Genomic DNA, 144,179 nt, shown 5'->3' with positions numbered 1-144,179 from the left:
AATTTTCTTTTTATTCTTCAATTAGAAATTGTGTGTTGTTTTAATAATAAGTCTCATGTTTATAACAAGTTGCTTTTTGGTTTGCACAGAATTGACAGTTGGATGGCTGCCTGGTCGTGCGGTTTGCATGCTGGATTGTTATTTGGATTTATTGAAGGTCTCGGGTTCAAACCCTGCCCACTCCCATCCCCCATTGTCCTGCAGGTTTGGACTAGGAAGTAAACTATCTTCAACTGTGAAGGAACATCCAAAACATGTAAAACAAACAAACAGACAGAAACAAAAATTGAATCTACATTGCTCTACATCTTCTCAGCAGTCACAATGATGCAAGTACTTTAACACTTTTACAACTTTCATGGGTTCTATAGTCTTTGTTCAACTTGATTTTTTAAATTTTTTCTTTTATGTGTTCTAACATTCAAAATTTAAATAGTGCCATTCATAATTTAGGATATATTTAAACATTTACATATTATTTTTTAAAGATATTAATAATAATAATAATAATAATAATAATAATAATAATAATCTTTATTATCCAAAAGGAAATTAGTCTTACAATTTGTGCATTACACCAACTAAACATTATAACTATAGAAAACTAATTTATATATTCACAACAGACTCACTCATAATTTAATAATGAATATATATATATATATCAACTGTCAAGAAATATTTAAGATATCTATAAATATGAATGTTTACTCCTTTAAAAACAAGAGTATTAAATCTAAAAATAATAATACCCATCCCTTATGATTTGTATTTATTATATTATTTTTTCAATTATCTATTTAACAATGTCTTTTAAAGATGTTACATGTGCTTGTACTAGAGATGGGAAATGAACTGAACCTGAACCAAACAAACTGAACTCAAACCTCACTTACAACTGAACTGAACCCAAACTTTAAGACTGATCGGTCTGAACTGAACTTAACCAACTGTCCTTACCTTCACCAAACTGAATCGAAGATTTTGCAATATTTTTTAGTAAGAAAAAATAAAACTTAGTGTCAGTGAGAGGATTGGACAGTTATTTTTAATTTTTGGATAACTCAGCTGGATCATTTTGGGTCGTCTTCTCTTGATTCACAGCCAATGTACTGTAACATTTAACATTTGTGCTTTAATGAAATGGGAGAATCGAAGAAACTAAAAGTAGACTCAGAATGTAGAAACTACCAAGAAAAGTGGACAGATCTTTGTCTTTTTATGGAGTATGAAAATAAGTCAATATTTTTTATTGGTATATAAATGTTTGTAGCTTTTTTTTTAAAGAACACAACATTAACAGCATTATCATATATATATATATATATATATAAATAAACAAATATTGCAGCATTCTTAGTTTGAGCCACAAAGAAAAAAATTGCTAAGAATCATCTAGAAATTAGAAGATTGTTTTATCTAATTATTAATTGAATTAAACATTATTACATATACCTAATTTTGCTATTACAATACTGCTTCAACTTGGTGTCTCATCAATACAGTGTGATATTTAAAAGTTGGTTTTGGATAAACATCCTACATCCCATGAATAAGTGTAAATATTATATTCACGTGGGAGGTGCTGTGACTAGGAGCTTGACTTGCGATCCAAGGGGGTCCCAGGTTTGAATCCTGCATCTTAAGGTGGTAGTCTCTGAGTTCACCAAGCTCTATTGGGTACCTGACATTAGTTTGGGAAAAGTAAAGGCGGTTGGTCATTGTGATGGTTACATGACACCCTCGATAACCGTTGACCACAGAAATAGATGACCTTTACAACATCTGCCCTATAGATCATAAGGTCTGAAAGGGAACATTTTTTAAACTATGTCCACAGGTTTATAATAAAAGTGCTTTATTTTTATTTGATGTTTTTTAAAAATCTTTTCTGTTATTTGGCCCGCGAAATGAGTGTTGGAAATTAAAAAGGCCCACTGGCTGAATAAGGTTTCACATAGCTGTTTTATCTAATTATTAATTTAATTAAACATCATTACATGTACCTAATTTTACTATTACCTAATTTCATAACATCAAACCGAACCCGAACTTTAGACCTGACTGAACCAATCTGAGCTATCCTCATCATCATACCGAACCGAACCCAAACTTACATCTGACCGAATGGAACCAGAACTTTAAAAGTTAGGTTCGATTCCCATCTCTAGTTTGTACATGTGGATGTTTGATTGTATTAAAAAAACTATGTAATTTTTTGAATGTGATAGAAAAATACCAGAATGAAATAATTAATTTTAATGTTTATAAAAAAAACCCACTGTAAAATATATGCTTTAAAATTAGTGAGTTTTAAAGGCCTTTCTTTTCTTCACTTTCTTATCATGAAATGAAAATAGTATTATAAACAAAAAGCACATCTGTTCATCAAACATGATTATATAATGCTGATTTGAAAGTTGGCTAAATGAGGTTAATAATAGCTTTAATGATACTTAGAAACATTTTAATGAAACACACAGGGTTAAAGCTTGCTAAATAGACTAAGACAATTACAAGAAAGGTTGACAAAGTAGATAATTTTGTTAACCTGATTTAATGAAGTTTCCCTAATATAGTAATTAAATAAAGTAAAAAAAGTTTTAAAGATCCTGCCAGCATGTGGTTTGCACTCTAGAAGGTAGTTTGATGGGTCACAGGGTTGAACCCTGCCCAATGACATCCCCCACCAGACTTCTGGAGTTTTTGGCTAGGATGTAATAATCTACAAATTTGAAGGAACATTCCAAACATGTAAAAAAACAAACAATAATCATTACACCTGTGCTACACTGTACTGGACAAGTATTCATTTATAGTGGCTTAGATTCTGGATTTTACCCATTCACATAATTATTGATACATGTCCTATAGTGACCGCTACCAAGGGACTCCACATATCCTGATTAGAGATTATAAACTAGTTGATTCATTCTATAGAGTGTATTTCTTCTACAAGTTATCCAGACAGTCCTTGTTTCACTTTGTGTAGCCTGTCAACTCTTTAAAGCTAAGTTCTACAAGTTATCCAGTCAGACCCCCATCACATCAAAAACTATTGTTACGAGCATCTGAGACTCTTAAGTATACACCAAATAGAGCCATCAATAGAATTTTAATCTTGTTCAACAAATAATAATATATTAATAATAATCTCGTTTACATTACTCCATTTTTTGATCCATCTCTTATCTTTCCTATTTCAACACAAATTTGTACCATTTCACACTCACACTATTAGCATGTAACATCTTGGGTAACCAACATTTTGTTTAGTAGTGCAGAAAAATTGAGAAGAACAGATCAGCAACAAAAAACTGGCTAGATGCCAAAGAATAAATTGTTTTTAATATTATGTTCTAAACTATCTTGAATTGTATATAAACTTAAATGGAGTTCTATTTGTATCTTATGATATTTTTTTTCACATCATTTTCTTGAAGATAAATGATTGCTTGGATTCACCAGGTGTCCTCCCATGTTCTATACATTTGTGTTTTAACATAAATTTTAAAAAATCTTTTCATTACAACAATAATAGAAAAAAAGTTGTTACATAGTGCAGAAAATATTTATCTTGAACTAATTCTTATAAAGTTTGTTTTTTTCCTTTGCTTAATATATACATACTTCATTAATGAAGAAAGCAGGTCATAACTTTTTTATTAATTGCTTTTGTGTAGCACATTGTTCATGCTTATTGCATGCTCAGGGGGCTATGGTCTAATCTTTTTTGCTTTTTTTGTGGATCTGTGTGAGGAGAACCTTTTTGAGCTGCCTTTAGATGCTCAGCAAACACAACCCAGATTGAGTTGGGTTTTTAAATCAAGTCCCCTTAATAGGTAGCCTAGTGGTTTATGCCATTTAGCCACACATCCATATTCATAAAGTAAGCTGTTTAGAACAAAGGCGGCAAAGAAAAACAAATTGCAGAGGGATGTCCTTATTACAATGATTATGATGTTTGTCTATTACAGATAGTAATGTGAAAATATCTGTTATGGTTTATATTTGAGTTGATTTTGTTTATTTCAGGTGGAAGAAACGCCTGAGTTTCTTTAGCATAGCTAGACTCTTTATTAAGTTTTTCATCTGGTAGTTTCAGTGAAAAAAAAGTTATAATTGTACATTCAATGACTTCTCTGTTCTCATATATATGTTGGAGGTTTCAGACAAGTAACCCCATACCTACAATGAACTGTGCAATGGTTTTCAGATCTGGTAGCTCTCCTAATAGTTTTTGCTCTATATAGGGACCTATAGTGGTTTTTGGGACCGGTGTCTTATTCATTTAATGACTACTTTACACTATGAACATAGAGGAAGGTATTGGGAAAATACACAGATATATAACATTATTCTAGATGTGACTCTTCATTGCTTGTGATGTCACATTGTATTTATGTTGTAAACAAGGCTGCTAATTACTGTCAGAATTATGTCTGTATTTTCAAAATTTAATGAAAGAATTCTTGAAAAAAAAAGACTATTTTTTTACAGCCTCTCTTAATTTGACATTGTTGATCTGTTCTTAGTCTGTTTTACACTCTCTTTACCACCACACCCCATAGATTAAAGTAAAAAGTAAAGTAGTTCCCTTTTCAGATCATGTGTCTATAGAGCAGATGATGTTAAGGTCATCAGTTTCTGTAGTCCATGATAAATGAGGGTATCGTGGCCAGCACAAAAATCAACTGCCATGTCAAATCAGTTTTCATTATATGCATTCAATTCTATTTTATTTTTGTTTGTAAAAAAATGTTGGTATTTATTAAATTTTGACTAGCTTATTCTTGTATGGGGTGTAGTATGAGTAGTAAAGCACATGGCAACAAGCAACAGGTCTAGAGTTCCAATCCTGGTGAAAATTAGGATTTGAAGATCGGGATTTTTTAAGATGCCCCTGAATATACCAAACTCTAATGGTTACTTGACTTTTGCTGGGGAAATAAAGACAGTTGGTCTTTGTGCTGGCAATATGACTCATTAACCAATGGCCATAGACATCATCTGTGTCCAAAATATGCAAGATCCGAAATGGGTACCTTTACCTTTTACTTCTTAATGTAATACCTTCAGGGTGCCAGAATGATCAGAGAATTTTTCTAAATGGCTATAGCTAAAAAAGCTTGTCTTTGATGAAGTAGATGCTGTAGGAAGTAAGTAATTGAATTCCTTTTTTTTTAATTAACTGCAAACACATATTACTGATGGGGGCGCAGTGGCTGAGTGGTTAAGTGCTCGGCTTCTGAACCTTGTGGTCCTGGATTCAAATGTCTGTGAAGACTGGGATTTTTATTCTTCTTCTTCTTTCTCATTGTTATGTTGGAGTGTTCAGATGACTAGACCAATACAGGAGATGAACTGTGCAGTGGTTTCCAAATCAGGGAGCTCTGGGATTTTGAATTTTAGGATTTTTTGGGTGCCCCTTAGTCTACCCAGCTTTAATGGGTACCTGACAATAGTTTGGGAAAAGTAAAGGAACTTGGTTGTTGTGCTGGTTACATGACACCCTTGTTAACCGTGGGCCACAAAATCAGATGACCTTTACATTGTCTGCCCCATAGATTGCAAAGTTTGAAAGGTTAACTTTACTGTGAACCAAGAGTGGGATTTTTTAATTTCAGGATTTTTGGAATTGATCTTTATTTCACCGAACTCTAATGTCTACTTGACTTTAGAATTTAGATGAAGAAAGCAAAGGAAGTTGCGCTTGTCACATAACTCTCCTTAATTATCTGACATAAAAATGAGTGACCTTTACATCGTCTGTGCCATGGTTACATATGCTAATGTTATGTTAAATTAAAGATGTTCCTACTGTTATTACTGGTTGTTGACTGGTAGCAACATACTGCTGGTAGACAACTAAATCATTGTAAGAGTAATATATCTTAACTAATAAAACTTCAAATAACTTGAATAACTTTTGTGAACAAAACTAAATATAACTTTATTTCTAATATAGAAAAAATAGCTTGTGATCAAATGAAATAAATTTAGTAGACTTTAGTAATAATATCTTTTTAAAAAAAACTAGCTCACTATAATAGCACAATCTTTCAGTCTCATGTTCTGGAGTCGTCTCCCCTAACTAACACCAAAGGATGGCTAACCTATGTTGCATCATTCACAACCAATCACTAATCTCTTCCCACAATCACCATATAAACACACACACACACACCATAACATCTACCAAATAAAAACAGTCTTAAAATACATGGCAATAGAATTTGATGGAACCACGAGGTTCTGACCTTAAAATGGGGTGTAACAAGTTTGGATTTAGTGGACCTAAGAATTTAAATTGTTATATTGCAAGGTTGATTTATGTGGCTGATCAAAAAAAAATTATTTCATGAGGATACTAGAAAAAGGTGATGGATGTAAACTTGAAGTTATTTTTCTATTACTACAACTTTATATTTGTTAATAATTTTTTTTATTGATTATTAACATTTCATTCACTACTACTTTACACTCAGCATTCTTTCATGTCTGCACACATACATTTGAAGTGCTAAATCTATGAGTGTAGAGAAAGAGACAAAGACATTCATTATCAGCTATCAGTATATTTATTTGTATGGGGTGATAATTAAAATAAAAATAATATGTTTAAAAAAGTGGGTTGTGTAACTGATTGGGATAAAACCACTTTGCTATCTATAGAATGTCTTGCGCTTCAAACCTTACTACAGCTCAGTTGTGTTTGTTAAACATCTAAAGGCATAAAGGAAACTCTTTTTCCACCACGTTTCCACTAAAAGAGATTAGATCTTAGTGCACTGAGCTTGTTATAAGCATGAAAGATGCCCTCTACAAAAAAAAAATGTGAAAAAACAAATATTGCTTGCAGTGAAAAGAATGAGTATGGGTGTTTATTTTGTACATTATTAGTACATTCAAATACTAAATTAGGACTCTTAAAATGCAAAGTAGCAAATCTGTTTTGAAGACTAATAACCAACCACATTATAAAACATTTACTAACCTAACCATATGACTGTCAGTTGCAATAAAAACATTTATGTCTGCTATGCAGTTGTGTAGTTCAGTAGGGCTTAAAGCGATCAATCAGTTGTTTGCAACTTTCCTAGAACATAATAAAAGTCTTCAAAAACAAAGAAGATATTACTATTTAAAGTATCACTTATCATCAACAGAAACAGTTACACTTTTTTGTGTGAAAAAAATAATTAAGGGAAATATTTCATGATAAATAACTTTTTTACTGATTATATAATGCTACATTACCCATACCAGGCAAGGTTGACTCATCCAGCTGCACAGTCATAGAATAGGTCAGCTTGTGTGTGTGTTTGTACTGTATCGTTATGAACTGTTTTGTCATTCGTGTGTAAAAAGCCTTAGTGTTCTAAATAAGGTTATTACAATCATGTTGTTCCACTGCAAGTCTATGTCAGTGATCATAAAAATGTAAATAAAGCAATTCTTTTTTAAGAGAGTATGATACTATTTCAAAAGGGGTCATTCATTTAAAAAAATCATTTGAGAGGTGTAATTGTTTATAATTAATTTTGTTCTTGTGGATGCCCGCTCCTTTCGATGTTTTTTTCTATTTTTACGTATTAAATACTAATATCATGTCTAGGTATAATTAGGATTATGGTCTTATTAAATATAAATTTTAACAAGACAATCATGACCCTACAACTACATTGCTTAGTTTATATAGTTCGTCCATCGTGGTTCGATAATGACCACTTTTGTCATCCAGAGGGCTGAAAGCTTTGCACTGGGGTTTGGTGCCTCCTCATGTGGCTGATGAGACCTATGTGAGCCCGGAATGTTCGGCTGCACACCGGGCAGGTTATTCCAGCTGGAGCTAGAGTCATTGGTCTTGCTTTTCGTCTCTGGCGCTTTTCTTCTGCCAGCGCTGTTCTCTTTTCCTCAGCAGCCTATGCGCCAGTTTTCACAGCGCGACGCCATGATGCTCTGTCATGTGCCTCTTGTCTCCCAGGTGGCTAGGTCTATGTTGAACGCCTTTAGAGAAGCTTTAAGGGTGTCCCTGGAGCGTTTTCTTTGTCCGCCTAGCAAGCGGTTTCCTTCCCTTAATAAACAGAGCTTAGTTTAGGCTCTATTTAAAACTTTTTTTCCCCCTAATTCTTTCGTCCTGTGCCACCCCAGGAGTTTCGATTCTATTAGAGTTCCAGAAACGGGTCGCCGTGCTTTTTTTTTTTGGCTTATATTTTAATTTTCTGGATATGGTTGTCGACCACATTTCTCAGTTCCTCCTCTAGTCTCTCCGCCGTCTTTTCTTTGTCTTTCATCCAGACATTTGCCCTTGTCATCCAGACCAGTTGTCTGTATGTTGCGGCAATTATGTTGCCGAGGATGTCCGCCTCCCTCCTCCTGGCTGCCGGAATCTGGTTTGTCGTGATGGCCCTGTCCACGTCCACCGGCACCCCAGTGCTCCCGGACAGTAGCCTTCACAGGGTGTTTTTTGCTGCTTGGACGACGGGGCATCTTAAGAAAAGGTGCCCCTCATCTTCCAGTTTTCCGGTCCTGCACATTTTGCACGGTTGCTTTGTGCCTTTTCTCTCCGAGGTCGGGGTCATGTTGAGGATCAAACGGTAGGCGACCTCCCGTGACCTCGCAGAGATGTGTTTGTTGTGCAGGTTTCTGAAGGCCGTCTGGTAGTCTACGTCTCCATTATGCCATTTAATGCGTTTTTGGAGGGGTGTTGCTTGCTGCCGTATGAGTGTATATTTCTTTTGTTGTTTTGTGTATGTGTTCGGTGTTGTCTTTAATGCTCCTAATGACTGCTTCGTGAAAAGGTGTTGTGTATGTGTTTGAGTAGTGTGTGTGAGTGTTCTGTATTAGTATCAGCTTCTGGAGACGTAGACCGATTAGGTAGATGGCAAAACCGTTCTTTTCCGGCGCCTTGGCCAGTTGCCCCACGTACTTGAGCCTCAGAGCCCGAATCTTAGTTGCAAGGGCTTGCAGTCCTATGCCGCCGTTATGTTTGTGTTGTATTAGTGTTGTGTGTTTTACGTTTGCTATTGTGTTCTTAAAAATAAAGCTGCGAGTGATTTTGTTTAGTGTTTGTATGAACTGTGGTGGGGGTTCTGTTGTGGTTGCTTGATAGATGACTTTGGGGAGTATTAGTGTGTTTTATATGTGGGCTCTACCAAAGATTGTCATACCTATGTGTTTGTATTTATCTAGTGTCTTTTGTGCTCTTTGGATGAGTGTATCCCATGTTTCACTGTGTGGTATGTAGGGGTTTGGCGTCCTCGTGATCCCGCATATCTTTAGGGTCTTTCCGCTTTGTAGACCTTCGGGGAAATCTTTTCTGTGTTTCCATTTGCCTACTCCCATTATGGCGGATTTCCCTAAATTTATTTTGGAACCACTGGCTTGGCCGTATTTTTTAAAATGTATCATGTTTGTTATGTCGTTTGTGTGTGTTATAAGGAAAGTGGTGTCGTCTGCGTATGCTTGTATTTTGATGGTGGTTTGGTCGCCCGGGACTGCTAGGCCTTTTATTGTTCTGTCCTCCCTAATCTTTTGTAGATGTTCTATACATAATGTGTATAGTGTGGGGGAGAGGGGGCAGTCCTGTCTAACTGATTGCTCCACAGGGAATGGGTTAGACAAGTTGTGGTTCACTAGTACACTGCTCTGTGGGTCAGCGTACATTAGCTTAATCCACTTTATTATTTTGTCTCCTGTGTTGTTCCTTTCAAGAATTTTGAATAGGAAGTTGTGGTCTACTCTATCGAATGCCTTCTCCTGATCGATGGTCAGAAGCGCTAGTTGTGTGTTTTTTTTATGTCTGCGTATGTTATGATGTCGCGTATGCGGTGGTTCATTGTATCTATGTTTCTTCCTGGTGTGCTGCAGTGTTGGTTTGGGTGTAATAATGAGTGGAGGTGTGGTTGTAGTTTGTTTGCTAGTGTTTTGGCTAGGATTTTGTAGTCTGTGTTGAGAAGCGAGATGGGTCTGTAGTTGTTTATTAATGTTGGGTTGTTTTTGTCTTTCTCTAGCACAGTGATGTAAGCCTCACTGAAGAGATGCGGAAGTTTGCCAATGTCTTGTGCATTACTAAACATTGTTAAAAGGAAAGGGCCTATAAGGGGCAGAATGGCTTTGTAGAATTCCGCTGTTAGGCCGTCTGGTCCGGATGTTTTATCGTTTTGAAGGCTGTTGACTGCTTTCTCTATGTCGTGTAGTGTTAGTAGTGTGTCTGTTGCGGTTTTGTCTTCTTCTTTTAGTTGTTTGCAAAATTTTAGTGTTTCATTTTGTGCCTCTGCGTCTGTTTTTTCTTTCGTGTAAATGCTTTGGAAGTGTTGTTTGAATGCCTCAGCTATATTTGTATTGTCTTCTTGTGTGTTGCCTAGTGTGTCTGTTATTTTATCTATGGTGCGTTTTCTTTGTATGTTCTGTTCTATGGTTAGGAAGGCTTTGTTTGGCCCTTCTGTTATGTTTCTTTGTCTGCATCTTTTTTGTGCCTCTGTGTATTTATAGTCTACTAGTGTTTGTAGTTCTTGTTGTGTTGTCTCGATGTCGATTGAGTCTTCTTGTAGTGTTTGGAGTTTTTCTTTCAGATGTTTTTCTTATTGTGTGCGCTGCTTGTTGTTTTGAGTGGCTATTATTATTGTTTGTTGTTTTAGGCTTCGTTTAAGTAGTGCCCAAAGGTCTTCTGTGTTAGTGTTTGGGTCCGTTGTGTCGAACGTGTTTTGTATTAAAGTTGTTATGTTTTTAAGGTAATTTGTGTCTGTTAACAGTGAGTTGTTGAATTTCCAGTGTGGTGATTGTTTCTGACTTCGCCTCGTACTGGTCAGATTGCGAGGTAACGTGACTCTTAACACACTCGCACTTATATAGGGTCCATAGGCCTTCTAGAATTGGATGGAACATCGCTTGACCTCTGGTTGATCACAGTCGCCGTGACTTGTGTGCGTAATATTTACAACACGGGTCTTTGCCGAACTGGCGTGTACTGTTTTTCTTCACGGTTGACCGCTCGTCTAGCGCTGGCCTGGGGCGATTTGCGTAGTCCAAAACACACACAGCACAACCCCCATCTGTCTCACCACCAGGTTAATAACAATAGTTATACAATGAAAATGACATGTGATTAATGATAATAATAAATGAATATAAATATATATATATATATAGATATAGTTCAAATTAAATCTGTGGCATTTTACGTCTCGAGAGACGATCTTTTCCCTTTTCAACTTCTTGTGTAACTTAAGAGGCCAATCCTTGATACACAACTGCAATCGCAGGTTGGGCATATGTGATCACCAGGCGCCGTTGCGTTATCACCCTTCTTTCTGCTTCTGTAGTGTATGGCATCTGCAATCCGAGACCCTTCCTTTATGCTCTCTCTCCATGTAGATCTATCCATTGCTACTTTTTCCCAGCTGCTAGTGTCGATTTTTAAGAGCTTCATGTCGCGTTTGCATAGTTCAATTTAAATACTTAAATAGTATTGTATAGAAATAGTATTGACCTCATCAATATTCCATTTCAAGACAAAGATTCTGTAAACTGTTCAAGGTAACATTAGTATCTTCTAGCCAGGTCGAATGTTCACCGACGATGAAGAATCAAGGTTCAGAGTAGTATCAAAACTCCCAACGTCACAACGTAAACCTAGAATTGGCGCGGGTCCTATGAAATTGCGGGGCGCCCTGCTGTCGCAAAAGTGCGGAGCCCACTGCGGTCACCTAAAGCCGACCCTGCAAAATAGCGGCGTATAGTACGCCGCCGGTCGAGTAGCGAATCAACAAAAAATGTTTACTATCACAACTTTTTACGCAGAATTTAAATATGTCAATATCCCGAATTTGAAAAACCATCGTAATTTTTCTTTAAATAATCAGCCACATCGCCCCAATATCAATATATCTAATTTGAAATCTACTTAGTATCTAAAAAATAAATTTGATTTAAGTCTTAATTTGGAGGCGTGGTGACTGAGTGGTAAAGCGCTTGGCTTCCGAACCGGATCCGGGGTTCGAATCCTGGTGAGTCCACCCAGCTGACATCAATTTTCTTAAGCAAGGTCTGAAATAGGAATTTTTTTTAAAGTCTTATTTAAAAAAAAAATAAAACCCTCCATGCTAATTATGAGAAGAAATTTTCAGGGATCAATCATATAAACGATAATAAATGTAAAGCGTGCTACGAAACATACCAACTATATGCCCATGACGGTTTGTAGTTCGCACTAGGCAGACCATATGGGAGCAACACTAACTCATTTTGTGTCAACCTGGTTTATAAAGTGTATGTTCTTTCGAGGAGCTTTGATCTATATATATTAATAGTGTAAAAAAGCAGCACTCCTATTGGTTCGACGCGTTCGTTTTCTGTGGCATGCTCGCCCGATTTCCACGCAAGGGACCTCTTCGTCCGTCACTCTCAATTTTGTCACGCACAGATTGAAAACTAGGTCACTTAAAGTATCGTCAAGTGGAGCCAAGAATTAAAGTCGGCAAGGTTAGAGTTTTACGCACCGGTGGTAAAAGAAAAGGAAAGCTTATGAAAGCTATAGCATCTACATTTCCAAAGTTTGGAAACAAGAGCACTGTGACACTAGGTATCTCCTCAAAAGCCATATCTCTATCATGAACCCAATGAACTCTTTGGGCGCACCACCACTGAAGTTAACAGTTTAGCTCACTACAACAAACACATCACCACCACTGAAGCTAACAGTTTAGCTCACTACAACAAACACATCACCACCACTGAAGCTAACAGTTGAGCTCACTACAACAAACACATCACCACCACTGAAGCTAACAGTAGAGCTCACTACAACAAACACATAGCCACCACTGAAGCTAACAGTTTAGCTCACTACAACAAACACATCACCACCACTGAAGCTAACAGTTTAGCTCACTACAACAAACACATCACCACCACTGAAGCTAACAGTTTAGCTCACTACAACAAACACATCACCACCACTTAAGCTAACAGTTGATCTCACTAAAACAAACACATCACCACCACTGAAGCTAACAGTTTAGCTCACTACAACAAACACATCACCACCACTGAAGCTAACAGTTTAGCTCACTACAACAAACACATCACCACCACTGAAGCTAACAGTTTAGCTCACTACAACAAACACATCACCACCACTGAAGCTAACAGTTTAGCTCACTACAACAAACACATCACCACCACTGAAGCTAACAGTTTAGCTCACTACAACAAACACATCACCACCACTGAAGCTAACAGTAGAGCTCACTACAACAAACACATCACCACCACTGAAGCTAACAGTTTAGCTCACTACAACAAACACATCACCACCACTGAAGCTAACAGTTGAGCTCACTACAACAAACACATCACCATCACTGAAGCTAACAGTTTAGCTCACTACAACAAACACATCACCACCACTTAAGCTAACAGTTTAGCTCACTACAACAAACACATCACCACCACTGAAGCTAACAGTTTAGCTCACTACAACAAACGCATCACCATCACTTCTCTGAGATTCAGACTGCCGCCCGTCTCCTTCTTCCTGGTGAGTTGGCCGAGCACGCTGTCAGTGAGGGTACCAAGACCATCACCAAGTGCACCAAATGTTGATAAAAAAAATGTATAGCCACTTCGATGTCTTTGTTAAAAGATGGGAGGTCAACTTTTTTTTTAAAGCTTATATCAACTCACTCTGTCTGCCTGGTAAAATGTTTTGTACACTTTATTTCTCACATATGTTTCCAATCGCACACAATTATTATTATCTTCTTATCTTATATAATACAGACGTTACTTCAAAAAAGAAGATGATTACGTCCTACGCGTCATGCATTTAGTCATGCATGACTTAAATTCTGCCAAGTCACTGTTTTTCCTATTTTTATTAAGTCTAGAAAAATCTAGATCTATTACAAGTTGGATTACATAACTAATACAAAACAATTGATACAATTATTCTAAATATAAGCTTTATTTTTTTTAAAGTGATATTTTTTTTCTTTTTCTTGATATGTGATACTTTCCCACTCCAACATAAATTAGGTCAATGTCATCATCTTCCTTATTTCCCTCGTTTAGCACAGGTTAAATCACGTGACAATAACACATGTCTAGTCTACAGTGTATTAAGGTCAACGTCTTCTCCCTTTTTTTTTAGCGGCCCCAGAAAAGGGAAACGACTCTATTAGTTTTATGTGGTTTGTCTGTCCGTCCACGTTCACATTTAGCTTCACCTTTACTTTTACCTATTCCTTGGTCTGCTGGACCGTTGGGGCACCACACAGGATCTGTCAACTTTCTTTTTCCAATCTTCTCTGTCATTAGCTTTTGATAGAATTTTATTCTGATATTCTTTCTGAAAATATTGAAATCTGCCTTTTTACCTGCCTGGGTAGACCACTTCGGGTGCTGATTTTGAGTTTGTGTTTTCATTGTAACCTTGTTTAAAATAACTTTGTAATTGTTACACTTTTTGAAATGGTCATACACATTCCTCAATGTTTCATCTAGACTCGGGCAGCTAATTGTCTCCTCTAACACAGTTTTTCCAAAGTGTGGATGCAGAAAGAGTTTGAACGGAATGCGCGTTGCATTGCATTATTTATGATGTTTTAAAATACTTATTTATTTCGTTCCTTTAATACATTAAAAGTCAATAACGTTTCAATCACATTTTATTTGATGTATTACAACTAAAACACCGAATATAGAAAGAAGAATGTGAAGATGAGAATGTAGAGATGAAAATGTATAGATAAGAATGTTAATATGAGAATGTGAATATAATAATGTGGAGATGAAAGTGTGAAGAGAAGAAAGTTAATGTGGGAATGCGAAGAAATTTGGAGATAAGATTGTGGAGAAAAATGACAGCTGCACCTGCACAAAATTGAAACAACTTGAAAAGACAAAGGCATAGCCCTCGACACTAAATTCAGACCCTGGTCACTGCCACATTCTTATGTGTGTGAATCATGGACACTGACTGTGGAACTAGAGAGGAAGATCCTAGCAATGAAATTTACATGATATATATTTAATATATGAGGATCCTAGACATCCCATACAAAGTCAGCATCACAAAGGAACAGATAAGAATTAAGATCACAACGGAGATTGGACCCCAAGACGACCTGCTAACAACTGTCAAAAACCTCAAACTAAAACTTTATGGCCAAATCACAAGGCCTCATTTCTTGCAAAGATCTTCCTTCATTAAACACCAGAATAAAGAAGAAGAGGCAGACGGAGAAAGCGATGGGACTCTGGGAGGACAACGTAAATGAATGGACGGGCCTGTAATTGGAAGAGATTCTATCCAAGGCAAAAGATAGAGAGGAATGGAGAAAGATGGTCGACAGATCATGTGTGGTATCCCAGCGGTTTAACAGTCTAGGGCACGTGTACTGCTTGGTCTCTTCAATTATCAATTTCTGTACTGCTTCTCTTATTTCATCACAAAACCAAAACATAAATATGTTCATGTGTTCGTATCGGTGTATGTGTGTGTGTGTGTATTTGTGTTTATGCGCATGTGAATGATGATCCTATACGATCAAATGTTTCAATTCAAGTCGCTATGTTGACATGTGTATTTTGGGTCGTGTTTTTTATCATCATGTGCTATAGCTTAAGGTTTTAGTATAGGCCTATGAGTTTCACTTGCGTGGCTAGTATTTAGAAACTAGCTGTGTTGTTTTTCATTAAACTCTAAAAAGGTGACTAGTCACGCTCTATTAGTTCACATAGCACTTAACTCAATGTTTCTTATACTGTATCCGGGGACGTCAAGAATCGGCATGACGAAAGGATTTCCACACAACATGAACACTGTATACAATTTAAAATGAATTCTTTTCTAGAAGCCAGTTTATCCAATATGATAATTTCAGCAACTATCGACTCGCCCCTCACTACTTGATATATATCTCTATATAAATATTTAAAAATGCTCCGCGACAGAGATGTCTTACTTAGCACGAAGATGATCTTTAAAAACATCACGCCCATTATCCGTGTGCTATATATACCTACATTTTACCTAGAATGTTCCTCGAATAATACTATTAACCATGGCTGCCTCTTTATTACTAGATTATTTTGTTTTACTGAGATGAATAGTGCGTTGTAAAAGAAAACTCATTAATATTGACCTTTTTTTTATATTCTTTCTTCTTATTACGAAAAAAAAGGTGTAAAAACAAGGAGAAAGAATTTCTGAAGCTGTTAACACCACAATACGCTGAGCGCCGGGACCCGGCCTCGAAATCAGACCGCTTGCCGGCTTGAGCAGAAACCCGCCGAGTGTTCAATTCTATCTCCAGTAAGAACTTTATACAACGCTTAAAATTATGTAGCCAACACTATAAAAAAAACAAAACACCAAAGACAACGAACTCGTTTTAGTAAAATTTCATTAGGCCCGATGTAATCTTGGATTCTAAACATAGCGTTAAATTAGTAAAAATGAAAAGTGAAACTTATTTGCGTTTTACTTATGACCAACTTTTTTCTCACGGACCTACTGCGGGAGCCTACATCACTCCTCTAGGTCCCCAGCTTCTAAGAGAGTCTCGAACGTAAATTTTATCATGTACTGGTCGCCACCAGGAAATGCCTTAACCTGTTTTAGGCCTATTTCAAGTCAATGTATAATGACTTGTACTTAGGATTATTTATTTTAAGACTAAGACTAAGACTGCTTTATTGATCCTTACGGAAATTTGTTGTGATTACAAGGACTCTTTTCTCATATAAAGACAACACAACAGAAAAATACACATACATACAACAGACAACATAAAGAGTTCATTCAGCGACTACACACAGGTATCGTGGTGCATTTCATGTTCCCTGATCAATGAGTGGCGGTGATAGAGTCTGACCGAGCGTGACCTCCGTGTCGAAGGCGCCGGACCGAGTGAGGTACGAACGAGTTTTTGTACCGCTCCGTTCTTGTTTTGATTGACAGCAGTCGCCCACTTCGCGACGACCTGACGTAGTTCTGATGGAGCGGGTGGCCGTTGTCTTCCAAGATTTTTTCGATTTTTCATAGGCACTTTTGTTCAAAAAGTTCCTTTAAATGTGGTAATGTTGTGAGTGTAATTTTTGATGCTTTTTTAATGATGTTTTCTAGACGTCGCAACAGTTTAGATGAGGCGTTGCCTTGCCAACAAGTTATTCCGTATGTTAGCAGATTTTGTATAGTCGCGCCGTAAAAAGTCTCAAGGATCTTCTTGTTTAGTTTAAAGCTATTGAGTTTGTATAGAAAAAAAAGAGTCGATGGGCTGTTTTCTTTGTCAGTTCCAAGGTGGTCTTCCCATGAAAGCTTGTTGTTGATGATAACGCCTAGATATTTATATGCCTTTACTTGTTCTATAGATGTAGTGTTTATTTGCAGTTCACGTATAGTTTGTTTTTTCTTTCTAAAATCTATTAGTTCTTTAGTTTTTGTTACATTCAGTTCTAGAAAGTTGTCGGTGCACCAGTTTGTAAACTCTTCTATCGAGTTTCGATACTGAGTTTCGTCTCCTGAAATAAAACTGACTATGGCAGTATCATCAGCGAATTTCATTAGTTTAAGTTGAGTCATAGATGCTTCTTATGTCATTAGTGTAAAGAGTGTATAGTACAGGAGAAAGTACACAACCTTATGGAGCACCCGTACATAGTACTCGAGTTGGGGATTTTGTGTTGTTGACTTTAACATACTGGGCCGTTGGGTTAAAAAGTTTAGAACCCATGCTTGTAAGAAAGGGCTTACATTTAAGTTACACAGTTTTATATCAATTGAAGAAAAATATTCAAGGCTGAGTTGCTTCATTTTGTCCTAGAGGTGTGTTTGACAAATTTATAGGCACTTCCGAATCCAGCGTATGTTAGATGATTATGGACAAAATGCACATCTCTCCAAAATACAATCGTGATAATCATTATCATTAGTTTACGAAAAGCTGAATACGGCCCACTGTCAAAGGCTTTTGTGTTTCGAGTCACTATATTCTGAAACTATCGGTGCATTTAGGAATAAATAAATAAAAAAGACAGTAGAGGTACGAAAGGAGTAAATGATCATGGGAATATTAATTCTGAAAAGACACGAATATAATGCTCTTTAAAAGAAAACAATATATGCAACGCATTAAAGAATGCATGATTTTGAAAAGCAGCCTAAGCAATCCTTTATAGAATAAATTATTATCGGCAATCTCTCGCTTTGAAAGGATTCACAAATAGGTTCTCTCTCTCACTCACACACTCACACACACACAAAATGTATTTGTACCAATTAAGACAGGCAATTTCAAAATTTGAGTGAAATAGAAAATAAAACCCTTGAAATTGTGAAAGAGAGAGAGAGAGAGAAAGAGAGAGAGAGAGAGCTTGGTCTTGGGCTGTCTCCTCCCACATACTTTGGTCGATTAACACATTAATATATGTAAGACGTATATATTTTCTGTGTTGAAGATACATCTTTAACTTTTAGATAGAGAGAGCAGATATCTCTTGGCAGATCAAAGTGGCAACTTAACAGCCCTGGAAATGGTGGGAGATTCTACGGTTCTCAACCTTTTATGCTCGGCGACCCCTTTTTACAATCCCCCACTTAGCCGCGACCCCCCTCCCCCGCACACACACAGCAATTGAAGAATAGACAATAACAATCCATTTTTTCAATGGTCTTTGGCGACCCCTGGCAAATTGTCAATCGACCCCCAAGGGGGTCGTTACCCACAGGTTGTGAACCCCTGTTCTACCACATTGAATCTCAGCTGTAGGGCAGTATATGCACCAAAGTTACCTGTAGCGACACGATTCTATAGTTTCCAAAATAAAATGAGTACTCATTTATATGTAACATCTTCACTTCTCTCGACTAATTAGTTCCCCTACAAAGTTGACCTTTCGTTCATCTTGCCAGTAAAAACAAATGAATAGATATTCGCACTTGTGAGTGGAGTTAATGTTCTGAAATCTAATATATCAGGTCCAATCGATCAATACAAAAACTAGGCATTATAAATATATTTATTTATGGCTGTGTAACGCCGAACTTTCGTAAAAGGGAAATAACTGCTTTTTTATTTACAGCAACTCTTCCCCCCTCCCGCCTTTTTCTCATTTCTTTTTTCCTTCTCTCTAAAATAAAATCTTTGCTTAGCATTTGCTTCCTCCAATAGGACATTTCGATTGAGACCTCTTGTCACTAGGCGCGACTATTTCAACTGGTCGTTGTGTAAGTTATATGACAACAATAGAAAAACAACCGTAGGCGGTAAAAAAAAAAGCCGCCGACTACGCTTTGTAGGCGCGGTGGCTGAGTGGTAAAGCTTGTCTTCCGAACCATGGTCTGGGAGTTCGAATCCTGCTGAAGGCTGGGATTTTTAATTTCGTAATTTTCGGGTGCCTCTGAGTCCACCCAGCTCTAATGGGCACCTTACATTAGTTGGGGAAAAGTAAAGGCGGTTGGTTGTTGTTCTGGCCACATGACACCCTAGTTAACCGGAGGCCTCAGAAACAGATGACCTTTACATCATCTGCCCCATAGACTACAAGGTCTGAAAGAGGAACTTTACTATGCTTTGTCCCCAAAGTGAAGCAGCAATCATACATAAAACACTGAACCATAATCTTCAAATACAAAAACAAATTTAATAAAATACTCAGACAGACACAAAGATAAATGCACATTCCTCGTCCCATATGCTAGGACAAATTTGTACAAATACTCCTTCTTCCCTAGTGCTATTAGAGCATGGAATAGGTTGCCTAAGCTAGCCAGGAAAACCAGTGACTTGGCAGAATGTAAGTCATTGGTTAATATGCATGACTGAATGCATGACGCGTAGGACGTGATCATGTTATTTGGTGAAGTAACGTCTGTATTATATAAGATAAGATAAGTACCCAGGTCATCCTGGCTCTTTGGGGACCAGGTCCCCTGGTCACTTGACAATAAAATAAATAAATAAATAAAACAAAACAACGTGTACACACACTCGTATGTGTGGATGTGTAGCAGAACAACTGGTCAAATACAGTCCTGTCCTGACTTTGGAATGTTGACCCCAACTGACCTCTTATCCTTGGCTTAAAAACAAACAACAATTCTTAGCATACATGTAGGATGGCTGCCTGGTCGCACGCTATGCGCGCTGGACTGTTGTTCGGACTTGTCGATGGTCTCAGGTTCATACACTGCTAGCTCCCATCCCCCATCGTCTTGCGAGAGGTTAGGACTAGGAAGTAAATTATTTTCAATTCTGGAGGAACACCGAAACATGTACAACATTAATGTCAAACATGGCACCCCCCCCCCCATTTATTTAAAAAAAAAACAAATAAATTACAAGGGGGAAAATGAAACGTGCTTATATCAATTTTCTTTAATTTTTAAATGAAAACTTCTATCATGGATTTTAAGCAGAGAATTTTATAAAGTTATAAATAATAAACAATTATTTAAAAAAAAGACAAACACGGAAACGACCATAAGACTCGAGTTTCAATAAAAGGAAATGTAAAGAAGATGTTAGTTTAGTCATTTGATGGAGGTGAGCTACAAGAGTCAGAGAGAGAGAGGGGGGGAACTGGAAAGATTGCAAAATTTGTTATCATCGGATGACTGCTCTTAGCTTCGTACACTGGTTTATATGTGTTTTTATTATAAACTTATTCATTTATTGAGTGAAATAGGGGCATGTCACTCAAGGTCGAGACTCTCACTCTTTCCATGTAACCATTGCGCCTAATAAGTAATACAAAAGTCTTAAAAAAACAAAACACAACAATAATTATAGATACTTTAGAATTACTTTATATAGATTAAAGCAAATGTCTTTCAATCACTTCACTTAACCGCTCGTCGGCTTTTATGCAAATACAACGTACGATGTGTTATTAAATGTGTAGAACATCGCAGGTCTTTTCATAGCAATGACAGAGCAAGCACTTATTTATGACTTAAGGCAACTCTACACATTTGTCGTTAGGTGAGTTTATAGCTCAAGAAAAAAAAAGAGATATTTATCGAATGTTTCTTTAAAATTAAAAAATGTATTACATCCTAGCCCCAAATTCTCTCATGGCGGCGGGCGACACGGACCACCTAGGTGACAGTACGAAGTTTACTCGACCAGAAACATGTTTTGCTTATTATTCTTTAATGAGCTGCTTAGGGAAACAGTAGGCCTATTCAGAATACGCTGTCTGATTTATCTGTGGCATTTTATGTCTCGATAGGTAGTGTTCACCCTTTGCCAATCCTACACAGCTGCGGTCACAAGTTCACAAGTTGAGCATCTGTAGTCACCAGACACTAGAGCACTTTCACCCTTTTTTTCTACCCGGTGTATAAAAACAACAACATATTCACCATAGTCTAATACATCTTTTGTTCCCTTGTCTATTAACTAAGGCACCTGGCGTCTGCGCTTTTGATATTTTGTTTCGGCAATGTTTCAGCACAAATATCACGTTGTTTTGATATGGAGAGAGACCTCTTATTAGCATTTGGATCTAAGGTCTCATCTTTTTCATCGAGATACATGTTGAAGCGCCTCTAGCTTTTGTAAAACAAAACAAGCAAACTAATAAAAAAAATACTTTAAAAAAATTTACTTAGAGGAAGCACTGCACAATCACTGCTACATCTATCAAAACTGCAAGGCTTGCCTATCCATTTTCAATATAAAACAAAATTTATTACTTACCACTAATTGATAAACTAACTGGTTATTATTTTTTAATTGATTCATGTATTGTCTTCGATCAACATTACTAACAACAATTGTGCAAATGTGCCACTTGATTCGAGAATGGGAAAAGGGAGAAAATCGAAAAATAATTCTTCCAGACAGACAGACGTAGTGAGTTAATATAAGCTTTGTAAAAAGACGTTTGGCAATAGTCCTGCTGCTTCTTTTTTTCAATGTCTACCCGTATATTTGAACACAAGGAACTAAGATATAAGTATCTAATTATAATAAGGCTTGTCTTCAAGTCCGAAGATTAGTGAGGTGTGCAGTATTTCAAGTGGCTGCGCAGCCCTAGCTGTGACCTACATATTTTGCCACATCCAAGGCAAGCATAACCATTGTCCGCAGGTGGTCGATTTAGATTTTCTTATCGTTGTCTACGTTTTTCCTCGGCAGCGGATTTTCTTTTGGTCTCAAATGTGTATCCTGCGGCCTTCGTGAGTGACCTCCAGCTGTCTCGTTCTGAGGCGCATGCAACCAGGTGCTCTCTTCTATGTCAGCCAAGGAAAGTTGACGCCTAAGCTGGTCTTTGAAGCGTTTCCGTGGGGCGCCTCTGTTACGTAGACCACCTTTTAGCTCACCAAAAAAGACTGCCTTTGGCATACGTTCGTCTCCCATACGGGATACGTGCCCTACCCAGCGTGACTGTCGGACCAAAAGAAGTCTCTCTATACTGTCCATACCGGCGTTCGCAAGGACAGTATCTAAGTATTCTATTTATAATCATCATCATCTGTTCCTTGAATTTAGTCGTAGAGGTGCTGTGACAGCTCGCATAACAAAACCGTCCACATTTTAAGGTCAGCAGTGGTTCTTAGCAGGATATGAAGGGAGAGGCCGGTCCATTTATTAGTATTAAAAAATATTTGAGATGCCTGTTTTTATACTTCTTTTTATTTATTAATTTTTATTGTCAATAAAATGTGGAGGGAGGTCAAAAGTTGGAACGAGGTAAAAGGCACAAGTATTTCAAGCTCAAATTTCGCAAATAAAAGTATGGCTGATGTTACAAACTGTGTTTGCTTATTGTAATGGTAGGGATAAATGTATAGTTTTACTCTACTATGGCTTGCACGAGATAGTGAGATTGTGATCAACAGATCCACGTGAATGTGTGTAGGGATAGATGAGATGTAGGAATTTTTAAGTTAGTTGGTGACTGGGCTCCGAGAGAGTGAGAGTACGGATATTGTCAGAGTCGCAGACTAAAGTTAGAGAGAGAGTTAGTGGAGAGCTTTGAGAGTAGAAAAGTTTTTTCCTATCGTAGATAGTCCATGTTGGACGATGTATTTTTGTTGAATGGACCTCATTCACCAATCGTAAACAAACAACATTTAGTCATGTGATCTTATTGATAAAACAACGAAAAAAACTGTCACGTGACAACCATCATGAATTAAACATGAGATCGTAAATTATATAGAAGAGACAGAGCACCACGTGGCTAAATGTTGTTTGTTTATGATTGGTGAATGAGCTCCATTGATCTGATGATCCACAAACGTACTAGCAAACAATGTGTATAGTCAATAAAGTGTTTCATTAACTATAAAGATCTGAGTTGTGTCTCTTTGGAGAGTATGTTAATCCTCCACTATTACATAAGATGTTCCAGTCGTCAAGAGACTGAACTAGGGTTTGGAGTAGCTCGCCAGTGATCCAACCCTCTAAACGACTTTCACATCCAGCAGGGGTAACCTCCCATGTATAGGCGGATTGTGACAGCTGGATAGCTAAGTTGATCGAGCATAGCGCTAATAACAAAAATGTCATGGGTTTGATTACATAATGGCCTTTGTTTCACTTTTTTTGTTTGCACAATGACTAATAGGAATGTTCAGTTCATTCTGTTATTTGAACATTAAGTAGGAATAAATTTTAAAAAAATATTTGTAGCTTTCTTTAGCAAAAGTTAAATTTATTCACTGTGGTGTCAGCACTGACGGATGTCACCTGGTGAGTTACCTCCGCTCCCCCGCCCTAGCTAGGTCACTTGCTATGTAACTATTAATACATAAACCATTCATCTCACCATTGAATCACCCATTCCATCAATTGATAGCGTAACTTCACACCGTAAAACGACACGAGAGCATTTACATAAAGAGGTTTCCAACTTCCCATAAGTCAATAGTTATCCAACCTCAGTGCCGTGTTTAGAATTGAAAAGTCCCTGATCTATTTGAGATATGGGGTCCTTTTACGTGCCGGAGATTCTAGAGGCCTGTAAGCTAGGCATCACTGCCATAATTAGTATCTCCGGAATCCAGATATCCCCCATTCACACCCCCTATGAACTAGTAAAGTTCCCCTTTCAGACCTTGCGATCTATAGGGCAGATCGATGTAATGGTCATCTGTTTCTGTGGCCTACGATTAACGAGGGTGTCATGTGGCCAGCACAACGACCAACCGCCTTTACGTTTCCAAAACTAATGTCAGGTACCCTTCCCGAAATTAAGAAACCCAGTCTTTACCAGGATTTCAACCCGTGACGCCCGGTTCGGAAGCCAAGCGCTATACCACTCAGCAGGCCCCTCCGAATGAGCTCAAAAAGAAATAAACTGTTAATGTAACCGAAGATTCATTCTTCTCATGACAGTGCTGCAATTTTATCTTCTTTCACTTCCCATCATGTAAATCTAATTATGAAGATAACGGAGACATTGTTCCCACTCCAGGCCACGGATTTTTTTCACTGTCTTCTGCTTGACTGATGCATAGATATAGGGTCACATGTCACGCTCTTCAGGATAAGAAATCATAAAAAATCTATCTTCTGCGTTTATCAAAGTATTTTAGTAGGCCTTAAAAAGGGAGAGGGGGGCGAAATTCTTGATTTTACGTCTAAACGTTACAAAAGCGTTTGTTTCCCTCTCTTTTTATTATTCATCCTGTTTGGTTAAAACAAATGTTCGAAGGTCATGGCCGCTTTAGTTTTTGGAATGTTCCAGTTTCAACTGAACATTTCAAACATTGTAAATTTTGGTGTTTTATTTGTAAGTCACCTGCTGCCAGGTGCTCTCTTGTATGTCATTTAAAGCAAGCTGACCTTTAAAGCGTTTCGGGGGAAAAAAAAGGGGGAGGGGGGTTATTTCGACCACCTTTCAGCTCACTAAAAAAAATATTGCCTTTGGCATATGGTAGTTGTCACAGCTTTCCTATTATATAACTCTATCTACTTATTACTCGATAGAATCTACCATAGGTCTCGCTACGTTTCTATGTGTCCCTGGTTCAGATGTAGTTAACGAAATAAAACAATTAAATCACTAGATCAAATGCATAAACTTTAATGATCTTTACGGCATATCACACAAGCTGGGCTATGTCTAATCACCCTTTGAGAACAAACACACTTCCGGTCAATCGCGCAGAGTGTAAAAATAGATTAGAATTACATACATACACACATTCAGCCGTGACATCTCGCCCCTCCTAAAATTATAATCGATTTTTACAAAGATTACTAAATAAAACGATTATAAAACAAATAGTAAACATTACACCACAATACAACAAAAATGTTCGTTCGATAGTCCACAAAGGCTCTGAATATGCCACACAGGCGATTATGTAGTCATTGTAAATGAATGTTGAATATTAGAGACTGATTGAATGGTGTAATACTGGGTTCTTACTTCCTGAAGTGCTCTAGACACGTGACGAGACAAACACTATACGACTGACTCAAGTCCGTTCAGCAGACAACATGAAGATTTTATTTACAACATAATAATAATATACTGCACTCCTTGTTAGTGCTACAAGTCAAGAAATAATAATCCTATCCGCATAACAGCGGTATCAAAAGTATCCAATACGTTAACAACAAATCACGTCCGCATCTCAGCGGGTAACAATAAGAACAATTACTACTAGTGACACTGGAGCTTCAACTATAGATATCCATTGAAATACGAATAATACCTTAATATCCAATAAGCACATTATGAAATCAACTCTCAAATATTATTAATCAACAATGACTAGTCCTTCGACTTTCATGCTATATGCATATATATATACAAGTGTCTGGGAAGAAACGTCCAACCTTCCTGTACCGGGAGCAAGACCTTACTGACTTGACTTGACTGAACTCAAAGTCAACTTTTCATTCTACTTCCTGTTTTCTACATCAGGAATTCCACGTGTCTTTTAAACTATTAACATGACGTGAACTTTAGATCATGCAATGTCAACTAAGACTGTGACATTACGCCCTTTCCCTCAAAAAAAGATTTTGTAAAAATCTTTTTAAAATTTAAGTAATAATCCTATTATATGTATAGTCACATCTTTTGAGAGAAAAAATAATCTATACAATATGTGCTATAATCTCTTGCACATATCTTATCATACTATCAAAAATTTTGATGAGGACTAATATATGGTCTCATTTGATCTTACAATATTTGAAAAAATATTTGTCTGTGTATACAATACTCATAGTTGTCAACATTACTCAAAAAGCAAGTGTTTCTTCTTTACACAAAATTTCAAATTAATTCTCAATTTATCAAAAGAATGCTTTCAATATTAATTTTACAAATAATGAGCAGCCATGAAAAATGCTCGTATACAAATATACTTAGTTTATCCCATCAGGTTACATGGTCAGATGAAAAATATTGACAATGGTTACATGGTCAAATGAAAAGATATTGACAATGTTCTTTAAAATAAATCAATGCAAGTGAAATGTATCTATAATAAATATTTATGTTGTCTCAATGGTTTATGTACAAAAATAATGGGCAATGTGAACGACAATGCTACTAAATCATGAAAGTCAAGAAAATATATTCTTCAATGATGATTTATGGGGAACATATTTAAATCAGAGCCATAAGCATATTAAAGAATGAAGGCCGTTATCATGATATTCATTTGGCTCATATGTCTTACTGTGAGCTCAAGTTGTTTTAACAAATGTATAAGTTACAATCTTCCCTTAAAAAAAATGAATCAGCTTTTCACATTATGTAACATCAAATATATTACTTCGAGCCATTAGTAGTGCTCTAATAGTCTTCATCAATCAAATACAATGTTCTTTTTCAAAAATCAAATATATTACTTTGAGCCATTAATATTGCTCCAATAGTCTTCATGAATCAAGTACAATGTTCTTTCAAAAAAATCAGTGCTTACATCACATATCAAATATATTGCTTTGAGCCATTGATAATGCTCCAATAAATTTCTCATATTAAATACAATCTTCTCGAAAAGTCAGTGTCTATGACACACATCAAATGTATTGCTTCACGAGCCATCAATATTGCTCCAATAATTTTCTCATTAAACAATCTTCTCAAAAAATTAGTGTCTACAACACATCATCAAATATATTGCTTCACGAGCCATCAATAATGCTCCAATAATTTTCTCATTAAATACAATCTTCTCTTTCAAAGATTCAGTTTGCATTACACAGTATCAATTATATTTCAAGCCATCAGTAATGCTCAAATAGATCTTACTAATTAAATACAATATTCTTTTAAAAAAATCATTGTTTGTATTACATGTCATCAAGTATATCGTTTCAAGCCATGAATTAAGCTCAAATAGTCTTCAAAAATGATATGTGGGAAAAATACATTCATCAGTGAAGATCAATGTCACAATCAAATCTATACAATTTACAAAGGTTATGTACATTTGAAAAAATGAAAAATACATTTCAATAAATAGTGTCACATACTCAGGTTTTAATATGACTGCGTTCTGTTCAAATGGACTCTTGGAAAAATAATTTACACATATGCAAAAATTGGGCACATATGACCTTTTGAAGTGTCATGTGTACAAATACAATCAAAGTTATATGTAGAATATGGCATCAACAGATTCAATGAATTACACTTGTACTGGCTAATGAGTCCTTAACGGTGCTAGTGTTATGTAAAATAGTGTGATAATTATAGTTGTTGACTTATGTGAACAATGTCATTGTTTAGTTATATTACTGATATTTAGTGATTTTGTGATGGTGTTGTATCCTATTGTATAATAAACAAAATTGTATGTTGTGCTGCCCTATGTCTAGCTTGCTAACTACTAGTGTCATGTGTGTTTCCAGTTCTAATGTTACTGTTTCGTGATGCGTTGTCCAGCCCGTTTGTAAGTAATGGATAGGAATTATTTTCTGGAGTTGAGTTCATGAATGCTACATGTTCGTGTTCGTGAGTGTCGATGGTTGCGGCTGTGTTGTCATAACTGCTAGGGCGTCTATGGATTCTATTGTTGCTGTTACTTTGCCATCTGTTTGAAGTATTTCTGTTGTATCTGTTTCGTTCGTAGCCATCACGTCTGGATTGTCTGTGATAGTTCTGAAAGTTGTTGGTATTGTATTGCTGTCTTCTTTGATAGTTCTGGAAGTTGTAATTATCGTTGTTGGTGTTGTATTGCCTTCTTCTATCATTAGGGCTGTAACTTTGGGTTGCTCTGCTGTTTCTTCTGTTGTCATATTTATTGTCTCGATATGTGCCACTTTGATACTGGAAAGTGCTTCTGTTGATTGATCTACATTGGCTCTTTATGTGACCCTTTATGCCGCAGTTAAAGCAGGTTTTATTGTTGCTGTACTTGAATTTACTTGAATCAGTGTTAATGGTGGCAGCTATTTGATGGTCTCTTCTGTCGATGGTGTGATTAGGATGGCTGTCTTTGAATAAATTCAGGTTAGTTATGAGTTCTGTTTCGTTTTTAATTTTCTTCTCTTTCAGGAAAGTGAAAACGTTGTCTGTAACATTCAATAGTACACTGTCAATTAAGAACATATCAATGATTTCGTCTGGTTTCTTCATGTCACAGTTGGAGAGTTCGAGCCACTTTAAGATATTTTGCTTGATTTCGAAAATAATTCTGTTGTAATCACCGTTCTTTTGCAACCTGATGTCTCGGAAGAGTTTTCTGTAATGGTCCTCGGATTTGCCAAAGTGTTCGAGGAGTCTGTTTTTCACAGCCTTGTAGTCAGTCTTTTGTTCAGGTGTCAGGGTGGCTATTATGTTCAGCGGTTCACCTGCGAGATTGGCGAGTAGGTGCTTGGCCATATCTCTGGGAGACATGTCATACGTTGAGGCTATGTGCTCAAATTGCACGATGTAGTTTTCAAGAGTTTCATTTTTCTCATTGAACTTATGGAACTTTGAAACGTATGGTTTGGCTTGCTGTGTCAGTGGTTGTAATATGTTCGGATTCACTTTTGCAGCTTCCAGTTTAGCTAACTCAACTTTTCCCTCTATTTCTTTCATTTCTCTCTGATGCGCTCTTTCTGCAGCTCGTTCATCTCGTTCCGCTACTTCACGTTCTTTCTTCTTTAATTCATCCAATTCTCTTTCGATAAACTCTCTTTTCTTTTCACCCTTCAATTCCATTTCTCTGGCCAACTCCAAGATTTTATCATAGGTAGACATTGTTGATAGGTATGGGCTTAGGCTTCAAGTGTGTATAATGTCAATAAATATTAAATAATCTTCAACGTGTATAAAGTCAACAAATATATAGGATTCCAATCTGTATGTAGTATTAACTGTGTAGTGAGTGCTTAGTTATCAAAATACAAATAATAATGTCTCACTTTGCATGTATCTTTGATATTTAAATAATAGATGGCCAATAAATGTGTTGAGTTTGTAATCACTGTGTGCCAAATACAATGTACTAAATAATTAATAGTGACAAATGCTGTGCCAAAATTATATTCACAAAATAATCAAGTTCAAAAAATGTAACAAAACAAAGTAGACCTTGTTAATTTGTGCTAGATGTAATGTACAAATTAGTCAATAGTAACAAGTGTTGCGTCAAAATGTATCAACACAAAATGTGATCATAGTATGAGAAATGTATCAATACAAAATAGGTACAAGAGCTCAAAAAATAAGGCTCTAATTCAAGTGATAGTATATATGTACACAATATTATTACTTCAAATGTATCTTTGTAACATGTTATATGTGCAGTGAAAAAATGAAATGCAAAAAATAAATTAATAAGAGAATAAAGAGATAAATTAAAGGATAAGTGACGAACACAAAAACAATATAGATAACAATACAGTCTGCTCTAAAAGAAATTAATAAATAGAAGAGTTTGACAAGAGAATCACAGATATGTAAATACAAGACTTACACAAACAAACAATATGAATACGAAGAGAAATTACACTACGATCGTACAAACATAACTATATACGACTAAACAAAAAATTTCCAAATGATCTAGAAGTCCCTACCGAACAAGGCTGGTCTACTCGGACCTTATTAGGACTAGGAGAACAAAAAGAAAATCCCTAAAGATCCCTATCAGATGAAGTGAAATGGAACGGAACAAATAAATTGTGCCGCTTCAGTCTCAAAACATAAGACAGACCCACGCCGACCGCCCTTTAAGGTAACAAATATCAAAATGAAAAACAATTTAATATGATTCCAAGAGTTATCAATCACTAACTCTATATATAATCAACTTCAATTACTGCTATACCACAGCAAAATCAATGTACTTTATTAATCATATATCCAATTCTTAATTATTACTTACAGATTCTTTATTTTGTAGACTAGTGTAGATTCATCCCCTTCTCTCTTGTAGCTTGTCAAATACAAATACAGCTTGAGTAGTTCCATAATAATCCCTGGGTAAGGTAACTAAGTAATCCGATTGAGAATACACTTCAGTGTGAGCATCAAAGTAGTAGTAAAATAATCCAGTCATATGCCATAAGATGGCTCAAATGCTCAAGTAATGTCAAAAAATATTTCCGTTTGACCTTTACAATTTACACAAGTCCAACAGGTAATCCAAATAATCCAATAAGATAATCCAAGAGTTAAGTGTAGTAATGCAGGCACGTGTTTCTTCTGCGTACAACGATGACTAGGAGAGCGCCAATAGGTACAAGTTAGTCCAACTTCAACGTCAAAGATCAATAATCCAAAAGTACTTGAACATTCGTATAAATAATTCAAATAATCCAACAGTACTTAAGTGGAAAACTTCAGCTTAGATAATCCAAATATGTAAAGTCTCTGAAAAATTAGAATGACCATAAGTGAACAGAGGTCTAAATGGAGGACCTTCTGTATAGCAATGTAAGGTGAGACCTCGACAATGCAAGAGCGTGTCAAACGTTGGTGACGAGCGCTCACGTGGAAACGATGTATCATCTGTCTTCAGGCGACGCCTTGAATTTTTCACCCACACAAATGTATCAGCTGTCTTCGAGCGACGCCTTGAGTTTTTCACCCACACAAATGTATCAGCTGTCTTCGAGCGACGCCTTGAGTTTTTCACCCACACAAATGTCAGCTGTCTTCGGTTTCTGCCGATGGTGATGTCACGCCGTGCTCAATCTCAATAAGCAATAAGCATTGACCAGGTTTAAAATATACAAGCTATTGAATTGGTCAATGATAAAGTGGACTCTAGTAAATACGGGTCAGGTCAACTGGTGAAAAAGTGCAGGCTCAGGTTAGTTTAATACTTGAATACTTGTGACTGGTTTCGCTTGAGTGGTGTTGAGTTTTCAGTCCGTGCGTGTCTAGAACACAACATACTGGCCGCCAAAAATGTCAATGAACGTTGAATGTCAATGAACGTTGAATATTAGAGACTGATTGAATGGTGTAATACTGGGTTCTTACTTCCTGAAGTGCTCTAGACACGTGACGAGACAAACACTATACGACTGACTCAAGTCCGTTCAGCAGACAACATGAAGATTTTATTTACAACATAATAATAATATACTGCACTCCTTGTTAGTGCTACAAGTCAAGAAATAATAATCCTATCCGCATAACAGCGGTATCAAAAGTATCCAATACGTTAACAACAAATCACGTCCGCATCTCAGCGGGTAACAATAAGAACAATTACTACTAGTGACACTGGAGCTTCAACTATAGATATCCATTGAAATACGAATAATACCTTAATATCCAATAAGCACATTATGAAATCAACTCTCAAATATTATTAATCAACAATGACTAGTCCTTCGACTTTCATGCTATATGCATATATATACAAGTGTCTGGGAAGAAACGTCCAACCTTCCTGTACCGGGAGCAAGACCTTACTGACTTGACTTGACTGAACTCAAAGTCAACTTTTCATTCTACTTCCTGTTTTCTACATCAGGAATTCCACGTGTCTTTTAAACTATTAACATGACGTGAACTTTAGATCATGCAATGTCAACTAAGACTGTGACAGTCATTCAGACTAAAACATAGTCACAAAGATTTCAATGTAGTCACACAGACTTCAATGTAATAGGCACACAGTCTATATTTAAGACACACAGTCTTAGTATAAGAACCACAGTCTTAGAAGATAAAGACACACAGTCTTAGAAGATAAAGACACAGTCTTAGAAGATGAAGACACACAGTCTTAGTTGAAGACACACAGTCTTAGTTGATGACACACAGTCTTTGATCAGGCAACACATGCTTGTAAGAAGCCACGTAGGCTTATATTCATGATAAGCGTGACAGAATGTCCGCTACCCGTTTCCTTTACCTGGAATATGCTGCACTTCGAACTGAAAGTCCTGAAGCATCAGGGCCCAGCGAGTTACCCTGGAATTCACCGACTTGTGTTTAAAAAACGTAAGGGTGCGTGATCTGTGCGGAGTACGAATGTTCTGCCTAACAGGTACCTGGCCAACTTGGTTACTGCCCAAACAACTGCCAAGCACTCTCTTTCTACGGTGCTGTATCGTTGTTCTGCTGAAGACAACTTTCTACTGACGTACATAACGGGATGTAGAATGCCCTGTGATTCCTGTGCAAGGCATCCCCCGATAGCAACAGCAGATGCATCAGTAGCTAGTATGAATTCCTTCTGACATTCAGGTAGACGCAGGATCGGTTCCTCAGCAAACGCCTTCTTTATCTTCTTATCTTCTGCAGCGATATTTCACAGTCATGTGACCATCTGATCACATTGGGTGTTCCCTTTCTGGTCAGGTTTGTGAGTGGCTCAGTCATCTCCGCAAAATCTGCTATAAATCTTCGATAGAAGTTGCAGAGTCCTAATAAACTACGGACCTGTCTCTTGGTTGTTGGCTGACGAAGATTCATAATCCGTTGTCGTAGTTCAGGTTGCGGTTTCAGTGAGTGTCCTCCAATTACATATCCTAGAAAGGAAATGTTCTTGCAACCAATCTCCACTTTAGATAGTCTCACGGTTAAACCATTTCTCCTCAATGTATCTAGAACCATTTCTAGATGTTGTAGGTGATCTGACCAAGTAATGTCATGAATGCAGATGTCGTCTAGGTAGCACAGTACATGGGGTAGATTATTGCAATACCTTTCTCATCATTCTGCTGAACATTGCTGGTGCGTTGACTCTTCTTCCACTTCCTTCATATACCCTAAAGGTACTGGATACGGTTTCTGTTTCACCGGTTCAGAGTCTTTGAGAATGATGTCGTGTTTAATTGCTGCAGTTCTCCCTGGTACATCCGTCAATATATCTAGAAAGTACTTCCTTCACTTGCTTATTCCTCTAAATCTTTCTTAGAAAAGTTGATACAAGCTTGCAGTGCCTTTCCCTGTAACAATGTGTATAGATGACTTCCCCGCTGAGTTTTAGGTCTTTCTGTAGCTTGAGCATGCACTTCAAATCTCGCCAAATATGCATCCATTTGATCCACATTCTCATTAAAAGGTGGCAACTTTGGTTTCCATACAGGTTTTATATGCTCTTTAAGTTCTCCTTTCGTCTCCCTAAGCTCCAACTCTCTTACTCTCAATTTGTGTATTTCTACATCAGCTTCTTTCTCTTTAGCTCTCACTTTCCTCTCTTTAGCTCTTTCATCTCGATCTTTGTCTTCTCTTTTTTTTTTAACCCACTCTTGTAAAGCGGTTCCAGTCAGTCCCATCTCTTTTCCAGCGGCTATTATCTGTGATAATTTGTCTGCCATTCTTGTTTATGTGTGTAGCATCAAATATAAACAAAACAAATTATTTTATCACTGTGTCTGACCTAGTTTTGTCTCGGCTGATTGACTTAGTTTTTTTCTCCCGCCGTTGCACGTGAGCGCACACACTTCACGGCCTTCTTGGTCCTTGACCTTTTCACAATGGCAAACCGCAGTTCTGCCTGTCTTCCAAGACTAAGTCGAGTAACTAGATAAAAGAGCCTCCAAAATATGTCACAGCTTTCCTATTATATAACTATCTACTTATAACTCGATAGAATCTACCTTAGGTCTCGATACGTCTCTATGTGTCCCTGGTTCAGCTGTAGTTAACGAAATAAAACAATTAAATCACTAGATCAAATACATAAACTTTAATGATCTTTACGGCATATCACACAAGCTGGGCTCTGTCTAATCACGATCTGAGAACAAACACACTTCCGGTCAATCTATATTTAATCATGTTTATTTAGGCAACATTTTACCGGGTAGCCAACTAAAGAGACTTCATTTTAGGGGTGTGGCTGGGTGGTAGTGTAAAACAGTGATTCCCAAAATACGGCCCTCTGGCCAGATCCGGCTCGCGACGTCGTTCCATCCGGCCCGCCGAAACGTCAGCACAGAGCTTAGAAAATCTTCCCCCTTCCGAAAATAAAAGATGAAAATGTATTTTTCCCTATGTTAGGACAGTCACGCTTTCAAAGATAGATTGGTACCATGACCTTTTCAACTTCAATTTGAAATCTTCCTGGAAAAGTGAACGACCTTTACTTTTTTTTTTTTAGGAACATGATAGTGAGTCAACATATTGGTTTGATAAGATACTGTGGATGTTTTAAAAAAACAAAAACATAATGAAACAGGCATATCTGGTACCGCTTAACTCTTGGTATTTACGGTATAAGCAGCAATATTGCAATAATAGAGGAGTTAATAGCTATAAGGAGGATGCATGGGACCATCACGCTAAGACCTGTTCAAAAAGGTTTCAACCATCATAAAGGATATTTTTCTTGGGAGAAAGTTATGAGAGTGACTTCTGATGGCGCCAGAAGTATCTTATCTTATGTAATACAGACGTTACTTCAAAAAAGAAGATGATTACGTCCTACGCGTCATGCATTTAGTCATGCATATTAACCAATGACTTCAATTAAAAGTATGGTTGGATTCCACTGTGGACTGGAAGCAAGAGTTATTAGAAAGGTTGTCGAGTCAAATGGAACCAAGTGTCTGCAGCTTCATTGCTTTATTCACCAACTAAACCTCTGTGACAAGGGTTTAAACCTGGAGCATATGATAAGGTACTAAAACGGTTTTTTTTTTAAAATCAATATTTGAGACAGAGCATTCAAAGCAAGTATCTCAACTGAACTACCACACAAAGTTGTGGGATTTGGCTATTTGATGAGACATTACATCACATCGGAATGAACTCAATATCAAACTACAAGTTGATTTCTCTTAGCATGTCTTATGCTGACATAAGCGCTTTCGAACAACATTGCAGCTCTTCATTCAGCATGGGAAGGGGTGCATCTTTTCAAGTTCTAGCCTGTACCGCTCTACAAAAATACAAGCAGCTTAATATGTCTATCCCAAAAAGATCAAAAAAACAATCTAATTTCTGAGGCCAATGAAGGATTATTCACTGAAAGATTTATCGATTTTCACATTTTTAAAGAATGAATTAAGTCTCTTCGAAAATCCGTTAGCGGCTGATGTCAAGAGCTCTGTCATCCCTGTAACTGGAACTGATTGACTTACAAAGCCAGACATCATTTCTTGATACATTTCTAACCATGCAGACAATTGATTTCTACTCCGTGGTGCCTGCAGAAACTTGTCTAGATCCCCCGAAACAAGAGTTAAGGATGGTCACCTTGTTTACAAGCACAAACTTTTTCAGTGATGAAACAGGCGAAACCAATATTAAATCCTCGTATCATGGACGAGAGTCTGGATTCAGTGCTCTGACTTTGTGTCTCATCTATGCAGCCGGATATTCAGAAGTATGTTTTCGAATAAATTTCTAACAAGCAATTAATGTGTGAATAATTACATAAAAATGATTTCAAGTCAATTTTCTTTCTTTCTTTTTTATTTGATCATTTCGGTGGTGTGGCCCGCGACACGAGTGTTAAAAATTAAAATGGCCCACGGACCGAATTAGGTTGGGCATCACTGGTCTAAAATGTGAAAATGTCCGGCTTTCAATTGTTGTATACTACAAAGCCAAATTATAACGCCATCTAAATCAATCCTTTACATCTTCTTCTTTAATCACTTAAACCCACTCACTAATGATGAATTGAATGGGAGATGGGTTTTGAATTATAATCATTTGTGTGACCAGAAATACACAATTCTTAGAACGCTCATACGTCAACCTAATCTAATCCTAATTCTAACTCTAATTTAGCCGGACATCTTTTTAAAAAATATCCATATAATAAAGTACCAAAATCAGTCTCAAGTCTTACGTAACAATCTCTTGTTTACTTCTACTCTAATGAACTGGGTTGCTATAAGAATACTTCTTATCTTATCTTATAAATTACATACGTTTCTCAAAAAGATAATTACGTCCTAATCGAATACATTTGTTAATCTAGTCACGCGTGTTAATTAGGAACTTAAACTCTCAGGTTTTTGGTTTTCCTGGCTGATTCAGGCAATCTATTTTATTCTCTAATGTCACTATGGAGAAGAAGTACTTGCAAAAATTTGTTCTAGTATATAGGATAAGAAATGTACCTTTATCGTTGTGTCTGAGTTTCTTTTTTATTGAATTGTATTTTTGCATTTGTAAGTTATGGTTCAATGTATTATTGCTACCTTATTGTCATTCTTCTGTGCTAAAGTGTCTATAAATTGCGTGATTTGACTAATGGCGTTACTCTAGTCAGATCTGAATATTTGTTTGCTATAAATCTCGAGGCCGCGTTTGTTCGAATGTCTTCATGTTTTCTTCAATTGAAGGTTTGCAAAATGTTTTACGTTCGGATGTTCTTTCAGATTTGAAGATAATTTTATCCGAGCTCAAACATCGAGCAGGTCAACGCAGAATGGCAGTGGGCAGGGTATAAACCAAGGACCAATGGGACCTTTCGAATGACAGTCGAGTGTGCATACCACACGCCCAGGCAGCCAACCCAAACAAAGGACGCATATTGAGATATTCTAATATTCACATATACTGATGTCACATAAATTAAATACACGATTTGAAATTCTGAACTCGGAATAAGAAAAAGGGAAAACATAACATAATCTGAATATTCTGAATGAACTTGTTTGACATCTTGATTAAGTTGCCAGCTTTGAAGGACTTGGTCAGCATTCTCTAGATCAGTGTTTCCGAAACCTTGTTCCGCAGAACTGTAGGGTTCCGCGAGGCCTGAATAGGTGTTTCGCGGACTACTAGAATAATTAACTAGTAGGCCTGTTGTTACGGCGCCTTCGATATGTCACGGAGGTCACGTTGACTTGTAGCACCAGACTGCTGGAAGACAACTAAACCGTTGTTAGGCGTAATGCATCTTAACTTAAAAACTTCAAATAACTTGAATAACTTCCTTTTGTGAACAAACTAAATAACATTTTAATTATAATATAGACAAAACCAACTTGTGATTAATGAAATAGATGTAGTAGACTTAAGTAATAATTCATATTTCTTAACAAAATCTAACTCACTACAATAAATCAACCGTTCAGTCTTCCGTTCTTGAGTCGTCTGTCCTAACTAAGACCAAGTGACGTCAATGCCACCTATATTGCATCATTCACAACCGCTAACCTCTCCCCACCACCACCATATAAAAACACACAAACAGACACTCACACACACCATAACAAGGCCACCACGTGAATAGAAAAAATAAGCGAAGCGCTCAGCTAAATACTCAGAACGTGCGAAGTGTTCCTTTAAGGCAGGGGTCTCAAACTCATATCAGCATGTGGGCCGCAGTGGGAAGTAACAACCAGTCAGCGGGCCGCACCACGAAAAGAGTATGTTTTTCCATTAAATTTTACGAACACTGCAGTTAAATGCTAAAATAAAGTTTTTATAATTATTAATCACATTTAGTGTAGTTTATAACTTTCACAGGCAGTTTAGATTACTAAAATAAGTTGACGTCACTAATAAAAAAGCAGAAACTGTATTTCCCTCCCCCCCCCCCCAAAAAAAAAAAAAAAAAAAAAACTATAATTACTAGGCCAACTGCAGTTAGCTCGTCACTCATGTTTCTGTCCACTCATCTGAAAGCGTTTGGCAGAGACCAGACCATCGACGTTAGGCATGCAGTCGCGTGTAGTGGCAAGCCGCAAGGTTGCTCTCAGATGCTCATCAGTCAGTCTTGATCGTAATGCTGTTTAATTGATATTCATTCTGGAGAAAAACTGTTCGCAAACGTACGTACTCCCAAACATCGCTAGAATTCTAGCAGCTGCGCAGAATAAGTTTGGAAACTTCTCTCTGGGAAGAAACTGGTAGAAAATCTGGAACGCCAACATCAGCGTATTTTTGCTTCACAACAGTGTCACACTGCAGGTCCAGTAGATCCATCTGGACTTCCTCTGGAACGTTTTTCACGTCAACTGCGATACAGCAACTCTCCGTATTCCGTTTCTAAATCAGCTAGAAATTACACAAACTGTGGTTGAGACCCCGTGCACGTATGAAGTTCACCGTCTTCACGACAACATCCATCACGTTCTTCATTTGTAGACTTTTGCCACAGAGTGCTTCTTGGTGCTGAATGCAATGTATGGCTGCAAAAGGTCCCGCCAAGCTGAGCTGATTCCGTTTCTCTACAATTAATCCAACAACACCAACCTTCTCTGAACACATTGCTGGTGCACCGTCCGTAGCCACTGAAACAAGTTTTTCCCACGGTAGCCCACACCTGTCAATACAAGCTTCCAAATCTTGAAACACGTCTCGTCCAGTCGTCTTTCCTTTTATGGGTAGTAAGGCCAATAGGAAACAGTTTGTGAAACACTGCTCTAGCGACACACGTTTAGTTGCTTATGCAATAGCGCCGACTTTTATCTAGGTTTGCTCTCAGTGGACAGTGACTTGAAATACCCTCCCGTCTTAAAAATTAGTATATGAAAAAGAAAATATAAAAAAAATACTTTTAGAAAAAAACTGTACAAATTTTTTACCAGACAAAGAGAGTTGATATACGCTTAGTTAAAAAAAAATGTGTGGCCGCCTGTTCGAGTGATATGCGTTTTAATGCTAGTCGTCAATGACGTCATCCCCTGACGTCACGCATGAGGTTCGGTCTGGAATGAATTATCTTCATTTCAAAATAAGTGTACGAAACTTGAAAAAAAAAAACAAAACTTTAAATTGGGAGATCACTTACACAATCAACCTGTCTTTACACAGCTTAGATCAACTCACTCTGTCTGGTCTAAAGTTTTAACACGTTATTTCTCCCATACCCATTCTTGGATCATGCTTAAACTTTGCACAATTATTCCTTGGTGAAGTAAATACATGAATCGATAACAAAAAATTAACCAATTAATTAATGCATCCTCTGTTTGGGACCCCTCAACTCAAGAAAACATTAAGAAACTAGAACAGACACAAAATAGAGCAGTGCGACTCATAACAAACGAATATTCACATTTGACTAGAGTAACACCTTTAGTAAAATCACTAAATTTAGAAAGCCTTCAAGACAGAAGGCTCAAAAGTAAAGTAGCAATCATACATAAAACACTGAATCATAATCTTCAAATACAAAAACAAAATTTAATAAAATACTCTGAAAGACACAAAGATAAAGGCACATTCCTCGTCCCATATGTTAGGACAAATTTGTACAAATACTCCTTCTTCCCTAGTGCTATTAGAGCATGGAATGGGTTGCCTGAGCTAGCCAGGAAAACCAGTGACTTGGCAGAAGTTAAGTCATTGGTTAATATGCATGACTAAATGCATGACGCGTAGGACGTAATCATCTTCTTTTTTGAAGTAACGTCTGTATTATATAAGATAAGATAAGATTTTTAAGTACTGGTAATTAAATATTTTGTTTAATGCCAACAAGGGAAATTAATCATTCAACAGTCACAGATATGCTAAATATGTAGGGTTTCGTCCCCATAGATAATTGTGCACGTTATTTCTCCCACATCTATTTTCGGATCAAGTTGAAACTTTAAACAATTATTTTTTTTTTACCTAAAAAAACATTAATCAATTAAAAGTTAACCAATTTGCCAATGGACCTCATTCACCAATTGTAAACAAACAACATTTAATCACGTGATCTTATTGATAAAACAACGAAAAAAAAAACTGTCACGAGACAACCAACATGAATTAAACACGAGATCGTAAATTATATAGAAGTGATTGGTGAATGAGGTCCATTATATATTGGTTATCAATTATTTTGATATGGAAAAAAATAAAATATCTTCTACAATATTGAAATTTATTGTTGCGAAGGTGGAGTTCTTCCTCCTATAAAAGATTTTTTTTTTAAAAGTATTTCTATATTTTGCCTTTTTCTTGTTCCTATTGTGTCCAGATAGTGTATCCAGTACTTCTGAAAGACCTTTTTGTTCCAGGTTATTTGCATTGCTGGATAGGAGTAAGATCATTCAAAAATCTATTCAGAAAAGCAACAAGTACACTACAAACTTAAATTCCTGTTGTTTTTTTTTAAATTAGATTTTAGATCTATATCTAGACTTAGCTATCACAATGACTTGTTCAATTAAATGAATCATCTGAACATGTTAAGAGGTGGGGAAGTTAACAACGTACACAAATCATTCGTATAATGTTTTATATGTTTCGGATGTTCCTTCAGGACGACGGGGGATGGGAGCGGGCAGGGTTTGTACCCGGGACCCTCGATGAATCTGAACGACAGTCCAGCGTGCAAACCGCACGCACCGGGCAGCCATCCACGACCAGGCAGCCATTCAAACAATGAATGACAATTGATCTATATTTGTTTTGATAGTATTCCTTCTTATTTAGATCGATCTAAAATTACTTAATTCGAGATCATCTAAAATTTAGAGCATTTAAAGTTTAAAAAAAAAAGGGAAAAGCGAAGACCAGAAAGTGAGGACTTAAAATTATAAATGATGGCTTCCCATGTCTCAGAAGACAATGGATGCTCCCATTAGATCTATAAATACGAATTAGAAAAAAAGATGACTTCCGCTACAAGTTTTTATTATTGACGTCTGAAACTAACATGACTAGCTAGCTCTATTGACTATTAGACTTTAATTTACAGTCTGGTATATAGACGCTAGATATTTCATCACGGTAATCTAGATTTATATAGTTACTAGAATCTACTCTAGTATTTCCTGAATCATTCATAAATTTCATACATTTATTGTTTATAAATCGATGGCGATGAAGACCATGTCATGCGCATGTCGATAGGCCCCATGGCATAGGGGCATAGGCATAGCATGATGATGATGATACTAATGATAGCCCAGATAGACTCACTGGCAATATAAGTTTAAAAGTTGTAAGTTACAAGTAACTACAGTGACTAACAGTGACAGTCTGAGTTAAGTTAAGAGTCAGAGACAATCTCTTACACTCATCAATGAGTAACACTTACAGTGAGTCACAGATTAATTTAATCATTTAATCTGTTTTTTGTGATCTTTTGTGAATCAACAACCCATCAGGTATGTAGATATTTCATTATTCTACTGAAATGTAAGCTTATTACAAATAAGTTTGATTGCAATATCCTAATCGAAGTGCTTTTTTATTACGAGGTTACTAAATTTAACCATTCAATCATGACGTCACGTGAAGCGTCTTGAATACAATTTAGTCTTAAATCGTAAAGTTAATAAATTTTAAAGCCTGTTACTAAACAAAAAGTTTATATTTCTAAAACAATTATGTTGATGTAATAGTAGACGTGTGTAGGGATTTTAAAAAATTAATTTGTTTTTATTTTGAGAAGTAAATTGGATAAGGCATTGAGGTGCTCCATGGGACACCGTGTTGGTGTTTTCCATGCATAAATTGTGGTGTCACATGTAGCGTCTAATACGAGTTCAGGATTTGTTAAGTTTTCTGTATTCATGGAAAGTTTCAATTAAGATTAAATGATTTTAATATATGTAATAAACTATTTTCATAATCATTTTAAATGAACATTTTTTTTTGACATCTTTCATTTTATATTTTTTTGTAATTTTACTTTACATCGTTTGGGGCGTTTCAGTGGACACTACTCCGTTTATTTACAAATGGTGTCCTAGTTTACGTCTGTTAAGTCCAAATAGATTTTAGTCAATTTTAGTGATACTTTGTTAAAGATTTTTACAGTGTCAGATAATATTAGCTACATCTAAAAGAAATAAAGCGGTACTGTTTAAGAAATATTAAATAATTAAAATTTACTTATTCTGTAAATAAGATTTAGAACTATTTGATCTTTCGTTTGAGGCGCATCTCGGACACTTGTCTTTAAAACTTTAAAAAGCTAAACTCTAGATCTAGAAATCTAGACTGACTAGACCTCTAGACCTAAATCTAGATTTACTCTAGATCTAGATCTAATTATGTAATTCATTATCTACATTTACTCTAGATCTAGACCTAGATCTAATTATGTAATTCATTATATTATAGCTAGATTTACTCTTGATCTAGACCTAGAGTAGAGTACAAGAGTCTAGAATAGTCTAGTCAGTCTAGATCTAATTCAATATCTAGATTTAGATCTAAACTAGATTATTAGATTAGAAATCATTAGATCTTTTATGAATCTAGACTAATGACTCTAGACTAGGTCATTAATGACTAGATTTAGATCTAAACTAGATTATTAGATTAGAAATCATTAGATCTTTTATGAATCTAGACTAATGACATTGACTAGGTTTTTAATGACTAGATTTAGAATCTAATTCTAGATTTAATAATATATTTTTCTTTAAATTGACAAGTATCTAGAAAATTATCTAGATCTATATTATAGACCTATTCTATATTAAAATGTAGATTATATCTAAAACAAAGTTTGGTTTAACCTGCACTTAATTTCCATTGTATTGTTTATACAGTATATTCAATTATATTGTATTCAGTTCTTTCAGTCTTAACTTAAGTTAATATAATTAACAGTACTAGTCCTATATTATTGATTGAGTCTATCCCTATCAAGCAATTATGGGCATTACTAGACTAGATTTAAATAATGCACCAATATATAATATATGTTTATGAAAGTTATTAGTAGGCCTATATATAATAGATCTATTTATTTTGATACTTATACATTTTTATAAATTACAGATTTCAGTAATGGAGTATCTGTTAGTTTCAAGGCGTCTACAAGCCAAGAAAGACTCTAAATTTACAAGCATCAAAGCCTGAGCCGTGTTGCTGTTTTAGAGTGGAGAGAAAAGGAAAGGTTAAGAAAAGCTGCATACAGGGCCTAGTTAAGCCCACATGAAGAAGCTTGGATAAACAGAAAACGCAAAGAAAGAAAACAGCAAGCTAATAGTCCACTTAATGTAATCTCAGCAGAGGTTGATGAATCACTAGGTACTGGATTCCAGACTCCAGTGGCAAAAAGAATGGCTGTTTCAAGGGCTTTGATGAAATTGCCTAGATCACCCAAGAAATATGCTGCAGTTTTTGATGGTCTCACACAAATATGCTCTCCAAGAAAAAGTAAAGCTGTCAATGACATACGCTTTCTGCGCCTACCTGAGAGAAGAAAGCTCATCTTTCTAAACAACATTAAAGAAAGTATCAAAACCTAACTACACTCCACCAACAAAAAAAAAGTCAGATGTCTAGTGCTCATAGACATGTACTCTGCAGTATCCTTAGTAAGTACAAGAAACTCAGAGGTTGTGCTACTCATTTCTAACATTTTGGTCTTCCAAGAAGTTTTATGTCCAAGTGCAAATCAGAACAAATTGCAAGAAAAAAAATGAAGTGATTGCATTGCACAAAATGCCTTGGAAACAATATTCATTTTTTACAGTAGAGGGGATGTCTCAAGAACTGATCCCTCTCAATCATCTGTTAGTGCTCAAACAGGAAAACGTTTCATGCAAAAGCTACTTAACATAAGATGCAGTCTTGCTTATGTGAGTTCTGTTTGAAGATTTTTCTTTATATAGAGGGCATTAATAAATTTCTGATCAAAAAAGGACACAGAGAGCTGACATTAAAAAAATCCAGCTTCATCACTCGACGGTGATGGTACACTGCGAAAGGTAACAAAGTGGCGACCAGTAAATAAAGAAGGATCTTTCAATGACCTAGTGAGAGGTATTACATCTAACACTATTGCTTACAGAAATAGAAGCTGTTTCTGCTTTCCATGCAGAAATCCATATGGCAGTCAGTGCCTGCATGATGAAATATGTGGATCTTGGAAGGTGTTCAAACTTCAGAAACAAAATGGTAAGTACTTGTATTTATTTATTTTTAAATAGCACTTTACAATTATCTGAGAAAAAACATTATTCATTTTAAAATTAGCTAATTGATTTCTAAATGAAATTGTTTCTTTTTCTTCAGTAGTGCAATCTCAGTCAAATCTTGAAGACTGTTTGGATGTCAGTCCCATATGCTCAAATTCAAAGGTAAAGAGCTTTTACATATAAACATTTTAAAAATTTTCATTGAATCTTATGTTACCTGTATTGTATAAGTTGTTTTTTAATAATATACCCTGCTAAATAATTTTAGACTCACTTTAGAAATTAAGTATTTCAGCCCCATGTTGTTGTTTTTTCAGGCCCAAACAAATTCCTTCACTAATCAAAAGTACATTGTAAATAGCTGTGTGATTGTCAAGTATGGGGAAATATTCTATCCAGGTATAATTTTTTGCACTGTGTACCTTTTAATTTCAATAAACAAGTTCAAAGTATGTTTTAGATTGAAGTATTAACTTTTCAACATTGCTGGTATTTTTTTTTCTTACAGGTGTTGTGATAGAAGTCCTGGATGATCAGCGCAGAAATAATTTTTTAAAAAGGCACAGACAGACCTGCCTACCGTTACGCAAAATGCGTACTCGTTACACAAAATCTCCCAAAAATGACAGTCAGTACGCAAATACGCTTTCAACCCGTCGCGTTCTTCATTTCGTATCCTTCCCCCCCCCCCCCTCTTGCCTAGCTTACCATCGGTCACGGAGGTCACGCTAAGCCGTCCTGTTGAGGGGGGGGGGGGAGGGAACAGAAAAGGTGGGGGAACACATTGTGTTCAGATCTATACGTTGATTGGTTCTTAAAAGCATAGATTTAGTCTAGAAATGAAGAACGCGAGAGTGAGGGAGTGGCGGGTTGGTACCGTCAGTTAGCTGATACACCAACGTGACTTTTTTTTTGTAAGTTCATTAGTAGAAAATAATTATGTTGAATCCCTGATTCCCGTATTCATTTGTATAGAAAAAAAATATCGAAGTGCTATCGATTCAAAACACATTGAGTGACATTGTAGATATCTAGTCTAGATCTATATCTGGATTCTAGATCTAGAATCTAGATAACTTGTTATACAGGAATAGATCTAGCTAGACATTACGACTGATGATTACGTTATGTCATGAGTCTCTACATTACTCTACAATCTAGATCCAATTTAGTTGCAGTATGATTTAGATTGACTAGATCTAGATCGATAACATCTACTAACATCTAGTCTAGATCTAGACTAGATTAAATTCTTAGTCTTAGTATAGAATAGATCAAGGATGAAGGTAGGCTTACGAAAGTTTGGAGTAGACCTACGTTTGTAGCGGATCCACGGCATCGGTAACACTCTTGAGCCCAGATCTAGAGTAGATTATATTCATTATATAGACATAGATCCAAATCTAGTCTAGATATCATCTCTATTGTCGTATTGATTTAGATTGTAGATCTAATCATGACATTTAGATCTAATATTATATATATATATATATATATATATATATATATATATATATATGACAAAATAGTGGTTCGCGTAAGTGTTACGCATTCTGGTGCCAAAATACGCATTTTGACCATCAGCGTTACGCATTTGGACTTTTTTTGGTAGGCAGGTCTGCACAGAAATAAAAAATATATTTGTATATCCAGAAGTGCAGGACATACAGTTAGTGTAAGCAGACATGATTGTTACTGAAGTGATGTTGATACCAAATGGCAATAGTTTGAGAGTGGAATGTTTTGATTTCTGAATTTGTCAAATAAAATTTGTGTACAGTTTTATGCCTTTTCTTTTCTTTCTTTTTTTTCAAACCTTTTTCTGTGTGTTAAAACTAACAAAAGATATAAAATATATATTGTCAATAATTTAAAATAATAACGATCATTGACTTGTGCACAGATAAGACAAAAATGTACACTTATAAACATTATTTTAAAAAATGGTGTCCCATGAAGCACCAGAAACATTTTGTGAAATTAAAGCAGCATTTTTACAAATGGGTACTTTATGACTAGAATAGTGAACTTAATAATAAGTCTAATGGATCACTTTAGTGCAAAAATAAAATAATTTCTATATTCTCACAGAATATCTTTTAAAAAAAACTTTAACCTGTAGTGTCACAGGTGCTACGGTGTCCCAATTTTTTAATTGAACTCAAATCCACTTTTTCTATTCAAAAGCATAAATTTTAGTATCTAAAGACTAATAACAATAAAGACAGTTATATTATGCTAAAATACAATGAATTTATCAATTGGTAGTTGTTAAATTATCAAGTGGTGTCCCGGTGATGCACCTGTGACGCAAAAGGGGGTACCCCTTGAATAGACACTTCTGTCAAAATCTACATCTTGCAATTCATTTTCTATTGATAAATTCTTAAAGTGAACTGGTTGAAGAAGTGAATACAGTTGAAATGAAACCAAAAACTTCAACTTTAATTTTTAGCATAATGTGACACTTTTTGGCACCAGTACTGGAGAAACACTCATATAGAAATCTAGATCTATGTGGTGACTATGACTACTAAGTGACAGTCTACTACTTAGTACTAGATCTAGGTATTCTAGTATTACAATAACACTTAGTAAGAAAGTGAAAGTGCTGCCTGTAATGCTGTATTGTTGCCTGATGTAGAATCTTAATGCATCTAGAAATTTAGTCTGACCTATGACTAAGTCTGTACGATTTATGACATTATATATAATGTCACCCTAACATCATGTTATCATATTTATGATGTCCTGATAACTAGGTTTATCACTACATCTATATCCTATAGATCTAGTCAATAGAGTCTGAATAGACTCATTGCTGCGAAATGCCTGCAACGGTATTCATGATAGTCAACGTGACAATAATATGATTCATAAAGACATAGATCTAACTATGTCTATAACAATTAAGATTACTAAGAATACTTTGATATGACTTGAATCAATCTAGATCTTTAACTATGTCTATAACAATCAAGATTACTATGATAACTTTGATATGACTTGAATCTATCTAGATCTTTAACTTAAGTAGTCTTATTCTTAGTCCCAGAATCAGAAAATGGCTGTCAACTGTCTTTGTTGTTGTCACCTTCTCCTTTAAGCTTCTTCAGAGAGTATGCTTTTCAAGAACAAGAATCATGAGTCAATAATATTCTTAAAACTTAAAATATTGTTGCTTTAAATTTAGTATGTAGTTTATAGTTTAGTAACATCTTTCCATTCAGATCTCTCTTGAGCTTTTTATCTCTATGCCGAAACTCTAAGTTGTTGTAGATCTGTCGCCATATCTTCAATCCATTTTATTTATGTTCTGCCCTTTGTTTTTTGTTGGTATACTTTTTTCGCTCCTCTGTTGTCTGACATTCTTTTGGAGTAATCTTCCCAATGTAATCTGCTCTTTTTTATACATTTTTCTAAGGATTTGTTATCTCCAAGTATTTAGCAGACTTTCTGTTGTTTTGTCAGTGCCCAGGTCTCACTTGCATACATGGCTACTGGTCTTATGATGTTTATATATACTTCCCTTTGATTCTCCAGACCATCACACTAATGAAATAACACAATAATTTTCTGGCAGAATGATCTCCACCTAACAAACCAAATTATGTCTGTGACATTACTTCAGCAGATGGTGCTACTGTTTGTCAACATCACTTGTTTTTTTATTTACCATGTGAGGCTACTGAAAAATAAATCCTCTTTCAATATTTTTTGGAAATAAATTTATTTGTTTGGCTTTATATGTTGTAATGATTCTCTCCAACAGGCCTTCTGTAAACACTGATCAACACAACAAATCCAACTCAAGAACTTGACAACAAGAGTTCCAAAATAATGTGGTTCTTTAATAACAAACAAATAACATCCAATATAAATACTACACAATTGTCTACAGGATACACTGGCTAAAAATGCTTTACTAAACTCTAAATTGCTGTACTGCCATACTAAACTCTCTATCTATTCTGGACTCATACTACTTCACTTGAGAATTCACTACTAATTCACTTGAGAATTCACTATCCCCGGACTGACTTCACTGTAGACTAATAGTTTGGTTCCCCTAAGGTTTCAATCACATGATCATAACATGAGTCATATTTATGTGTAACATTCATACCAGTACTGTCCCTTGTTCATCAACACTCTACACTTAACTGTATTACTGGCCTGTGTCAAATTTGTCAGGTTATGACACACAGTTAACCCTATCATGTCCTTCAGAAATGAACATTTCTTCAACTGAGCCTAAACTTCTTGCTGGATGGCAGGGGATGAGCTGGATTCAAACTTGGAACATCATCTTGATGACAGGATGGCTGCCTGGTTGCTGGTCTTGATTGTCTTCAGTTCAAACCCTGCCTGTCATCATCTCTTGCAATTCTTAGGTGGTTTGTGTTAGGATGTAATAAATTTTCAAATCTGAAGGAATATCAGAAACAAGTAAAAGCAACAAACAGCATGATCAATGACCACATGAACAGGCAGGCATTCATCTGCATTACTAGTATCCAATTCAATAGATATATATTTTTATATATAGATCTATATACTAATATTTAATTATTGTGCTTTGTAGCCTAGATATAGCCTAGATATTGTGCTGTATACTGTGTAATATATGTACTGTATAGCCATATAAATGGCTATAAATATAAATTTATAATATTTGAGAGTTGATTTCATAATGTGCTTATTGGATATTAAGGTATTATTCGTATTTCAATGGATATCTATAGTTGAAGCTCCAGTGTCACTAGTAGTAATTGTTCTTATTGTTACCCGCTGAGATGCGGACGTGATTGATACTTTTGATACCGCTGTTATGCGGATAGGATTATTATTTCTTGACTTGTAGCACTAACAAGGAGTGCAGTATATTATTATTATGTTGTAAATAAACTTGTTACAATCGCATATTTGAAATATTGTGTATATATATGCTACTATTTGAATTAGAGCTTTATTTTTTTGAGCTCTTGTACTTATTTAGTGTTTATACATTTCGACACAACACTTGTCACTATTGATTACTCATCCATTGAATCTATTGATGCCATATTCTACATATAACTTTGATTGTATTTGTACACATGACACTTCAAAAGGTCATATGTGTCCAAATTTTTGCATATGTGTAAATTATTTTTTCATGAGTCCATTTGAACAGAACTCAGTCATATTAGAACCTGAATATGTGACACTATTTATTGAAATGTATTTTTCATCTTTTCAAATGTACATAACCTTTGTAAATTGTATAGATATGATTGTGACATTGATCTTCACTGATGAATTTATTTTTTCCCACATATCATTTTTGAAGACTATTTGAGCTTAATTCGAGGCTTGAAACGATATACTTGATGAGAATGCAAACAATGATTTTTGAGAAAGGGCGGTCGGCGTGGGTCTGTCTTATGTTTTGAGACTGAAGCGGCACAATTTATTTGTTCCGTTCCATTTCACTTCATCTGATAGGGATCTTTAGGGATTTTCTTTTTGTTCTCCTAGTCCTAATAAGAGGGCGGTGGCTGAGCGGTAAAGCGCTTGGCTACCGAACCGGGGTCCGGAGTTCGAATCCTGGCGAAGACTGGGAATTTTATTTTCGGGATCTTCGGGCGCCTCTGAGTCCACCCAACTCTAATGGGTACCTGACATTAGTTGGGGAAAAGTAAAGGCGGTTGGTCGTTGTGCTGGCCACATGACACCCTCGTTAACCGTAGGCCACAGAATCAGATGACCTTTACATCATCTGCCCTATAGACCACAAGGTCTGAAAGGGAAACTTTACTTATTTTTTTTTTTAGTCCTAATAAGGTCAGAGTAGACCAGCCTTGTTCGGTAGGGACTTCTAGATCACTTTGAATTTTTTGTTTAGTCGTATTTAGTTTTGTTTGTACAATCGTAGTGTAATTTCTCTTCGTATCCATATTGTTTGTTTGTGTAAGTCTTGTATTTCCATATCTGTGATTCTCCTGTCAAAGTCTTCTATTTATTTATTTCTTTTAAAGCAGACTGTATTGTTATCTATATTGTTTTTGTGTTTGTCATTTATCCTTTAATTTATCTCTTTATTCTCTTATTAATTTAATTTTTTTTCATTTCATTTTTTCACTGCACGTATAACATCTTACAAAGATATATTTGATGATGTGTGATGTAGACACAGATTTTTTTAGAAGATTGTATTTAATAGGAGAAAATTATTGGAGCATTATTGATGGCTCGTGAAGCAATACATTTGATGATGTGTGATGTAGACACTGATTTTTGAGAAGAATATTGTATTGATATGAGAAAATTATTGGAGCATTATTGATGGCTCGTGAAGTAATATATTTGATAGTGTGTGATGTAGACACTGATTTTTTTAGAAGAATATTGTATTGATATGAGAAGTATTGGAGCATTATTGATGGCTCATGAAGTAATATACATAATGTGTGATGTAATCACTGAATTTTTGAGAAGATTGTATTTAATATGAGAAAACTATTGGAGCATTATTGATGGCTCGTGAAGCAATACATTTGATGTGTGTCGTAAACACTGATTTTTTGAGGAGAAGATTGTATTTAATTTGAGAAAACTAATGGAGCATTATTAATGGCTCAAAGCAACATATTTGATGATGTGATGTAAGCACTGATTTTTTAAAAGAACATTGTCAATATTTTTTCATTTAACCATGTAACCATTGTCAATATTTTTCATTTGACCATGTAACCATTGTCAATATTTTTCATCTGATTATGTAACCATTGTCAATATTTTTCATTTGATTATGTAACCTGATGGGATAAACTAAGTATATTTGTATACGAGCATTTTTCATGGCTGCTCATTCCTTTGTAAAATTAATATTGAAAGCATTCTTTTGATAAATTGAGAATTTACTTTGAAATTTTGTGTAAAGAAGAAACACTTGCTTTTTCAAATAATGTTGACAACTATGAGTATTGTCTACACAGACAAATATTTTTTCAAATATTCTAAGATCAAATGAGACCATATATTAGTCTCATCAAAATTTTTTGATAGCATGATAAGACATGTGCAAGATGTTGTAGAACAAATTGTACATTTGTATAGATTATTTTTTCTCTCAAAAGATGTGACTATACATATAATAGTATTATTACTTAAATTTTAAAAGATTTTTTCAAAATATTTTTTTGAGGGAAAGGGCGTAATGTCACAGTCTCAATTGACATTGCATGATCTAAAGTTCACGTCATGTTAATAGTTTAAAAGACACGTGGAATTCCTGATGTAAAAAACAGGAAGTAGAGTGAACAAAGTTGACTTTGAGTCAAGTCAAGTCAGTAAGGTGTTGCTCCCGGTACAGGAAGGTTGGACGTTTCTTCCTGGACTGGTGTATATATATGCATATAGCATGAAAGTCGATGGACTAGTCATTGTTGATTAATAATATTTGAGAGTTGATTTCATAATGTGCTTATTGGATATTAAAGTATTATTCGTATTTCAATGGATATCTATAGTTGAAGCTCCAGTGTCACTAGTAGTAATTGTTCTTATTGTTACCGGCTGAGATGCGGACGTGATTGATACTTTTGATACCGCTGTTATGCGGATAGGATTATTATTTCTTGACTTGTAGCACTAAAAAGGAGTGCAGTATATTATTATTATGTTGTAAATAAACTTCATGTTGTCTGCTGAACGGACTTGAGTCAGTCGTATAGTGTTTGTCTCGTCACGTGTCTAGAGTACTTCAGGAAGTAAGAACCCAGTATTACACCATTCAACGTTCATTGACAGTGCTACAGAATGTAAAATATAGCCTAGAAATTGCACTATAAATTTAGTTTTTGATAGAGTTACATGAGTTTATTTGAATATATGATTACTTAAAATTAAGTGACCATGTATTCTCTGACCCAGTTTCTAGAGTCAATAGCTTGCCTTATTTTCTGTCAGTAATAAACATAAATATAAATAAGTTGACACTTGAGTTAACTTGAAGTTTTCTCCTTGATTTCCTTCCCTTAAATATCTGCACTATTCAACACATTCAAAGAGGAAGCAGCAGCACAAACTTCAAAATTTTTGATTCTTTCTATTTTGTTGTTGTCATGTTCTCCACTGATGGCTATGGAGAATTTTCCCCTGACATTTGGCTGGGTCGACTCTTTATGATTCTAACCATTGCCCTGGCCTTTGTTTTTATATCAAGCCATGTAATCATACTCAAGTCTCCCAATCTAGCTAAGTAAAGGGATACTTTACTACAAACATTCCAATGGAACTTAAACATTTTAACTCATTTCTTCTAACTGGTTCATTGTTATAAATCCATTCTAGATTCAAGGAATCTTAGCCACATACATGGAAAGAGTTAACTGTGGTGGAGACTACCGTTTGGGTCTATCTAAGATCAAGAAGCATGTGATTGTCTGTTCTACAACATTAACTCTTGACAGCCTGATAGACTTCCTGAATGAGTTTTATGGTAATCCTAACTTAGAGGTGAGGCCATTTCTTGAATATATGACCATTAATAGCACTTTAAAAGAGTTGTACTTTAAGGCTCTCATAAAATAACAAAAATACTACAGATTTGATGAGGTAACCTCCACTTGGGAGTCATTTTACAGAAGATTGAATCATATCAACTTGCAAAGAGATATGTGGCTAAATTTAAAAAAAAATTGAATAACAAAATAGTTTAATTTTTTCAGCTATTTAGTAAAAAATATTGATAAAAACACTATTGGCTTTGATTCTCATGGCATATAACTTATAACAAAACAAACACAAATGAATAGTTAGACTACCACATGATAAAGAAAGGTTTGAGGTAAGTAATCTTTAATCATGGGTTATGTTGGCAAATGACATGCAGGTTTTTTTCGTCTTTCTCCCACAAAACTTCAGAGGCCTCTAGGATATGGCTGGGTTGCAGGTGGTCATGACTTCCACAGTATGATGTGGAGGGTTATAAGGGAAAACCTGCACAATCTATTCACCCTAACACAAAAAACTTCCCACAAGCCTCAGCTGAAGGCACGGTGGCTAAGCGGTAAAGTCTAGTAATGTGCTTCTCCAGTTCCGCCATATGGTAACGTGATCAATTTGATTCTCTGTTTTATTGTCTAGTGAAACCCATGTCACTTTGTGGCATTTTTTGTGGGGGAAAATGCTGCCTCCTATCACTAATTCATTAAATGTGCAGAAGTCTGCAAACTTTTCTCCATTTTCTTTTATGATGCCAAGTCCATGGGTGCCCATTCTTTTCTCTCTCTCTCTCTCTCTCTCTCTGTGTCACTTCCCACTTTGGCATTCAAGTCTCCCATGAGGATCAAAACATCTCTTGTAGGTATTTTGTCAACTTTACTTTGCAGTTGGTCATAAAATGTATTTTTGTCAGTATCACTTGCAAGGTTGGTGGGAGCATAGCACATAATGATGTGAACATTTTTGAACTTAGACTAAAATTTGGCTCTAATTATTCATTCTGAAACTTAGACTTTTGAAAGCGTCCTTGTTTAGTAGTAGTGCTACACCATTTTCATGTAAGTCATCTTCTTTTTCCTTTCCAGAGAAGAGAAGGGTTTCTCCTGATTGCAGTCTTGTTTCACCAAATGTGTTCCATCGAAATTCACTCATTTCCAGGATCTGTAGTTTGTAGTTGGCCATTTCCTTGGCAATTGGAGCACATCTACCTGGTTCTAGTAAAGTACGGACATTCCATGTTCCCAAGTTAAATGCTGCCTTCTGAATAAGGAAGTGTTTCTTTTTCATTGGTTTAAGTAGAGTGGTTGGCCTCACAGGATTCGTTCGACTTTCCATGCATAGCTTCATAAGTCTCCTTTGTGGAGCTTTACTTTCGCCTCTGACAATGTTTGTGTTTTTGTTCTGGTTTCTATAACACTATTTTTTCAATGGACAGGTTGTTAGCCTATCACACAACCCCTGTGTCCCGGGGAGGGGGATGCACCTTTTGTCTGGCCTCTTTCCTAACAGACCTGTCTGGCTTGGTAGTACCTGCCAGGAGTGATGAGCTCCCGCCGGTATAGCTCTGAGGGTCATTGAGGCACTCAAGCTGTCACACCACAGCATGGTATGTGCATCAGGTGTGCATCTAGCGCGTCAGACATTTACACAGCTAAAACCAACATGGAAATCTCCTCACATCTCAAACAAGACTAAACTAAGAATCTTTAACTCTAATGTCGAGGCTGTCCTACTGTATGGTTCTGAAACATGGAGAACAACTGAAGCCACAACAAAAAAAATACTGACCTTCATCAACAGATGCCTGAGAAATATCCCAAAAATACACTGGTATGACAAAGTAGAAAACACCAAACTGTGGGAGATGAGTGGACAGAAAAATATAGAAGTGCAGATCTTAGAAGAGAGGAAGTGGAGATGGATTGGTCACACCCTTAGAAAAGATACCAGCAACAGAGCTAGGCAGGCCTTAGAGTGGAACCCCCAGGGAACAAGACTCAGAGGAAGACCAAAAAGAACATGGTGACGCAGTGTACTTGAAGAAGCAGAGAAGACCGGGAAGAGCTGGGAAACCATAAAAAAACTAGCAAGAGACTGTGGAGAGTGGCGTGTTTTTGTCAAGGCCCTATGTTCTATGAGGAATTCAAAGGATTGATGATGATGATGATGATGGAAACTGAGCCTCACTAGTCTTTGGCAAACTCACAACAAACATTTTTCAAAGACATGAAACAGCTGGGACTAAGTGTTAGATTATGTCAGGGTAGACAAAATCATAGGCAAATACAATAAGTTCTTAGCAACTTGAAATATGGTGTCTAAATGTAGCCATCTTTATTTCATTGTTTTAATGACCAAATGATGACAGACAATTAATGCGTGTATATTCCGCATTCCACATTTTTCATTCCAACAAGGACATCTGTACAATAAAGTCTCTATTTTCATATTTATATATATATTATTATTTTTTTTCAGATTAACAATTGACATCCCCCCATGACAATGTCATCAGGTTTTGGCAAAACAAACTTTCACATCAGGCTAGAACCAAGATCTTTGTGCTGCTTAGAATGGGGAAATTGGGAAAGGTAAACTTAAATCTTAGTTGTTATTTTGTAAAATTCAATTTTTCTTAGCACTCTCATAATATAACATACCCTTGGTGAAGCAAACTTGCTGCCTTGCAGGATATGGAGGGATCTACAAAGGGTTAGAGCAGCTTACACAAAAATAAAAGGCAGCTATTGATAGAGGCAAAAGGCTCACTCCCCCAGACGGTTGTGCGCAGGGCTAACAACCCTGTCATATAAAATGAATACTCTGACCAAAGCTTCAATTTTTCTAAGCACACTTATAATATAACCTTATGTCTCTCATAACATACTTTATGGCCAAGATAATTAGGATGTATTAGAATGCATACTCCAACAAACCTCTGTCTAATAAAGATAGAGAAATTCTGGATTTTGTAGGGCATAAGATAGTACAATAGGAATAGAGGTGCAAATAAATAATATGTCAAATAATAGTAGGTATAAAAAAAATACTGTAAAATAACAAAAAATGTTTTTCCTGCTAACAATGTGCCATATACTGGTTCATCTATCTCTGTGATGTTTTTGGATAACAATGTTGAATTCTTGATTGAAAAAAAAAATTGAACTTATCAAAGGGCAGTAACTTTGGTCTACACTACATATAAAGTAAAGTTCAGTTTCTGAACAACTTACACATCTGGGCGAGTCTCTCCAACTGCTCTCATGTCTTAAAAAAAAATAGGTAAAGTTCCCATTTCAGACCTTGCGATCTATAGGGCATATGATGTTAAGGTCATCTGTTTCTTTGGCCAACAATTAATAAGAAAGGTGTCCTGTGGCTAGCACAATTACCAACCACCTCTACTTTCCCCAACTAAATTCAGGTACCCATTAGAGTTGGGTGGACTCCAGGGCGCCCTAAAAATCCTGAAATAGAAATCCTAGTCTCCTCTGAGTTTCAAACCCAGGATCCCCAGGTTTCGAAGCTAAGCACTTAACTATTCAGCCACTGCCTCCCCCTCCCATGTCTTGCCTATCTTAAACCTTCAAGCTGGAGGTCCATCTTCTTCCAGGTCTGTGACCTCTGTTGATTTGCCATTTGTTATTACTTTTTTCTTCTTCTTCTTCTTCATCGTTCTCATTGTTATGTTGGAGTGTTCATATGACTAGACCAATACATGAGATGAACTGCGCGGTGATTTCCAAATCAGGGAGCTCTCCATATAGTTTTCTTTCTATTGGGGTGATTTGGGGCCAATGTCTTATATGGGCCTCTTGGTAAAGAGAGCAGTTTTGGAGGATGTGGTCGGCATTCTCTGGTGATACTCCACATGGGCAGATTTCACTGGCTCCAATTTTGAGCTTTCGGTGCATGTGTTGTCGCATTCTGTTGTGTCCGGTCCTGAGAAAGATTAGACGTTGGTTTTGTCGGGATAGCTTATAGTAAGCTTCATCTTTCTTGTGATTTGGATGAGAGCTCATCCATTTCTCATTTATTTTGTTTACAATTAATTTCTTCATTTCTTCTGGATAGAGTGCAGAGTTTATTTGAGAGTTAGTTCTCCCACTCTTGGCGAGTGTGTCAGCCTTCTCATTTCCTTCTAGTTGTATATGGGCTGATATCCATTGAATAAAAGTTTTTTTGCTCTTGTTGTTGAGCTTTGTAAGTGCTGTTCTGAGGTTTTTAATATAAGAGGAATCAGAGTTTTGCAAGCTTTGGAGGGTTGTTTTTGCATCGGTTAGCAAGACAATCTGACTGTGAGGGGAACTTGGATGATTTGCTAGCATGGTAGCAGCTAGTGCTAGTGCTTCCCTTTCTGCTCTGTGACTGTCAGAGAGCTCTCCAGTTGCAATGGATTTTTCTAGTTTTCCTCCATCTGGCCATTCGATAAGTATTCCAGCTCCTCCATTTGTGGTGGCTTTATGGGATGAGCCATCCGTGTAAACACTGATCCACTGATTGCTAGGGTAATTGGTATGTAGAAAACAGTTCACTATTTCCTTGAGCTCTGTTGGTCTGTAATCAGATTTTCTTTTTATGTTTTCAATATGGTCCCTTATAGTAGGAAGAGGGCTTTCGTCCCAGGGTGGAAATTCGTTATAGTGTATCAAGGATTCCAGAGTAATTTTTTCAAGTTGGTGTTTCTTTTTTAGGTTTAGAGATTCCTGTATGAAATTGGTCCTTTTGAGACGTTTTTTGTGCCAGTTTTGTGGATTTTTGTTCTGAGTGGGTGCCTTTCAAAGGTTTCCAATTTAGTGAATTGGGAAAGGATTTTTATTTCTCTTCTTTCATCCAGAGAGATCAGGGCAGCGGTTTCCTCCATAGCTCTAATGGGTGTTGTTTTGATTGCTCCTGTCATTATCCTTAAACCAATATTTTGAACCTTGTCTATTTTTCTTAGGTTGGTTTGGGCTGCTGAGCCCCATGCTGTGGCACCATATTCTAGTACAGGTCTTACATAACTGGTATATGTCTTTTTCAGGATGTTGTGATTAGCTCCCCAATCTGTGCCAGCTAATTTTTTCAAGAGGGATAGTCTCTGGATGCCTTTACTCTGTGTTTTATCTATTTGGTTTTTCCAGGTTAGTCTCGGGTCATAGGTGACTCCAAGATAAGTAGGGCTGTCATTTTTTTCTAAAGCTTCCTTATCTAATGTTAATTTTATTGTTTGTTGTTTTGTTGACAGTGAGAATATGGTATATGTTGTCTTTTTTGTGTTAATGGACATGCCCCAGTCTTTGGACCAATTATTGAGTTTATCAAGAGCATCTTGTAATCGAAATTTCGATGTTCCTACATATTCTTCTGTGCTAATTAAGGCAAGGTCATCTGCATACATGCTGCTTTTAACTTTTTTGGGTAGGTTTTGATTTAGATCGTTTATGAATATTAGAAAAATTGTTTGGGATAGGACTCCTCCTTGGGGGACGCCATTTTTTATACCCACTGTGTGGCTTCTTTGTCCTTGCATGCAAACTAAGGCTTTTCTGTTATTTAGGTATTCCTTTATCCAGTTGTACATTCTGTGGGATATGTGATGCTGGATTAGCTTGAGCAAGAGACCTTGTTCCCAGACTTTGTCAAATGCTTTTTCTAAGTCAACCCACACAATTGTTGTTGGTTTCTTTTCTTGAAAGCCGTCTTCTATTTCTTGTGTGATGAAGGCAATTTGATCTTCTGTTGATCTGCCTTTTCTAAAGCCAGCCTGGGCTTCAGTGAGTAGGTTATTTGACTCAAGGATCCATGTCAGCCTTCTATTTATCACTCTTTCCATCAGTTTGCAAGTACAGCTAGTGAGGCTGATGGGACGGTAGCTATCCAGTTTATTTCTTGGTTTGCCGTGCTTTATTATAGGGATCATAATGGCTTTTTTCCAGATGTTTGGAATTCTGCCAGATTTCCAGCTAGCATTGAATAATTGTAGCAGTTTTCTTTTGGCTTGAGGACCCAAGTGAAGAAGCATGTCATTTGATATTTTGTCTGGGCCCGGGGCTTGTTTTGGTTTGAGGACTTTTAGGGATTCATCTAGTTCCTTCATTTTAAGATTAGTGGTCATTCCCAAGGAGTAAGCTGGATTGTTTTCTTTAATTTTATCTTGGATTTCTGAGTTTACATCTTTATTTCTACTTTCATTAATTTGTATTTGTCCTACGCTTTGGAAAAACTTAATGAATTCATTTGCTGCTATGTTGGAGTTCAGACACATATTGATCTCAGACTTTTGTATATGATAGAGCTAACCATTTTTATCATTGTTCTTCAACATCAATTCTGTTCTTAGGTTGTTCTAACAATATGTCAAATGATGTGGACCCGTGATGTCACAGCTATTCTTAGAGACTCTCGAACAGTTATCAGGGGAATGAGGGACTTCGAACAAAGAAGCTTTACAGTAAAAATTTTTATTTGATTTTATATTTCACAAAACTTATCTTTTCTACCATTATGTATCAGCACTTAAAATATATCAGTACTTTCAAAATCACTTTCTATCAACAGGAGTTAAATCTTCTAGCTGGGGCAGTGAGAGGAGAACTTCCTAAACTGGCACGAGCTACACTCTGCGCTCTTATTACAATCAATGTTCATGCACGGGACATAATTTCAGAAATGGTAAAAAAACAGGTCAGACATTTTTTGACATTGAACTTTTTCATCTTCCTAATATTATTAAATTCCATTTGATGGCTAAATCAATTTTTTTTGACATCATTAGAAAATACATATTGCTTCATGCAACAAAGACCAACAACTCTTCTTAAAAGATGACTGGTGAAATGTGCATTACAAATATTTTTAAATGAAATGTATTCATTGTCAAATCTGTAATAACAACACCTTATAGTGCCCCAAGTACCCTATCTATCCCTCCATGCTGTGCAAAAAGAAAGACCATTATGTGTGACCCTTGAGGTAACAGAAATGTTTTACATGCAGCCCTGAGATTACCAAAAGCTTTAAAATCTTGTATTAGAATGTAATATCTATAGCTAATATCTTACAAATAGTATGTCTGAAAAACAAATCAAAGCTTTACAAATTAATCAGTCAAATGGAATTTTAAAAATGGTAATCTGTTATAAAAAAGACAAAATCCTAATTGTCCCAAATGTGGTTAATTATGCCTATATTAATCAGCACTCAAGACTTCACGGTCAAAAAAAAAAAGAGCATTTAGAAAAACATCGTTTAAATAAACACAAGATCTTCTTTTTAAAAAGATAGAAAGGAAAATCACAAGTTACAGTTTCATTCTTTCGCTTTTACAAACTGTGTTTTGGGCAAATTTTTTGTTTTTAAAAATAAAGAATAGTTTCGGTAATGGTGATGAAATGTAGCACAGTGCTTTACCTCTTTTACATTTGTAACTATAGGACTCATTTTAGTCTTTTTAGGTCCATGTCATTATCTTCTGAATGTAAATAAAAAATCTTTCTGGGTTCAGTATAATGCTAGGAACAAAAAACAAAAATATTTTTCTCTCTGTATGTGAATAGAAACATTGCTTGTGCATTGGAAACATTTACAACCTACAGGAGATATATCTTATAAATATGTCTAGTTGTAAGTTGTAGCTGCTGGCAGTTTTAAAATCTCTTTAGCCAAGTTTTTTTGGTGTGGCATTTCTTTTGATCTACTAAGTCTTTGCGAATTCAGTCTGTGTCTTATTCCATTTCAATCTCCTTGGGATTCTTTCATTTGTTTGTTAAATGAGGAAACTACAAAACTTGTGTTAACAGGTATCAGAACTTTTAAGTTTTGACTGGCAAAAACAACTCAGATATTATTGGAATATATGGAAGTGGTCCAAACTGTGTTGTCTGCATGTCAATAGCTGTCTACACCTATGGCTATGAGTACCTTGGAGCCTGTCCTAGACTAGTGATTACACCTCTGACTGTAAGTTTATTGATATGGGTATCGTTGGACTATTTATTTTTTTCCAAGTGACAGGCATATTGGTTTGATCAATTGATAGGATAAAACATTTGAATTAATGTCAGGATAAAACATTTGAATAATATGACATGACCTGACTAATTTTCAGAACATGCCTAGCTGACTGTTTGAGGATTCAAGTGGATATTTCTATTGAATTAAAAAAATAAAATATTTGAATAACTAAGTTGACATATCCATTTCATCAATGATTATTAACTGGGCAAACACGTTTAACAAATTTACTGAACACAACAGAATTAATTGCTAATAAATTTTTAAACTTAATAGCAATGCTTTTAGTTTAAAAAAAAAACAGCTACCACTTTTGTGTAGATCCCTACTTTTAAATTGTAAATTCTCAGTTGCTTAACTAGCCTGAAGATTTTATGATTAACATATTAGTACCTTATTCATTAGTAATCTAGTAGAATGGGAGCTCAAAGTCTGCAAGTGATGCCAGATGTTACTTTTTGACAAATAGTTACAATCACAATCATTGAGACATTGACAAAATTCTTTCTCCCTCCTAGAAGGATAAGTATCATCTTTCTAGTTAATGCATTAAAACAGCAACCATCTCTATCTTTAGTTTTCTATTCATGCCACATTGCTCATTCATAGGACAGATGCTATTTCTGCCTTATGGGAGCCCTACAACTTGATCTAGGTGGAGCACCTGCAGGTCCAGCTGGTACTGGAAAGACTGAAACAACTAAAGATTTGGCTAAAGCTTTGGCTATATGGTGTGTAGTGTTTAATTGTTCAGACAGCTTGGATTATAAGGTGATTAGGACCTTAAATATAATTATGTTTCTTTTATAAAGACTATTTGAATTAGTGAATATTGAATATTTAGTTCAAATTGTTCATTGACTTATTATTATTATTATAGCTTTTATATAGCGCTACTTTCATGCTTATAGCATGCTCAGAGCGCTTTTGGTCCAATCTCATTTGTGGGGGGTTGGTTTTCCGTGCTGCCTTTAGGCAGAGACACCATGGCTGAGGGGCAGACAAACCATAGCTAAATGGTATAAAGAGGCTTACTTTCATTGAAAAACACCATGGCTAATGGCTTACATATTGTTGTGACTGATGAGACTGGGTGACATAAACACTACAGAACTGAATGACATAAGACTCCACAAGGCTCAGTGACTTAGATAATTATATTAACACAATATATTTTAAGATTCTATACCAGAAATAAATTAATCCTCTCTTGATTTATATTTTTTTTTGTGTGTGTTTTTATTGGCGATGCTCTAGTGTTCTAAACTTCATGTAATCCTTAATATGCTATTGGAAGGGAAGGCTGCTTCCATTTTCATTAGACTAGGCTCACAAGTCTGATAAAACTAAAACTCACCCCAAAAAGATGCAAGTCTACAATACATGCGTTCTGAGTACAAAACATGGTCAATGTATGTGAAACAAGCCCCCACCTCTGCCTAGTGGATGTGATCAAAAGGAAAAAAAACCTTTGTGGTGATCCCTACTTTTAAATAGAAAATAGTTGCTTAACTATCTTGATGATAAAGGTGTGATCATCATGTACAAATGAAGCTTTCAGAATGCATCAAATCATATTGTTGTAAACCTGGTGGTGACACAGTTGGGGGTAGTACTGTGTGTTTTTTTTATACTCAAATCGCCACAGTCCAGCGCAGGATGAGCGGTCAACTGTGACCAGTGACTGTACACGCCAGTTCGGCAACGACCTGTGTGTAAATATTACGCACGCAAGTCATGGCGATTGTGATCATTCTGAGTGGCCAAGAACGTTCCATCCCATTCTAGAAGGCCAGTAGAGACTCTATATAAGAGCGAGTGTGTTAGAAAGACTGGACTTCACGTTACCTCGCAATGTGACCAGACGAGTTAGTGTGATGTTGTTGCCAACCGTACAGTATTTGTAATGTATTTGAAATTAAATTGCTACTGTTACTTTGGAGCCCTAATGAGTTGTGAGGTTCTTTGAGTTTGTTGTGTCGTGTGGTGCAGTTTGAAGAGAGCCTGGGCAGTAGAGGAGAGATTGTAACAATATGAATAGAAGAGCATATAAATGCTTGGGAAGACATGGACATAGATCTAGACTTCACCATGTATAGAGAAGTGGTAGAGAGACATTCATTGAACAGCCATGTAGCAGCAATGATGTAGCAATGATGTAGCAGCAATGATGTAGCAGTAATGTAGCAATGATGTAGCAATGATCTCAGCTGACCTAGCTAGTTAAATGGAAAAGACTGGAACTACCAGGTTCTACATAGTATGCATGGGCACTATAGCCCTAACAAGGAAGGCTCTATGGGATAGCCATAGTCATCTTAGGACAGAGGTCTGTCAATGATGATAATGATTACTCTATGGTTTGACTTCTTCATCTATATTAAATACTGTTTTATTGAGCAATTATTAGATGTTAAAATTTTATGTTATTTTAACATAACTGATAGTTTCAATTTCCATTGTATTCTTCCAGATGATGGGAGGATTCTTCTCTGGGCTAGCACAGTCAGGGGCCTGGTGCTGTTTTGATGAGTTCAACCGAATCAATATTGAAGTTTTATCTGTTATTGCTCAACAACTTATTACTATCAGAAATGCCAAAGTAGCTAAGGTAGGAATCAAAAGTAGATAAGGCAGGATTCAAAAGTAACATAGGCATGAAGCTAAAGCAGCAAATATGAAGCATGTCTTACCACCAAAGAAAGTGTCGATTAAAAAGTGTTACCTGAAAATAAATAAAATAATGACTAATCAAGATAAAGTGACTTTTATCAAAATGTAATTACTTAGATCTGGTTATCATAATATAGAATAAGCTGTAATAAAAACAAAAAAAATTATTAGCAAAGGAATCTAATGAGAAAATAATATTTTCATATCGAACATTGTGCATGAAAGTAAATACTTAGGTTCTAGGTTTCTGAATGAAGATTTCTCGTGTTTTTATTAGGTCTAACGACCCAGATGAAAGTTTACCTTTATTGGATTATATTTCGGCATGAAACTCAAGGCCTACATGTTTTTTTGTTGTTTGTTTTTGGCGTAAAACTCAAGGACTACATGTTTGTTTGTTTTTTTGACATGAAACTCAAGGCCTACATGCTTGCCTCTAGTGTTTCAATCTAGTCCTTTATTAATCTCCATTATTGCCTACTAAAAGAAGAGTGTTTTTGTTTAAATATTATATGGAAAGGGAGTTAAATAATCAATGTAATTAATCAGACTAAAACATTGTTCTCTAGAAAAAGTGGCGTACATCGTTTGCTTAGTTTTTTTGGCATTATTATTTATGAAAAGTGTTGCAGACTAAGAAATAAATAACTTCATTTGTACAAGGCACAGTAAATAAAAAGAGACCATATAAACTCCAATAAGTCCTTCATTATAAAATACAAAGGTCAGTGTGAGAAAATGTGCCTCATTCCTATAATCTTATTCAACTTATTCTGCTCCTCACAAGTCTATAGACTTTTCTAAGTTGTAGATTTTGAATAATGGGATTGGAATTTTTATACTAAATACTACTGCAAACTTTCCATATTATAATCAGTAGATACAAGTGTGTATGTAAATGTGAATAAATCAGCAACTCTGGTTTAAAAAGCGAAACAAAATCAATCTTTCAAAGAGTTTATCAGAATAACACACCAATATTTCATCAGAATAACACACCAATATTTCATCAGAATAACACACCAATATTTCATCAGAATAACACACCAATATTTCATCAGAATAACACACCAATATTTCATCAAATGAACACACCAATATTTCATCAGAATAACACACCAATATTTCATCAGAATAACACACCAATATTTCATCAGAATAACACACCAATATTTCATCAAATGAACACACCAATATTTCATCAGAATAACACACCAATATTTCATCATGGGCAGTGTTTTTGTTTTACTTATTTTTCCAAATTCTGTGTCAAGCAGTTTCTTGTATTTTCTAATGTTGCAATTTAAAACTTTCATATATATTTTTTTTTTTACACCACACCATATATTAATATATTCCTGAGATCGTCATAATCATTATTTCCAATTTAATGTTGACTATTCATTATCATTACCTCTGTTTTAGTGATGGTTTGAGAGGTGGGTGCGTTTATTCTAACTTTTAAAACCCCTAGATAGAAGCTTGGTAATTGCATGTAGTGCATGTATGTTTCCATGTAGGTTACGGTCAAAGGGATTCAGTAATGAAATTGGTTAACCTGATTGGTGTTAAAAACAATTTAAAAAATTGTCTCTCTCTTTAGATTACTAGACTGGTAAGAACAAAGTTTTCTATGTTGTCTCCCTCTATAGCTCAATAGGTTCATGTTTGAAGGGCGTGAGATCAAACTGGTTCATACATGTGCAGCCTTCATCACTATGAATCCTGGTTACGCTGGACGGACAGAATTACCTGATAATTTACAGGCTTTGTTTAGACCTATATCAATGATGGTACCAGATTATGGTAAGAGGATGAAACATCTAGAAGGTCTTTTCCTTAGTAGTATTCAAAAGCCACAAGTACAACAATGGCTAAGTGTTTAGAAAAATCCCAAAAGGCCCAAATCTGCAAGTACATGTGATGCCTGTCATGGAGGCTTGAACAAACTGTTCATTGTGCAGAGCAGGCCATTGTCTTGTATTGTCTTGTACTTTGCATGGTTCGGGCCAAAGTTTGACTCCTACGGAGATTTATTTATGTATTTAATTTATAAGACAACAAAAATAGAACCTAAACCTATGAACCAGTTTAAAGTTGAGTGATCCTTTTGAATGTTTTATTACTTTTATCTCTGGTATCACATGCAATTTCTTTCTCAGCCTCTGTCATTTGAGATGGCTTGGATCTTATGCTAGATATGCTATATTGTCTCTCTATTCAACTTGGGCTAATTCTTTTCATCTCATTTCAGTATTGATATATTTTCTGCTGTAAGACCAATGAAGCTTTTTCCATTAAGGCCATCAGTGTTGATAAAAATGATATATAATAAACTTACAGATGAAGTTTATATGTAGTTTATTGTCACTCCGGTACAAAGTGACTCCTTGTAGATAAATTATTTCCAGTTGAAAAATCTGGCCATATTTTATTGCTTCTTTTGTTTTAGGTCTGATTGCTGAAGTTATCTTGTACTCAGAAGGATTTGAGTCCTCCAGAACATTAGCCAAGAAAATGGTTCAAATGTACAAACTGTGTAGTGAACAACTCTCGCAACAAGATCATTATGACTTTGGTAATAACCTTGACACATTATTATTATTATTATAGCTTTTATATAGCGCTACTTTCATGCTTATAGCATGCTCAGAGCGCTTTTGGTCCAATCTCATTTGTGGACCGGTGGGGGGGGAGGGGGTATCTAGGAGTTGGTTTTCCGTGCTGCCTTTAGGCGCTCAGTAAACACAACTCTGCCCGAGTCGGGTGTCGAACCTCGAGCCCCCTTCTAGGTAGCCAAGCCAAGCCAAGTTCAAGTGCACTTGGCCTCTCGACCACGCTTCCCACATTCTTAAATAAGTATTTCCTAGAAAAAAAGTACACACTCATAAATAATAATGTCCTAGAAAATAGTAGACACTCCTGAATAATTATATCCTAAAGCTAAAGACATGTACACACTCAAATAAAATGTGCTTATATGTTTCATTTAGGTAAAAAGCAAATTTATGATAATGTACACATTTTTGTTTTAGGTATGCGAGCTGTTAAATCTGTCCTGGTTATGGCTGGCAGTTTAAAAAGACAGAATCCTGACAAACCAGAAGATGTAGTTCTGATTCGAGCGCTTCGTGATAGCAATCTTCCAAAGTTTTTGTTCAATGATGCTAAACTGTTTCAAGTAACTCGGTTTTTACTTTTTCATTTATTATTATTATTAGTATAAGTATTACTATTATTTGTTTATGCTTTGAACTGTTATAAAAGACTAACAGCTAGAAGGAAATGAGAAGGCTGACACACTCGCCAAGAGTGGGAGAACAAACTCACAAGTAAACTCTGCACTCTATCCAGAAGAAATGAAGAAATTAATTGTAGATAAAATAAATGAGAAATGGACGAGCTCCCATCCAAATCACAAGAAAGATGACGCTTACTATAAGCTATCCCGACAAGACCAACGCCTAATCTTTCGACTCAGGACCGGACACAACAGAATGCGACAACACATGTTCCAGAAGCTCAAAATTGGAACCAGTGAAATCTGCCCATGTGGAGTATCACCAGAAAATGCCGACCACGTCCTCCAAAACTGCTCTCTCTACCAAGAGGCCCGTATAAGACATTGGCCCCAAATCACCCCAATAGAAAGAAAACTATATGGAGAGCTCCCTGATTTGGAAACCACTGCGCAGTTCATCTCATGTATTGGTCTAGTCATATGAACACTCCAACATAACAACGAGAACGATGAAGAAGAAGAAGAAGAACTAACAGCTATATATATAAACTCTTCTAACAAATGTCAAAACAATAGAAAGATGAAGTAAAAACCACAGTGTTCAGCCCTGTAATAAATGTGAACCATTTGATGAAGTGATAAATCACTCTGTTGATTAATAAACCACTACATCTATTCATGTAGGCCCTACTTCTGATTATAAGCTTACTGAACCATACAATAGTAAAAACTGTAAATTATTATTGTGCCATAATCTAAATAATCACTCATATTGCATTTACTTACATGGAGCTTGAGCTTTTAATTAGTTTTTAGACAAACATATTGTTATCTATGAATTATCAATTCATTTGTGGAAAGTTTTTGTTATGGTTTTATCACAAGCATTAACCAGAATATTTCTTATAGATAAATCTAAATTTTTAAAAAATTATATTTTTGGGTGGAATAAAAAAAAAGTATTAAGAAATAGTTATGAAACTTGTTCACTGAGTGGTTTTATAATGTTTTGCAGGCCATACTTTCAGATCTTTTTCCTGGTGTTAACATACCAGAACATGATTATGGCCAGCTGAAAGATGAGATCATGAACATCCAACTAGAAATGAAGCTCCAAGTGGTGGACACGCAAGTTGTGAAAGTGATACAGTTCTTGGAGACTATGATTGTCAGACATGGTGTTATGTTAGTTGGACCAACTGGGGGTGGAAAGACCACAATTTACAGGGTAGTGTATTACATTTGTAGCCATTCTAATTGTAGTGTTTTAGAGCCACTAACTTAAAAACACTATTCGACAATGTCGACCCTGGGAAGGTACTGGGCTTTATCCGGGAAGTGGGGTTGTCTACAAAGATCTGATTTATAAATCTGTGAACATGTACTATTTACATTAGATTTTTACCAAATTATTAAATTTTTACTACCCTTACTATTTTAACTGTGAATAGACCTTGATTTTAATGATTTAACTGTATAGAATTTAGCCCCTGTTATGTAGAGAGAGAGAGTAGTCCTTAAGGGACTGCAGGCACGACATGGCCTAAATTGTGCTGATGTGCCTAAAATCCAAATCAAATCAAATCTAGGTACGTAAATATTAAACTTGTAAGTTTTCATTCACTCTGGGACTCACACAATTCTCGGTCATCACATTCAAGCATATTTTCTACAAATGAAAGATTGCATTTGTTTTTAAATTCATGACTTTATGTTCTTGCATTTGAAAAGTTTGAAACAGGGCCTAAAAGCAGAGTTTAATGATGCTAATAAGGAATCCATCAAAAGTACATGATCTACTAAGCTAGTATTTAAAAAAAATATATAGTCATCTATCCACATTATGTCCTTTTGTTGTACAATGACCTTGTTTCTTAGGTCTATACATTGAAAGTTAACAACAATCAATAATTAAACACATTCAATATCAACTTTCTCTGTGGCACCAGTGAGACAAAGACCAGAAATAAAATAGGCTCCTCCCTTGGAATTATGTATAACAATTTGAACAAATTTAAAATATTTTAAAGACCATCTTTCACACTTAGAGCATTTATATATATATATATATATATATATATATATATATATATATATATATATAGTTTGTCCATCGTGGTTTGATGATGACCACTTTTGTCATCCAGGGGGCTGAGGGCTTTGCACAGGGGTTTTGTGCCCCCTCATTTGGCTGGTGAGACCTATGTAATGTTTGGCCTTCTTCTTCTTCTTTGGATAGACTGTCATATGTAAAAAAATGCATATCTTGTTTACGGCTAATTTGGGACAGGTTCTGAGTTTTCTGAATTTTTTTCACAATTTCATGATGTAGGTGTAGGTTAAGACATCATTGATATTTTAAGGTAATTATGTCTTACAATGCATACAGCTCAACCAAATAAAAAGTTATTAACTGTTGCCAAATTTTCTTTGAAAATATTATAACAGCATCATTAAAATGAAAAAAGAAAAAAAAGATAGTTATTTGGAAAGTAAAAAGATTCAATACAAATTTTGACACCTGGCAGGCTTTGTTGTGCAGTTGTTTAAATGATCTGAGCTCTTTGTTACCTACCCCTGATGTTTTGTAGGGTAGTCAGACTCATTGCTAGTTATTTGGTACAGTTCCTTCCTAACTATTTAGCTTGTAACCTAAACACTTTTCATTCTGTTCATAATATTTTTTTACACAATTTAAAAAAAAATAAAATATTCAGTTATTGTGAATGAAAAGATTAACTGCCAATGCCTAAAGTTTGGTGAATGTGTATTGTGTAGTGTTTGTGCTTCAACCTTATTAAGGCATTAGATTAAGCATCAGATCTGATATTACATTGGAAAAGACATAACATTAGAATAGGTATAATATGTATTTTAATTCTAAATCAATTTACCTTTACCTATCCCTTAGTCTGTTGGACCATTGGGGCACCATGGCAAGATTCATCGACTGTCTTTCTCCATTCCTCTCTGTCTTTTGCCTTAGTTAGAACCTTTTTCAATGGCAGGCCCGTCCATTCTTTATGTTGTCCTCCCATCGATTTCTCTGTCTGTCACTTCTTCATTTTCATGGTACTAAATATATAATAACCCTATCTATTTAAGCAAAAAAATGTTTTAAAGTTTTGATGACTTGTTTCATTAGATTCTAGAAAAAGCCTTGACCAGTTTGTACAATCAAGGTGTACAGAATGAATTCTATCAACCAGTTCATGTGTATGTTATGAATCCAAAATCTATTACTATGAATGAATTATATGGAGGTGTGGACAAACAAACGCTTGAGTGGAAAGATGGGCTGATGGGACTGACTGTCAGGTTTTGTGTCAACGTAAGAGTTTAGCAGTTATATTTAGTTTGAAAATTTGCAAGAAAATTTGCATTAAGATAAGTGTTAGAATATATTGTTTACTTAATGATAAGTGTAATAGTAGGTTACATTATTCACATGAGTATGAAGTGTAAATGTTTATTATTGTGACTAGCCTGTGAATACATTTGGCATTATTTTGAACTGTTTAGGACACAACCAAAGATCATCAGTGGATAGTATGTGATGGCCCTGTGGATGCATTATGGATAGAGAACATGAACACAGTGTTAGACGACAACAAAATGTTATGCTTAGCCAATAGTGAGAGAATCAAATTTACACCTTACATCCACATGATCTTTGAGGTGCAGGATCTTGCCGTAGCTTCACCCGCGACAATGATAATGTGTGTTGATTTGTCTTATTTTGAAATGTAATTTTTGTATGTTGATGTAATTATGACATTTAAATGTTAAAACAAAAAAAAAGGGAACCTATACACTAAGTTTGGTCAACCCCTTTATGTGTGAATTGTCCTAGAAATGTGAAAAAGTAGCAATTTTTTCACAATTTTTGCCCTAACATAAACATAACATTTCTATTTTTTTAGGGGTGGGGGGGGGGGGGTCAAAGTGTCCATAGTAATAGATTGTAATACATTGTAATAGATGCTATGCTTAAGAGTTACTAAGACATAATTGGCAACACATTTATTCATATTGAAAATCAAACAAAATTTTTTTTAACTCTAATTATTTAACCAAAAAAAAAAATGTTGTGCAGTGTATATGATAATGTGTATTCACCTTTTTGAATTTCAAGATTATATCATTACACTGTTAAATGGATAGAGATGGAAGGTAGTGAATAATGTAATGATAGAAGCATGCAGATGCTATTAGCTAAGGTTGACCCATCAGGGTGCCAAGAAAGATTCCAGTGCTTTTTAAAAATGATACAAAGTATCTTAAAGAACTATATCCATACCAGTAAGAACAAATTAGTTTCAATGTAGACTTAAGAATTCTCAACATTTAGATCTGTACTCTTATTTTCCAGGTAGATATCAGCAAAATAAACTCATTTTGTAAATTGCTTGAAGCCATTTTCTTCTACAAGCTTGGTCAATTTGACTGGTCACTAGAATCCTCCAAGATGTTTCGATTTCTGTGCCAGATCTTTGTGTTTTGTTACCTTTGGGCTCTTGGGGGTAACCTCAATGATGAGTACAGAGATGCTTTTGATCTGTTTATACGACAACAATTTGATGAAAATCAAGATGCCAAGGTAACTGAAACAATATTATGTGTTGATAGTTTCAATCAGATATTCTATTTATACATCATAGACAATTTAGTGCTGAACTGGCTCAGAGTTGATTTCATTGTTGGATAATATAACAACAAATTTGGACCTTAAAGAACTGGGTATATTTCTTCTACTCACTAAACCTATTGACTTTATTAAAAACTAGACCCATCTAGTAAAAGACTACATTGGTAGTGATAGTAGAAAACAATTAACAAAACATACACCAAGGAGTCTTCTTTATAAGCATAAAAAATAGTTTTTTTGATTGGATACAGAGACGTGAGTCTTGAGTGCATTTTGAATACTGATGCTTGCTTATAGCTTACTTCATTGAGTAATCTAGTAGCTGGAAAGAAGTCTAGATGTAGTGCATTCTAGATGCACTGCTGAAGTACTATTGAAATGACAACATGTTCTGTTTAAATTTGATGTTATGTTGTCCTTAAAAAGAATACTGAAGTTATGAACATTGAAATTATTTGCAAGATGGAGTGTTTCTCTATTATTAATATAACCTTTCAGCTGCCAGGAACATATCCTTTATGGAGCTGTTACATTGAGGTGGACTCAAAGAGAATGGATCTGTGGGAACGTCTTGTCTCATCCTTTCGATTTGACAAATCCATTTCATTTTTTAAAATGATGGTGCCCACTGTGGACACAGCACGTTATGGCTACTTCCTAGAGCGGTTACTTTCTGTTCAAAAACCAGTGCTCTTTACAGGAGGGACAGGCGTGGGCAAGGTAGTATGAAATTAGTTTACCAATTTACCTTCATTAAAGATATGATTATAAGATGTTGATTTAATGTTTTTGTTTAAACTATAACTAAAAAAAAAATGTTGCAACTTCTGAATATTTCTTGATTGGTTAATGTTTGTGTAATTGAAATAATTGACTGCATATCTGAAAGAATGAATATATTGTCTCCTTCAACTTGCTCTAGTCTGTGATAGTAAGAGATTTACTTGATCGCATCTCTGAGAGAATGAACTACGTACCAGTTTACATTAACTTTTCTGCACAAACCAGCAGCGGAAGAACTCAAGAAATTATTGAAGGGAAGTTGGAGAAACGAAAGAAAAATGTTATTGGTAAATTTATTTTTTTGTCTATAACTGTAACATTTTAACTTCATATACAGTCTTATGTTTTAAACTAAATGTCTGATCTCAGTTTTTTTTTTTTTTTTTTTTGTATGTCTTTTTGGTTAATATCCTGACTTATTAATTTCTTTATTTACTCTCTCAAGATATTTTTAGTACTAAAATTAATTTCAGTAATTATAAAATTAAATATCATTTTATGCTAAAAATTGATTACTTAAAATAAAATAATTTTCTATATTTTCAAAACCCTACCAATTGAGTCAAGGTTTGCAGGCTATATAGGCTACTGCTTTGATCTTATGTGCAAAAAAAATCGACAGGGGCTTATTGCAAAAAAAAAAATTTACATGAAGAGCGCAAGTTGAGAAAGAGATCATGTTCTTCCTCAACTACTAACAAACATTTTGTGTTCAACTGCTAATATGCACTTCTCTAATGACCAACAAAAATCTTTTAAAAACTAACATATATGTCTTTAATGACTAACACACATATAGTTCTATAACATCTTCAATGTTTGAAACACATATAAAAAAAAGTTATGTTCACTTGATACGCTTTGCCAGCTATGCTTTAAGGATCTAGAGTGGTTCCCTGCCCCAAATGATTGTCTGGATGGGTTACATCTGTTTAACAAATGATGTCTGGATGGGTTACATCTGTTTAACAAATGATGTCTGGATGGGTTACATCTGTTTAACAAATGATGTCTGGATGGGTTACATCTGTTTAACAAATGATGTCTGGATGGGTTACATCTATGTATAAGTAACACACTTCACACATTGCAACAAATGCATTCAAACAATTAGTAGAACAAACAAAATAGGCTACATTTCTTTTTTTTTTCTTTTTTTTTTTAAAGTTACATGGCTTGGGGTAACAAATCACCCACACACAAATCACCATAATTGGATCATGGTTGTGGCTAAAAGCAGTATGAAAAATAGACTTTGTCCTTTCAATATACCTGCTGGTGGTGAAAGAGTGGTTTTTATATCCTGTTTTGGACAGTTCCAATAGCAGCTACAACAATTTTTTTTCCCTTTCAGCTTTGGCATTTCTTTTTATAATGCCCTGACCCAATTAACTCAGCAAGCTGATTTTTAGTCTATGCTTTGTGTAGTTTTAGTTATTTTTTTCCTGATTCTCTCAGGTCTACCTAGTAAACTCATGAAATGTTTCTGAAGCAGTGATCAGTTGCACCATTAAATGTTTTTTTCAAGTTCTTTCAAGAAAACTTGTCAGGTCTTAATTTAACCTGCATTTCTTTTTTCTTGTTTGCTTTTCACACATCAACTGTAGTTTTGTTTTGTACATAACATTGTGCTGTTAGGTAGTTCAGAGTAATGACAGCATAGTGACATGGTATCTGCTTGCAGCCTAATTGTACTTTTAATATTTCCCACATGCTTCATCATGATTGGGGGTCAACATGTCCTAGAGCAATTTTTAATACATTAAATTAACTAACTTTTTGATTGATTGAAATTAAGAATAAGAACAATTTCAATGTTTAACTAATGCATGGTGACATTATAGTCTAAAACTGACCTAATGTTTCAGTAGTATTAATGTTTAATTACAAAATTTCAGAAAATTGAACTCCACTTTTAGAACAATTAAAAAAACAATACAGTCCAATAGATGTAGGTTGGGAACAAAGAAGTGGCAGGGGCTATAATTGACCATCATTTATACATGTTTCTATAAGCATCTCAACTGTAGTCTTACATTTTCGATAGCGCATCAGATTATGTTTTTTTGAGGATTTGTGACGACCTGCCCTTTTGACTTAAAGCCCCGCCTTTACTTACATATTTGTAAAATGTTTTACATGTTTCGAATTTTCTTTTAGAGTTGAAGATAATTATTTCCTAGTCCAAACCTCCTGCAGGATGAGGGGGATGGGAGCGGGCAGGGTTTGAACCCTGGACTATAGGTAAATCTGAACGATAGTCCAGTGCGAAAATCACATGACCATGCAGCCATCTTATCCTTAATGGCTGACATACAAGACCATAGTAGTAACATACAACTCTTGAAAAGTACCAGTAGACTTACATCTTAATTCCTCAAAACTTTGATCAATGTTCATTATTCATACCAATGTCCTTCTGTCATGCTTTTCTCTGTGTACAGGTGCACCTCAAGGTAAACGAGTGGTCATATTTATTGACGATCTCAACATGCCCAAACTGGACACGTACGGCTCTCAGCCACCTATTGAACTTTTACGACAGTATCTAGACTTTGATGGTTTATATGACAGAGAAACAATGACCTGGAAAGAGATTCAGGTGCTAAAAATAATTGCAAACGTTTTTTTTTTTCATAAAGGATAACAAAATGTTTACTGTTTGAGTGCATGTGTATGAGTTGAAGATTTTTGATTAAACTGATAATAATAATAGTTTTATTTATAAAGCGCTGTTAACAAACAAAATGTAGGCTCAAGGCGCTGTAATAACATTACAAACACAAACACGACAATAGAAATAAAAAACTAATCTAAAAAAGTTTTAAACTAGTAGGTCTTAATGTTCTTCTTAAAAGTGGTGTAGCATGTTGTCTGTCTGAGATCAATGGGGAGTGTTCCAAACCTTTGGTCCGTGCACTGAAAAAGCCTGCAGACCGTAGCTTTTGAGGGAGAAACGTGGCACCACTAAAAGCGTCCATTGAGCATAGGGCTCTCTGGGGGACATATGGAGTAATCAGTTCTCTAAGGTACAGTGGCATCTCATTGTTATATATACACTGATGACAAAGTGTGGCGACAGTGTAATCGATTCTTGTACCTGGCATGATAACAACAGCCAAAGAACAATGGGGAGAGTCTTGCAATGTGGACCACTTTTTTTTACCCTTTATATATTTAGAGGGTAGCATTCTTAATATACTGGCTCGCCATGATATAAAATGTTAAATAATTTTAAAAGATTCAGAATGGCTCATACTGGAAACCCTCTTTGACTGCAATTTTGAAATCATTAAAACTAATTCCACCTTGGACTGACAAGCTGTGAAGAGACTATAAAGTTGTTTTAAATAGGCATAAATGTAAAAGTATTCAATTTTGTCATTGCAAATATCATTTAAAGAATTCACCTATCCCTTAGCCTGTTTAACTGTTGGGACACCACGCATGATCTGTCGACTGTTTTTCTCCATTCCTCTCTGGGTTTTTTTTTTTTGCCTTTAATAGAATCTCTTTCAATGACTGGTCATCCATTCTTTTATGTTGTCTTCCTATCTCTTTCTGTGCTGCCTCTTCTATTTCCTGGTTCTGTTCCCTGCAGAAAGTTTTTTGCGAGCCCTGAAGACCTTGTGGTCATAAACGAATATGGTCATAAAGTTTTAGTTTTCTGTTATTGACAGTGGTTAGCAGGTCATCTCTGGGCCCAATTGTCATTGTGATCCAGTATCTAATCTTTTGTTTATGTTTCAGTCTTTGTATGTGATAATTAGGATCATTCTATAGCATATATCTATGGCCAGGATCCTCCTCTACAGTTCTGCAGTTCAAGCATATAAGAATGTGGCCATGACCAAAGTCTGATTTAAGTGTGGAGGGCTATACCTTTGTCTTTCTAAATTGCTATGAGTTAACCAAGTGCTCCTGTGAACTGGCCAGTAGTTCAGTTTTGGTTTCTTTATCTGAAACAATAGCTCTTAGGTATTTAAATTTACTGACACTTGTCAACTTTCTTTAAGTCTCCAATACTAATGTCTGTTGGCTACTAGAGTCATAATTAGTGTTTTTTCAACATTGATTTGCATACCCTATGCTGTGGCAGTCTTGTCTTTGAGCAACTAGTAAGCTAGTCCCTGCCAGACCATCTATGTATTCAGCAAAGCACAAGTTAGTAATTTTTCTTCCTTTAATGCTTACAGTACCTTTGTAACCTTTAATGTTGAAAGCTTTCTTAAAATCTATTAAGACTTGACAGAGTATCCTGAAGCTTAGTATTTTTTTCTGTTGTGCTGTGACCTTGTCTAAAACCTGCTTGTCCTACTAAAATTTTTGTCATCTATTGGTTTTAGATGGTATAATATAATTTTTAACAGGACTTTGCTGGGATGGCTTATGAGGCATGGTAGTTTTGACAGAGTTGCAAATAGCCTTTTTTTAGCAGGGTGATGATGAGTGATTGAAACCAGGGCTTGGGCCAGTCTCTTGACTGCCAGATCCTGTTGCAAATCTTAAAAAGTGTCTTTATTATCTTTACTCCTCCAGCCTTGTAGAAACTTACCCCCAAAAAAGTATATATGTGTGTGTGTTAATGTCATTAAATGATGGAATAGATTTTGATAAGAGAATAAATAGGCTTTGTAATACAAAAGTTCAGATGATCAATTTAATTCAGATATATTCACTCAGCAAGAGTTCCAAGTAGCACTTTTAATATTTAGCAGTCTTAAAGATATTTTGAGTGTTTATTTCACTTAAGAAATTTGGTTTGAAATGATAGTCCTGTTTCTGAATCTATTCTGAAGTGAAAGTTGGCAACCAGAAGTTATATTATCAGAATTAGAGAATTTAGTGCTGCCAAGAAGGTACAGGTGTGGCAATGGAGATATGGCTTTCACAAAATAATCTATCTTCAAACCAGAGAAGCCATTACTGACAATCAGCAAAGTGGACATATTTAATCCTGTGTTCAAGATTCCATGAAATAATCTTTCAAATTCTCTTTTAGTCAATTTTAAAAGAAAAAAGCTGATACACTGCTACACAGCTTTGTGCACTGACTCAAACAATTTTTTCTGTTACAGGATGTAACCCTTGCTGCTGCCTGTTCGCCTCCTGATGGTGGTAGAAATCCTGTGTCACCAAGGTTATTTCGACATTTTTCCATGTTCACCATCCCATCCCCAACTGAAATGAGCCTAAAACAGATGTTTTTAGTAAGTACAGAGTTGTTTTTTTATTGAAACTTTTCTTTAGTACAATATTTTTTTTTTTTTTTTATGTGTTTATGATGTTCCTTCAAAATTAAAAGATTATTACGTTGTAGCCCAAACCTCCCTCAGGTAGTCGGAGGATGGTGACTGTGTTTGAACTAGGAACCATTCAGACAATAGTCCAGAGCTCCTACCGTATCATCATTTTAACAAGGGCCTCACTTAAATACGTTATAATTTAATTTTTAATGGTATTGATATTTTATACTTAAAATATTAATATTGTAAAAAATGTTTTACTTATTTCGGATGTTCCTTCAGAGTTGAAGATAATTACTTCCTAGTCCAAAAACCTCCCGCAGGACGACGGGGGATGGGAGCGGGCAGGGTTTGAACCCGGGACCATCGATAAGTCCGGACGACAGTCCAGCGTGTAAACCGCACGACCTGGCAGCCATTCCGTATTGAGTGTAATATATATTTTCAGTTAAAAAATAGTGATTGTAAATTGTATTGACTACATTCTCAAATGTCAGGGTAAACTGCCTGGTCATTTAGTATTTGTGAATGTTGTCATGTTGGTCACTCCTGTCAGGTCTGGACTAGGATGTTCTAATCTTCAATTCAGATAGAATGTCTGTCCTATAACACACATTGAAATAAATTACAATTTATTGAAATATAAAATGTTTTCAACTACTTGTGGAAAAAAAAAGATAATTAGATAAAATATAACTTTTTTGACTAGTAAATTAAAATACATTTGATAAAGACTTTGTTGGCCTCTTTCAGTCATTGAACAAAGTATTTACTTAATAATAAAAACATAGTTTAGGTTATTGGGCCTATTATGTTTGACTTCACTTTTACTTCCAGGCAATCATCAATGGGTTTTTACTAGACTTCTCTCGCAATGCCCGTACATTAGCTGAACCAATAGTTAACTCAGCTGTTGAACTCTATTTTAGAATGAGCTCAGACCTACTTCCTACGCCTGCCAAATCTCACTACGTTTTCAATCTGAGAGACCTTTCTAAAGTAGTCCAAGGTCAGCATTCTACTTTATAAATTGTCTGCTACTAAGCATTTAAACAACAAAATTTCATGAAATTTGCACCTTTTCAATATCCCATATTATAATAATTACTGATGATATAATTATAATTAATTGCAAGATGATATGAAAATAGCTTTAAAATACCACTGAAAATATTGTTCGACTAGTACTGTGAATCAGAAACTATGAAAAGAAAACAAAGCTTTAGAATGTCTAAGTGAAAGAATTGTTGTTTGAAAATTATTATCACCTCAAAGCTCGAGAGTGACCATAAGGCCTAGAATGCAGACTGGTTCTGATTACAAATAAAAGTAAACTAACATTATTGAGAAACAGCTCTTCAATGAAGAAGTTGATAAATTCAATTTCATATCAAACAACTTTAAATAGTTCCACAATAAAAGCACAGATTTTTTATAAGGGCTACATTAATTTACAGTAACAAAAGCAGGGGGTTAATTAAACAAATTTTTTAAAAATAGATTACAAAGTCTCACAAAAATGGTTTGGACTTTCTGAATTTTTTTTTTAATAGTATTTTTAGATTGATATTTTCATAGGATGAAATTATAGCAAAAATTCTTTTCCTTGTAATTTTATTGCTAGAATCTCAATTTCATTTTCTGTTAGAATTTTCAAATTTGTAATGACATTTTATTGTTTTGTAGGTATATTGCAGGCTGATGCAGGAATCTTCCGTGAAAAAATTCAAATTGTTCGTCTATTTATTCACGAGACTCAAAGAATGTTCCATGATCGACTGATTAACAATGAAGACAAGCTTTTCTTCCACAAACTTATGGCAGAAATTGTGTACAAAACATTCAATGAGGTTATGTTTAAATTACTGTTATCATTATTTTTAATTTATTTAATTATTGTTTCCAATCTAATCAGTAATGTTAATTAGAACTGAAATAAATACAATCATCAATAGAAGTAATAGCATCAATAGAGGCAAAATAATCTTTATTAATAACTCTTTAAAATGTGAACATTTAGGTCAATGCTCTTAAATTGGTGTAAGAAGTGCAAACAGTCTTGTTCCTATTCATATTACAATGTGAACATTCATTCAGATTGATGAATGTTTGTATAGAAATTTATTCCATTGTTGATGAGCTTGTCATTGTGTTGTAGTTCTAGTAAGCATTTAGCTTACTTGATACAAAACTCTAAATAAATTCTGAAAATGTTTCAACACCTACAATCAACACACATTCTGTCTCTCATCTCCTACTTCTTTCATCAGCTGCTAAGCTTCTTTTACCAACTGTAGAAATCTGAATTTAGCAGCAACAGTTCTCTGTCAATACAAACATGGGCACACACTCCATAACATACATGTTTAATAGTTTTTAGTTAGCTCAGTGCAATGGAATCTATATTTCATTTAAAATGGGGGGAGGGGGGGGAGAGGATCTGTGAAGAGTGGCGGAAAAGCTTAAACTGCTGTGCTATCCATCAAAGGGGCTCAAGCTCATAACCCGACTAAGATCTGAGTTGTGTTTGCTGGGTTCCTGAAGGCAGCACAGAAATTTCTCACAGATAGCCCATACTCTCACAAAAAAAGAGATTGGACCATAGCGCACTACCATAAGCATGAATAATGAAGCTATAAACCAGCCTAAATCTCATTCATTCTCCTGACCTGAACTGAGATTGTCAAGATCTTACTACCCTATTTATTAGACCATCATTTTATCACTTGGCCATCCTATCTAAAATACAAATGTCAATTTTTTTTAATTTTTAAAATTAACTCCAAACATCTGACCCTCATCAAATATCAATGCCAGTAAAGAATTCTTTTAATTATTTTCAGAACTTTGATCCGCATTCATTTATCAAAGATCCTTTACTGTTTGGTAATTTCATGAAGATGGGATGCCCACCAGAAGAGAAATTTTATGAGGAGATATCTGACATGAACAAACTTCAACATGTTTTAGGGGAGGTAACAAACTGCTATTTAATGATTTCTAAAATTTATATTGTGTAATGAAAATTTCATATGAAAATATCAAAATAAAACGATAAAGTTCTAGACATTTGGAAACTTAGTTTTATACTTCAAATAGTTACATAGGTATAATGTTTTTAACCATTTCAAAAGTTATCATCAAGCACTTCATAGTCTAACCTCTATATTTTATTAAATCATCTAAATTAAAATACATCTTATATAGAACTCTACAAAGCTTTTAATACTTACTTATGTAGAAATTCCTTCTGTTTGAGACAGTATCTAGATGACCTTAACCTTACATCACCTAAAGAAATGCGTCTTGTGTTCTTTATGGATGCAATGGAACATATTACTCAACTAGTCAGGATGATTCAACAAGAAAGAGGCAATGCCTTATTGGTTGGAGTGGGAGGAACAGGAAAACAGTCATTAACAAGGTTCAATATATAAATATCTATAATATTTTTACCAGATTGTTGAGTTAAAATAATCATTTTTTTACAGTTTTAAAAGAACATTTATATATACTAGTAGATAAAAACACACCTAAGTATGTGATTTTTTTTTTTTTGTGTGCAGATTGTCTGCCCACATGTGTAACTATCGCTGCTTCCAGAATGAGCTCTTTCGAGGCTATGACTATTCTTCATTCCATGATGACCTGAAAAAATTGTATGATACAGCAGGCATTCAAAATAAACCCACAATTTTTTTATTTACTGATACACAGGTTGGCAAAAGAGTTTATATATATATATATATATATATATATATATATATATATATATATATATATATATATAGAGAGAGAGAGAGAGAGAGAGAGAGAGAGAGAGATACATATGTATGTATGTGAATATCTGTGTGATCATGTGTGTTTGTCAAACTGTATGTATGTGAATATCTGTGTGATCATGTGTGTTTGTCAAACTGTATGTATGTGAATATCTGTGTGATCATGTGTGTTTGTCAAACTGTATGTATGTGAATATCTGTGTGATCATGTGTGTTTGTCAAACTGTATGTATGTGAATATCTGTGTGATCATGTGTGTTTGTCAAACTGTATGTATGTGAATATCTGTGTGATCATGTGTGTTTGTCAAACTGTATGTATGTGAATATCTGTGTGATCATGTGTGTTTGTCAAACTAATGTGATACATATTAATATTTGAAAAATCTAATACTGGTACTATACTATATGGCTTCTTCTATTTGAAAGACAATGGATAAGCCTAGATGTGTCATTGGTTTTAGTTTCTTCTTGAGTCTGGGCAGAATCTGGTGTTATTAAACAAGCCAATTCTTGAGTGTCAAAGTTTGCCACAGTTAGTGTATATGAATGCACCTGTTAAAGGGCTATGTGACAGGACAGCTTTCTTTATCATCTTTTTGTCTCTAGCTGCTTCATTCCTTTTGTTCTCAATGAGGTTTGTACCAGTATGCACAGTCTATCTTTATGCTGACCAATCTTGGGTGATGTTTGTACCAGTATGCACAGTCTACCTTCATGCTGTTCAATCTTGGGTGATGTTTGTACCAGTATGCACAGTCTACCTTCATGCTGTTCAATCTTGGGTGATGTTTGTACCAGTATGCACAGTCTACCTTCATGCTGTTCAATCTTGGGTGATGTTTGTACTAGTATGCACAGTCTACCTTCATGCTGTTCAATCTTGGGTGATGTTTGTACCAGTATGCACAGTCTACCTTCATGCTGTTCAATCTTGGGTGATGTTTGTACCAGTATGCACAGTCTATCTTCATGCTGTTCAATCTTGGGTGATGTTTGTACCAGTATGCACAGTCTACCTTCATGCTGTTCAATATTGGGTGATGTTTGTACCAGTATGCACAGTCTACCTTCATGCTGTTCAATATTGGGTGATGTTTGTACCAGTATGCACAGTCTATCTTCATGCTGTTCAATCTTGGGTGATGTTTGTACCAGTATGCACAGTCTACCTTCATGCTGTTCAATATTGGGTGATGTTTGTACCAGTATGCACAGTCTACCTTCATGCTGTTCAATATTGGGTGATGTTTGTACCAGTATGCACAGTCTATCTTCATGCTGTTCAATCTTGGGTGATGTTTGTACCAGTATGCACAGTCTATCTTCATGCTGTTCAATCTTGGGTGATGTTTGTACCAGTATGCACAGTCTACCTTCATGCTGTTCAATATTGGGTGATGTTTGTACCAGTATGCACAGTCTACCTTCATGCTGTTCAATATTGGGTGATGTTTGTACCAGTATGCACAGTCTATCTTCATGCTGTTCAATCTTGGGTGATGTTTGTACCAGTATGCACAGTCTACCTTCATGCTGTTCAATATTGGGTGATGTTTGTACCAGTATGCACAGTCTACCTTCATGCTGTTCAATATTGGGTGATGTTTGTACCAGTATGCACAGTCTATCTTCATGCTGTTCAATCTTGGGTGATGTTTGTACCAGTATGCACAGTCTACCTTCATGCTGTTCAATCTTGGGTGATGTTTGTACCAGTATGCACAGTCTACCTTCATGCTGTTCAATATTGGGTGATGTTTGTACCAGTATGCACAGTCTACCTTCATGCTGTCCAATCTTGGGTGATGTTTGTAACAGTGTGCACAGTCTACCTTCACGCTGTCCAATCTTGGGTGATGTTTGTACCAGTATGTCCAATCTTGGGTGATTCTTCTCCCACATACTTTCATTGAAGCCTGTGATCATCAAATCTTGCTTGGTTAGTCTTGGTCATCCCTTGGGTAAGACTACATAATCTTGGCATAGTGGTTGGGCTTAGGAAACTTCCATTTGGCATGCAAGTGACATGTCCAAGCCAACTTAGTCTTTTTCTGTGTCATAATATTATAGATATTGTGTGTATTGGCTAGTTTCAAAACGTCCTGATGGGAGACACAAACCCTGCAGGAAAAGGACATTATGTGTCACAGGCAGTGCAAGGGTAAACTATCCTCGTGATGTATGCATGTTGACCAGCTCTCACTACCATTAAGAAGAGTTCACACTACGCAGCTTTTTTGGTCGCTGTGGTCAGTTTAGTATTTTCCCAGACATAATTAGAGAGTCTTGCCACTGCTGCAGAAGCTTTTTCTTGTGCAAGACTTGAGTCTTGGTGAGACTTATTGCAAGTCTGAACCCTTGACATGCAACTGCCAGAGCATTTACTAGTTTTTGTGATCTTTCTTGCAAATGGTAGGTGTGCACCTTATTGTCGTGAACAGCAGTCCCTGATCAGGATATGCAGTTTCTTCATTTTGATGATAAGTCAAGACAGGTTAAAAAGCCATTGGATCTACTGTAGATAAAAGTAGATTGGTGTAAACTGTCTATTTGATCAGTTTCATACTCATAAATATTTGATATTTAAATAACCTAAAAATTGTATATTGCATACACAAATATTCATTTTATGCCTATACTGAGATCATTAAAGATAACAAACATTTTTAAAATCATTAGATCTATATGAAAACTTGATTTGTAAAATCCTGTATAGAACTATGCATATAGTACTTATTTTAATTAATTAGTCCATATTATTATGTCTTATTAAAATATTTAGTGTTTATGCACTTTTTTTTTTTTCAATTAGCAACAATAGAATCTACATTTTAACTAGTTTTAGAAATTGTTTTTTCTTGCAATGCAACCCTTCTCCCATCCTCTTGGAATTTTTTCCAAAACAAAGCAATCCAATATCTTGAAGCCTTTCTCAGTACAATTACCTTTGACTGTGTCTTGCCTTTATGGGTGTCCACTTAATTTGTTTAGATAACATTCCTTTACAAGTAGGTCACAATGATCCCCTCTAAATATGGCCACAACAAAATAACATCCACAAAACTTGTCTTACAAAAGATGGTGGTCAAATGCCTTGTCATCAATGTTTCCCTTGCACTAATTTCAATATAATTGACCATAAACATCAATAATCATACATGTGCACCACTGCTCAATAGTTTTTTAATGTGCTAGCTATACTACAACATAAAGACAGAAAAAAATATGTGAGTTTTGTCATCTTACAGATTGTGGTAGAAGAATTTCTAGAAGATATTAACAACATGCTGAACTCTGGAGAAGTTCCAAACTTGTTTGAACCTGACGAGTATGAGAGGTTGATAATAGGCTGCAGACCAGGTGCTAAAGAGGCAGGAATTCCTGAAGGAAATAGAGATGCTATCTATGACTATTGTATCCATTGTGTCAGGTACAGTTGACATTATTGTTTTAACCGTCAGGCACTTATGACCTTACTATATTTCATGTATAAATGACTCTAGACCTAACTGTATCCAGTGTGTCAGGTACAGTTGACATTATTGTTTTAACTGTCAGGCACTTATGACCTTACTATATTTCATGTATAAATGACTCTAGACCTAACAATATCCAGTGTGTCAGGTACAGTTGACATTATTGTTTTAACCGTCAGGCACTTATGACCTTACTATATTTCATGTATAAATGACTCTAGACCTAACTGTATCCAGTGTGTCAGGTACAGTTGACATTATTGTTTTAACCGTCAGGCACATATGACCTTACTATATTTCATGTATAAATGACTCTAGACCTAACTGTATCCAGTGTGTCAGGTACAGTTGACATTATTGTTTTAACCGTCAGGCACATATGACCTTACTATATTTCATGTAGAAATGACTCTAGACCTAACTGTATCCAGTGTGTCAGGTACAGTTGACATTATTGTTTTAACTGTCAGGCACATATGACCTTACTATATTTCATGTATAAATGACTCTAGACCTAACTGTATCCAGTGTGTCAGGTACAGTTGACATTATTGTTTTAACTGTCAGGCACATATGACCTTACTATGTTTCATGTATAAATGACTCTAGACCTAACTGTATCCAGTGTGTCAGGTACAGTTGACATTATTGTTTTTAACCGTCAGGCACTTTTGACCTTACTATGTTTCATGTATAAATGACTCTAGACCTAACTGTATCCAGTGTGTAAGGTTTGTTTGAACTTTGAACTTGTACCTGGTCATTTGACTTTTCTTTATCCATTTTTCACGTTCATTTGACTTCTCAATGTTCCCTTATAATAGGTTCATTTGGCTTATTGTATTCACTGTCAGGTACATGTAGCTTTTGTTTGCATTCAGTGTGTCAGATAAGTATCCAACATATCATGGCTAATGAAACCAAAAATTGTTCAATCCTTTACCTTTGGAAACTGCCTTGTTCATTTGAATGTGTGGGTGTAGGATATCTAGCACCTGTTCATAGAAAGTCATTAATTCATTGTCATCATGTTCAGAGAATTGTGCTTGAATTGTGTCATTTGACTGGTGTGTAGCATTACATACATATGGTCATCTTCACCTTACCCTGTCATTCAGTCTGTCTGACTGTTGGGGCACCATAAACATCTGTTCAGAGAATTGTGCTTGTCACTTGACTGTTGTGTAGCACTACATACATATGGTCATCTTCACCTTACCCTGTCATTCAGTCTGTCTGACTGTTGGGGCACCATAAACATCTATTCAGAGAATTGTGCTTGTCACTTGACTGGTGTGTAGCATTACATACATATGGTCATCTTCACCCTGTCATTTAGTCTGTCTGACTGTTGGGGCACCATAAAAGTCTGTTGACAGAGTTGTGCTTTTACCTTGACTGTTGTGTAGCACTACATACATATGGTCATCTTCACCTTACCCTGTCATTCAGTCTGTCTGACTGTTGGGGCACCATAAACATCTGTTGACAGTTTTTCTCCATCTCTCTATCAGGATTAGAGTTTCTTCCGTAGACAGCCCCATCCATTCCTTAATGTTGTCCTCCCAATCCTTTCCATTTACACCACCTTCTTTATTTCCCTGGTACTGTTACCTGCAGACAAGTTCTTGCGAGTCCTGAGAATCTCACTGTACAGTCTTAACTTGTGTTTTTTAACAGTGGTCAGAAGGTCATCATGGGGCTTGGTTGCCATTGTAAATTGTAATCCTGTTTTGGATTTCCAAGTTTGAAAATATAATCTTTGTATGTGATACAAGTTAATTTGTGCATGCATAGGTAAATATATATTTGACGAATGAACAGTCACAGTAAAAGTTAAAAGTTAGGATGGCTGCCTGGTCGTGCGGTTTGCGCGCTGGACTGTCGTTCGGATTTATCGACGGTCGAGGGTTCAAACCCTGCCCGCTCCCATCCCCCGTCATCCTGCGGGAGGTTTGGACTAGGAAGTAAACTATCTTCAACTCTGAAGGAACATCCAAAACATGTAAAACATTATTTTAAAAAATAAAAAAAAAAGTATGACAAGATGATTAGAAGGCACTCAAGAATGAACTATTAGTTGCAGATTGGTTGAGAGCAATTAAAGTGAATTAAGAGTATAGACATCATGTTGTGATAGAGTCACACTGTTACCCTTTAGAAATTCATTTGTTACCCCTTAGATCTTCATTTGGACATTCTTAAAAAGAAAACAAAAGTTGAGATTACAAAGGTGTTAAAGTCTAAAATTAATGTGCATAACTAGATTAACAAGGAATATCTGTAGACTGATAAGATACAAAAATTATTTCGATGGTTATGAAGAAAACTTTTCAGAGAAATAAATTCTTTAAGACTCTGTACTGTCGTAATATTTTAATCCAGACATAATAAATTGTTTAATATTATTTTCTGTAAAGCTGTCCTTTAAATTTAATTGCACTTTATCGGTCTGTATTTTTTCCAGAAATAATCTGCACATAGTATTGTGCATGTCTCCGGTGGGCTCTGCCTTTCGATCACGATGCCGGATGTTTCCATCTTTGGTCAACTGTTGCACCATAGACTGGTTCATTGAATGGCCGAAAGAAGCTCTTTTAGGAGTGGCACAGTCTTTCTTCAAAACCGTATCTTTAGGATGTTCAGATGAAATCAAAGTAAGTCTTACACTAAATTATTATTTTATTGAGCATTAGAAAGAAAATGTGATTCTCAAATATCTATGATCATTAACATCCATTCAAGACTTCAATTAAAAAACTTGACTTGCATTTTTCTAGAAAGTACCATTTAAAAAATATGAGCAAACTAATCTTCAAACAATTAATGTTTACTATTAAGTAAACAAATCAAAACTCAATAGTTACAACTGTTCTTGTTTTAATTTTTAAAAAAATATTACTATTGACACTTAATACAAACACATATAGACATACAAGAAATGTTTAATTTAGAGCAAAACAAATTTGAATATTTTGTAGCAAAGTATTTTGTCAACAAGTTACAATTAACTGTAGCATCTGAACGATTACATCAAGAAAGTTCTGACAACAAGAAAGTTCTTATTCATTTTACGTTGGTGTTTTATCAAAAAGGCTTGATTACATAGGTTTGACATTTCTATTTTATTGCCCTAAACACATATTATATAGAGGTTCCTCTTTCTGAACTTGTGATCTATGGAGGCAGATGAATAAAACTTGTGTTGCCTGGTCAAGTAGTATTCACTCCAGACTGTCATCTTGATGGTCCCGGGTTCAAACTCTGCGCACTGGCTTCCCCTGTCAACCTGAAGGAGGTGGGGGCTAGGAAATAAGGATATTCTATTCTGAAGTAACATATGAAACATGTTAAACAAACAAAGCTTATCTGTTTCTATAACCAAAGGTTAACTAGGGTGTCAGGTGGCCAGCACAATGCCAACTGCCTTTTCTTTACCTATCATATATCAGGTAACCATTAGAGTTGGGTGCTCTCAGAGGCTTCCAAAAATCATATATCAGGTACCCATTAGAGTTGGGTGCACACAGGGACCTCCAAAAATCATATATCAGGTACCCATTAGAGTTGGGTGCACTCAGGGGCCTCCAAAAATCATATATCAGGTACCCATTAGAGTTGGGTGCACTCAGGGGCCTCCAAAAAAATCATATATCAGCTACCCATTAGGGTTGGGTGAAATACTCAAACTATTACACAATTTGTGGGACATGATAGTCTGTTTGTTTTATATTTTTCGGATGTTCCTTCAGAGTTGAAGATAGTTTACTTCCTAGTCCAAACCTCCCGCAGGACGACGGGGGATGGGAGCGGGCAGGGTTTGAACCCTCGACCGTCGATAAATCCGACCGACAGTCCAGCGCGCAAACCGCACGACCAGGCAGCCATCCTGCTGATCATCAGGGGTATGGTAGTATTGGTAATTATTAAGAAAGTATAGGATGATTGCTGTCAAACTCTTATTTAGCTTTAGAAAAAAACAAATATATGTATATATGTTCAAAGAGAGACAGAAATGAACTTTATATTATCACTATATTTCAAATAGGATTACAAAACTTGAATAAAGAAGTCAGAATGTTAATAAAGTTTACTTTAAAGAAACAATCATGTCAAAATATAATTTGTACTTTAAACTTACTGATTTTTAGTAGGAATATAGTATTGATGTTCCTTTTTAAAGGCGATGGATAAGAAAATAAAATTGTACATAGGTTATCGTTTACTAATTGTACTTTTTAATGATACATTTTAAGATTTGATGATCTAAGGGCTGTTTTGGCAATTAGTATTTAAAAATAAAAAGGACAAGCTATGGCTGAATAGTACCTAACACAACAAAATGCAAATGTACCTGATTCAATCAATAGATATAAAAGGGGTGATACTATTATGTAGATAAATTATAGTTGAGGTCTGAAGCCTTATGACTTTATTTGAGACTATTTAATGTTTGATTTGTAGGAAATTAGAAGAAAACAAATCTCTGCTTTTTTCTATATTATATTGAAATTCAAGGGCTATTAAAATTACTGTTCTTGTTTCAAATACCTGAAAAGTCAGCACCTCTAAACCATGAAAGCATCACATTCACTTATCCCTTAGCCTGTTCAACTGTTTGGACACTACACATGATCAGTAGACCATTTTTCTTTTCTTTTCCTTAAGTAGAATCTCTTCCAGTGACAGGCTTGTCCACTCTTTGATGTTGCCTTACATTCACTTTCTTTGCCTCTTCTTCTTTTTCCTGGTACTGTTCCCTGAACAATTGCAGTGTAATAAAATTCACTGATAATAACAAATAAAAGTTGAGTGATTATTAAAGTTAATATTTGATGTAGAAACCAGTCAACATTTAAGAACATAAGACCTCCATCAGTATTTCAATGCACTAATGAGATTCTAGGCTGCTTTTGATCTATTTTACTATGTTCTGGTTAGGCTCAAACATGGTTGCTGTGGATTGTTTCAAACCTCTAACCAATATGAAATATTTAATATGTATGGGTAACAGTTTCTTTCAATTTATCAATCAGGTTCAGAAACAGGTGGCTATCGATGAAGCTAAAGCGAAAACAACTGCTGAAGAAACTCAGGCTATAGCAGATGATGCTCAACGAGACTTGAACGAGGCGCTACCTGCGCTGGAAGTTGCAGAGAAAGTAAAACATTTTTATTTCTTCATCTTATAAATTACAGACATTCTTTCTAAACAGAAGATAGTTATAGATTAAGCATATCCATTTGTTAATCTGGTCATGTAAGTTAATAACAGACTTAAACTCACCTAAGTCTTGATTTTCCTGGCTGATTCAGGCAACATGTTCCTTGCTCCAATAGCAATAGGGAAGAAACACTTGTACCAATTGTCCTACCAGATGGAAAAAGAAATGTTCCTTTATCTTTGTGTCTTTTGGAGTATTTCATTAGGTTGTGCTTTTGTATTTATAAGTTATGATTGAGTGTTTTATGTATTATTGTTACTTTACTTTTTAATCTTCTGTCTTACACAAAGTGTCATTACATGACAAGGTGGTAGTTCCTTCTCTGTCATTGAAACATGATCTCATTTTCTTTTAACTCAAAAACTGCTAGGGAAGATTATCTTCATTCTGAAAAACTGGCTGCACACATGGCATGAAAAGGTTGGGTATCTTGAGAGTTGCCCACTTTGATAAAAAAAATTTTTGTAAGAATGTTCTTTACTGATGACCATAATCTCCTTGTCTTCAATCTCATAATGCTGCCATACACGACTTCATGCCATGAGGTGCAATAATAAATAGCATTTCACAGTCATGAATGTCAATTTCATTATCTTTGTGTCTTTCTGAGTATTTTATTAGATTTAGTTTTTGTATTTGAAGATTCTGGTTCAATGTTTTATGTATAATTGCTACCTTACTTTTGAATCTTCTATCCTGAAGGCTTTCTAAATTTAGTGATTTTACTAAAGGTGTTACTCTAGTCAAATGTGAATATTCATTTGTTATGAATCTCACTGATCTATTTTGTGTCTGTTCCAGTTTCTTAATGTTTTCTTGAGTTGAGGGGTCCCAAACAGAGGATGCATATTCTATTATTGGCCTAACAAACATTTTAGTTATGCTTAATGCTTTGTTTGATTTTTTGTTAGTTTAATCAATATGGGGATTCCATGGCAGTTTTTCATTTATCATAACACCTAAGTATTTTGCGTTTTTAGTCTGTGTTACTGGTTAACCATGAATAAGATAAGTGGAATTTATTTGTTTTAGTTTTTATAATAAGGCTCAAAAGTAAAGTAGCAATCATACATAAAACACTGAACCATAATCTTCAAATACAAAAACAAAATTTAATAAAATACTCTGAAAGACAGAAAGATAAAGGCACATTCCTCGTCCCATATGCTAGGACAAATTTGTACAAACACTCCTTCTTCCCTAGTGCTATTAGAGCATGGAATGGGTTGCCTGAGCTAGCCAGGAAAACCAGTGACTTGGCAGAATTTAAGTCATTGGTTAATATGCATGACTAAATACATGATGCGTAGGACGTAATCATCTTCTTTTTTGAAGTAACGTCTGTATTATATAAGATTAAGATTAATAAGAATGACTATGATCTGTTATGACTCTGTGCTTTCAGGCTTTGTTAGCACTAGACAAAAATGACATTGCTGAGATACGAGTATTTACCAAACCTCCAGAACTTGTTCAGACAGTTCTAGAAGCTGTTGCCATTCTCTTAGGCAACAAGTAAGTGGAATAAACAAACGAAACATTAATGTTTTATACTTGGTGAACGTCTAATGACCGTGACCTTCAGTAATTCATTGCACTAAAATGTTGATTGCTTATGCAATAATGTCTTTTAGGACAGACTGGGCGAGTTGTAAAGCCATGCTGGCAGACACAAACTTCTTAAAAAAATTTATGAATATGACAAAGAAAATGTCCCAGCTGCCAAGCTGGCTAAAGTCAGGAAATATACATCCATGCCAAGTTTTGTACCTGACGTTGTAGCCAAAGTTTCAAAGGTAACTTATTTTATTGTCAGAGGAATCATTAAATTATTTCTAAAAACTCATTAGACTGAGTCCCAAAAAGCCTGTGGAGTCTGGGAGCACATGAGGCGCCCTGACTGCACTCCCCGTGGTGGAGGCTGTCCAGGCCTGAGCAAGCTATTATAGCACAGTGCAGGACAGGCCACTGTCCTGTTGGCTCATATTTCTCGCGGCTATGGCCAAATTTTGATTCACTGTGCCCCCGCTGCGGGGAAGAAGAGGAAACCCTGCCTCATATTCTGTTTGACTGCCCCAGATTTGCTGATCTCCGTCTCGACAGGTCTGGGAAACCCAAAATTCTCAACCTGTATGGCGACATTTATGCACTACGCAAGACAGCAGGGTTTCTGGCCAGGGCTTTTGCAAGAGAGGATTTGAGCCTCTCAAGCCCTCACTCTAATGGAGTTTGATGATTATGATTAGACTGAATAATGAAAAAGTAAAAAGCTGGCAACACATGCATTCAATGGACAAAAAAAAATGGAGGATCTAGATTTCACAGAGGATATCTGCCTCCAAAAACTACAACATGCTCATATAAAATTAAACAAGATCATTATAGAAGTGGAGAAAACTGATTTAAAAATCATAGAAGCACAACTACAACTTCAAGGAGAAAACCTAGTAGAAAGAGATGATACTGTCTATATTGAAAGCATCATAAGCAAAGAGGGATGATTAACATAGATGTTTAAAATTAGATCAACTAGGCTAGTCATGTGTTTAATATTCTACAGAAGATCTGGTGTTAAAAAAAAACACAACAAAATGTGAATGTGAAATCATTTCTTTTATTTGGATCAGAGACTTGAAGAGTAACACAGTCTAACATTCACCCACAAATGTTGTACTAATAAAATGATCTGTCTGATAAGTTAAGCCCACAGTATGTCAAAACAACTCCACTTTTCATTGAATGTTGTTTTGTTTTGTTTGTTTTTTTTTCTTCTTTTTTATTTGCCAACCAGCAATCTTCTAAGCTGAAAAACAATTTCTGTATTTGGTGTGAAAAAAAAATGTCTATAGATGCATTATTGTTTTTTTTATTTAGTAGACATTATATTTTGTAATTACATTGTTTATGGAAAAGTTTCATAGTGAATGTAAATCTTAAATCATTAACTACTTATCTGAAAATATTTGTGATATAATGTTTTGAAGATTCTTATGACCACCGAGTAATGATGGAATGTTGTTTGATAAATCTATTCTTCGTCTAGGCTTGTAAAACTTTAGTCCTATGGGTTCGAGCAATTGATGTTTACTCTGCTGTAGCTAAACAAGTTGAGCCAAAGAAACAAGCGTAAGTAATTGGAAGTCAAAGGATTAAATAATTAGCTGACAAAGCATTAAATAATTAGCAGTCAAAGCGTTGCTATTTTTTAAATCATTCTAGGTATAAGTAAAAAAATATTCAATTATATTTGTTTTCTTAGACTTATTTTAATATAACTTTAGTGGTCATTACTTAGTAAACTTTATGATGTCACTTTGAACATGGGATATATATAGTTTTATTACAGAAGTATATGTATAGTTGGTATATTATTATTACAAGATGTATTATCTCTTCCTTGTCAGACTGGCTGAGGCTCAAGACATTCTCAATGAGGTTTTAAGTGTCCTCAAAGCTAAACAAGACCAACTGGCTGAAGTGGAGAAACAAATTAAAAATCTTCAGCCTGTCTTTGACAAGAGTATGGCTGAAATAAAAAATTTTGGAAAGAAACATGGCTGTGACTGCCGCCAGATTGAAACGCTCTTCCAAACTGACAACAGCCTTAGCTGATGAACAAGTAGGTTATTTTAAAATCTATGAGAACTATTATAACATTAAAATATGATTCTTAGTCAGACTTGGCCTACTGGGCGTAGTTTTTATAATATCAAAGATAAATTGAAATGATCAAACAAAAATATCACCTTGAGGAATAAATTAACGATTTGAAAATATGTGCATTCATTCACTAAAACCATATTTGGAAAGAATTGTGAGACTACAATGATTTTGTCACTTTCTTGGTGTGATTTTTTTTCATATTTCTACTTTAAAAAAATATACATTTCAGTAGCTCAACTATCTTTGAATCCCAAAACAACATCTCAATCTCATGATTTCATGTTGAAATAAGAAATGGGACATTACTAAAAACTCATTTATTTCTCATCTTTATCATTGAACTATTTATTCTCTGCTCCTTGAAATATTTATTCTCTGCTCCTTGAAATATTTATTCTCTGCTCCTTGAAATATTTATTCTCTGCTCCTTGAAATATTTATTCTCTGCTCCTTGAAATATTTATTCTCTACTCCTTGAAATATTTATTCTCTACTCCTTGAAATATTTATTCTCTGTTCTGCAAGGTTGTTAAAAGTGGTAATGGATATAAGCACTCCACTACCTAAAAAATACTTTCAATGGCTTTCAGATAGCCTCTGACAAACAGCCTCTACCCGTTAGATGTTAGATATGGGAGAATTGTTATCACTAACTGGGGAAAATGTGTAACCAGTGCCTAAACCAGTAAGCTTCAGGCAGGAGGGGCTCATTAGCCTTGGTTGACTACCCACCTAGGAGAAGGAAAACTGAATTTAAACCTCTGCTGCCTTGCGGCTATACCCAAATATGTGAAAGGCTTTGGGAGTCTATCTTGAGGAAAAATAAGGAGCAGACAAGGCAGTTTGCAGAGCCTGCGCCACCGCATTTCGCATTCTGTATCAGCAGTTGCTGTTCCTTTGGATTCATCAGCTGTGCAGAGAAATTGGAAAATAGCTGTTTGGGTTACATTGTTCCAACCATAACTAATGCCCAGGCATTCATCTCATTTCTCATTTCCATAGTTATTTTGCAACTGAAGGAGGCCATTGTATTTATTCCCTTTCTACATCATGTTTCTTATAGGTTCGCTGGGAGGAAAGTGTTGCCAACTTTGATGTACAGTTGAAAAATGTAGTAGGAGATGTTTTTATAGCAGCAGCTTGTGTAGCTTACTATGGAGCCTTTACTTCTACTTACAGGCAAAAACTTGTAGAAGGTAAGTCTAAACATCAAAAACAATGTACTTTTAAAATGTTTAGATACAGACACCCTTGAAAACTAGTACCATTAAGAGAGCAAACTGGTCGTGTGGTATGCCTTTAGAACTGTCATCAGTTTGAACACTTCCCACTGCTGTCTGCTTTGGTTCTCAAGAAGTTTAGATTGGTACATGATAATCTTAATTTCTGAATGAATGTCCAAAACTTAAAAAACGAAACCTTTATTAATGCAATGTCTGCTTATACCATATTAACTGATTGTTTTTTGACTAGCTTAAGTCTTGTGTTGGATACATAAATACATTTTTTAGACCTTTGTAGCAGCTTTTGATTCATTTCAGTTGTAAGTTTTCCTAATCGCCCATTAATCTTGATACATGACAACTAATCATCCTCAATAAGAAAATATGAATAGTACAAAATGAATTAGGTTTTGAAAATGGTGAAGGCTGTTTCTAAAAAATGTTTATAAAATGTTTTGCATGTTACGGATGTTCCTTCAAAGATAAGGATAATCTACTTTCTAGTCCAAACCTCCTGCTTTCTGCTTTTGAATTGATCATTTGAGACTGTATACCTTCCTGGCCAAACATCAAATTATACAAACTTCTTGTTCTCATACCTCTTGAAAATATTATTAGGTCTAGCTTGATTTTTCATTATTTAGTTATGCTTTACTCTCAGATATATGATTTAGTAGTTAGAAACAAAATATTTTACATCAATTATTATTAACTTAGGAGGTGCAGTGGCTGAGCGGTAAAGCGCTTGACTTCCAAACCGGTGTCCGGGGTTTGAATCCTAGTGAAGACTGGGATATTTAATTTCAGGATCCTTGGGCGCCTCTGAGTCCACCCAGCTCTAATGGGTACCTGACATTAGTTGGGGAAAAGTAAAGGCAGTTGGTCGTTGAGCTGGCTACATGACACCCTCGTTAACCATAGGCCACAGAATCAGATGACCTTTACATAATCTGCCCTATAGACCACAAGGTCTGAAAGGGGAACTTTACTATTATTAACTTAACTGTATCTTGTATTTCTCACATTTAATTATTTGTTAAAAACTTTTAGAAATATTTATATTAATATATATATATGAATGATATATATTTATATTAAGAAAGAACATTTTTAAGAAAGTAGCATAACATAACCTTAATATTACCGCAACGACCAATTGACATGACTGAAATACTCTGATGTATCTAGCATGAATACTTAGATTCATTATAAGACATTTGAATGTATTTAATAATTTGGATACAAAAACTTTTCTACAGGTTGGACTAAACGATTGATTGAGCTTCAAATACCTGCAACAGAAAATATGACGCTTGTGTCAGTCTTGGCAGATATATATGAAATTCGACAATGGAATGCTGATGGTCTGCCAAGAGATGCTGTGTCAATTGAAAACGCTGTTCTTGTAACTAAAGGTCGCAGGTGGCCTTTGATGATTGACCCACAAGAACAGGTAAAGTTTCTAAGTAAACAAATAATGTTTCTAGTATGTACTTGTATTGATTAAAGCTTAGTTTTATTGTTGACACTTCTTTCAGGCCAACAGATGGATCAGAAATAGAGAGGCTCTAAATAAGCTTAAAATTATTAAATTATCCAATTCCAACTTTCTGAGAACACTGGAAGCGTGCATAAGAGCAGGTTTACCTGTTTTGATGGAGGATGTTGGTGAAGCTTTGGATCCAGCACTAGAACCTGTCTTGTTAAAACAAACTTTTATACAGGTAACATTTTTCTATTACAACTAAACATTTAAACACTTTACTGTATACCAAAATTTTCTCTGTGTGTGTAAAAGCTGTGTTTGTAAAAGCAAAAAGGTTTAATGATGGAGTTATGTCTCCTGACTTGTTACAACTTAACGTAATCTACCCTTGGACTCCAATATGTTTTGAGGGTTTGGTCAGTGCAACATTCAATTCATTTCTCCATCTATAACTAAAGTGCTTTACATTACAAGTAACATACCAAGCTTTAAACTCTTTTAGGTAATTAAACCTTTTATGTAACCTTATTGATTTTTCAGTTATATATTTATAAGTAAGGTCACTTTTATCAAATCTGACATTATGAAAATGCTTCATTTCTAAGGACTTAACATGTTTCTCTATAAGAGTAGATTCAAAAATTTTGACTTTTTTGGGGTGCCTAATTAGGTGTATGTGAAGTAAAGCTATTGCTTGCTTTAATCCCAGGATTCTCAAAGAGATGCACAGGACTGTGTTAATGCAGAGTGTTCAGATGCAAATGTATTGAGAGAGGAAAAAAGAAAGTCAATGGTGTTAAATTAATGTTTCTGTAATCTTTTAGAACACCAATCTTGGTTGCTAAAATATATTTTGTATACAAATAAATAGTATAGTGTTGTAGGTAACTGTGGAAAAAATGCGAGGCTAAAATGATAATACATGAAAGGTTAAGGATGACTTTTTGGAATGCCTCCCCCCCCCCTTTCCCCATTTGCCAATGCTTTCAATGAATTTCTTAGTGTTGTATCTGGTCTCCTTAGTGGTTTTCTTGGAATGTTCTTGGTTTTATTTGAATAGAGTATATGTAGTCATAATGTATTTCCAATTAGAAAATTATATTCTGGTCAGAGTCTACTTGTTATAATATAGCAGAGAACAGATCATCTTATCCTATCTTGTCTGCTTACCATATTCCTTTGTAGATTGAAATCTTGATAATGATATTTTAAACATTCTTGAATATCATTCTCATTATAACTATGTTATGGGCTGATTTATGATTATTTTTCTTTCCTTTTCTAAGGGAATGAACTAAGTTTTATGTTTAGGCTCACAATAGATTTATAGGAAATATAAGAAAATATAAGATGGAGTTCATTTGCCCCTGAGTCCACCCAACTCTAATGGGTACCTGACTTTAGTTGTGGAATGTAAAGGCGGTTGGTCGTTGTACTGGCCACATAACACCCTGCTTGTTAACTTTTGGCCATAGAAACAAATGACCTTAACATCATCTGCCCCATAGATAGCAAGGTCTGATAGGGGAACTTTACTTTTACTTAACTCGTGTCTCATGTTTACAGGAAGTATTCAATGAACAGCGTTTTGGATGTAATCTTTAAAATTAAAACAAAAGTTAGTTTATCTTGTAAAATTTCTAAAAGTAATGAAGTCTATTCACATTACTTCACATGTTCCTTCAGATTTGACGGTAATTTCATCCTAACCAAACCTCTCGCTGAACTGTAGGCTATGCATGGTTGCAAGATCGCCGGCTATAGCCGGCAGGCCGGCAAAATCGAAGAAAAAAAAAAAAGCTTGCCGGCAAACGCCAGTCCGACTGATTGCCGGCTCAGTATCGGACTTTTTTTTTTTTTCACATTCACGTTTTGTACTTTAAAACTAAAACTTAATAAGTCGAATTCAAAGAAAGACAGGAAGTTACAATTCTTAAGTTACGGCGCATGCGCTATTTCTGAACTTTCGCTTTGTATCTAAAAAACGTAAACAAAAGTTAGAAACAAATCCGTATGACCCCGGTCTGAGACGCCTAAGTTGAATCTAGCAAGTAGATCTAATTCTAATAAATTTGATCTGCCGGCATAAAAGTTTAAACCAGACCTAGAGGCTAGATCTAGTCTAGAGATCTAGATTCTAGATCTATTTCTACATTTTAAAATGATTTTAGAAGTTGAACGTATTTAGTATTTACCCGAAAATGCGAATTTACCGTACCGTATCATAGATCTAATTATCGTCGCCGTATCGGCGTATGAATAATGATAGATCTAGTAACGATAGTTTTAAAACTTATATAATAATATAGAACTAGATCTAGTCAATTCTAGTCTTGCCTTTTTTAAAATAAGTTTTTTATTATTAGATCTAGATTTAATTATATCCAGGGACTAGACCTAGACTAGTCAGGCTAGCTAGTGCACTAGACTTGACTAGAGTGTCACTAGAGTGACTGACTAGACTAGTAGTGGCAGTGGTATAATAGTCGATAGATCATCTCAGACGTCTCAGTGGATGATAATGATAGATCGATATCAATTCAATGAGTATTAACTATTAGATCTAGATAATTGGAATAATTAGTTAGAATCTTGCAGTTACAATCTACCACTAGTGGCACTAGCCTGACTAGGTCTAGTCCCTGGGCAGAAGCAGCATAGATCAAAAGTAGATCGTATCAATTACTTTAGTATTATAATCTATTATCAGATATAATATTCTACTAGTAAAGTCTAGATCTAATTAAATCTAGCTTCTAGATCTAATAATAAAAAAACTTATTTTAAAAAAGGCAAGACTCTAGATCTAGTAGATGATTCTAACTAGGGGGACAGGGCTCACTTCTATGATCTAGCATTACTAGATTAGTGTGTATATAGATCTAACTTCAAGATCTGGAACTAAATCTAGAGTATATAATTTGGATTTAGTTAGGTCTAGTCTAGACCTAAATCTAGAGAAAATCTAATATCTAGTTAAATAGTAGCTCTAGTGACACTCTATTCCTAGACAAGTTAAAGTCTAGACTTAGACTATTGTATGTCTAGATCTATAATACTTAATTAACTTAATACTTACTAGTTTCTTTATTATACCTAGACATAGATAGGTGTAAATTGGTGGATCTACTCTGTTACTATTATCATAGAATTAAAATGACATCTTGACTAGATCTAGATATCTAGTATAAAAATCAGTCTAAGTACTCTAAGCTACTATTAGTTAGAAGATCCAGTTAACTAGTTCTATATTTGGTAAGATCTACTGACTAGTAGCCTACTCTGTCAGCCAATAAATATTTAGATCTATTAGATCTTTTATTTGAAATAGAGTTAACTTTTAACATAGGTGCTACAAAGTTTGATTTATACTAATATAGTGGTAGTAGGTAGGCCTATCTATGTGCATATTATATATATATAAAATGAAATGTTTAAACATACATGTAGATTATAGTAATTTAAGTAAAAGCTTAAAATTTATAGTTTGTATTTAAAGACATATATATATATATATATATATAATATATATATATATTTATGTCGAGAAGTATAAGAGGCATCATGCTTGCAGGTTTTTTGGGATTGCCGACCCCCCCTTGCAGGCAAAACGGGGCTCTGTTGCTTGCATCCATGAGGATATGAATCTGGTACTATTGAGGCCCGGTTCCGCACTAACTTTGACTCCCGATGCCGTCACTGTGGAGAGAGCGTCGAAACAGTGTCGCATGTCTTGTACGAGTGTCCCCAGCTCCTCGAGCTAAGGGGGGACTTGCCTGTGCAGTCACTCGACTTGTATGGTAGCTATGAGGCATTACGCCGGACAGCTAAGTTTCTTGCCAGAGCACTACGGGAGGACTAGTCCTTCCTGCTCTGATTTTTCAATAGGAGTTCATCTCAAGTACTATTGAGACCATCCGAACAACAGTCCAGCCAGCATATCACACTACCTGACTCCCATCAATTAAATAATAAGGACAAATTTTAGCATGAATAATATTATAATAAATGAAATGACCATAAATAGAATCATGATGAATCAACTAGTAATGAATGAGATTATTATAAATAAAATCAACATGAGTGAAATTATAATTGAATTTGTCATGAATGAGCTTAAAAGGAATTGGAAGGATAGAAACTAAATTTTCAAAGTGATACCCAATGTATAGAGTTTTAGGCCAACATTCTGATTAAATAAAAATTACTTTTTAATCTTTTTTTTCGTTGTCTTTTTTCAGGGTGGGCGTGTGTTGATTCGCTTGGGGGATAGCGATATAGACTATGATCGAAACTTTCGCTTCTATATGACCACCAAACTGTCTAATCCACCTTACTTGCCAGAAGTCTGCATCAAAGTAACAGTTATCAATTTCACAGTCACCAAGAAAGGCCTTGAAGATCAACTTCTTAGGTTGAAAATTTCTTTCGCATCTTTTTTTTTTTTTCTTGTCACATACATTTTATTTTAGCTCTGGCTTAACATCCAAAGCATTCTTTCAAGACTAAATTAACCAGTCGAATTGTTAAAAAGATTTTTTTAAAAAATAAGATTGGTTAAACTAAATACATTACAATTTTTATTACTATAATAAAACCTACATTTATGTAAATCTTCTTTTATTGTTTTGATTATGAAAATATAAATAGAATTTTTTTTTTTTGGAATACAATCTGTTTTTAAATAGACTAATTTTCAACTAGGAGCAGTAAAAATTTCAACTAGTTACATTTAATAGGTCAGACATGAAAGGGCTTGTTTTTTTTTCTATTGGTTGTAGTGATGTTGTCAGTTTAGAGAGACCAGACTTGGAAGAACAAAGAAATGAACTCATCATGAGAATCAATGCTGATAAGAACCAGCTGAAATCTATTGAAGATAAAATTCTTAAGTTACTTTTTGAATCGGAAGGAAATATATTGGACAATGAAGAACTTATCAATACATTGAATGATTCTAAGGCAAGTATCACATAGGCCTTGAAATGTGAGAGTTTCACATGTGTGAGTTTCACTTGTTTCCATTGGTAATGTGGGTGTTTATGACCATTAAAGCATCAATCAAATGTCCCAAGCACATCTTGAGGATCTCTCATTCCTTATATCTCTCGGCAGAAGTAACACATAATAAAAATAATTTTTTTTATAATTCTGCTAGCAGAGTTTAATATGTAATAATGATCATATAATTATAATGTGATTTAGAAAACAAAGATGTAGAAGACTAGAAATCAAACAGAAAAAATACCATTATGTTTTATTAGACTTGGTTCAAGAAAAAACAAAGTTCATAAAGTTAAACAAAATTCTAACATTAAAATGGGTCTAACAATGTTACCAGAAAATTATATCATGAGGGTGTCTACCAATAAATTTTACTGCTATTGGGAAAAAATTGGTTTTAGTTGCCAATTTAAAGTAAAAACATCAAGTAACAGTGTAGATACACTTGTTGAAATAAGTTCAGATGTAAAATGTATAGCAGACATGTATTAACTAGTTTTTAATTCTGATCAACTTAAAGAAAAATATTGAATGGTTTCTTGACAGGTCACCTCAGCAGTTATCAAAGACTTACATTGAATTGTTTCTTGACAGGTCACCTCAGCAGTTATCAAAGACTTACTTTGAATTGTTTCTTGACAGGTCACCTCAACAGTTATCAAACAAAGACTTGCTGAATCCGAGACAACAGAAGAAAAGATCAGTGTGGCCCGGGAGAAATATCGCTGTGTTGCTGAGAGGGGTTCGGTTATGTACTTTGTGGTGTCTGACATGGGGGAAGTAGATCCCATGTATCAATTCTCTCTCAAGTATTTTAAACAGGTAAAGGAATGGATAAGCCAATAAAATCATCACATTAGTATGTGTAATTTACATTCCTAAACCAATAAGTATTGATCTTAGTACCCAAAGTTGGTCTCTTTCAAATTGTAGTGGGCCCATGCATAAATGTAAAATTTTTAACTTTACCCATATTTACTTCATATACATTTTGCAAGTATTTAAAAAGGATATTGTTATAAATGAACTTATTGATATGGGTAAGGTTAGATGTGCATATGACACGCTCACACAGGTGACAGAAGCCATCTACTGCTAGCATTAAACCAGGATGAGGGATGGCCCTTCAGGAACACTACTTGAAAATAGGTTGTGATGTGGTCATGTGATTTGTCTAAAAAAGGTCTGGGGACATTCTGTCATTTCCTAGAAGGCCTTCATTGGCCCTTTATAAAGAGAAGAGGTGGCAGAGTCAAGATAGTCTGGTAGAGTCCAGGTTCAGTTCAGTTCTGGACAAAACAGATAGTCTAGTATGATTCAATTAAGTAGAGCAGTACCTTTTTGTAAGGTTCTCTACAGTGAAGTGCTTGTGCAGTCTTTCAAACTTCCAACTGTACAGTATTTGACATAGTTTATTAGAGTTGATAAAGTACCCGGCAATCTGAGTCCAGTGTTTCCAGGCAGCCAGATAGATAGTCATAACAATAAAAAACAGATAATTTACTCATGTATAAGCACATGTGTTTTTTTCTCATATTCTTTGACAATCAGTATATGTCTTATCCAAAATATCCATTATTTACAGTTAAAGTTTGAAATACAGTGTCATTATTAACTAATTTAGAAAATTCATTATAAAATGTTTCGCTTCTTTGTGTATTGTGTTGCTGATGGGCAGAACCACTTTAAACATTACCCCTGTAAACCGATTATAATAATAATCTTTATTATCCATGAATGCTTTGCTAGATGGTATATTAGATGACAATGACGGTATATAAGATGATAATGACGCCAACCTGCAACAAATTTTAGCACTGCAGCTATGGTTCTTGACAAAGCTAGATGGGATTCTTCTGTAAAATCCATTGTTTCTTTGTGATTTAAAGAATGAATTACAAGGTGTCAACATTTTTGTCATCTGTGCCTCTGTAATAAATTGATAGGGTTCGAAAACAGGACTAGGCAGTAGTCAAAAGGACAGAGGAGCCATCTGTATGAGTATGAAGTAGAAATTAGTTTGGTGTTTTTTTAGAAAATCTGAAACAAATGTGAAAAATGAAATGATGCTAGAATAGAGTAGTTTTCTCCCCTACACCCACATTACTAATAAAATAAAAAAATAAAAATCTCCCTCCCCCATCATCTGATTGTCTGAAAGGAAAATTGGTCCAGTCCAAAGTTAGGCAATCATGTCTGAGTTTAATTTGAATTTTAGCCTTTATTTTTCCAATGTTTCAAATGCTTAGGATTTAGTCAGAAACATCTTAACCATTTTATTATTTTAAAATTTTATTCAGCTATTTAACAATACAATCTCAAGTCCGATGACCTTCAAACACGACTGGACATTTGCTTAGAAATTACAGTATGTATTTACATGAATGTTTCTAGGTAATTCTTGTATTGTTACCTGCATTGTGTCTCTTGGTTTCAGTAATATTGACATTACTGGAATTGGTGTAATGCAAATAAGCAATCCACTGCCTATAAAAATGCTTCCAATGGCATGCGTCTCAAATAGCCTCTGACTCGGCTTGAACTGTTATCTGTAAAGAAGAGCACTGGTGCTTTAACAAGTAATCTTCAGGCAGGAAGGGGCTCCTTAGCTTGCTGGCTACCCACCTAGGAGAAGGAAAACTCTAATTCAAATCTCTACTCTTGCAGCTATATCCAAACATGGGGAAAGTTTTCAGGAGTCAACCCTGAAGAAAAATCAAGAGCCAGTGACCCTTGGGCAGCTTACAGTGCTACACCCTGGCAGAGTCTGGGATGCCGATAAAATTTACTCCTTAACTTTATTGGCATTAACCTTCATTTGGATAGATCAGCTGGTTGGGAGGGGGGGGGGAGGACTGCTGCGTGTGTGACATGGTTCCAATCATAGCCTATGTATTCATCTCAATTACATGAGACCAGTAGTTGTTTCATGACTGAAGGAGGCCATAAAATAATCAAATATATCTCATAGTGCCTCTAGTATATGGTTTTGTGGGTCATGCTTTATTTTAAATGTATCTCATAGTGCCTCTAGTATATCTTGTTTTGTGGGTCATGCTTTATTTTGTAGTATGCTTGGTCCCCTTTCACATCCTTCAGATGCAGATGATGCAAAGGTCGTCTGTTTCTATTACTGATGGTTAACAAGGGTGTTATGAAGCTAGCCTTTTCTTAGCTAATGTCAAGTACCCATTATTTATATTGTAAATCTTAAAGAATTCATTAACTAAATTAACTTTGATCTTACTTACAGATTAATGTGACATGTGAAATGAGATATTCCTCTAGTGGTTGCTTTGATTTTCTTTCAGAGGTCTCTTTGAAAAACACAAGCTCGTATTTTCATTTTTGCTTTGCTCAGAGATTATGAAAACTGAAGGGGGAATAACTCCCTTGGAGTGGAATTTTTTTCTCCGTGGACCTATTGGAGGTATAGAGAAGGTACTAGACATTTTGATTAATATTTCTCTTCTTTTCTTATTTCAACTTCATTTATTTTAGGAAATGCCTTCACAGAAATGAAATGACTTTCTAGAGATCCTAGAGATATATAAATATGTTATCATTTTATTATATACATTAGGAATAAAAAGTTTTAAATAATAGTACATTTGTATGGAGTAGTGATTTTCTGTGACCGTGGCTGTGTATCGATGATTAGCCTCGTTATGCAGAAAAGACAGAAGAGAAGTTACAAAGGGAAGATTGTAAGTTTCAAGAGATGTAAAATGCTGAATGCCACAGAATTTTCTGTACATCTTAAAGATTGTAGCTTATTCAAATCAATTAGATTTGAGAGTCTAAATTTATATAACCATTGAGAATCAACACACTTTGTCACCACTGACAACTTGACATATTTATGGATTATTTAGAATCTCACTGAAAGAGGAAGGTTAAACAATTATATAACACACAACTTCTATCAAAATAAAAACTTTTTTTCTTTTTTTGTAATTAAAAGCCATTACATTTTCTACAGCCAAATGTCCCCAAACCAGAAAACACAGCATGGCTTCCATTAAATGTTTGGAAAATGGCCTGCGAGATGAGTGACACATTTGAAGACTTCCGTTACATCCATTATGATTTGGATAAAACACCTGTATGGATAAGACTGGATGAAGGCCCTGAGGTAATGATAATGATAACAAAATGCATTACCCATATAAAAAAATATTAAAACAATCAGTCTCAATCAAACTGAAGGCTACATATATTAATAATTAGGACATATCTTCAAAAAAGATCATTTCATTCTTTGAAATCTGTCTCTCTAATCTATTTGTACATAATAATGAGAGACTTAACTCTGCAAAGGCATTGTTTTTCTGGCTGATTTAGGCAACCCATTTCAGTCGTAGGAAATAAATAGCACTTTTTAGAATTTGTCCTAGCATTTGGAATGAGAAATATGCCTTAATCACTTGTCTTATATTAAATTGTTTTATTGTGGTTTTAAATTATACAAAATATTTTACAGTTTGTGGCATAGTAACCATGGCACAAATGGGTTCCGTGAGCCCAGGCTCATTACCAATCTCTTAAAAAAAAAATGTGTTTTAATGTTTTGAATTATTACATTATTTTATTTCCCATTAATTCTGTGATTATAATTTTTAAATTGTCTGCAGTATATTGCTATTTGATAAAGAAACTGATGGGGCCTCCATACAGGATGACTAAATTTAGTTTTGTCATTCTAGATTCATTGTTTTAATCCTGTGCCCAAGAGTCTCTTGCTACCCCTTCTGTTTACTCTGTAATGCTATCCAAACACATTTTCTGTAATAGTATATAGCCTGGTGAGCCAATACACATAAAGCGATGAACAATCAAAATAAGCCCTATATTTCTTATGGCCCTGAAGAATTCACATTAGTCTGAACACATTTGGATGAACCTATAATAAAAATCTGTCGTTGAAATCATTAATGTATACTGTGTACAGCTCTCTGTATTTTAGTTCACGTGTTACTGAATTAGACTCAGATGGCGAGTCCAGTCACATTTATTGGGTTGGTCAGTTCTTGGCTTCATATCAGGATTTCCTGACTACAAACTCACTCACGAAGCTCTATTGCTATCTTAAAAAGCTGAACACATGGACCAAATGAAGATCGTAAGATAAAGAGCAGATAGTTGCTATCTTTGCACCAAAAAAGCAACAGCTTTTGTTGAACCCTATGATGATAATATTCATGAGGTCGAAATGCATTTTATTGATTAAGCCAGTTACCTGATGAAAAAACAACCACAAAAGTGCAAACATAAAAAAAAAAAAAAATAAATAAAGCAGAAGATGCAGATTTAGGAGACGCCCACAAAAATTCAGACTTAAGAAACAACCAGCAAACTTGCAAAAAAGAAAAAAAAAAACAAGCATGAAGATTAAGACAAGAAGCAATTAGCAGAAAATGCAGACATAAGAAAAACACCTTGAAGATACAGACATGAGGAACAACAGACAGAAGATGCAGACATAAACCTTTAAATTCAAGAGTGTAAATTTGAGCCTCCAACTAGGAACAATTAAGTGAGTTGGCATCTTTCACACAAAAATTGTAGTGCTTGTGACAATAACAAAACAATAGTGCCTTGTGACAAACATAAAGTTTTTTATTTCACTTTCTCTAGTGGGTATTCCCATTTTACATAATGATTTATCAATCTATGTAAGCAATGGACATAAAGTTTATACAATAACTTTTGGAAATAAAGAAAATGAACAAGATAACAATTATTTTGGTGTATGGTTAGTTTAGTTCTTTCCTTGTAAATCCTAGGCACAATTTGAACCGGAGGGGGTATGGGGTGAATGTTATGAAAATGATTTAATGTATCAGTTGTCGTTGTTATGTTAACATGTGCTTGTAACTTTCCATAAGAATGTGTTCAGCAAATATTAGAGATGTGTGTTGTGTAGTCATTCAGTGTATTTCGACTCTATTGTATTATTATGTTCCTAACAGGAGGCAAGAGAAAAAAAGTGTTTTTCTTTACAATAACTGTTACAGAATTTTAAAAAGGCTCATTTTATTAACAAGGATGTATTTTATATTCAGCTTGACTTGGGCCTTTAGGTCTAGGTTTTACAATGTTATGAATGCAAGAAGCTTGTGAAAGTTTTTGCGTTTTAAAATTGTATAGATTATAACTGAGAAAGCATGATTTTTTTTATATCAAAAACTTTAGGTTCGAGCAAATCCTCCTCCGGAGCGCTTTCTCTACGCTGTCTTGGATCCCCCTGAATATAACGATGGTGATCTGCCTTTTCCAGATAGAGTTAATGGAAATTGGAATGATCGCCTGACAGCTTTTCAAAAATTAATGTTTGTTAAAGTTTTCCGTGAGGAAAGGGTGAGTTTTCAATTAAAAGTTTTGTTGTGTGCCCAAGAAAGAGCATCACACTCACGTCTTACAAACCAGTACATAGACCTACTATTCTAACTGTGAAACTGGCAAAGTGGATCAAAGGATCTTGCGCCATAGCCTTAAGTTTTCTTACCATGGTCATAGTTTAAATATTAGATCTATGTTCTGCGGCACAGGTTCTCTGTAAAATCACATCACATCTTAGATCCCTGGGTTAGGGCAGTCAAATGGATAATCTAGATCTATGGCCTGCTAACCAAACTTCTTCCCAGTTAAAGGCTCATTCTGGCTTTTTACAATATGATGAATTAAAAACAATGCTTACACTCACAATGTTCAAATGTTTAAAAGGAGTTGATATTCTCTGTAACATGAATTAACTTAATGTTGAGGTAGAAAGACTAATTGAATAAATCTAGATCTAGATTAATCTAAATTGATGCCAGGGTTATCCTTCAATGCTAATAGATATCTTGGGGCTATTGAGATTGTTGATCCATTGAAAATGATAGAAAAAAGTAGCAGTTAGGATCAAAATAATCTTCTAACTATAAAGCACTGTGTGTACATTTTTTTCAACAAAGATATTTTTCTTGGGTTTTATGTGAATAAAAATTAATTATATCCTTTTTGGATTTATTGTTAACTTTTATATTATGTCAATTCTGTTTTTATCCTAGACAACATTAGCAGTGACAGAGTTTGTTTCTGAATGTTTAGGGAAACAATTTGTTGAAAGTCCTCCTGTCACATTGCCAGAACTTTATGAAAGTATGTCTAAGACTACTCCACTGGTCTTCGTTCTTTCTCCAGGATCAGATCCAGTGACATCATTTCTACGTTTTGCTAAAGATATGGGAGTTCATGAAAAGTAAATACAGACATTTTTTCAATAAATATAATCATTAAATTATTTTTCTACCATAAATGTCTTCTTTAACTTAAGCTAAATTCTATGGGAATTTAAATATGATTGTTATGGAAAAGAGAAACATAAAGCTTACATGGAGAAACTGCTGCCATTTTTGTGACATCTTTTTTGTCTGGTGTCAGTCTGTTGCCCTTTCATATCAGTTAGTTACTTCTTGAAAATTAAGTTTTAACCAAAACAATTAGCTTCTTTTCAACATAGGGAACTAGATTTCTTTGTAACACTAGCTTTTAATACAAGTAGATCTACATCATCTCATTCACAAAGTCAAGGCTCTAACTCTAGTTAGACTGAGAGTTTCTTATTACAGTGTTCCCCCTGCTTCCTCATTTTCCAAGAGTTTCTGTAATCTCCTCAAATTTACCCATATGACTGAAACAGCTCAGCTTTGTCTTTTCACATTATAGACTTGAGAAGTTCCTCCTTTTTTTTGTCATCCAGAGTGTTGACTTGTAAGAGTAAAAACCCAGCATTTTTCTGTAGCATTTATTTGAATTTTTTCTGTCTGTGTTCAGTATCCAACTTTCACAACCATGTGGGGGTTCAGAGACCACTAGAGAAGAATGCAGTTTTAATTTTGTTGGAAGCTGTTACTTTTCCAGATTCTCTAGATTGCTTATGACAGCAACTGCCAAGCTTAAAAGGGTTTTTATTTCTTATTGATTTGAAGTCCATCTCTTCCAATGTTTGACCATTGGTATTTAAATGAGTCAACTTCTTCTAATGTTAGTTCGTTCGACTGTACCCCAACATCCTCAACATCTCATTATATCTCCAGCACAAACTAGTATTTTGAATTTATCAGCACTGATTTCCATGCAGACTGCTCTAGTATACAGTTTTGAAGTAATATCTTGTTTCTGGTCTGAAATTTCCCCAATGAGGTCTATATCCTCTTCAAACCCGAGATGGACAAAGGCTGCCCATATGGTCAAGTAGGAGTAAATCCTTGAGTTTCCATCATAATATGCTTCAGAAATATGTTAATAAGAGCTGGAGAGATAATGCATCCTTACCTCACTCCAATGGATGTCCTAAAACTTTCTCCAACTTTGTTGTTCAGAAGTATTGAGCTGTTTACCTTAGGGTATAGGGCTTCGATATTATTGATAATGTTTTTATCCAAGCTGAACTCCCCCATCACTTACCACATACCATGATGCCAAAACCAGTCAAACGTTTTTTTTTTAAATCTGTGAAGTCGTGTACCAGTTTATTTAGCTGTTAAAGACATTTTCTCCTTTAACAGTCTAATGTTAAATATATGTTCAAGAATGCTTCTACCTTTGCAAAGGACCTCCTCAACTTTTGAGTCTGTTGAAATTATTTTCAGCATTATTTTGCTTGGATAACTATTAGACTTTATCGTTATATAGTTTGTTTGTTTTTTTATTGTCTCAAGTTTTCTTTCTGGAGCAGTGAAATAAAAAAAAATTTGGTTCTATTCTTGTGGCAATATTTTTTTTAATCCCATATTTTCTGACAGATAGTCCTAAAAATTTTGTTATATTTGAGCCATTGTATTTTATAAGTTCTGATGGTATGTTATCCCTCTGATGATACGATAAAATACCATCAGAAGGATAGAAGTGTTACTTATTTGAAACCTATCAATTTTTTATTTGTTTTATCTTTATACAGTTTAATTATATATTTAATAAATTCTTCTTTGTATAACTTTTAATTTGGAGCAAACTGGCTGAGGGAAATTTCTGTGGCATTTTACGTCAGGAGAGACGATCTTTTCCCTTTGCAACATCTTGTGTGACTAAAGAGGCCAATCCTTGATACACAGCTGTGATTGCAGGTTGGGCATATGTGATCACCAGGTGCCATTGCATTATCACCCTTCTTTCTGCTTCTGTAGTGTATGGCATCTGCAATCCGAGACCCTTCCTTTATGCTCTCTCTTCTTGTAGATCTATCCAGTGCTACTTTTTCCCAGCTGCTTGTGTCGATTTTGAAGAGCTTCATGTCACGTTTGCATACATCCATATAACGTAAAACTGGCTGACCAGCGGCTCTCCTGCCTTCTATTAGATCACCATATAGAATATCTTGTGGAAGTCGATCTACTGGCATTCTACGAACGTGGCCAAGCCAGCCAAGGCATCTGCTGCTGATAACAGAGTGCATGTCCTGGCATCCTGCTCTTTGTAGCACTTCCTTATTGGTTATCTTATCTTGCCACCTTATTTTAAAGATCCACCTTAGGCATCGGAGGTGGAAGACATTCAGCTTTTTTTCTGCCATGAGTAAGTTGACCAAGTTTCACTTCCGTATAGCAAGGTGCTCAACACACAGGTCCGGTAGACTAGGGCTTTAGTATTGTTAGTCAGCAATATGTTGTCCCACACTCTTTTCTGCAACTGTGACATGGTGGCCATTGCTTTGGCTATCCTGTTGTTAATGTCTTTATCCAGTAGAGTATTGTTGGATATGATGGAGCAGAGATAGCAAAAGTGATCCACAATTTCTAGTGGTTGGCCATTAATGTTTACTTGAGGTGCAGTATTTGTGTTCTGGACTAGTATCTTAGTCTTGCTTTGACTAATGTTTAAGCCTAACTTCTGGCTAGCAGCAGATAGTTTGTCAACTAGGAATTGAAGCTGAATATCAGAATCAGCAACAATAGCTGCATCATCAACATACAGGAGTTCCCTGATAAGTAGCTTCCTAACCCTGGTTTTTGCCCGCAGCCTTGATACATTAAATAGTTTTCCAGAGGATCTTGTATGGAGAAACACACCTTCCTTGATGTCGTTGTACGCATGATGCAGTAGACAGGAGAAGAATATGCCAAACAGAGTAGGTGCGAGCACACATCCCTGCTTGACACCACTGCTAACCTCAAAAGGTGCTGATTGGGCTCCATTAAATTTGACAGTACATTTCATTTCCTCATGAAAGCACTCAATGAACTTCAGTAGTTTGGGAGGGCAACCTATTTTCCTTAGGAGTTTGAAAAAACCACTTCTGCTGACCATATCAAAGGCTTTAGTAAGATCAACGAAAATGATGTAAACGGATCTGTCTCTCTCTCTGAATTTCTCCTGAGGGAAATTTAATTATTATGTTATTATTAGAGCTAACGAAAGACATGACATTTGCTAAATTTTATTTATGTATGATTAGTTATTGCTTAATTACATTGTGGTTGTTTTTATTAAATCCTCATCACATTTAGAAAGTAATTTGTAGGTTTGATTCCTTATTTTAACTATTCACTTATAGTGTGAAATCAATTTCACTTGGCCAAGGTCAAGGTCCAGTGGCAGATAAAATGATCAAGAATGCAACCAAATTTGGTGAATGGGTTTTTGTACAGGTAAGGAACAGAAGCTAGCATTTTTTTTTTCTTAGACCTTTCCAATTGTCATTTTCAAAAAGTATATAGGTAACTGTTATATTATAATCTCTCCTAGCCATTGACTAAACAGATATCAATGTTTTTTTTTGTATAAACATAGATTTTTTTTTCCCAGATTTATACAAATATTAATTAAAAATTTGATTGTATTATTTTTAAAAGACATTTTTTGCGTTAAAAAGTTATTTAAACCAAAACATTTAGTTTAAATTTATCTTATTAAATTCTTTTTTAGAATTGCCATTTAGCCGCTTCATGGATGAATGCCATGGAAGACATTATTAAAAATATCCAGGAGACCAGTTCACTTTTACACAGCAACTTTAGACTCTGTCTTCAATGCCTGCCAAACATTTCCCGGTCAGTGTTCTTCAGAATAGTGTCAAAGTCACTAATGAGCCACCTAAGGGCATTAGAGCCAATCTAAGAAGGGCATTCATAGATATGTCAACTTCATTTTTTGAAGACCACCGTAAGACTTTTTGTTTTTGTTAGAAAATTTGTTAATAATTAACAATAAATTCCAACACTCTCGCACACTATGACAGTATTGAGAGATGATAATGTAGTTCTCTGTGTTAATAGTAATAATGTTATTTACACTATGTATTGTGTAGGATTATTATAGTGTGTAGGTTGATTCATTTTTTAATTTAAAAATGACAAAAAAGATATTTTAAAGATTAATAATAATAATGACTGACTTAACTTGTGTTATTGTTTCTATATAAATTAAACATTTTTTATAACAGCTCTGGGAATGGACTGGAGGAAGATCATTTTTGGCATTTGTTTTTTTCATGCTGTTATTCTTGAGAGGAAAAAATTTGGACCATTAGGCTGGAATATAACAGTAAGAGTCATGTTAAGACTGTAGAACTGGAATATTACAGTTAGAGTGTAGAACCATAATATTACAGTAAGAGTGTAGAACCATAATATTAAAGTAAGAGTCATGTTAAGACTGTAGAACTGGAATATTACAGTTAAGAGTGTAGAACCATAATATTACATGTTAAGACTAGAACTGGAATATTATCTATTAGTGTAAGGACCCATTCAATTTTTTTTTTTTTTAGATATTATTAAAGCTATAACATAACAGACATAAACTCAAGTGTTAAAATGACCCATTAATCTAAAAAAAAAAGTTTTGAACAGATAGGTCTTAATGTTCTTCTTGAATGTAGTAGTGAAGCAAGCTGTGTTTGTCTGAGATCAATGGGGAGTGAGTTCGAAACCTTTAGACAAGCACTGAAAAGGGCCACAAACTGTAACTTTTGAGTGAGAAACATGTCACATTGAGTCCATGGACTGCAGGGCTCTCCAAGGGACATATGGAGTGATCAGTTCACTAAAGTAAAAGGACGTTCTTAGTTTTGTAGTTGATTCTTGTATTCAATGGAGTGTACACAAGAGAGCAGTAGCAGAATCACTTCTTGTTTTTCATAGGACCATTCGTGCAGCATTGTCCTGAATTTGCTCTAGCTCAGCGGTTCTCAACCTTTTAAGGTCGGCGACCCCTTTTAGAATCCCCCACTCTGACGCGACCCCCCCTAACACACACACACAGCAATAGAAGAATAGAAGAAAAACAATCTATATTTTCGATGGTCTTAGGCGACCCCTGGCAAATTGTCAATCGACCCCCAAGGTGGTCGCGACCCACAGGTTGAGAACCCCTGCTCTAGCTGAATGATGATGTTGTCCTGTATACCTACCTGCTAGCACAGGATTGCAGTAGTCAAGGCAGGAGAGTATGAATATCACAGCTAACTTTTTTTGTTGACTCTGTTGTCAAATATGGTCAGATCTGGTCTAATCTGCCCAGCTGCAGATAGAGATCTTTGCAGAGCTGACTTGTGTGTGGGTCAGAAGAGAAGAGTTGAGGCAAAGAAAACTCATATTAGCTTAATTTAAAGAACTAAGCACCAGTGCTCAAAATACTTTTTCAGGCAACACTTAATCAGGGTAGGGTACCTAAGATTGCAAACTAAGTGGGTAAAAGAAACCTGGCAGTTCATGATGAATAGGGAATCTATACTCTCTACATTTGTCATGTAGTTTTCTTAATTGCTTTTGTCCTATCTTTATTCATAGTAATATATATATATATATATATTTATATATATATATATATAATCCTTCAGTCACGAAAATGAATGCTGTAGTTGATGACTTATTTGACTTAATCCTGTGCACTCCCAGGGGAGCATAGGGCCACAACCACAAATCTCCACCGAACTCGGTTCTGAGCAGCTTTCTTCATTTGCTCCCATGTCATTCCAGTAGTAGTATAGTGCTTATTGCCATTACCACCTCCAGCAAAGAAAACCTTACAATCTGAACAATGAAGAGGAATAGAAAAGCAATCTCAGCAACATGTGTCATGAAGCTATCTAAAAAATCAAAAGTTATCTATGTTAAAAAATAGCTGGAAAAAAAAAACAGTGAGGCCCTAAAGAAAAAGCTTAAGAATTGTGTTGTTGCTTTTTCAGTGTTTCTATTGTTATTATTAGAACTTAATGTTTGTTTTTATTCCAAAAGAATCAAGTTGCTTATTAAGGCTTGTCCCATTAAATTAATTATGACATGAAGCTGATATAAAATAATAAATTGACGAGAGTTGGCCTTAATGAATGCTAATTAGGCATGGGGCATCTGACTGTGTTAAGATATTAAATGTCATTTAGTGCTAGATATTTGAAACTAAAAACTTTTCTCTAGGTTACTAGGAAAAAATTTTATTAAACATTTATAATTGTCTAACAACCTTTTTTTTTTCGAGAAAATTCATCTACCTGGTATATTGAAAATAAATGTTTTGACCTTTCCTTATAACAATTTTGAAAGACTATACCAGTATAGAGTCAGAAGTAATTGAAAATCTTATTTGGATAAAAGATTCCTGGCAGACATTAATCAACTGGCAAAGGAAGTTATGTATTAGAAAAATGTATTCCCTGTGCTGTGTAGAAAAAAAAAGAGAAAGAGATAATCAATGTTTGAAAGTAATTAGAGGCTGTATTATGGGAGTAGCTACTGTGATATATGGTACATACATATTAAACATAAATGAACAGCAGCCACCAGGGACCAAGTTTTTAAATGAGAGAAAGTAGTGTATTAAATGCGACGAAAATAAGGGACACAGACTCTCATTGAAGAATGTTTTTTTGGACATTCCGATGGTCTAAAGGTTAAGTTCGCTTAGTGCGTTATCACTAGGCAGTGTTGTCGATTCCAGGGTCACTGGTTCGAGCCTTGGTCGGCGCAGTCCCTTATATTCATTGCATTTAATACACTACTTTCTCCCATTTAAAAACTTGGTCCCTGGTGCTGCTTTTCATTTATGTTTAATCTGTATGTATCATCATTTGTTTCAGCACCTAGCTTCACTTCTATATTGTGATATATGGTAGACTAGATTTGTTCAATTTAAAATAGAAAATGCAATTAGGGAAGAAAAAATGTGTTTTTTGTTCAGTACAGACCATCCTGGCAATGCAAGCTCTAAAATGAATTGGTGGCTCATGAATATAAAAAAAAAAAAAAAACAATGCTCAACACACACAAAAATATAACAAACACACATATAAAGTTTAAATATTTCTTTCATTTTTTTTAAAAAAGAAAATGTTCAGCATCAAAACATGCAGCAATATGGACCTGTTAATTAAACATTTAATAAATCATAATGAACCTAACACAGTTAACAATAATGATATTGTTGTGTCTCTCTCCTTTGTTTCTTGATAGAAATCAAAACAGCTACCACCAATTGGGAGAATGTGGCAACTCAGATTCCAAATAGGGTGATACTTTATTGAGTCTAATGCATTACATGCCAAATAGTGTACTTTTGGCAACACAAAATTTCTAATTGAATAACTGTTGTACTGTACTGATCTTGTACTGGACTCCACTGTGCTAGACTGTCTTGACTCTGCAACTCTCTCTCTCTCTCTCTATATATATATATATATATATATATATAGGGTTTATGAATGTCACTAGTCCTCTCTGGATGATCATTTCTTCACTTTCCTAAAGTAATTCATTTCAAAATATTATCTTTTATAGAAAAAAAATAATTTTTGTATACAGTTTTTCTTATAAATAAGTCGTATTTTTATTTTTATTTTAGTACGCTTTTAGTGATAGTGACAGAGAGTGTGCATTGCTCAACATGGAAATGTTTTGTAAAGATGGTTACATCCCTTGGGAGACACTGATCTATATAACAGGAGAGGTAGAGTATTGTGTGCATTGTCATTTGCGCAGCATGAGATATAAATATTTTAGTTTCTTTCTAAAACACTAAGCCAAAAATATTTATCTCTTGACTTTTCATGACTTTGTTATAAACGTGTAATTAAAAAGAAAAATTTTAAAGGAAATCATTGTAATAGTTTGAGACAACTTAATTAATAATTTGGTTATTGAAATTGACCAGACTTGGATGCCCACCTAGTTTCTTATCCATTTTAAGCAGCTTCATGTGGAGTGAAAATGACAAAACAGTGCACATTATATCAAAAATGGTTATAGACTTTCTATATGGATTTTGCTCAGCAGCTAGACATGCAATATCAGGCTTTGAGACCAAGCTGGATTTAAGGAGTAACAGAAGTGGGCACATCTTTCTAATGATGTCTTAACTAAATTGAGTCAAGAGAGAAAAGTATCACTTTGTCATTAGACCACAGATGGCTCACATTTTATTATTATCGCATTTCTTAAAATGCAATTGCGCATTTTAACATTTTAAAATAAAATACCACCACAATTTTCAAACTACATACATCCATAAAAAACTACATACATTAATCTATATTCGTTAATTTCCAAATTTTAGGTTAACATTTATGAATGATTATTTTTTTGTACAATTAGTTGAATGATTAAAAACTTCTTTTATCACCACAGATTACCTATGGTGGTCGAGTCACAGATGCCCAAGATCAAAGATGTCTAAGGACAATTTTAAAGTTTTTTTTCAGACCTGAAACCTTAAAACCAAAATATAAATACTCGGAATCAGGTAATTGTAATGTATGTTCAATATAAAGTACATTATAAAGGAAGTCCTATTCATTTATTTGCGGCAGATGTTGATGTTTATTAACAAGTTTCAAGCTAAAACTTCTTTATGGTGACAGCTTGCCGCCCAATGCGCCGAACGGCGCGGGAGGACCTAAGTCTAAGTTTAAGTCTAAGCTATAACTAAACTAAATTGATGATCTGTTTCCTTTTTTCATCATCTGTGACTTTCTGTGATCCAACCTCAAAAGTAGCATTTTAGTCTTTGTGCAAGTATTACTTCAGTCAGTACACACACACATACACACATTGTCCTTAACACAGATCAACATATTTTAATGTAAAATACAAATATTCAAAATTGCTTTCTCTCATCTGTAAGTTTGTATAATGTTCTACTAATAATTTGTAAAAGGATTTAACTAGGTTAAGGTGCTGGCATAGTTAATGGTTTATGGCACATCAACATTATTTAGATCTCTATTGATTGTAGAGAAGCCGCAGGGTTTAGAAGCGTTGACAACTGATCAAAAAGTCTGTATTGCTATTAAGATGCATGTCATAGAGAGGAATGTAACATGCACTTTAAAATAGTTGCATGGAGTGATCAAAGCAAAATTCCTTTTCAAAAATATGCAAACAAAAAACATACATAAATTATAACCAGTTACAGAATTGAAGTATGAGCCTAATCAAAATTGATATAACAAATTAGATTAAATCCATTCTAATCTGACTTCAGAATCCTATGCAACTTGAGCAAAGATTTAACATAGTGAAAGTAGATTTGATTAAGACTGTTTTAGTCTGTCAGGGTGAGGAACTTTTTAGCTCGTGATACATTGTTTATTTTACTATTCCTCTTATCATCTGGCAAAAGGGTTAAAAAAAAAAAAAAAACTTGGATGGACACAGATCTCAAAAATAGCTCTAACAAATTTAACAGTTTAAGTATAACTTTGGGAAAAGAATAACTAGCTGATTGGCCGCACTTGAAACTTGTTTGACCATTATAATTTTTCAAAATATAAATTTCTTACAATTACATTGTGTCTGGAGGTCAAAGAGTTCAATAAATACATTCAAACTTTTTCAAGAACATTTGACATCTTTGAAACTTTGATTACTTGTATTAATATCTAGATCCAGTATTCTAGTCTAGGCTACCCTTTTTTTAAATATTGCCATGTCTGCATCTGTATCGCCGAGCTAGAATTTTATATATTCTGACTAGATTTATACATGCCCTTAACCTTGATTTATTTCAGGTATGGGGGAGAGGGAATTGTTCTTTTGTTTAAAATGTAGTATTCATTAGTAATTAATAGCAAAGTAATTGCTTACCAAAAGTCATCAGCCTCATAAGAAATAATGTCTTTGAGAAAAAAAAGTTATGTTGTTTTGTAAAATGTTTTACATGTTTCGGATGTTCCTTCAGAGTTGAAGATAGTTTATTTCCTAGTCCAAACCTCCCGCAGGACGACGGGGGATGGGAGCGGGCAGGATTTGAACCCTCGACCATCGATAAATCCGAACGACAGTCCAGCGCGCAAACCTCACAACCATTATTAAATACAATGGGCCATGGAAGGTAATTGTTTAAATTTAATCTATTTTTGAAGGTATTTACTATCTACCTATTGTCAAGACATTGGCTACTGTCAAGGCTTACATTGAATCTCTACCACTTATAGATGAGCCAGAAATGTTTGGGCTCCATGAGAATGCAAACATAGCCTTTCAGTTGAATGAAACCAATGCTTTACTTGGTAAGTCTGTGTTTGTTTTGGTAACAGTCGCAATTGACTGCTATATACACTGACACTGGTTTTGTTTTGAAATACTTTAGTTAAGAATATAAATCATTGTCATATAATAAATTGTCATATAATCTTTTTTACACTGCTTTATTATGGCTTACAACATTGTAGCCATCAGTGAGTCTTATGCTCTATGGACAGACTCCTTTGCCACTTTTCTCTCTAAAAAGATTCAGATTGTGGGTCGTTTAGAACTTTCTTTTTGTTGATCTCAGGAGAACCACATTTGATTATGTTCAAGAAGAACATTCAAACCAGTTAGAAACTCTTACTTTATATATCTGTTTTGTTCACCTATTACCTTGAGCCTACTGTTTTGTTAGCAGCACTAATAAATCAATTGATTCTTCTTATTCAAATAAATCAACAAAAAAAAGGGTGAGATGTTTGGAATTTAAAACAAAAATTTTTGTTCATGCAGAACTAAAGGAGTAAAACAAATTTTTATCTAGCTACAATACTTGATGTTCAACCGAGAATCGTAGCAGCTGATGGTGGGATGTCTAATGATGATATTACTTATGAACTTGCTGAGGCTGTCCTGGATCGATTGATTGACAAACTGGATATTGAAAGAGCGAATCCCAATATGTTTACAGTACGTACTAATATTATTAGTTCCAAGTAAAAATGGTAGTTTTTAATTCTTAGTACTTACTTTACTTAGAGTCCATCACCCCTATTGAAGTATGGGCCACCAGCAATGGATTTCCATATTCCTTTATCCTGGGCCATCCTTTTAATTCTTAGTACTTACTTTACTTACAGTCCATCACCCCTATTGAAGTATGGGCCACCAGCAATGGATTTCCATATTCCTTTATCCTGGGCCATCCTTTTAATTCTTAGTACTTACTTTACTTACAGTCCATCACCCCTATTGAAGTATGGGCCACCAGCAATAGATTTCCATATTCCTTTATCCTGGGCCATCCTTTTAATTCTTAGTACTTACTTTACTTACAGTCCATCACCCCTATTGAAGTATGGGCCACCAGCAATGGATTTCCATATTCCTTTATCCTGGGCCATCCTTTTAATTCTTAGTAGGCCTTTCTGTTTCTAATATTGTTAGTGATCCTATCATTCCATAGTTCCTAGTATTACATGATAGTCTTTTAGTTCTTGTGATGCTTTAGTGTCTAGCTTTATATAGCAGTGTCTTAGTTTTTATCATGCAATACCTAACATAATAGATTGCTCTCTTGGCATGCAATAATACCTAACAGTAGATTGCTCTCTTAGCATGCAATAATACCTAACAGTAGATTGCTCTCTTGGCATGCAATAATACCTAACAGTAGATTGCTCTCTTAGCATGCAATAATACCTAACAATAGATTGCTCTCTTAGCATGCAATAATACCTAACATAACAGAATGCTCTCCTGGCATGCTATAATACCTAACATAATAGATTGCTCTCTTGGCATGCAATAATACCTAACAATAGATTGCTCTCTTGGCATGCAATAATACCTAACAATAGATTGCTCTCTTAGCATGCAATAATACCTAACATAATAGAATGCTGAATGTGAAAACTACTACATTATTAAAAGCTTCTTATTTAAAGAAAAACAACATAATAGTGCATACAATATTTTTTAAAATATCAATAACCATGTTGTTGTTTTTTCAATAATATTAGATACGCTTAGTAGTAATTGACAAATTGATTGCAAAATATTGTTTCTTTATCCACTAGCCTGACGCCAATGTCGCATAAACTCTTTAACCATAGTATTGATGCAAGAAACTGAAAGATTCAATAAACTGCTTATAATAATCAAGGTACATGTTAATAAGATTTAAATATAGAATAATTAATGAGTATGTTTTATAGTATTGTATACAAAGACCTTACTGATATTATAAAAGGTTTAATGTAAACGAAATCTGAAGCCTAGATTTATTTAACGAATAGTTCATGAGGCAAATTACAAGAAGATTGCTTATGATATGATATTGACACAGAATAAGTTCCCCTTTCAGAGTTTGCAATCTTTATGGCAGATGATGTCAAGGTCATCTATTTTGCTGGCCAAGGTTAACGAGCAGGGTATCATGTGGCCAGCACAATGACCTACCGCCTTTTCTTTCCCCAACTAAAGTCAGAATTTGGATAAGAATTAAAATTTGAATTAAATTAAAATTAGAATTTTGTGGACTCAGGGGCGTCCTAAAAATCACAAAGCCAAGCACTTAACCACTCAGCCACCGTGCCCTCAATATCTCATGTAGTGAAATCAAAAATTCTTAACTGGCCATTTCTTGTAAAAGCAAGTTGGTAGCTCCATTCAATTTTCTAGGCTTTCAATGCATTCAACAACTTGAAAAAATTACTCTGGAATCCTCGATACACTATAATGAATCTCCACCCTGGGACGAAAGCCCTCTTCCTACTATAAGGGACCATATTGAAAACATAAAAAGAAAATCTGACTACAGACCAACAGAGCTCAAGGAAATAGTGAATTGTTTTCTACAAACCAATTATCCTAGCAATCAGTGGATCAGAGTTTACAGGGACGGCTCATCCCATAAAGCCACCACAAATGGAGGAGCTGGAATACTCATCGAATGGCCAGATGGAGGAAAACTAGAAAAATCCATTGCCACTGGAGAGCTCTCTGACAGTCACAGAGCAGAAAGGGGAGCACTAGCACTAGCTGCTACCATGCTAGCAAATCATCCACACAGTTTCCCACACAGTCAGATTGTCTTTCTAACTGATGCGAAAACAACCCTCCAAAGCTTGCAAAACTCTGATTCCTCTTGTATTAAAAACCTCAGAACAGCACTTACAAAGCTCAACAACAACAGCAAAAAAACTGTTATTCAATGGATACCAGAATAGAAAATACCCAGCAATAACTGTTGGAATTCTCGTGATAATGTTGAAATGATAGTAAGTCAGAGCTTCATTTTAAGAGATAATTTGGTCAAGTTTTTTCAAATTTATTTTTACTCCTTTAGACATCATTAGAACAACTGAAAAAAGCCATCAAAGGTTTTTTAGTGATGAGTGAGGAATTGGAGAATGTATACAATGCTTTTTTAAATAACCATGTAAGTAATTTATTGTTTACATTTAGAATGAACGTAGATCTATCTGTTAAATTTTAGTTTTATTTTTCCCGAAAAACTTCACACATTTTATTGGAAGCTTCAACTTAAAGTCAGCTTCTCTTATACAAATTTAGTTCAAAAAGAAGATAATAATTCCAACCTGAATTCATCCTGTTACCCACTGGCTCATGTGAAACCTTACCTTTACCTTTTACCTTTACCTATCCCTTAGTCTGTTGGACCGTTGGGGCACCAGGCAAGATTTGTCGACCGTCTTTCTCCATTCCTCCCTTTTTTTGTCTTGTTTAGAACCTCTCTCAATGGCAGGCCCGTCCATTCTTTAATGTTGTCCTCCCATCGCTTTTTCTGTCTGCCTCTTCTTCTTCTCCCTGGCACTGTTCCCTGAAGGAAGGTCTTTGTGAGTCCCGTAGATCTTGTAATGTGGCCAAAGGTTTTAAGCTTTCGTCTTTTTACAATAGTTAGCAGGTCGTCATGGGCTCCAATCGCTACAGTAACCCTGTCTCTGATTTCTTGGTTTGTGATGCGGTCTTTGAATGTGATGCCTAGGATCTTTCTGTAGCATCTCAATTCCATTGCTAGGATCCTCCTCTCAAGCTCTGCATTCAACGTCCACGACTCGCAAGCATATAAAAATGTGGCCATGACCAGGCTAAGCCCTTATCTTTCCATATTATTTTAAGTTTTGAAAGGGCTGCTGTGGACTGTGCTATTCGGGCCAATAGTTTGGGTTTTGTTCCCTCATCTGAGACAATAGCTCCGAGGTATTTGCAGCTTCAAATACCTCATGTGAAAAAGAGCTTAAAATTCTTTTTTAACTCATTGTTTTTCTTTTCCTTCCTTCCTTTTCATTCTCAAATTGTTCTTGGAAAGAAAGATTATTTATATTAATTTGTTCTAGCATATGGAATAAGAAATGTGTCTTTAGCCTTGTGTCTCTGAGTATTTATTATATTAGGTAATGTTATTGTACTTGCAAGCTACAATTTAGTGTTTTAGGTATTACTACTACCTGTAGTTTCTTTTCTAGTGTTTTGTCTTGGAATTCCTCTAAATGTTTAGTGATATCCTAAGGTGCTAATTTAGTTTAATGTAAGTATCCATTTGTGATATTCCTCATAGCTCTATATGACATCTTTTAGATTCTTTATCTATCACATGTTGAAGGATCCCCCAAATTAAGATGCAATTTAGCATAGTGGTTTAAGGTGAAATAGAATTTTGTTGTGATATTACTGTCTGATTTGCAAACATTTATGATAAACTATAGTCTTTTTTGTTTGATTTCTTTATTATGTCAATATGGGAATTCCAAGATACTGGTAGCTTTTCATTTATTTAGGTATTTTGAGTTTCTAGTCCTCACTCTTCATTCAATGTATCATAAGATTAAACATTCATCAAGTCAATATATATGAATTGTTGTAGTGGTGTTTCTTGTTTGACATAATTGATTAACTGTGTCAGGGGGCCAGGACAGATAAGGCAAGGCTTTAAAATACAGCCTGACACATGTATGGATCAACTTTCCATTCATTATGTTTTTTCTAACAAAATCATTGTTGTGTAAATTATATGACTTACTCAATTTCAATAGATTTTTAATTTGGTTAGGGTTATTTCTTTCTGTTTGTAAAGCACAAGTTTCTTGCTTTATAGCAAGCTTCTTGAATTATAGTCCAATTCCTTTTGTGGATCAGGGGGAGACAATGGGTTGCCTTCAGGCACTCAGCAAACACAAGTCTGGTCAAGTTTGGAATAAAACTCAGCCCCCCCCCCCCCTCCTCTCGATGGGTTGCCACAGAATTCTTGTTACTCAGCCACACATCTCACATATTATAACAAAAAAGAAAAATAGAACTTCAATGAAAATAAATTATTAGAACTTCAATGAAAATAAATTATGGAATATCTTAAATCCACTGTGCTTACTAATGGTTTGTTCTAATCCAGAGTTTTTCAAATCACTAATGTGTTTTATGTAACAATAATAATCAAATAGTTTTAACGATATGTTTAGAAGCACTTTAGTATATTTGATACACATTTTGATACTCATTTTCAGGTCCCAGAATTATGGGCCAGAAACGCTTATCCTTCGTTAAAGTCTTTAGCATCTTGGGTTAAAGACCTGATAATGAGGTGTTGTTTTATTGACAATTGGATCAATAATGGACCTCCTAAGTCTTTTTGGTTGTCTGGCTTCTTCTTTCCACAAGGTTTGTAATTTTGTTGGGAAGTTGTAGATCTAAATGTCAGATACTTACAATATCTTTTCACAAAGTTTTATGTGTCCTATAAACGTCATGAAAATGTGTTTGAAAATAAATTACTGTCTTTTTGGAGTATTATTTTTAAGTTGTAACATAATATGATTGGGTATGACTTTATTGCCCTATATTAAAGGATGAGTTTTGATCTTCCCATTTATGATCACATTGATTTAAGGCAACTGCATGTGATTGCTGTTAAAACTAAAGTGTCAAAACCATGTCAGGAACAAGTGAAATATAAAAAGTACTTTTAAAAAACTAATAGCATTACTTATTTTGAATCAATAATCTAATTAATTTTTAACAGAGCTAGACTAATAATAATAAACTTGTGCAATTGGAAATACTTTAATTAGTTGTTTTTGTTTATTGCCACTTTAATGCTAATAGCTTGCTCAGTGCACTATGGTCCAATAAGTTTCTGTTGGGGAAGGGGTTGAATCTGGGAGAAAGTTTTGGTGCTGCCCTTTCAAAACCAATTTTTTTTTTTTTTTTAAACTAAGAAAGTTGCTTGATTCTGTATTTGAAATGGAGGTCTCAAGTATCTAGGATGGAAGGCTAATGTACTAGTCACTGAGCTGTTCAAGTACTGATAAAAAAATAGAAGGTTTTACAGTCTTAAAAAAAATGTGTCACCTTATTCTCTACACAAGGCTTATCTCACTTTGCTTAGTACATTTAGGACTAATAATGAGAAGGCATGTATTTGAGTCTCAAGGGGGAGTGCAGCATTTCACTCGGCTAGGCTGTCCTAGCTGTGACCTACATATTTTGCCACACCCAATGCAGACATAATTGTTGTAGACATTGCTGTGATCCGTTTAGGTTCTCTTTCAGTAGTCTACGTCTGTCCTCTGTAGATTTCCTTTAGATCTCAAATTATGTATCCTTCTGCCTTTGTAACAGACCTACTGCTGTCTTGTTCACAATAAGCCTGCTGTCTGGTAATTAACTGCCTGGTCATGCGGTTTGCGCGCTGGACTGTCGTTTGGATTTATCGATGGTCGAGGGTTCAAATCCTGCCCGCTCCCATCCCCCGTCGTCCTGCGGGAGGTTTGGACTAGGAAGTAAACTATCTTCAACTCTGAAGGAACATCCGAAACATGTAAAACAAACATTTTAACTATTAGCTTAATTTTGTGATTGATTCATGTGTTGTCATCAACAATCAATAATTGTGCTCATTTTCAATTTGGTTTAAGAATGGGAAGTGGAAGAAAAAATGTGTAAAAGATTCCACTTGTACTTAGTTGGCAAGCATTTTTTTTTTTAAACAGTAAAAAAAAAAATTAAAACTTATTGAAGACTATATCTTCTATTTATTTACAGGTTTCTTGACTGGAACTCTTCAAAATTTTGCTAGAAAGTACAACCAGCCTATTGATCATCTCTTATTCAAGTTCATTCTCCTGCCATATTCTAGAGAAGAAGCACTAGTTATGGAGCAGCTGCGTACAGTTAAAAAGGGCGAAACAATACCTATGGATCAAAATGTAAACTCTTAGTTAAAATCAAATTGTTTCTCTAATAAATCAATATTTATTTTTAAAACAATGGTTAAATCAGTTTACGAAATCAAAATATAGAACTTCAAAATTAAAAACACTAACAAATGATCAGACTTGATATGGAAATATAGGAATTTTAAAAAAAATTAGAGAAATTTAATTAAACTTTTGTGGTTTTCTCCTCCTCTGTCAGATTTTAATTTTATCATAACATAATGAGGAACCTAAATGCTTCCCAGGGGGTGTGGTGGTCAAATGGTTAAGGGCTTGGCATCCGAACCTGAGGGCCAGAGTTCGAATGTCAGTGAAGGCTGGAATCTTGAATTTCAGGATTTTTAGGGCGCCCCTGGGTACACCCAACTCTGGGGAAAGTAAAGGCTGTTGGTTGTTGTGCTGGCCACATAACACCCTGCTCGTTAACCGTTGGCTTAGAAACAGATGACCTTAACATCGTCTGCCAGTGTAGAAAACATGGTCGGAAAGGGGGAAATTTTTACTTTACTTAAATGTTTCCCAAACATGTTTAATTTAAAAAAAAAAACAGCATATCTAGTAAACTTATATTTCAATCCTATCTATTTTCAGTTGGATGTTCCTGATGATGGAGTGCTTGTACATGGACTCTATATGGATGGTTTTGCCTGGGACTGGGATCACATGACTGTTGGTGACCAATTGAAAGGCCAGATGCAGGCAAAGTAAGAGCTCATAAAAAAAGGCCACATTGGCATTAATGTTTGCAACACGATCTTATTAATATTGTATACTACTTTCATTCAGCTACATATCATCTAGCTAAATGAACCAATACTTAAATACTCTTAGATAGTACAACATGGGGCAAACTAATAGCCTGTAAAGCCACAAACTTGACATGTATTGCAGTGTGTGTCTTGTAATGGATATAACAAACAAAATGTATTTTAGTTAATATCTACTTTTTCATTGTATTCAATATTTAACTGTAACTCCTTCCTCCTTTCTACTGTCTGAATAGAAGCCATCTGTCTTCTACTGACTGAATAGAAGTCATCTGTCTTCTACTGACTGAATAGAAGTCATCTGTCTTCTACTGACTGAATAGAAGTCATCTGTCTTCTACTGACTGAATACAAGCCATCTAACTTCTACTGAATGAATAGGAGCCATCTGTCTTTTACTGACTGAATAGAAGCTGTCTGTCTTCTATTGACTAGAATAGAAGCCATCTAACTTCTACTGACTGAATAGAAGCCATCTGTCTTCTACTGACTGAATAGAAGTCAACTTACTTCTACTGACTGAATAGAAGCCATCTAACTTCTACTGACTGAATAGAAGCCATCTTTCTTCTACTGACTGAATAGAAGTCAACTTACTTCTACTGACTGAATAGAAGCCATCTAACTTCTACTGACTGAATAGAAGCCATCTGTCTTCTACTGACTGAATAAAAGTCATCTGTTTTCTACTGACTGAAGTCATCTTACTTCTACTGACTGAATAGAAGCCATCTAACTTCTACTCACTGAATAGAAGCCATCTGTCTTCTATTAACTGAATAAAAGTCATCTTACTTCTACTGACTGAATAGAAGCCATCTAACTTCTACTGACTGAATAGAAGTCATCTGTCTTCTATTGACTGAATAGAAGTCATCTGTTTTCTACTGACTGAATAAAGCCATCTGTCTTCTACTGACTGAATAGAATTTGTCTGTCTTTACTGACTGAACTGAAGTCATCTCTCAGTGCTCGTTGAAGTTCAAAAAGCAAGTTTGAAAACATGTTTCAACTATAAAAAAAATGACTGACAAAATGGAAGATCCAAAATAATGCAAACAAATATTGTTAGACTTAGAGAAAGTGATGACAGAAATGAAACCAAGAGTGTCCTAGTCTCGTCACAATTTATGTGAACATGACTCTTATACACACTACAAAAAATTCAGCCTGAAGAAAAAAAAATAAAATTAACTCAACTACATAGGACAATGTAATTTAGAAATGCATTCCCTGGAAGATGAAAATCAGAACCAGCGACACAGACCCAAGTAGAATAGTTCTAAAAAATGTTGTTCAGATCTGTGCTTTTCTTCATAAGAAACTGGCCTCAAGCTAACCTTATAAAAGTGTAAAAAGAACTAAGCAGTTTGAAACATGTAGGACTATTTATGACCTCCATCAATTGACCGTAATATAAAAAAAAAGAAACAACTTTCTGTTTTGATAGTCATATTGAGGGGAACAAATCAGAAAAAAAGAAATTACTGCTTTCATTATTTCTATACAAATTGAGTCATTTAATTCTTTGTTTCTAAATGATATCCAGTTTGCCTGTAATGCACATGGATCCTCGCCTAGACTATGAACCAGATTTATCTCTCTATCCAGCGCCACTCTACAAAACAGCTGCAAGAGCTGGCACACTTTCCACTACAGGTAACAAGTTAACAAATTTCTTTACAGCTGGGATCAATGTTCTCACAAAACACTTTCTATCTTTTGTTAACTCCTACCATAGCTTTCATGGGCATGTCTGGTTAAGTCTTGCTACAGCTCTCACAGGTTTATTTTCTCCAAGACCTAACTTGTTTACTTTAAGATCTAGCTCTCACTTGTTTCTTCTTTGTATATCTCTCACTGATTTACTCTGTATATAGATATTGTTAAGGCTTCCGCACGGTGTTGATTCTTTGAAATATAACTAGTGTAGATCTACGTCTGCCTGGAAGTAACACTGAACTCAAACTACTTCAGTAACACCGGCGAAAGGCCGAAACAATCAAAATATGTAGTCGACGCTGATGTTGTTCTACAAATATATTTAATAATCAAGAAGGGAATTGACCGATGTCAGCTATGTCCGTAAATCCGTATATCTATGTTACTGCTCTACACGAAGCGTCTTCTTTTTAGCGTCACTTGGAGCGTTCTTGTTTTTTAAAGATCTGTCACGTCACTTGTCACTAAGTAAAACTTTCCCCTTATTCCCGAAACAACTAAATCCTAATCATGTCATAACAATATACAACATTTTTTTCTGTTCATAACAAGATTGGTTAAATATCAAGATAGATTTTTGTGTTCAATAGTTTCAGTAGCTAGTACAATTAGTCTTTCTGTGATTAAGAAGAGGATTCCTGAATTTCTCAATCATTTCTGTGTTGAGAACATCCTCATTTGCACAGCTATTCATTCAAAAATTCATTTAGGAAATGGACTAAAGTCATGCCTACTACATACCCAGCCCAGCAGAGTTTGGACATTTTTTTTTTAAGTATGGACACTGTTGATTTGAGATGTAAAGGATCTTACTATTACATGTGAAATTTTTCTTAGGAGGCACAGATCAAAAAAGAGTTCAGCTATTGAATGTGTCAAGACTATAGAGACCATGGCTTATAAAAGTGAGGGAAGAACTGTGGACTTTCAGCTTTGTTGATGCTGAGTCCTCGCCTTGGTCCTCCTTGTTCTTGAAGTCTACCAAATGCTGCACTAGTATGTGTAACACAAGTTTGTTTAATCATCTATATTAGCATATATTGTTACAGTGCTCCCCAACTGGACACATTATTGCATGTTGACTCTTTGTTTTAATACATTGTAGGTGTTCCTTTAGAAATGGAGATTGTTACCTCTTAGTTCATTCCTCCTGCATGACGGCCAGCTGGCAGGCTTTGAACTCGGGACTAGGTTGATGACAATCCAAAGTGCATACTGCTCAACCTATCAATCAATGACCTGACATCAGGTAGTTTATGGTCATAGTATTTCTGGTTCCATGCCTACTGTGTTTGTGAAGCCAAAATGTGTACAGGGATAAGATCTGCTTCATTTGAGGCATTCAGGGTGCAAGCATCAGTCCATAGCAAATCTCTAATGCAGACATATTTTAGTCTTCAGTCTCTGTGTGTTGAATAGAGACCTGCATCAGAGAGATATAAGATGTCATAGTATTACTATAAGGCTTCTAGCCGTGTTGTTTGTGTTTCAGGAACTCTCAGATTTATTCATCAAATCAATAATGGTGTTTGCATTTTGGCTGTGCTAGTCACAGTATATAGAGTGCATGTGATCTTTCTAGTGGTTTTCCAGTGTAAAGATTGTAATTGAGGTTTTTGATAAGTTCCTGTTTGCTTTCTGTTGTTTTTTTTAGCTTTAGTACATCCATTGGTTTAACATGATTGGTTTCCTGAAGCTGTCCATTTTCTTTACAGCTTAGTTTTAATATATGTCCAGATCTCAGCTCAGTACATAGTTTTTGTGATTGCCTGACAATAGTTAGGTATAGATCTATTTGATGCCACTGCTTGGGATAAATTCAAGGGAACTGAAAAAGTGTATATGTTATGATTATAAAGTAAGGTAAAGTTCATCTTTCAGACCTTGTGGTCTATAGGGCAGATAATGTAAAGGTCATCTGTTTCTGTGGCCTATGGGTGTCATGTGGCCAGCACAACAACCAACTGCCTTTACTTTTTCCCAACTAATGTCAGGTACCCATTAGAGCTGGGTGGACTCAGAGGCACCAGAAGATCCCAAAAAATTAAAATCTGTCTTCACCAGGTTTCGAACCCTGGACCCCAGTCATCCACCGTGCCTCCTATGTTATGATTATGAGCTGAGCGTATTTCTAATAGCAATATGCCATTACTTCTATAAAATGGCCGATGACATGTTTGCCCAGAAAATGACTTCAGGTTGTCCAATCAGATTATGTATTTCAATACTGGTATAGTAGGCTTATCTGGTTTCTTTGTTTGTTTAAGTTTAAGTTTGATTAGAAGCTTTCTTTGATGTAGTATGGATTGGACCAACTGTACTTTATAGAAAGCTAGACATGTTTCCTATTCTTTCCTATATGTTGACTGAAACAAGAGATGTACTATTTTGAGAAATGATGTTAACAAAATGCTAAAAATAAGAAACTTAAAAAAAAAAATCAACCATTTAGTAGTAGAAATTACTGAATTTAAAATTATGATCAGGCTTCAGTGCAGGCTTCAGTGCCTGCTTTGAGCATTTATTTTTTAATTGCTTGCATTTAATGTCTAATTTTTTATGTTCTTATTTCATCATAATTAATTTTATTTTACACTTTTTTTTTTCTGATTTTAAATAATAAGCATAAAGTTATATTTATATATTATAATAGAAGGCTAAAATAGACAATAATTTATTAGGGTTAATGACGAAATGTGTTCACATTGACATTTCTAAGATTACCTTTGACCATTCAATAGATTGGTTTTTAATATTAAGTAGATTTAAAAAGTGTTTTATTTGTGTAAGAACGCAGCATACAAAACAGATTGGCTGACATCTAGGGGTGTTTTTGTGTTTTAGAATATTGTTATTACTGATTCATGTAGGGGTAATTGTGTGTGCAATCAGCTGACACTGATAGCACAGGCCAGAACTCGGTGAGTGGTCTACTGTGATGAGGGATGACACTTCAGGAATGATCTGTATTCTGAATACTATATATATGTAATTCATGATGATAGTCTTATGATCATCAATCACTTTCTAGAAGGTCTTTGAGAAGCCTATATTAAGAACAAAGGTGTCAATCTAGAGGATTCATGATTGAGGGTTTCACGATTCATTGTGAAGGCAATAGGAAACAGTTCAATCCAGGAGGAGGCCTGTAGAGTTTGGTACAGATGTATAGAGGCTTAGACTGCAGTACAGTTATTGTTCAGTATTGGCTGTGTATTTATTAGACATTAAAGTTTTTACATTATTTGGAGCCTGAGTTGTGAAGTTCTTTAAGTTGGTTATGTTGTGTTGGCAGAAATCCTGGATAGAGTCGTTATAATATTATATATCCTTTTTTTTTGTGTGTCATTCCTTTGGAACTAGCAGCTGCCAGGTGAGGGGCTTCTTTGTGGATGACAAGATCTCCTAACCAAGACCATAGCTTCAGGCTTTGATTTAATAACCCTATAGATGTAGTTTTATAATAACAGGCAGTAATATTCTTTATGCAATGATGTTAGGAGCCTCTGCCCTGGTCTATTATATTCACATTTTTAGAGAAAATTAAAAACTAAAAGTTTTTTTTTAGCTGCTGCACCCTAGGTGTATAGTATGATCTATAAATATTTGAACTCCACTGTTTTGACTTTGCTTTCCTTGTTTGTTTCTTTGGCAGGACATTCTACTAACTTTGTTGTAACTGTCCACCTTCCTTCAAGCAACACACAAGATTACTGGATAGCCAAAGGTGCAGCACTCTTATGTCAAATTTCTGATTAATTTTGCTTACAGATAAGTTGTAAAGCATTTAACAATAAAAACAATGTCCATTACAAATGGTTCTCTAGTTATTACTTTGTGTTTGTTCTTCTGTTTGTTTGTTTGTAGGCTCACACAATGTTATATATGTTAGTGAGCAACTTTCTTCTCTGATGACTATCTAGAACATGTTGTGTTCATATCACTAAAATAAAGTCTTTAACTACTTGAAGATAATTATATTTTTTACCACTATAAAAATGAAGTAAAAAATTCTTTATAAAAATTTCTATTTAGTCATAATAAAATACAATTTTTATACATTGAGCTTCTCTTGACACATGAAAGAAAATAATATGAGACTATGTTTCTATACAGTTGAAATTATATGATCCAGGCATTCAAATCCACTCTCATTCAGTCAGAATCACATTGCATAGTTAAGCAATAAATTATTCTCAAGGTCCGCAAAGTTGTAATTGTTGGAAGTGGTAATGGATATAAGCAATCCACTACCTATATCTGCTTCCTAATGGCATATATCTCAAATTGCCTTTGACAACCAGTCTAATTCATGTGTGGCTCATATATTTGAGTCCGGTGGAAGTTGGTTTGGTTCTTAGTGGGGTATAATACCATGCCCCCAACTGTAGAAAATCAACTGATTATGGGTGTGATACTAAATGTATAGAGCAATGAGTACTGGTCATTTAAAGTATAAATATTTATTGTACTCGGGTCATTTAAAGTATAATTAATAAATATTTATATCTATTTATATTCAACTTGAAGGAGATGACACAGAAGTCGACTCTCTGATAATATTATTATAGACTGCACAAACTAGTAAGCTTCAGGGAGATGGGGCTTGTTAGCCTTGGTGAACAGGATACTGTAGAGAGACTTGAATTGATGCATTTATGACTACATAACTTATTGTATTTAAAGGCTGGTATACTATAAATATAATAGAAATATGGAGTGTCCCGGCTTGGCCTTCGGTCTTTGCATAAAAGAAAGTGTAGGCTATCATGGTTCCAGTTAAAAATCTTACCTTTCCTAATTTTTATATTGAGGATTAACAAAACTCCCACGGATGCCAGGAAAAGTTTGAACCCGGGATTTTCGAGACACATCACTAGACAATATCCCACGACCAGGCAGCCATCCGTAGTTTCATAGCTCACACTATGCACAATAATAAATGTGATATATTATTTATTGCATATATATGTTTGTGTTTCACATATGTTGGCTTGAGCATGCTTGTTTATTAAGTGGGACATTTTTTAAATGGTTAATTTAATTTTATTAATTTATGGACTATCCAGCTATATATAGGCCTGCTACATTCAGTGAGGTCTTGTCTTCAATTGTTTGCCTTTATCTGTGCCAATAGAAATTCCTGTTACCAAAATCATCCTTACCCAAAATAATTTTTTTCAATTAAATCTACCTTTTAAAAGTTTCTTAGCTTTTACAGACATTTTAGCCTAAAAGTCTTTTGGAAATAGAAATCAATGGATCTAATTTAATGCGTTTGGCAGAGCTCGAAAATAATATAGGGGGGAGTGAAGCTTGATCCTAATAAAATGACCATATGTCCATGCGACCAAAAAAAATTAATGCAACATTACCAATACCAGGCAAGGTTGACTCATCCAGCTGCACAGCCATAGAATAGGTCAGCTTGTGTGTGTGTGTGTACTGTATCGTTATGAACTGTTTTGTCATTCGTATGTAAAAAGCCTTAGTCTTCTATATAAGGTTATTACCATTGTGTTATTCCACTGCAAAGTCTATGTCAGCGATGATAAAAATGTAAAAAAAAACAAAAGGAACACGAAAGGTCATCTGTCGTAATCGAGACGTACATAGAAGTCTAACTTATAGAGCGCTGGTTGTAAGTATGTATGTGTTCCGTGTGCGAATCTTAGTCGTATTTGCATCTATATTGTTATTGTTACAGTAGTTACTTGAGGTGGTCAGTTCTAGACAAACAATTTTCATTTGATTGGGTCGATAAAAATTATCTTGTCTGAAAACAGAACATAATAAAATACTCAGAAAGACAGATGGGTAAAGCACATTACTTGTTCCATATGCTAGGACAAATGTGTACTAGTGCTCCTTTTTCAATAGTGTTACTAGAGCATGGAATGGGTTGTCTGAATCAGCCAGGAAAAGCTATGACTTGGCAAATACTAAATCACTAATTAACTAGCATAACTGTATTCTCACAGGCCGTAATTATATTTTCTTTTGAAGTAACGTCTGTAATTCATCAGATAAGACAGGCGCAGTCGACGAAAAAAAAAAGAACTTAGACCCCAGAGAACCTGCTTTTTATGCAAAGGTTGATGGCAAAATATGCAGTTCGCAACTGGGTCTACTTGGCCACTTAAGGGCAGGGGAAACACTCAAAAATGATAGTTTTGGGGGAAAAAATCGATTTTTAGTTTTTACATGTTTCAATTAGTCAACATGTTTTGAACGTATTTTACTTAATGATAACATTGAAAAAAAAATTTAATATGTAAAAAATACATTTAATAATCGTCATCTTTTCATAATAAGAGCTGAAAATGACCAAAATACCCATTATTTTTACATGATTTTCGTTAACAATAATTAAAGGGAGCCCGCCATGTTTGGCCTCATTTAAAATAAACATTCTGTCATCGAGAATTCATAGAAGTCTATTTATAAAGCGCTGGTTATGAGTGTGTATGTGTTTTTCGTGTTTGAATGTTGTTCGTATGTGCATCTATATCGTGCATCTATATTGTTATTGTTACAGTAGTTACTTGAGATGGTCAGTTCTAGACAAACAATTTTCATTTGATTGGGTCGATAAAAATTATCTTACATATTACAAACGTTACTTCGAAAAGGAAGATAAATACGTCATATCACGTGTCAATCTAGTACCAAGTGTCTGCAGTCAAACCCGCAACGTGTCATACAGCCCAAAAGTATCTCAGTGCTTCAACACAGCCATCGCGTGTGTCCATTAGCGCACGAGTTTCTCGTCAAAATAATGTCAACATTGGCAAGACTGCACTGGGTCGGAAATAATAATAATAATAATAATTTTATTTATAAAGCGCTGTTAACAAACAAAATGTAGGCCGTGAACTGAAAAAGCACGCAGACCGTAGCTTTTGAGGGAGAAACGTGGCACTACTAAAAGCGTTGAGTCCATTGAGCGCAGGGCTCTCTGGAGGACATATGGAGTAATCAGTTCGCTAAGGTACAAGGGCATCTCATTGTTATATATACACTGATGACAAAGTGTGGCGACCTTGTAATCGATTCTCGCTTTCACGGGAAGCCAATGGAGCGTGCGCAAGAGCGTAGGAAAGTAATTCAAGACATTATAATAGGTTAATGAAGGCCTGCTGACCACAGTAAAAAAAAAAAATATTATGGCAATACAATTATGTCCTCAGTACTTGCAAAGTCCTTCATTCAGAGAACAATACCAGGAAAAAGAAGAGGCAGACAGAGAAAGCGATTAGAAAACAAACATAAAAGAATGGGAGGGGCTTGTCTCTGAAAGGATAGACAGGGATGGAGGAAGACGGTTGACCGATCATGAGTGGTGCCCCAACGGGCTAACAAACCAAGGGATAGGTTGAGGTCAATAAAGGCGCCACGACAAATGGTGCAGAGATAGCTGGTTCAATGACACCGAGTTAATTCCAGATGACCCTGGCCTTAAGGTGGCGCCTAGGTAGAAATGTTAGTGGAAGCAGATAGGCGAACATCGGGTAGTGAGCCTCGCTTCTGTCCGTTTTTTTTTTTTTTTTAGTTTTTTTTTAAATGTCTTTGTAACATTTTTTTTTGTGGTGCTTTTTAAAAATGTTATTTTTTATGTTTTTGTTATGTTTTTTTTTTTTTCAATGTTTTCCAGTGCCTAAAGAGAGAGAAAGAGAGAAATTGAAGCCCCGCCACAAAGAGAATCTTTCGTCCCCTTCAGCCCCATTGTACAAATATTCGTGCCCCTAATGCTATCTTCATTTTTTTTTTAAATACAGTTTTGTAGAAACAAAGGGAGGATACTAGAATCAAAGCATACCAAACGACGAGAGAGAGAGGAAGAGAAACACAAAGAGAGAAAGAAAAAATTAGAGATGTTGACATTATGTGTATGTGTTTGTGTGTAGAGTTATTCCCCTTGGTAAGGAACCTCCTATTGTTGTGCGTGTTATGTAAGAGTGTGTTATTAAACTTTTTTAACAGTGTTTCTCAAACTTTTTTGTCTGGCGGCACAGTAAAAAAAAAAACTACAAAAGTTTCGCGGCACACCACGAAGAGCAACAGTTGTTTTAAAATAAAAAGATAAAAAAAATATTACCTGTTTTTAAGTAATATATTTAATGTTAAGGGTGTGCCTGTTTTTTAGAGCAAATGTGATCTAATCGAGGCTCCAGAGTCGACAAACAAACTCACATTTCATCGTCTATTGTAAGAAGTCTCTCTCTTTTCTTAGACTTGATTTCCGTCAGTGCTCAAAATCCAAACTCACAAAACCATGAAGATGCAAATGGAAAAATTATTTTGATTGCTTTTAAACTGATTGCATGATATAACTTGTTGATTGAAATCTAAAACACATCCAGGCTTTTCTCGGCAAAACTTGACTTAAGAACGGTATCGTTGCTTTAAATCAATGAGCTTCTCTGCTTCTTCGGTTGTCAAATTTGTAGCTTCATTGTTTCCAAATGGATAACTGACCCATCCAATCCATATTCATTACTTCCAAGTGTTGAAAATTAATGTCACAATGCTGACTGCAAGTGTGTCAAAGTGATTTCTTTAGTTGAAGCACATTCATTGTAAGTAGAAAAGCAGTCGAAGACTCCTTTCGAGATCTTACTTTGCCACAAAGACAATTTTTCACCAAATGATTCAGTTTGAGGATGCAGTGATGATGGTTTCCGATGGTCCTTGAATTTAATTTGTCAAATAAATCAGAGAGAAACGTCACATTAACCACCAGATCTCGTCATGAATAGAAAATCCAACTTGAAATCAATCCCTTTTCTGGCAGCTTTAGGTAGTTCGTAAGTGTCTTAGCTTGTTTATTTTGTTGAGCCCTGATGTTTTCAAAAGTATTTCTTCGGTTGCGCTTTTACAGCTGGATATTTAGTTTCCAAGTGTCTCTTCAATTTGCTTGAAACAAGCGTCTCATTCGACAGAGTTGCATTGCAGATCAGACAGAATGGCAATGGTTCAGAAGATATGAAACCATATCTGGTGTAATCTTCTTTGTACCTTCGTTTGGTTCCTTGCTTTTCATTTAACGCTTTCGCAGTTTCATTCTTGCTAACGTATTTCTCCATGGATAACAATGAATAAGGCTTATTATTAATTTGTTATTATTAGCATACACCTAACCAATTTACTTGAAACACATCGCTTATTATTATCGTTACCAATTCAAGAACTGCTGAGCGTCTGCTAAGGCGGCCTACATTTGAGTCATTATAATAATATATGTATAGTGGACAATTCCATAGCCTGAATAGCTAACACCCCTTTCCGTCATAATGGAAAGATCCACTACTACTACTGGTCATTGCAAGTGGAGATGTCATCGCAACGTAAAATCAAAATTTAATATTAGGCAGACCTGTGTAACGCTGCACGTGTGGCGTTCTAAAAACTCCCGCGGCACACCTGCAAATCTTCGGCGGCACACTAATGTGCCGCGGCACACAGTTTGAGAAACATTGGTGTAGAGAAAGGACAGTTGAGTCCAGGACAGCAAGAGAAAAACTGTGCAGTACCTTGAGAGTCCTCGAAGATGTAGCTGTACGAGCTAGAGAGACTTGTAGGGATTAGTTAGGCAGTTCTGTTGTGAAGAAAAGCATTTCAGTTAGTGTAGCCAATTGTGTTCATTGGCTGTTGTTGATGTAATTTGTCATTAAACCGCCACTTTGTTTATTGAAGCTCTTGTAGTCAAGTTGTTTTAGATGTGTTGTTGGCAGTGTTTGCAGAAGGCCTGATAGAGAAGATCGTAACAATATAAACACACACATACACAATCCATATTAAGGCCACCAAGTGAAAAACAAATAAGCGAAAAGTTTCGCTAAATACTCAGAACGTGCGAAGTGTTTGGGAAACACTGCACTAGAGACACAATAGCGTTGACTTTGATCTAGGTTTTCCTTCAGTGGACAGTGACTTGAAATTCCCATCTTAAAAATTAATATATGAACAAGAACACATAAAAAAATACTTTTTGAACAAAAAAACTACAAAACTTTTTGACCAAACAGACAGAGTTGATATAAGCTTTGTACAAAAAAATGTGTGTGTGGGGGGGGGGGAGTATTTGAAAATCCCCACGGTGTATCCAGTACTTCTGAAAGACCTTTTTGTTCCAGGTAATTTGCATTGCTGACGAGAAGCAAGATCACTCAAAGTAATCTATGTGCGTATTCTGAAAACCAATTTGTTCATTACAAACTTAAATTCCTGTATCTAAATTTATCTATCACAATGACTTTTTCAATGAAAAAACATTTTTAAACGAATCATCTGAACATGTTAAAATGTGGGTAAGTTAATAGCGTACACAAATTCTACGTTCAAACTATGTCAGCATAGTCTAGGGCCTGGCCTGGACTATTGATCAATATTTGTTTTATTAGTATTCCTTCTTACTTAGATCGATCTCAAATTACATAATTCAAGATAATTTAAAATTTAGAGCATTTAAAGCGAAGACCAGAAAGTGAGAACTTAAAATTATAAATACGAATTACAAAAAAAGATTACTTCCGCAAGAAGTTTATCTTATTGACGTCTGAAACACAAACATGGCAAGCTATAGAGTCAATATTTAACCATTTGACAACTAGAGTTGCCGGGAGTCGCCGCTACTGGTAGTCAACTAGCCGGAGGAAATTCCAGCTACACGTCGCCTCAGCGTGGCCCTCCGGAAGAAACGTCTAGTGATGGAAACTAGATAGTCTAAGTACGTGTAGCGAACCAGGCCCGGCCGGGCTTCCCTGGGTGAGCTTTTGTTTTTTTTTCTCTCACTCGGGGTTGGGATGGAAAAAACGCCCGGAACCCAGTCCAAAAAGTCCGTCACGCCGTTCCACAAGGGGGCCGTCATCAGTGTCCCGTTAGCTGGAGTGGCGGTCCTTGTACGGAACAGTGGCGGTTACAGTATTAGTATAGGAATATGAGACAAGCTCCCCTCAGTTAGCATTGCTCTCAGCCACTTGTAGCGAGTGGGGCCCAGGAACGGTGCGCTGTGTACACGTCACGGTCCGGTCTGGCCCAGTCAATCGATATGGCCGTCTACCGTTGGGAGCCCTCAGACAGAACAGGGGTAAAGAGCCCCACGTCCAGGCCTGGTAGTTAGAAAAAAGCCTTTTTAACCACCAATGGGATAATGGCGCCTACTGCGCCGACGCCCTTCTGGACAACTAGAGCGTGACCTCAATGTCGAAGGCGCCGACTAAAGTCGCCGATTTTGGGTTGTTTCGTTTACGCACGCACTGCTAGTTTTTAAATAAAAATTTATACCTTTACTAACTCTGACCTAGAAGAGCGATAGTGAAGCTATTTTTAGATGTTTATCTAGATCTATATCTCTACAGCATGGAGTTTTAAGATTTTTTGAAAATTAATTTTTTTTGCTAGCCTTTAAAATGGAACATATTTAGGCTTATGTGTAGGCTTTAATAGAATAAGATTCTAATGTGAAAATTAATGTTTATATGGATATAAACAATGATTGGGGTAAGTAATTTACTTAATTTAGAATTTCAATTGAATTTTTTAGTTTTACTTTTACTTTTAGTCTAGGTCTCGACTACTAGAATGACTAGATCTAGATCTAATACTATTTACTAATAGTGTTATAGTCTACTTTAACTTGACTTAGGACTAGGCTAGGACTACTCAGGGCGGGTCTAGACTAGATCTAGATCTAGACTAATCTAGAGTTTCTAGAGCCATTTGTCATTTGTATAAATTTGTTGAATTTGTGATTTTGTCTCATTTGACAAATTTGAGTTCAGAACGATTTTTTTTAGTAGTGAAAATGAATAAAAAAAATTGATGCTAGGCAGCTAGATTAGAATTCAGTATTGAATATGTTAGATCTAGTGAAAGTGAAACGGGAGATTGGAAGGCAACTAGATCTAGATCTAAATATGACGTGATATTTTAATGTTTTTGAGCTCTGCAGGCCTATTTATGACTTAAAACATGATGAAAGAATCAGTCACCAGTGAATGATCATCATAATAATTAGATCTAGTTATAATATCATTATAATCATTCAATGATGCTGAATGTGAACCCTAGGTCTATTGTATTTTTTTCTATTATAAAAAGAATGTTTTTGACTTTTTAGTTAGGTTTTATTAGATCTAATCTAATTAGTTTTTTCCTGTGAAATTAGTCATAAAATTGATTTTTTAAAATTCTGATACATCAGAGTTATAGTTATATATCCCTTCTCTAAGCCTGTCTTCGGTGATAGATAGTTTCTGACAACTGTTTAGTGGTGAAAGGGTTAATATAGACTAGATCTAAAATATAATAATATATAGATCTCTAGAGATAGATTAGATCTAGATCTATAGAAATCTATACTAAACTGACTAAATGGTATAATACTATTATAATGTGTATAAGTAGATCTACTGACTAGATGACTACATTGTCTAGATCTATAACTAGTTAGTAGTGTAACTATAATTAAATACTATAATAATTTAATAAAGTATAGACTCTATAAGTACTATATATAATATAAATATATATATAAAAATATAGTATAAATAATATTAATGGACCTCATTCACCAATCGTAAATAAACACATTTAGCCACGGCATAATATTGTAATATTGATAAAACAATAAAAAATATGTATCACGTGACAGCCACTACGGATGGCATACTTTGTATAGTAATAGAGGATATAGATAATCACATGGCTAAATGTTTGTTTACAATTAGTGAATAAGGTCCATTAACTATATTATAATTTTATTTAGTATGAAAAAATATAGTATAAAATAGTAGTATTTTAATTAAGTATAGTCTAGTGACTATAGTGATGGTATAGTCAGACAAATAGTATAGACAGATACTCAGATAGTGTGAGATAGTCATACTATTTTAGTATTATAATTAAGTATAGTCTAGTGACTAGTCTATAGTGACTATACTCAGACTAATAGTATAGACAGATAGTGTGAGATAGTCATAGTATAATTCAAAATAGTTGTTAACATTGACATCCTCAAGGGTTTTGAGTCTTAGATAATTAAAATCTTTCGTGTCGAAGCGACAATAGAAATCATTTAACTCGTTGGCCAATGTTTTTTCGTCTCTTGTAGCAAGATTATTTTAATTTTGACTTGTGCTCCTGCCATTTTGTTCATGATGCCCCACGCCTGTCTCATGCCACTTGTATTAATTGAGTCTTCCAGCTTGGTGCGGTAGTTTCTCCTCCCTTCCTCAAGAACGACGTTGAGATTTCGTTGAGCAATTTTCCTTGTCTGTCCATCGCCACTCATAAATGCTCTTTTCTTTTTTATTATTTCCCATTTTATTTTTGCAGTGACCCATGGTTTATTGTTGGGGTATATCTTGATGCTCTTAGTGCTGACACACATGTTTTCGCAGAATTTGATGTAATTTGTCACTGCGTTGACCCATTCTTCCAGATTGGAAGTGGTCTCTTTAAACAAATTCCAGTCAGTGCAGTCTAGACATCCCTGTAGTTTGAGAATATTGTCTTGAGTCCATTCTTGTACGTTTTTTTGAATGATTTTTCCTTCTTTAAGTTTTGTACGGTAAGTAGGCAGCAGTTGTATTGTTTTGTGGTCCGATGATCCTAGTGGTGGCTTTTCACGAGATGTGAATGCTCCTTTGATGTTACAATAACATAAGTCCAGAGTTCTGTGCTCTCTTGTCGGACATGAAATGTGTTGATAGAAGGTGGGTAGGTCACCCTTCAAGGTGCATTTATTAAAATCACCCAGTTTAACTACTGGTGCGTCAGGTGTCCTCGTTTAATGTTAGCGAAAAGGCCTTGGCTATGTTTTATCACGCTCACATCTGCAATATTTTAAGTTTCAATATCACTGCCTGGTATGGCAATCTGAGCATTAAAAATAGGAATAAACTTTATAGAATCCTAAATGCTGCTGGCAAAATCATTGGCAAAAAACAAACCCCATTTGGGCAGTTGTTTGAGACAAACATCTCTAAAAAAGCTAACAAGATCCTCGAAATAAAGAATCACCCTTTGTGTCAGGATTTTGTGATTTTACCATCACAAAAGAGATACAAGACACTGATAGCAAAGACAAACAGACACAAACACTCTTTTGTTCCCCTGGCAATCAAATCATTAAATAAGAACAATCTGGTATAAACTTTGTCACATGTAAATTATGAGTGAGTCTGGTGTGTATGTACACTTTGGTTTCTTATAGTTATAATGTTTTTTGTTTGGTGTAATGCACAAATTGTAAGACAAATTTCCTTATGGATAATAAAGATTATTATTATTATTATTATTATGATAATAATGACTATTGTGATTGTCTAGATCTATAGTAATATATTTTATATAAATAATAATAAATTATAATAGATCTTTTATAAACTAGATCTAGAGTAGTTTATGCTATTTGGACACCTATAGGCCAAAATTTGACTTTGTTTGACTTTGACAGCGCGTTATTTGACAATGGTTCGACATAGAAAAGAAATAAGTATCAAAATCTTCTTTAGTTTAAGTTTAAGGAGAATAAGGATGACTACTTATATTTGTACCCCTAACCTATGTTTGTTATTATATTTAAGGGCAACGAGGCCGTGTGTTTTCATTTAATGCAGACAAATTTGACCCACATTATTTTATTCCGGAGACCATTTAATTTATTTCAGACAGTCTCTATATTTAGGCATCAATAAACTCTGATTTTAATTCTATATTAACATTAACTAAATTTTTGTTTTGTTTATTAAATTAATTTAATAAATTTCTAATACAGATGATCTTTTGTAGTATAGTACAGGTTAGGATAGCCATTCTTGCCTAAATAGCTGAATCCTCTATATTCTCTCTCTATAAATCTATCTAGTAGGTCTAGATCTAGGCATTTAACTACATTCAATGTATCAAGCTCACTACAAACATTTGCCCCTTTATTCTCTATGAAAAAAACAAACAAACAAATATAATATATAAGATCATTAACATTGATGTCCAAAACTGGCTGTCTGAAATAAATTTTGGTAAAGAAAATCGTAATTTAATTCCAACACCCTATTATTTTTGTTGTATAAAATCAAACAACTTGGCTTATGAATCAAATAAAACAGCTCCAAAAAACAGAATAAGTATTGCCGGGCTCATTAGCATAGACTTAGCAAACCAAAAAATATAGTCTTAACCCTAGGAAGAGGTAAAGTCCTCCGGGTAACATAGGGAAAAACAAAAACCTGATGTAGACATTTGAAATTCTTTTTTCTTACATAAAAAGACAACTAAATGGAAGGAAATTGGGTCAGAATCATTGGAAATGGACATGCTAGTTTCATATTAAATATCAAAATAAAGATTTAATGACCACACAAACAGCTAGTGTCCGAATTCATGTAATGTCCGGATTAAATAAACTACTCTCTATATAATTATATTAGATCTATATTACATTATTAGTATATATAGATTCTAGTTTCTAGATCTATCTCTCTCTATATATATATTTATATCTCTAGATGTAGTATTTGTGGATGGCTGCCTGGTCGTGCGGTTTGTGCACTGGACTGTCGTTTGAATTTATCGAACCATGCCCACTCCCATCCCCCGTCCTCCTGCTGGTGGTCTTCACGTCTGACCGAAACTATGATATCTAGATCTATATGGTGACTATGAGTAAACTAAGTGACAGTCTACTAGAGTCTAGATCTGAATCTAGATGAAGTATTACAGTTAGACTACGGTATTAGTGACAGTAAGAAAGCCAAAGTGCTGCCTGTAATCCTGTATTGTTGCATGATGTAGAATCTTAGTGCATCTAGAAATCCAGTCCATTCCTGTATGATTTATGTATATGATGATCAAGTCATGTATATGTATCACATATGATGTCAAGATGATGAGATTTATCACTATATCTAGATCTTATTTAACCTATTTAATACAAAATAGTTATTTTGAAAGAAATACTTAAGACATCGAAAAATATGAATAGAGCAAATTTTTTTTTTTTTTAATATTGTCATTATTTTTCAGTCATTTTGCAGGAAACACTTTCCATCCATCCATCCCAATGGCACTACAGCCCATGGAGGGCTTTAGCTGGCTTCAACACATCCCTCCATTCAGATCTCTCCTTAGCCTTTTATCTCCGTCACTATCTGTGGGTCTTCATACAATTGATAT

At 35.2% G+C, this 144,179-nt stretch overlaps 1 pseudogene; it reads left to right on the top strand.

The window, feature by feature from the left end:
* Positions 1-40,874: 40,874 nt before the first annotated feature.
* Positions 40,875-131,816, top strand: LOC129927480 (dynein axonemal heavy chain 6-like; annotated as a pseudogene).
* Positions 131,817-144,179: the final 12,363 nt, after the last annotated feature.

This window comes from Biomphalaria glabrata, chromosome 1 (assembly GCF_947242115.1).
Source record: "Biomphalaria glabrata chromosome 1, xgBioGlab47.1, whole genome shotgun sequence".
Taxonomy (NCBI): domain Eukaryota; kingdom Metazoa; phylum Mollusca; class Gastropoda; family Planorbidae; genus Biomphalaria; species Biomphalaria glabrata.
Note: the sequence above shows the minus strand (reverse complement) of the source record. Positions and strands in the feature narration are given on the sequence as shown.